The 112119-nt window shown below is 39.9% G+C and overlaps 1 protein-coding gene across 5 annotated transcripts; it reads right to left on the bottom strand.

Moving 5' to 3' along the window:
* Positions 1-25232: 25232 nt before the first annotated feature.
* Positions 25233-97611, bottom strand: Mindy3 (MINDY lysine 48 deubiquitinase 3). 5 transcript variants are annotated; one of them, XM_057787861.1, is made up of 15 exons: positions 97316-97611; positions 89557-89636; positions 86128-86188; positions 84262-84432; positions 81101-81152; positions 80114-80228; positions 77618-77691; positions 76145-76224; positions 65490-65560; positions 60872-60952; positions 44517-44589; positions 34177-34249; positions 32480-32567; positions 28785-28856; positions 25233-26164 (listed from the first exon to the last, which is right to left on the bottom strand). In XM_057787861.1, the coding sequence occupies exons 1-15, from the start codon at positions 97407-97409 to the stop codon at positions 26015-26017; spliced, it is 1335 nt and encodes a 444-aa protein (XP_057643844.1). In that variant the 5' UTR covers positions 97410-97611; the 3' UTR covers positions 25233-26014. The 5 variants fall into 5 exon arrangements, with proteins under 5 accessions (XP_057643844.1, XP_057643845.1, XP_057643847.1 ...); XM_057787862.1 differs by lacking the exon at positions 60872-60952; XM_057787864.1 differs by lacking the exon at positions 97316-97611 and having other exon boundaries at positions 84262-84430; positions 89557-89634.
* Positions 97612-112119: the final 14508 nt, after the last annotated feature.

The raw sequence follows: 112119 nt of genomic DNA, 5'->3' as shown, positions 1-112119 counted from the left end.
ACCTCATCGGGGCTACTAAGAAATCTTCATAGGGAAGTTTAGCTTCCAAATAATGTGATAGTGCTCTGCCTTACAGAGGGACAGCTTATATGTAATGACCCAAACTTGAAATGAGGCAGCAGTTGTGACAGAGAGTGCAGAAGACATTGAAAGACAGTGGCCATGTATTCTCCAAAGGGTCAAACATAGTACATACTATGTACACAGTATGTACATGTAACAAGCCCATGTATTATGTCTATATGAAGGCACTGCCCCACTGACTACTGGGTCCCTCCAAAACATTAAATGTGTTACAAAGAAACTGTTAATGGACTTGCATCTGCCATAACATTCATTATGCTGCCAAGTAATGACCGTGTCTATGGAATGTTTAGCTGATTTAGTTAGAGGAATTTGGAACATTGGAACCCACTGTCTTAATGAGATTAACACTCTACATCAAGAATTTTAGAATGAAATTTCTCCCACTTACGGGAAAATGTCATAGAAGTGTTGGAGAATGGCCCACCTACCATATATTCTTCTACCCAAGCTTCTAGGGAACGTATTTGCATAAGTGGAGTACGTGGACTCATCATGAAGGACATTAGATATCCTCTTCACCCTGACTTGCTTGCTGGTAAGATGGCATCCCTCCCTAGCCGTATCTTTCTGGGAAAATGATGAAGAGAGCACATCTCTTTATCTATACGTCCCTTGCAGTGGTCCCACTTCTCAAAGGGCTGTGTTTTTTTATCCACTGTCCCTTCTCACTGCTGTCAAAATAGAGCCACGTCCCCATTGGTTCATCCTGTAATGAGAAAAAGTGGGCATGTTCTATTTACTAAATCCCATGAGAAGAGCAGTGAACAGCCCTACTATCAATGCAGTCCTTTTAAGTTGCTAAGTTAAATGCCAGTGCTCCACAACTAACAGTGGGGTTTGGTCCAATACACCTAATTAAGGTGACAATATTGCAAGTTAAAAGTGCATTTAATATGCCTAACCTTGTAGTGGGGAGCTGCGGGCTCTGTTCCTGCCGCCCCAGCTCTCGGTCGCCTGGCTAGCTCATGCCCCAATATAACAACACACAAACTGTATTCTTTTAAACACTGTTTGGCCCATTAGCTCTAGCCCTTACAGGCTAATTCTCATATCCCGATCAATCCATCTCTAATAATCTGTGTAGCATCAGTCTTACCGGGAAAGATTCAGCATGTCTGACCTGGCGGCTTGCTTCATTCCATCTGCCTCTGAGAGGAGCTGCCCTGCATCTGAGCTCACTTCCTCTTCCTCCCAGCATTCTGTTCTGTTTACTCCACCCACCTATGTTCTAACCCATGAGGCCAAGCAGTTTTTTTTTATTAATTAACCAATGACCTTCATCCATCATAACCTACTGAAATCATTGTTTACCTCAACTTGCCTTAAATGTGCATAAAACATTTATATTAGTGTACAATTGGGCAAGACTGTCTAACACAAAGATGGTTCTAATTGAAGTAATGACTATCTCATATACATACATAGGGTTTTGACAGACATGATGGGACATAAAACAGGAATCAATATCCAAAACCTGCTGGCATTACAGTCCACTGAGAGCATGGGCGATACACTCTAATGACTGTGGGACCAAGTGTTGTAATAAGAGCGGCGGGGCTGCTTCCCACCGCCACCCGGCTAGCTTTACCCGAAATAATTACACGGAAACTGTATTCTTTTAAATCACTGCCTGGCCCATTAGTTCCAGCCTCTTATTGGCTAGCTCTTACATATTGATCTAACCCATTTCTAATATTCTGTGTAGCACCACGAGCTGGCTTACCAGGACAGATCTTAACCTGCGTCTGTCTGGAGTGGGAGAATCATGGCGACTCCTTACTCGGCTTCTTTCTCCCAGCATTCTGTCTGTTTACTCCACCCACCTAAGGGCTGGCCTATAAATGGGCCTAGGCAGTTTCTTTATTATTTAACCAATGACCTTCCTCCATCATTTCCCCTTTTTCTGTTTAAACAAAAAAGGCTTTCACTTTAACATAGTAAAATTACATATAACAAAACAGTTATAAAGCAAGAATTACAGTTACAATACTTATATCTATTTTATCTTTTATCATAACAATGGAAAACTGTAACTATAACTAACCATTCTTCAACTCCATCAAAGACTCCAGAAGGATATAATATTACCTAAGTAAACAAGAAATTAGAAAACTCTAGAAATGACAGAGACATCTTGCTGCCTGGACAGTCACCCAAAGTTCTTTTGTACCGTTGGGGCATCCATCTTCGGCCTACAGGCCCATAGTATCCAGCAGACACATTTTCATGAAGCAGGAAATTCCAAAGACAGTTCAGTCACTTTTTGCTGTGTCCTGCAGAATGTCTCGCAGACTCTTTTAGGAGTCAGGAACCCCGAAAAGCCATCTCACCTTTAGGCAAGTTCAGCAGTTCTCTTTCTGCGGGTTCTCTGTGTCCAGTTTATGTAACAGTCCAGGCAAGAGCAGTTTCTTGCCCAAATGGCTATCAAACTCCTTAAGGAGCCTCTTCGGTGCCCATCTTCCTCTTGAAGTAGATTGGTGCTGCCAGGAGCAGACGTATCTCATTATCATGAAAAGCCCTAAGTTATTAAAACATTAAATGCCATATTCTGCAGTCTTTGAAAGATATGAAGAATGCCTATCTAGCTGAAATATATCTATGCACATCTAGAAAATCTAAGTAACATGACTAAAAGCTTGACAATTATCGATGATTATCCATTAACAACCTATATACATTACATTTTTAAATGAACTATACAATCACAATACCTTAATCAAGATTAGAAATATGCATATACATATAACAAAATTGACCTTCAAATCCACACCAATGCAAATTATTTATATCTATATCAACCAAGTGGGAACTGTATCTCTCTGCCACTGCCCAGGACTACAAAGGAGAATGTATTCCAGGAAAAGATCAAAGTTAAGAATCTCCGAGTAGAGTCTGTACTCAAGAGGGATGCCAATTTCACATCATCATGAGATTAGAAGTTGTAAGACAAATCCTTATTTATTTATTTTTTTTCTGAGACAGGGTTTCGATGTGTAACAGCCATGGCTCTCCTGGAACTCACTTTGTAGACCAGGCTGACCTTGAACTCACAGAGGTCTGCCTGTCTTAGCCTCCCGCTTGCTGGGATTAAAGGTGTGAATTAGCCAAATCCTCATTAATGGGGTCTATTCTTGGGATAGGAGTTACATTACTGACTTTTCTCAACACCATGTCACAGTCCCTGAAAAAAAGCAACTTGGCTGAAAAAAAAAAAAGTGTATCTTGGCTCTTCTCAGGTGGTGGTGAAGTCAGGACAGAGAAATCTGGCAGACACAGTGGGAGGTGAGGCAGCTGCTTGCTCACAGGGTAGCAAACAGCACAGAGACCCAAACCAGATGGAAGCATCACCTCCAAAAGCCTGATCTTAATAACTTGCCTTACCAGTCAAGACCCATTCGTAAGGCCTCCCAGCCTTCAGAAGAGCATTCCTAATCATCAAAATATAGGCTTGTAGGGAACATTTCAGATTAGATCCAGATTATGAGTGTCTCTGGTTACTCTGTGTTGTGAGGAAGACCGCTTGTTGGTTCCCAGCTGCTCAGCCTCGAAATAATCACACAGAAACAATATTATTTAAATCACTGCTTGGCCCTTTAGCTCTAACTTCTTATTGGATAACTCTTATATCTTAATTTTACCCATTTCCATTAATCTGTGCATCACCATGAGGTTGCCTACCAGCAAAGTTTAAACACATCTTTCTCTAGTGGCAGCTCCATGGCTTCTCCTCACTCTGCCTCCTTTCTCCCAGCATTCAGTTTAGTTTTCCCCGCCTACCTCTATTCTCCATGCAGGCCCAAGTCAGTTTCTTTATTAACCAATGGTATTCACAGCATACAGAGGGGAATCCCACATCAAATCTGACCACAGCCAGGTTATCACTGATTGATTATATGCTTTGTTTTATTTATTAATACTATTGTATGCATATTCATGATGCATGGGATTATGTTGGTGTGCACATGGCAAGCCTTGCTTGTGGAGGATAGAGGACAACTTTCAGGATCTGAAGATTGAATTCACATAGTCATGCTTGCATGGCAAGTGCCTTTACCTACTGAATCATCTAGTTTAGAATATCAATATGTAACCTTAAAACTTTCAACATTTCACTTTAACTATGAATTCTTGTCGAAAAGAGATAGTCAAATCTTTGGAAAATATTTGGTCACAGGCTAAATTTGCCATTCTTCCCCTTTTACCTATTTATTTCACATGTGTATGTGTGTGGAGTGGTAGGTGTGTACCATATGTGTGTAGGTATAGATGTGAGTGTGTGGATGGATTGTACACTCATTTATAAGCATTCAGAGGCCACAGCAGGATATCTGATGTCTTCTGTGGCTCTTTGCTTTGTTGCTTTGAGACAGGGTCTCTCACTGAATGAGAAGCTTGGTGTTTAGGCTAAGCTGGCTTCTCTGTACAGTCCTAGAATACAACTGTTTCCACCCTCCAGTACTAGGGCTATAGGCATGCACAGATATGCCTGGATTTTCACATGGGTGTTGGAAATTCAAACTCAGGTCCTTGTGTTTGCAGAACAAGTGTCTTTAACCACATGCTATCTTCTCAGCCCTCCCTTGTACACCCTAAGGTACAGCACCTCAAACATAGTTTGAGGCCTTTGCTTATTTGCACCTTGGGGAAGGCACATTCATTTTCACCATTCCCTGTGTCAGTAACTGCCTCCCTGTCTATCAAAAAGGCCTCCTGCTTCCACCAATATCCTAAAAATTAAGCACACCCCACCTCCAGATAGATGCCTCGGCTCTAGAATATCCTTATTAATTGTCCAACTCTTCTATTCTGGAACTATGTTGTATTAAAATTCAACCTTCATTTGGCATCTCAATTTTGGTAAAAACAGTACTAAAGCAGAGATTCATATCTTTGGCTATGCTTCTGAATCACTTTTCAGCATTTTAAAAATGTTTTTGAAGCAGCATTCCACCCATGAGTATTCTAGCTCGGGAGATCCAGGAGGCAGCAGGGGTCTGTAGTTCTGACTCCACAGATGACTACTGTCAGAGTAAATAGGCTGCTCTTGACCTTCCAAGTCTGTGTCCATATGTTCTTTGCCTGCTGAATACAGACTATTAGCCATGTGGGTCGCGTCCATTCATGCTCAGATGATAACTCCGGAGTGACACCTCTTTCTCAAAAACAGGGCAAATGCTCCATGTATTCGACAGAATTCAGTTGTGGTGACTCATCGTCATTTCCTGGCCAGAACACTCCCTTTGGTATTAATCAGTGTTCTATTTCTACTGGTTCCCTGCCACCCCTGGCACCACTGTTACCATAACAGCTGGCGGGGATTAAGGAAGTTGTCACCATATACATATAAGGAGTTTAGTGACTAGTGCTGGGCCCTAGTAGGGTAAGGACATGGTCTGGGAAGGGCTGCAATTGTATGTCTGGGCTTGCCTCCAGATACAATGTGCTGTTTACTTATGCCAGCTGCCAAAAGGCTACAACTTCAGACTTTGCAGGGGTACACAGGATGCTACCTTTCAAGTCTTCACAGCCCAAGATCTTCCTAATGCTCCTACTGAGAATCCAACACTCCTCCTCCACCTTCTCTGCCCCTGCGTATGGTTTGGAAAAGGTTCTAAGAACCCCATGGCATCCACATTAGCCACTAGGAAGTATGTGGGTTAGAAAATGCTCTAAGAAATATTAGGATCTGGCCTGAATAGGCCGAGGAACTGCCAGCCCGCCATGCCTGATGGAAAACGGTCTGACCTGGTAGTTGGCAGTGTCTGAGTCCAGGGAGCCCTTTTCATAACTCACCCAATTCAAGTCAAGAGTAAAATTCTTTCTGGTAGAAGCTGCTCTAATTACTTTGACTGGGGGAATGTCCCAGGGTTCTGTGTTGTGTGATGTTTTACTCTTTTGTCTTTTTTTTTGGGGGGGGGGGTTGGTCCACCACCCAGCTCCCAAATAAGTCACACAGAGTCTTATTATTGCTTTTGAATGCCTGACCTTAGCTTGGCTTGTTTCTTGCCAGCTTTTCTTAAATTATCCTGACTGCCTTTTGCCTCTGGGCTTTTTATCTTTCTCTATTTCTGTATACCTTTCTTTAATTCTTTATCCATGACTTGCTGTGTAGCTGGGTGACTGGCCCCTGATGTCCTCCTCTCTTCTCTTGTTACTCCTCCCCTCAGATTTCTCCTTCTATTTATACTCTCTGCCTGCTGATCCCACCTATTCTTGCTCCTGCCCTGCTATTGGCCATTCAGCTCTTTATTAGAACTATCAGGCGTTTGGACAGTAACACAGCTTCACAGAGTTAAACAAATGCAGCGTAAATGAAAGTCACACACCTGAAAATAATATTCTCCAACACTTGCGCCTGCCCCCTGTTAAGCCTTTCATTCATTCAGGTTCCTTGTTTTTGACGGGTGACCTTTTTTCAAAATCTCTGTCTTCTGTCTGTTTCTTTTTTTCCTTCTCTCCAGTCCTAGTCATAAGTACTGAATGGATCCTGACTGGCCATTCTAGAGGAATCTGATTTGAATTTCTCCTGGAGATGACTGTGGCTCTCTAGCAATGCTGTAATGTCCCCCAACATCTTCCCCACTTCATTATAGAGCACCATAATTCAGGCCCAACACCCGTCTCCCCATCAGTCATGCAGGCGAAAGGGTTGGGTCCCAAATAGTCTGCAAAATAGCTTCTCCTCCTCTTCTTCTTCCTCCTCTTCCTCCTCTTCTTCTTCTTCTTCTCCTGCTCCTTCCTTCTCCTCTTCCTCCTCCTCCTTCTTCTTCTGCATATATGAAAAACACTACAGAAGAATATTTATTGTCACTGGAATTTCTCCTTTGGGCTCCTCCAAGCTACTGGTACTTGCTCTGAGCTATTTCTTAATTGCCTTATCATTAATTTTTTGGCACTTTTACTTTACTGGATTGTGAGCTCTTGGAGGTTAATATTGTGGTATATATACTTTGCTTTCTTGGAACATCTGATATGGTATTTTATTTGAGATAAGGAAAGAAATAAGCATCAAATGTATACACAGAAAGAAATATTAAACTATGCATTTTTAGTGCTTTCTCTGTGCACAAAGATGTGCATAGAGATGATGGGCTCGTAGATATCACAGTTATTTCCATGGTTTTCAATGAGATATACTGCTTGAGTACTTGTAGGTCTCTAGAGCTCAGTGACAGGAAGGGTCTTCCAGCTGTCATTATGACGTAACACAGGATTGATTAAGAGTGACTGTACTCCCACTCTGAAGTATGTTTACTATAAAACTTTCTGGATTTCTCCATCAGAGCTGTTCAGAGCCACAATAGGTTGTGACAGTCATCTTTGGTACTACGATAGAGTTTGTGAGATTTGCAGAGTAAACAGTGGGTTGGGATAGCAATCTTCAGTTTCCCTCATCCACGAACTCTGATATTTTTAGCCAGAGTGGACCAGACACTTGTCTTGAATCTGCTTTTTCCAGGCCCTGGGCTTTGTTCTGCTGTAGATGTGCCAGAACATCCCTTTGAATGGCTTTTCCTCCTTTAAAGTCAGACTACCTCTGAAATCTACCATAGTCTTTGCTTATGTAATTGTCCCCAGCCCGTTCTTTTAGAGATGACTATCAGGAGAGTTCTAGGAAAGATTCTTTCGCTCAATATGTTTTGCACAATGCAGTAAGCTACTGTAAACCAGTGTTCATCTCAACCATGTTTCAGTGTTCTTCATAGGTTTTGCTTCCTGTGGGCAGGGAGGATATTGGAAGGCAGCTGGCTAATTCTGAGCAGTCATTTGTTTGTTTGTTTAAAAAAACAGTTTTGGTGAAAGCAATCACTTCCTGCTTGTAGTCTGAGTTGAAAGTGGCTCTCCTCTTGAGCAGTCATGCCCCTCCATGTGGCAGAGAATGAAAACAGGTATTCACCCACTTCGAGGTGAGTGGCAGACCTGAGGGAGGCATGGCTAGCTGGGAGGGGGGAGCAGGAGGAGGATGACCCTGCTCTGTAGCTGGAAATGAAGGCTCTTGGATGCTGGAAGAAGGATGCAAAGTACAGATCCTTGTTATGGGGGCTGAGGATGCAGCTCAGTTGGCAGAGCACCTGCCTAGCATGCATGAAGCCTGGGGTCCATCCCCAGCCCTGTATCAAAGTGTGCAGAGGTGTGTGCAAGCCTGTGATCCCCTCACTAGAGAGGCAGGAGGATTAGAAATTCAAGGCTATTCTCAGTTATATAGTATTTTTCAAACTACCTTAGGATGTATGAAACCCTGTCTCCACTAAACAAAAATACAAGATTTGATGAAAACAATAAATACATTTGACTTTCAAACCAGTCGTGGCTTTTGACGGCCAGGTGTGGGATGTGAATGACTGTGATGACATTAGAGTAAGGTGACATAGGAGGTGGTAGAGGAAGGAAGGTATGGAAGAGCTCATGACTGGAGGCAGTTAGGTCTGATATGGCAGAATGTCAAACCTGAGCTTGCAGAGTGGACTGGAAGGAAGGAGAGAAGATAGAGGAGGGAAAACCCCAAAGAATACTGGTGCCACCTTCGACACTCAGGGAGATCTAAGCATCCAGAAGCTGACTCCAAATTAATGACTTGTATTGGTAATAGTCTTTTTAGCAGCAGGGGGACTGCCCACATTCATTGGCCCATGAGTGACCTGGTCTTGGGTTTCTAAGGTAGCGTAACCCCCGCACTTCGCTGTGGTGCAGGAAGGACAGATTCACTCGTTCCCCAAGTCTGGTGATTTTCTTTCAGACTGCCCCCACCCACCACTAGCCACTTCCACCACTTGGTAGAACTCTACTTCCCCTCTGAGGAGCTTCAAGGATGAGCATCAGTTCTTCCAGGCGCGATACTGATGCTACGATATTGCATCTTCTGTACGGTGACACTCCATAAACTCATCAGGCTTCTAGTCGATGGAAAGCAAGCTTAACTGGATTCTTTAAAACATGGACCGACCTGTGGCATTCTCTTTCAGCACACAGCTGTGGGGGAGGGGACACTGAATAAGGGAGTGAGGAGGGAAGGCAACCTGAGAGAAGCACTGGTGGAAAAGGGAGACTGCTCCCTGGAGTGCTGCTGGCCTTTGTTTTGTTTTTGAAAACAGCTGAGCCCAAAGCTCAATTTGCTTTTGATTAGCTGCAATTGCTGAAGAGACCCTTTGTCTCCTGCAAAGGCAGGGAGGGGTTTATATAGGAGTAAAGCAATCCCTGGTGTGTGATTGGGGTTCTCTAATGAAACTCTAACAGTGATACTCTAGGGCTGATAGCAGGCAATTCTCTAGGGCTGGTGTGATAATGTGTAAAGGACAGAACAGGACCCTCCATTCAGATGCCTTGGAATCTGTGGCCTCATGGTTGTTTGTTCTTCCAATTTAGGTGAGCTCTTTAAGTCAGAAGGTCTGGATTTCTGGGTAGCACTGACCATCTTAGTTCTCATGAGGTCCTGGCCAGCTGTTCTGGTACGTCTGTGTGTGTGTGTGTGTGTGTGTGTGTGTGTGTGTATGTGTGTGTGTGTGAGAGAGAGAGAGGGCGGGGGTTGGAATCTAAGAAGCAGTATTTGAGACATTGTCATAGTCTTTTGGTATTTATTTGAAAGAAAGTCCGTTTTTCTCTGTTCAACTCAGTCTCATATGGAAGCATTCAAACACACAATAACTGGAAAGACCTTAGTGAATCCAGTGACGCCTTGCCAACAGAGAATACTGAGGCAGGAGGATCCAGCTGGTGCTGATGGACCTTTGTGTGGATGGACACGGAAAAGCTTTTCCTAGTCACAAGGCGAGGCTGCCTGCAGCCATTTGTCCTCTTCCGTCACATCTGTGATCCATGCAGCTGGCAACCCTCATGAGACTTGGGTATTGAAAGAACCATAAAATAATTCATTTTGTTCTCACCAAAGTTTTCAGATACACACACGCACACCCACCCCCACCCCACACACTTCTGCATACATGTTTAAATTAGGACTACTTTAAATGTTAAGTAAGTTAAAATTAAAATTTGGTGGAGAGTGAACATGACCAAAATTCATTATATATAAGTATGAAACTGTCAAAACATCGAAACTTAAATTCATTAGAAAAACACATGATCTGTGAATGATTGAATAGATGTTAAGGAAATTGAATGTTTTCATAACAAATATAAAAGGAAAGTTCACTTTAATAAGCTCACAAGAGTTAACATTTTGTTGCCAACTTCAGCACCCAGTCTTGACATCAACGGACAAGGTCTGAAAGCCTAACTCGCAGCTTTATGCCATGACATTGTTGTGGTGATATTTTGTTTGTGCTCTAGCAAATAAGGCTCCCCTGAAGACCAGAGGGTTGAGCTAGCCACTATTGTTAACCATAGAGGCCAGGCAGTGGTAGTAAATACCTTTGATCCCAACACTTGGAATCTCATGCCTTTGACCCCAGTATTTGGGAGGCACACGCCTTTAATCCCAGCCCTAGAGAGGTGGAGACAGGAAGTGATATGACTGGGCAGAGAGAGAAATTGGGGTTCAACTTGAGAAGCCACTGGTCAGCTACTAGCTCTTACCTCGGCATCAGTCTGAAATGGCCGTCATGCCTCCAGGAATCGCAGAATGAGACTGTGTTTGAGAGCTGTCTCCTCCTGTTTTACAATCTTCTCTTCTCTAGGGCTGGGATTAAAGACGTGCACCACTGTGACTGAAAGCATATGTCCCCCAGTTTCTATGGCAACTAGTGTGGCTACTGGGATTAAAGGTGTGTATTACCACTGCCTGATCTGTAAGGCTCTCCAGTGGGACCCTTTTACTCTTAGATCTTCAGGCGGGCTTTATTTATTAAAATACAACTGAAATGTCTCTACAAGAGGAATATAAGGAGGGAGGAGACAGGAGCTCAGCTTTTCAGTCTGAGGAGTTTGGAAACTTAAGAACTTTAGTGGCTGGCTATTTTACTTCTCTTTTCAGCTTTCATCCTTCGTATCTGTCTCCAGGTTTTTATTGTTAAAACTAATTAGATTCACGGCACACACTGTGAATGTGTTTATTAAGTGAACCAGATACACAGAGGGACTTCAGGTTTTCTTGAAAGCACTAACAAATTTGCATGTCAATATAATTATATGATGTACCTTTTATTAACCCACTTGCGCTTCTCAGACTAATTATCAAATCATAGAGAATAGGCCCAGGCAGCATTTTTTAAAAATTTGGCAACTTCTACCACCATGTCACATATATTATATGAATTTCTAATATTTGACTCAGTCTATATTTTGGAAAATCTTACACATAGAATAATATACCAGGCCATTATGCATTTAAGAAATTCAAAGTGGAATAAATAAATGTGTTCTCATAAAAGAAACACATCTATTGATGGAACACTTAGAATATACAACTAAGGATAAAGAAAGACAATAAGGGTAATCGAGAACCTTCTTTACCAGAATGCATTACTGGTAAGGAGTTTACACTCAATCATTAAGTCTGGTACTATAGATGCATGCATATTAAACTGACCAAATGTCCCAGTTTGCTCAGGTCAGGGCATTTCCTGGCATATTGAGCTTTAGTTCCACACTGGAGCGTCCTGAGCAAACTAAGAGTTGGCTTGCACCAATGTCCTCATGGATATTTGCATATTCGATCATTTCTTAACCCCTTATCTATGTTTTTGTATGTGTGGCTTACATGTGTGTGGCCCATACATACGTGCATGCCCATACATGCACACAAGAAGTCTAGAGCAAGACAGCTGCCTTTCTCTCTCACTCTGCACCTCATTGCCTTGAGATAGGGTCTCTTAGTGAACCTGACAACCTCAGCCTTTTGGCTGGCCTGATTGGTTGGTCAGCAAGTTCTTAGGATCTGCTTGTCTGTCAGTGCTGTAGTTACAGGCTCACACAGTACCGGGGTGAGGACCAGCACTCAGGTCTTCATGCTTAGAGAGCAAGCTTCCTTATCCACTGAGTCATCTCTTCCCTAGCCCTGGTCAGTACCAAGGGCTTCATGAAGGGCTCACACCTCTTCACATGCACCTCCATTGGAGTGGGTCTTTCAATAATACTGCACATTGTGTGTAAGTCCATTTTCTTGCCTGAGTAGTGATATGAAAACTTTGTTAGCCACTGTTACATATTTTTTCCTAGTTTGTCATTTCCTTTTAAATGTTTATGATTTTCTCTACATAGCAATTATGAAAGATTTCATATAACAGTCCCATCATTTCCTTGATTATGCAATGCTTAGAAATTCATTTTTCCCTCCTAAAGCCATATACAAAGTAACTTAGAACTTTTAGCAGTACCCTTATGGTGCCTGGTTCATTTGGCAGGGTGTTAGGTGGGAATCTAGTGGTATATTTTTCTTCTGTGGATATAATGGAAAAGCAAATCATCTTTCCATCTTTGACATGAAATTCATGTGAATGAAACACAGCTGGATACCCATTTCTAGAACCCATTCTGCCCTATTGGTCTCTCTGCTTCTGGGACTGTACCATCCTACACTATTGTTGAGCTTCAGGATCTGGACAGAATGAGCAGGCAGAGTGCTAATTAGTTTTAGTATTGATTAGGTAATAGGAGAGCAAAGATGGTCCTGTGCATGCCATTGTAGACAGGATGACTTCCTCCACATGGCTGGCTTGCTCCAGTGTAGATGGGGAGATGTCTGTGTTAGTGTTTTCTGGTTCCCATAGAAACAAGCGGTGAAGCTATAAGGAGATTCAACCTTGTGAAGTTTTTAATAGCTGTGGCAGACACTACTACTGCACTAAGACACTGAAGACAGAGCTTCAACCTCTGTCTGTTCTATACAGCACAACACAGAAGCCAAACTTTCATTGTTCTTTTAGGTTGAAGGTTCTGAGTGCTTTTTTTAGGGTGGTGGGAGTGGGAGAAGAAGTTCTTTGTGTTGTCTGGATAAACACTGGAGTTTGAAGAAATACTGTAACAGCAATAATGAAATTTCAGAAAAGGATGGCTATATGTAATCAGAGACTGTTCTTTTGTCTCCTGGCCACCCAGACCCAAATAATCACACAGAAGCTATATTCATTAAACACTGTTTGGTCAATAGCTTAGGCATATTCCTAACTAGCTCTTTCATCATAAATTAACCCATTTCTATTAATCTGTGTATTGTCACAAGGCTGTGGCCTACTGGTAAGGTTCCAGCATCCTTCTCCTTCAGCAGCTACCTACATGGCGTCTCTTTGGCTCTGCCTGCTCTCACTATATGTCTTTGTTTGGTTTTCCCACCTAGCTCTATTCTGCCCTGCCATAGGCCAAAGTAGCTTCTTTATTAACCAATGGTAATAAAACATAGTCACAGCACACAGAAGGGAATCCCACATCAGCTGCCCTTTAAGATATATCCTAAAACCTGGAATTCTGCTGACACTACCTAGTGAAATAGTCCATGATATTTTGAAAATATGTCTAGTGGCTAAAGTTAAGAATGAAAAGGTGTCAGAGATGTTTTACCACAACAGTACATGTTTTTTGTCCTTGTTTAGAGATACTGCAAAAGCTTTTAGGTGGTTAATTTGTTTGCTCAGTGAATAGAGCCTAAGTGATTCCATATTTTTCCTAAAGCACTGAGAAAAAAGACAACTGGGCTTTAATTTTGCCGCTGTTGTCTTAGTGGTAGCAAATTGGTGTTTTACTAAAAGCATGCTTGTCCTGTTTGCAATTTGCTTTGGCTGTAAACTGGTGATAGTAGTTTGAAGAGTTTATTGAGCTTTGATAGATACAGCTATTGTTTTGCCATCAAGTCCTTGAGCTCACAGAGTTTGCGTTTCTTCTTTCAGATGCTGTGTCTTAGTGAACAAGCGAAGGCACCCGAAATAGCCCACAGAAAGGCAAGCACTTGTGTGTGATTCAGGCTTTGCTGGGCTCTGTAATCAGCTCCACGCATGCTAACAACTTAATTTGATTCATAAAGATTGCATTAAGCAAGTGAGCTTTAAAAGTCAAATAAAAATCAAAGATACAGAGCACACATCAAGTTGGTCACGCAGCGCACAGTAATCAGAAGAGGCAGGGACTTCCGCAATCAGTAAAATGGTGGGAATGTGCCATTCATTCTCAAGGTTCGTGGCACAAATGGACTAGGAAAAATGCCAGCAGCCTCCATGTCTCGCTCTCCAGTTTCTTTTGCAAGCTCACCTTCACAAGTTTGGAAATTTCTGCCGTGAGGACATTTTGTAATTTGTTGGCTAAACGTCAAATGTCTTAACTATGGGAGATAACAGGTACTCAGGGCTTCAGTGAGTAACATACCCTTCCTCGTGAGGTTTACCCTTCTAGAGCTTTGAGATGGTCAATAAAGCAATAAGTCAGCATGGGCACCAAACAGAAAACCTTATAAAGTGCTATGGAGAAAATGGCATATGGCGAAGGAGCGCAAATGCTGGCCTGACAGGTGGTGGTAAGGGTTCTTTTTCTTTACTTTTTATGTTAGTCAAGCTTTGGTCGATATGACAAACTCCTGAGAAATGCAGAGTCAGAGGGGAGAGGTTTCATTCTGACTCAAGTTGCAGAAATTTCAGGCCCTGTCTGGCGGGGCCTATTGTCACTTTGTCGTGAGACAAGGTGTCATGGCAGCAGGAATGTGGGGTCGAGGCTGCTCACTTCGGTAGCCAGGAAGCCAAGAGTGTGCTGATCTTTGTTCTGTCTCCATAGTTTTGTCTTCTCAAGAATATCTTGTAGTTGGGATTACAGAGTCTGGCTTCTTTCTCTTGTTGATATTCACTAAAGTTCCAGAAGGAAAGTCCGGGGTGGTAGAGGAGGCAGATGCTGGAACAGGAAGCCTAGAGATCACATTCAATCACACACAGGACAAGGGGAGAGTGAACAGGAAGTGGGGCTGGATAGTAACTCTCAAAACATTCCCCAGTGATGTTTTTCCTCCATCAAGTCCAGACCAGTTTTACAAACAGGGCCACCAGTTGGGGATGGAGTACTCAAATACTTGGACCTTTAGAGGACATTTCTCATTTAAACTAACCAATGCAATCCCATCTTAACCTTCCTGGCTGTAGATTTCTGGGTGTTTAAGGAACACTCCCATCTTGACAAGCTAGCTGTTGTTTCTTGGAGTTTGTCAGATTCTTGCTGTATGTCTCCTCCCTCGGTGTCTCTTAACTTTCTCTCTGGAATTGCCAGGTTCCAGTGCTCATGGGTATGATCTTCCTCACGTCACTCCTTAAATCTATTCAATGGTGCCGTGATCTCTTTCACTGAAGTATGCTCATGAAATGGACAGTTCTCAATGTCACTGCTTCTGGTGTCCAATCCACAGCCACATCTCCTTGCCTGAACTCCCAAGAGAACTCCCTGATTTTCTCTCACTACCAATCTGCCCTTTCATGGTGTAGATCGCATGGAGAAGTTACTGTGGTTTTATCATCAGACTCTAACATATTCTTGTTCAACATTCCCAATGGTATGTTATCACAGTAAGAAAGAAGCATAAACCATGGCTTAAAGCACCTGCAATATTCTGATCTCGCTACAATTCTCAAATGAGCCCCAGCTCCCAAGCATACTAAACTGATTCATACTAAACTTGTTTTTGACACCTGCTTTGTCTTCTCTTAAAACACCATTTAACTAGCTCATTCTTTAGTAATTTTCTTTGTAAATTTTCATGCATTTATTTCTACACGTTTTCACATGTGTTGGGGCATGTACATGCCACAGGGAGTGTGTGGAGGTTTTAGGACAACTCATGGGAGTCAGTTCTGTCTACCTTGTGGGATCTGGGGCTTGAACTTGGGTATTCATGCTTGGAAGTAAGAGCCCTTACTCACTGAGTTATCCCGGCAGCCCTAAGCTACTTCATTCTTATTGTTCAGGTCTTGGGGGCTTCTCAGATACCCACCCAGCAAGGTAATGTGTTGATCAGCCTCCCTGTGGGTTCTGGTCATTCCGTATCCAATGTCTCATTGTTCTCCTCATTCTTGTTTCCCGTGTTGTAGTTTTCACTTCTGAACAGAGTAGAACACCCTAGAGGTCTTGCTCGTATCTGGCTCCTTGAGCTCAGTACAGTTGCCTACCACATAGGAAGAGCTTGAGTTCTCCCACTGAATCAATATTTTTTTTTTTTCGAGACAGGGTTTCTCTGTGGTTTTGGAGCCTGTCCTGGAACTAGCTCTTGTAGACCAGGCTGGTCTCGAACTCACAGAGATCCTGAATCAATATTTTGAAACTTAGCATGTTCTTTCAACAACTCATCCTTTCCATTTCGTTCTAGATGGTTTTCTCAGCACTCTGATGTAAAGCTTTGCAATCATTTTATCTTCTGTTGTGTATATCCAACACTGCCCTCAGCCAAGTCCTGATAACCGTTCCTTCCTCTGCGTTAGCCGTTCTCTTCCCCTTCCCTAGTTGTGGCCTCCTCACTAAGTTTTCATCTTTCTTAATATTATGGCAAGGTATGAGGCATTGGTTTGCATTTTTCCCTCTTAGGGTATACTCCTTCTAAGAATTAGAGACACGCAAAGAAGTATCACTCTCTCTAGCTTATTCCAGGAGGCATCGGGAGGGGCTTGTGATTAGTTATTTGGGTAATGAACATGTATTATGTAAATATTTTACTGCTAACACTGATATCCTTGAATTTCTTCCAGAAACCACAAATTTAAACTAGTGGAAAATCTGTCCTTGGTAACTTGGTGGTATTTAATTCTGAAAGAATAATTGCATAGGCCTTTGTGAAGCACCTCCCCCACCCCAGGGGGTGGCTTTGAACTCTCAGCAGTCTACCTGGTCTCCTCAGCAGACTGATGCAGTGTAGAGAGGCAAGCTTGCTGTATTATAATGCCTGTAAAGCCACCAAGGTCCCATAAGCACTACCTTAAATTCTTCCAAGAGTGACAGACCGAAAATGTCATCACCATCTAGTAGGTTGTGCATTTCAGGGTCCTTTCCATCCTCCATTCACCATGCTTAGAAACAAGGTTTCAACACACAAACCCTTAGAGGAGAAGCCACATCCAAACCACAGCAGAAAGTGAGACAGGATATCTGGTAAAGTATAAAGGCCCTGGGGTTCAAAAACCCGTGGTGACTGGAAGAACTGCAAGGAGGCTAGCCCCAACCAGAAATGATGCGTGCTTTGGGGTTTGTTACCAATCATCCGGTCAGAGAGATGTGGGTGGATACTAGTGGGTGGATTCCAGGGTCTCGTGCTTGGCAGACAAGAGCATCACATCTTAGCTATACCCAGGGTGTGCCCTTCTCATTTTCTTATAAAAATAGGAGAGGCAGGAAGTGGTGGCACGAGAGGCTGTGAATCACAACTGGAATATTTGGAGACAGGTAACAGAGGCCTGAATGCTGGGGAGGGAGAGACCTTCCTGTTCTGCCCCTGAATATCATGGACTCTGTTGGTCTGGCCAAGGAACAAGGAGAAGTAGATCTAACAGGTTTGAATCAGAGTCCCTGCACCTTGGGCCTTAGCATCAGGTGCTACTCCTACATATGGCAAAGGCTGCCCTAGGTGCAGGTGCCTTCCTGGGTGGTCCCTCCTGCTCATGGAAGGCTTCCATCTTATTGTTTCTCTTTGAGGATGTCTAGTTTTGCAACCCCATCAACACTGCTCTTATGTCTTGATTTTGACACCTTTCTGCTAACAATATCCAGAGACTATTTACACTTGCCCTCTCTCCTCCCTGCCAGTATTCACCCGCTTTCTATAGTTTCCTGGAGGCAGGCAGGCCCTAGACAAGCTTGTGCTATTCAAGTTCCTCATTGCTATTGTCCACCCTCCTGCACCAGGCATGCTGCTGCGGTAGAAAACTCCAGCCCATCACTAAAGCTGCGGTCCCTCAAAGTCGAAATTGGTGTTCAGACCAAGGCAGTAGCCCTGAACTCAGAGCCTTCTTTCCCATTGGTTGCCAGGACTTTTCCTTAATCTTGCAACCAGCCTTGCCTCAGATCTCACCAATGTTTCTCTGCCTCATTCAATAACGTCATTCGGGGGACCCTGAGATGTTAATCAGCTTAGTCTCATTATGGTACCTCCTTCCACATTTAGCTCTTGTCCTGGGGTTACACTAGATACTACATTCCTTAAGGACATCGGAGAAAAACTCTTAGAATCCCAGAATTTAAAGGAAAGAAAAATCAATGTATATACTTTGCCTTGCTCAGAGGGTGAAGACTGTAATGACTGACAAATGTGTTGTATGTTAAATAACAGTTCAACATAAAACATATCACTGGTGAGACCCCATTTTGTCCCATAAACTGTTACCAGAACTATAGATGCAAGCCAGATATGACTTCTGCTTCTGATAAACTCTTAAGAGTTTATCACTTCTAGAGATGAGCTGGGGGCTTTACTATTTTAAATGCTATGTTTTTGTCACTGTACAATAATATGCATGTGATCTCCTTTATAGGGAGATCCCCCCTCCACTCCCACCAGTTTCCATGAGAATTATTGTTCAATTGGCTAGAATACTGTTACTGGTTTCCATAAAAGGTGATACTTTAACTTAATATTTACTTTGAGCCAGAATAACTCATTTCGCGGGGGGGTCAACAGGACAGAAAACACATATACAGTATAGGGGTATACACAGCTGAGGAACGTGGTCCCTGGAGGGTCCTACCCACGAAGAGCTCCTCCAGCCTGACTCCCAGCTGTGGTTGCATAAGAAATGCTGGGCAGTGGTGAGGATCTGGGGACTCAGCTATGTGGGAAGATACAGTGTGGGCAGTGAATGAGACCGTATACCAAGTGGAATGAGTACATTGTTTTCTTTCCCCAGAGCACAGTGGTTTTGACACAGTGTATTTCCGTCATTAAAATTGTATGTGCACTTAGAGACAAAATGCTTTAATTTCATGAGGCAGCTGGAAATTGCTCACATTTGCTTTACCACTCAGAGTATGTTTAGAATTAGTCAATGGTTGTACTTTGTAACATCGGTTTAGCGCAAACAAGACATGAAGGGCATCGGCAGGGAAGAACATACTACTACATAATGTAAAAACTACATTGACAGAGCGAGTATTCCTCAGTCAGGATTTTAAGTATCAGTTTTGATTTGGGCATAGTGAAATCATTTATTTAATGCTGAGATGAATTTCTGGTGGAAATTTTTTTTCCTGCTCAGATAATTACTGTAAGTTACATTCACTGGTAGGGTAAAGCATCACATTGCAATATGGGCCATATATGTAAATTCCTTCATTTATCTCCAATGTCCATTATATTTTATGTAGCTATAGGCCAGGGAATACCTAAGTGCCAGTAAATCACATTCAAATCAAACTACATTATGAACTTTGCTGTGGAAACAATAGTTAAGAAAAAAATAAGTAATTGAAGTCTTACTAGACTCCGAGTTGGTGTAACAGGTGTGTGGTTGGATACAGCGCACTGTCTTCCCTCCCACCCCCCATGAAGAGGGGACCAGCAGCTGGCACAGGCACCCTCAAATGAGGCTAGGATGCTTCTTTTGGCACTTACTTAGTATGTACAGCAAATTGTGATGTGAGACTTCCTTCTGTATGCTGTGAATGTGTTTTATTGCCATTGGTGAATAAAGAAACTGCTTGGGCCTATGGCAGGGCAGAATATAGTCAGGCTGGAAGAGATATAGTGAGACAGTAGGCAGAGTCAGAGAGAAGCCATGTAGCCGCTGCAGGAGATAGATGCTGAGTTCCAGATAGAAACTTACAGTAGGTCACAACCATGTGGCGATACACAGATTAATAGAAATGGGTTAATTTAAGATGTAAGAGCTAGCCAGGAATACGTTAGAGTCATTGGCCAAGCAGTGTTGTGATTAATATAGTTCAATGTGACTATTTTGGGTCTAGGCAGCCAGGAAACAAAGGAGCAGCCTCCAGCTATAAAGTTCCACCAATTCTTGGGACTATGTGGGATGTTATTTTCAACCACTTTACATATAAAGGAGACTTATATTAAGTGAATTATTTGTGTGCATACTGGGAGCAAGCAGTCAGTAGTGAGACAAGTCCTTGTATTTACAGAGCTAAATTGTGCAGTCCACATGTCTTAGACTGTGTCCTAGGGTTACTATTGCTGTGATAAAAAAGAAAAACAAAAAACAAAAAACAAAAAAAACCATGACCAGAAGCAACTTGAATAGGGAAGGGTTTATTTTCTTCACAGTACTACATAAAAGTCCATCATAAAAGCAGTGAGGGCAGGAACTCATGCAAGGCAGGAACCTGGAGGCAGGAGCTGTGTAGAGACCATAGAGGATGCTGCATACTGGCTTGCTCTCCATGGCTTCTTCAGCCTCCTTCCTTATAGAACCCAGGACTATTAGCCCAAGGGGCCCCATTCACAATGAACTTGGTCCTCCCTCATGACTTATTAAGAAAATGTCCTACAGGCTTGCCTACAACCTGATCTTATGGAGGCATTTTCTCAGCTGAGGTTCCCTCCTCTCTGAAGACAGTAGCTTGTGTCAAGTTGACATAAAACTTGCCAGTATAGACAGCATGATGTTAACTGTTCTCGATGCTGCCACTACCATGGTTCAAAGGAGTTCAGTTCAGGGTCGATTAAGGTCTCTGCACAATTTTAAATTTGGTTGCTCCTTTCTTTATGACTGACATGGGTTCTTTGTGTGTTCTGGACAAATTGCTTCTATACATATTATCTTAGTTAGGGTTTACTGCCTATTGCTGTGAAGAGATACCATGACCACAGCAACTCTTTTTTTTTTTTTTTTTTTTTTTTTTGTTTTTTGTTTTTTGTTTTTTCGAGACAAGGTTTCTCTGTAGCTTTGGTGCCTGTTCTGGAACTAACTCTTGTAGACCAGGCTGGCCTCGAGGAGATCCACCTGCCTCTGCCTCCCACATGCTGGGATTAAAGGCATGCATTGCCACTGCCTGGCTCATAGCAACTCTTATAAAGAAAACATTTAATTGAGGGTGGCTTGCTTACAAGTTCAAAGGTTCAGTCCATCATGACGGGAAGAATGGCAGCATGCAGGCTGATGTGGTGCAGAAGCTCAGAGTGCTACATCCTGCAGGCAACAGGAAGTCTACTGACTGTCATACTGAGGGAAACTTCAAAAAAGACAGATCTCAAAGCCCGCCCCCACAGTGACACATTTCCTCCAACAAGGCCACACCTCCTAATAACGCCACTCCCTTTGGGACATACACACACACACACATAAGTATATATTCACATGTGTATGTAGATGTATAGAAATATATGTGTAGCAGATATACCAAGCATTTTCATAAAGTCTGTTTATATATATGTATTTATACATCGCACACACAAATATACATATATGTAGGACATTTAACAAATGTTTGGATAAACTATATATGTATATATATCAAACATACATTGTATATTACATATGTGTGTACATATGTATGAATATGTACATACACACATACATAGGACATATAACAAGTTAAGTGTTTAGGAACATTTGCCAGTGATACCATCCAGGTTAGGTGTGTCCTTGTTGGGAATGTATTTGATTACTGACTAACCTTCTTTAGCCAACAGAGAATTTTTTTGTGTCAATTCTGTTATATTGCATTTTTCAACCAGGCATTTAATCTAAATTAAAATTGCCTTTACAGAAGATAACTTGCAATCTCCCTTTAATAATTTTAATATAAATAGTATTTATATACTTTTATTTTTTCCCATTTTAAAAAATCATTCTTAGCTTTTATAACTCTATTTTTTTTTTAAAGGGAACCATTGGATTTGCCCTCTTGCATCTCTATCTGATTTCATTGCCTTTTCCTTTTAGCCTCACAGTTCAATGGTTTTATGACTAACCACAATCTAATTTTAGGACATTTTATTACCCTCCAAATAAACCCTAAACCCAGTCAATCCCCAATTTGGCTACCCTGTTCATCCCCAAGCCAGCACCCAGTGCCTGCTAATCCCCTTTCTGTGTGTCGCTCACTTGTTCTAGACATTGCAAATAAATGGAGTTATAAATGTCCCTTCTGACGGCTTCACGCAGCACAATGTCTTCAAGATTCACCTATGCCTTAGCATGTACCACCATTCACTTACATTTACAAATAAAACTCCACTGTATGCGTATACATCTGCTTACCCCTCATCAGTTGGGCATTGAGGCCGACTCCTTTTGCTGTCATAGTTATGCTGGTATGTAGATTCTTTTTTTTTGGGTGGGGTTTTCAAGACAGGGTTTCTCTGTGGTTTTGGAGCCTGTCCTGGAACTAGCTCTTGTAGACCAGGCTGGTCTCGAACTCACAGAGATCCGCCTGCCTCTGCCTCCCGAGTGCTGGGATTAAAGGCGTGCACCACCACCGCCCGGCTGGTATGTAGATTCTTATAAAGCCTTTGTATGCACATTTCATCATTTTGTCTGGGAACATGCCTAGGATATTTATGGGTCACATGCTGTCTCTGTATTTGGAATTTTGAGGAAGGATAAAAGTTGTTCTCTAAGATAGCTTCATCATTTATATCCCCAGGAGACACATGAGGGTTCCTGCCTCTGTGATTTTGTCAAGTGTTGCTGTTATTTGGGTTTCCGATTTAGCTTGCTTAAAGTGTGGTGAGTGTATCTTGGTTTTGATATGCACTTCTCTAATACCTACCTGGGCTGAGAATCTTACATGTTTACTGGTCGTTTGAACATCAACTTTTGAAGGAATAGCTAGCTCTTCAATTCACTTGAAAACACCAGAGTTGTGAAGTCTTCATGCATGCTATGAAAATTTTCTTTTGACTTATGATTTACAAATACTCTCACTCATTCTATTGATCATTTTTCCACTACCTTGATGGTAGTGTCTGGACATGTTTTAAATTTTGATGAATATTACCTTTTCATTTTTTTGTCATATCCAAGGTCACTAAAACTTATCCCTATATTATTATTATTAATTATTATTATTATTTTCTTTTATAGCTTTAGCTTTGAGAAGTGGACATATTGCAAGGGAAAAGGGCAAGCCAAAGAAACCCACCCTGACCCTGAAACCAGAGCCAGTGAAAGAAGCACACTCTGAGTCTAAAACCAGAGTCAAAGAAACACACTTTGGCCCTGGAACCAGAACGGGGGGCACGGGGGACAGGGGGACTGGACGACGACCCCAACAACAACAATAACCACAACAAAAAATCCGGGCACTAAAACTAGAGCCAAAAGGTAACCAAGGCCCAGTGAAAGAGCACACCTTGGGCCTGAAACCCGAGCCAAAGAAACATACTCTGCCCCTGACCAACTGAGTACAAAACCAACCAATCCCTGTGCACAAAATCTAGCCAATCTGAATTTTCCCAAGCTGAGGAGATTGAAATCTAACCAATTCCCACACTGAAATTCTTCTCACTGGAAAACTCTGCCCCTAAGAAGCCAAGTGCCTATTCATTTGGCAGTTGCCATTTTTCACCCTGGCAGAGGCAACCACTCTCCTAGATTCTTCCCTCCCTATAAGTCCCTTGAAAGAGTTTTGGGTGAAGACCTTCTTTCGCTGGAGTAGAGCAGACTCTCTGCTGGGGAACTCCTTAGTGGGGAGGACTAGAGAAGCAATGTGCAACTACTTCTGCAGGGAACCTCTCTTAGGGGAGGGGGACAGAAGCAACAACTATTTATTCACTGGAGCTGAGCAGACTGCTACGTTTTTGTAAGGGTTTCCCCCTTTAGAGCAAAGCCCAGAGGTAACAATTTGGGCTGGAGGTGGGAAGAAACAAGACATCTCTGCTGGGAAACTCTTTGTAGAGTGGAGCAGAGCTGAGCTGTAAGGGCTCTCTTGGAGAGCAGCAGGATTGCCACATCCTGTGGAGACCATTCCCCACCAGAACAGTTTCGGGTTCAGCCTACTTCCCTTCACAGCTGTAGGTGTAGGCTGACTTCCTACAGTCAGGGCGTGGTTCCTTGCAGAGCTCTACCACTTGCAGGTATAGCCTGACTTCTGACAGTCAGGGAACCTTTCCCTCCAGAGCTGTTAATGCTTGCATATATGATCACATAAAGTTAATTTTCATATCAGGTATAAGGTAGAGTCCAAACTCAATCTTTTGCCTATTTTATCTTTTATCTCCTGATACTGCCTTTAGGTTTTTAATTACAAACTTTCTTCTCTTCTCTATTTATTAAAAACTGGTATTTCCTTCTAAGCATGACATTAGTTTATGAAGTGACTTTTGTTCTATCATACTTCTGGTATCATTTAGAAAATGCTATGCTATGATATTAATTGTAATTCTCTTTGGTTTTTGGATTACTTAAAACTATGTGGCTTAATTTCTACATATTTTGGGATTTTCTAGATTAGCTTTATCTCCCATCATACATTCATTTTGGTGACTTGCACATAGATACTACACAAAGACTTACTGCAGAAACTTTCAGCAGTGTGACTGAGCTAGATGGAGCAGCAGGCAAGCTATCACTGTATAGCGTTTCTTTCTAAAAACAGGGTTTTAGGTATCCCAGGGTACCCTCCATCTCACCATGAACTTTTGGTTTTTACTTCCAACTCTGAAAGTGAGATTACAGGTGTGTAACACCATGCCCAATTTTATACTGGAGATTGAACACAGGGCTTCATGCAAGACAGGTAACCTACCAACTAAGCTACATCCTGAACCCTCATTTAAAGTTTGAGTGACAATTTGCAAAATAAACACACAGTATTTCACACAGCAGCAGTAAGAAGACTGTTGGGGGAGGGGGGGCAGATAATTTCTGTGCTATCTCCTGAAATCCTAGTAGTATTTTATTCCTGGAACAGAATGCCACTAGTTATACATAAAATCTTGTGTCAAGTTTTTCCTATGCTAAGATCTACTTAGTTTATATATTGTAATTGTTTATATAGAAATCCAACTTGACCCAGATGCTCTCAAGAGAAATACAGTGTTGAAGGTAAAGTTCACATCTGAAATGCACTAGGACATAGTTATGGTCTCACTCAGAAGGGAAGGAAGTGGATAGCTCTAGAGAAGACACAATGAGGCTTCTGTAGTTTTGCTACTGGTCCAGACGGCTGCCATCCAGCTCTTGTGTTGTTGGCTGAGCTCACAGGGCTCTCAGGTAAGCCAACCTTGTGCTTATATTCACATTCCTTTCTGACTCCATGAGGAACATTTTGTTTGCAGGTTTTTAAGGCAGAAATGTTTAACAAGCACTTGTTGATCATAAGCCACTAATGTAAAAGTACAAGGATGTAGTTAAAGAAAAAGTCTTTATTTATAATATTAACTGAAACCATAATAAATAATGCCATATGCTAATGTAACAACAGATGTTCTCATGCATTCACCACGCTTGTAAATATATATAGGAAAGCTGGCTTGCAGGAACAAAGGTGAAGAAGTGTACTTAGCAATACAGTGAAGTGAAAGTTACAGTGTTAAGACCATCTAGCAAACAGAGTCTCCCCATCATTGTAAAAATCCATCCCTATGCACCTGTGATCAAATGGGAAGTCCCATATATTTTCCACTTTTTGTAAACATGCTAGAGTTAAATAAGTTACCAAAGGACCAGAGCTGATACTTTGTTATTTATTAGTATTTCTTATGGAAAACATATTTTCCATAAATGAATGACAATGAAAAACAAAAATTAACTTCTACATTTTTGGTATGGAGACAAAATGAATACAACAAAATGAACCTGAATGAAATGAGACACCAGGAGGTGTTTGTGACTGAGTCTCGTTATAAAGCTGCTGCAATATTGTGTTTATTATCTGGTAAGCGGAAGTGATAAAATTTAATTAAAGCCTAATTTTGCTAGTAAATCTCACAGAAAGGATTAAAATAGGATAACCTTTAACATAAAGCTTTAGAACAAATAATTTAAACATATCTTAAACACTGAAAATGTGTTTTTAATTGTTATTTACAGTTAATCAACAATACCAGTGTTTAGCTTAATGTAGCCAGTCAGAATCCCCCTTTCAACACCTGTTTTACAATCTTCCTTATAAATACTCAGACAACTCAGTTGAGTGAAGGAGAGCGTTCTGTGGTCCACAGTAACTCAATGCATGGCCATTTGGTTTGGAGACAGCGTTTAATAGGCGTGTCATCTGTCTGTAGCATGGGGTCTTCAAAGCCCATAACCACGGCGGTCCCTTCCACATACATTACCTGTTAAGAGGAAAAGCCAGCAAGGTCAGTTAACATTCATAGCAAATTCCCAAGTGGATACAGATAGCTTCACAGTCAAGTATGTTTCTGAGACCTCATTATGTGGAGATTTACATCTAACTGTTTTGATAGGAATTATACTCAACTATAACATCTGCAAAACAAATTTATAAATGAGATGGTGACATGAATTTTGATTATTAACTGGTAAAATTTAGAATTCAAGATCAAGATTAAAAAAAAAGATAGGCGAATCAATAGCCATATACTTTTAGATGAAGAAAAAAAATCGTTCTTCAAATGATGGACAACAGGGTGTGTTTCTTCCCCTAGTGTCCACACAGCATACTGTGCTTGCTCTGGCTTGGCTACTGAGGCAGTTCCCTACTTCTCAAGGGGAACACAGCTATGCACTCCGAGAGGACTTCACCTTCCACGTTCAGTGTAAGGATCTGAAGATGATCAGCACGTTTGTTAATGAAATCTGCTGGCTTTGGACTCAATGGTTTTGAAATGCAGCTCTTGAGCATATGTGAGGACAGACACAAAAGTCATGGGAGGATGATAGAGCAGAGACCTGGCAATGATCACATTAACTAATTTGGTGGGAAGACACTAGAAAACATTTATTCTGCTTTATTTTTTTTTAAAGAAAATACTTAAAGCTATTTGCCATACCAGGAGAACACTAACTCACTACCAATGTGTACACTAATCGCTGTGCTATTAAAAGGAGTGGCTATGGACTGCTCTCTTCCAGAGCATGCATAATTATTTTTACCAATTCAGTGGAGGCTACACATGATTGCAATTATGCTCTCATAACATAAAAGCATAACATACCAACCATAAAAAACATAACATAAGTATGTGACCAAGGAGCCAAAAGAAACAAGTTTATCAGCCTAAGAGTTCCCTTAAAAACACAACTGATGGAGGAATAGGATGTTCTACTACGAGGGCACATAATTTGGTTTATAAACTTTACTCTTTAGGAACATCCAAAGGCATTAAAGTGAAATACATTCTTAATATTAAAATTACAACTCATATTTTTCAACCTCAAAGCAGAAGTGCCACTTTCTAAAATGTTGTCTGAAAGGAATATATCTTGACGTGGGACCGGTTTCTCCAGCAGCATCGGAGCAACGCCGTCTCTTCTGTGGTCTCCACTAGTGTCTGATGCCTTTCCTGGTGGCTGCAGCCCAGACTAGTGTTCTTCTGTTTTCCCTGGTATCTGGAGTGGTACCTGAGTAGTCAGCCCTACTTCACACTTCTGTATGAACGATGTGCACGCGCTGCTCCACAACTGTTACACAGTACGTCATGTTAATGTCTTGATGTCTTGATTTCTCATCTTGTGTTAGTATGTCAGACGCTTGTCACAAGCATGATTTGTGAATTTACTATATACAGGTAGCGTGGCCAAGCAGACCAAGGACAGGATTGGGAATCAGGAACTCAGTTCCAATCCCTGCTCTGTCAATGACTTGCTGTGTGACTCTGGCTGAGTCACTTAATCTCCCTGTCTCAGAGGCCTCATCTGTAAAATATGGATAATATTTGACTACCTTACAGGGACTGTGGCTATAAATTAATATTTAGTGATGATGAAGCTAGGCAAAACTTCAACAACTAGATGAAGTACTCATTAGCACACAATATGAAATCATCCAGGGTTTCTTATCAATTGTACTCTGTTACAGATAGCAATAAATTGGTGAAAAGATTTTTGGACATATGAAAAATCTTAATTTATATTTTGTTATTAAAATAAATTTTAGCCTTTTAGTTTCATTTTTATAAGGTAACGTATCTAACTTATAATCTACTTCTATAGCCACCCTCCAATTAGATACTTACAAAGCAGCATGAGGTCAAACTGAAAAGGCATCATTCCTCCTAACATTGGCTAAACCTACTGTGGCTGTTCCTTGAGTAAGTACAAAGACTTGCGGCAAGAACACACAAAGGTGGCATTTCATTCAAAAAGGTGAAGCACTCAGACAAAGCTTTTGCCTTGGACGAGGCTAGTATACTCAGACACATGGCATCTGTGTACCCTGGTCAACAGCTTGGGAAGGAGAGGTGAAAGCACAGGCACTGGGCTGGGCTACACTCACAAGTCTCAATCCCAGCTCTGCCATTTCCTGGCTCTGGACAAGCTGCTTCCCTGTGCTTAGGCCCCTCTACAGAGCAGACATATACGGACTTCAGAGGGCCATACGAAACTAAAGACTAAATATACTAGGTAAATGTTCAACAAAGCCATTTTGGTAAATTGAAAAAATTCTCAATTAAAATCTCAGTGTTATCTACTTCTGCATTTAAATTGATGAGTAGGAGTCTTCTGAGAATTAGCCAGAACTGCTGATCTGGAAATACCTCCACAGTTTAGAGTGACACTGTGTATATAGTAGACATAGCTATTTTGTCACAGTGAAGTTATTGCCCCATAGTTCAATGTACAGCTTGAAAGCAGATTATGTGTTAGTCAAATTGAATACAGACAATTTTGACATGTGTGGCAGTAGAGAGACTTCTGGAACACCTTAAGTAGCAACTGCAGGAGACTCAGACACAACCCAGCTGAAGACAAATTATAAATGAATTCTCATACCTTTTCATTATAATTTGACTGCTTCAATCCATTGTAGTGGTAGACAGTAAAAGATTCTGGACCACTGGAGCCCTGTTATAAATAAAAGGACTATTAAAACTTTAAGTTATACCTTTTTATAAGCAATTTCTAATAAGCAATGAATGTAAAAATGCAAATCTCTTAAATCTTTATCGTTATTGGGGGATCACTTGGTAAAGACAACCTGTATGGTGTTAACTGCCAGGAAGGCTGAGAAAGGAAACAGCTGCTTCTGGAAGCAGGGAAGCCCTGACCGGAACAAGTTCTTCCATACCTGCTATGTCTCTAAGTGGATGTACGCGTTACACTAAAAAGGACAAGTTCCTAACAAATACCTCCTAATATACCTCACTACAAATACTTGCTTCTTGCTGTGGAACAAAGCAACACTGCCTCTACTAAACCACAAACACACATGCACCAACAGCTTCAGTTTGCCCCACAGAATTGAATCAGAAGTTTCAATTAAAAATATAATTTCACAGAAATCAAAACATATCATGCCTAATAAGACTTTATTACCACTCAAAGTGCCTGGGCTCCTAGCTGATTCTCAGCAGGCAATGTTCTATCCCTGCAGCTTGTCTTCCTGGCCAGATCCCTCCACAGGATCTTTTCTACTCGGTGGGAAGTGAACTGCTGGAAACTCCTGCTTCAGCTCCTGACAAGAGGTGGGCTGCGAGGATGCAGCTTTATTGAAAGGAAGAAAAGTGGGGGCACTCTGGGAAGGGTTCAGGGCTCTGCTCTAGGCTTGAGGCTCAGAGCAGCTTCCCTTCTCCAAGCTCACTTTTTTAGTTCCTATGAGCTTTGAGTGTTTCTTCACTTATGCCAAGAGCAAGCAAGGATCTCCAAAGCAGGAGAGGCCTTACTCTGCCCTTCAGTCTGATCCCTAAGTTCTGAGTTCTGCATCAGACACGTAAGACATTTCTTTCTAAAATGCCCCTTCCTCATTTTCTAAGACCTGACCCAAATCTTACTTTCCTGTAAACTTTCTTCTACTACTATGGAGCTTTAAGAAAAAGCTGTCTGGATTAATTTGAGAATAAACATCACATGACTTTATATCATTGGGCTGTTATTCTGGAAGACTACATTGTTTTACATTTGCTTTAGTATTTCCCAACTAAAATTTAAGCTCTCACAACCTGAATTTAGGTGACTATTTCCTGAATGGCACACATGAGTCACTCTGACTACTTAGGTGAGTAATTTGTTCTTGATTCACAATTTATTTTGACTTAACAATAGTCATTCTCCTCACTTGAATCCCGTTAGTATTCTCAAGGTAGAATAGCTAATTGGCACACAGAAATAGGTCAAAGGCAGGGCAAAGCAGGAAGTACTTTTGCCTATGGGGCTAGACGACAGACCTAGTTTAGCTTTGTAACAGCTGAATGGCACCAAGCACATTTTTTACATTTTCTAGGAATGGGGGGTAACTGCACTCAGTACAAGGCATACAGAATATGCCCACTGAAGACAGCTGCTCCTACTGGTCTCACTAACTTCTGCTCAGCGTCTGCATCCTAGCAATGCAGTGTCCTTCCACTGGGTCAGATAAGAAGGCAGAAGGAGCTCAGGAGAGTGAGTTCCCACATGGTGTGGATAGGCAGAGGTGGGAACAATGTCCTGTGAGGAAGCTGCTCTAAGTTAGACATCCATTAGTCACCCAGAGGTGCTGCAATGTTGCTGTGCTCTGTCCCCAGAGCTCCCGATTCACTAGACCCAGAGACTTGAGGGTTTGCATTTCTAACTACATCTTACACACTACATTTTGAGAACCTTCTGCTCCAGATGAAAATGACAGCAAGGTCACATATGCTAGGAAAGAAAAGAATATGAATTCCACAGAGGCAATGAGAAAAAACAGGCTTGAATGACGACCTTGCTCAGAGTCACAGGGAAGGAAGCAAACAGTAAGATGGACTCAAGAGCACCAATTAGAGAGAAAGGTCTGCTTCTTGTAGGATAGAAGGGAACTGGAACATTCTTCCTCCACAAAGACAGGAACTCACTGCAGTCAATGGGTTATTAAATAAAATAACACACCGAGGACACACAACTGGGTGATCTGGGAGGAGCTCAGGAGTGGAGCTAGGGTGAGTATGACCAAAACACATTGTATGAAACCCTCAGAGAATTAGAAATATGAAAACAATATTAATTCCTAGAGCTAACAAGTTATGTTAATATCAAGCCTCATCTTGTAATTAACACACATGCAGTCAAAAGAACTGAGAACTGTCTTCTACTGCTGGTTTTCAACCCCGCCCTCGCATGATATTCCACACTGAAAACTAACAAGCAGTGTTTTTAGTAATGTCCTGGCAGCACCTTCTTGAAATATAACGAGCCTCAAATACTGCTTCAAAACCTTAATGATGCTACAATTAACCATCCACCAACACACCTAAAGGCACTTTCAGAAAAGCCCAATGGTTGGCATAGTAACACACTGGACACTATAGTCCAATAGTGCCTGCCTTTCCAATGTCAGAAAGAGAAGTTTGAGAGTGTTTTCTTTTTGTTGTTTTTTTTTTTCATAAATTATTTGCCAAAGTTTAAAAAGTTCAATTTCCTATACTGTGATAGCATTGGCTGCTTCCTGAATTTTACCGCTCACCTTTGTTCGTAATAACCAAAAGGAACCTATGCTGTCTAAGCGTGCATTAACTACTAAGATTGAGCGTCAGTAATACCAGTTACTCTGTTCAAGTCAGACCTGTGCCCAAGATAGCAAATTAACAACATATCAAAATTAAACAACTACATTTTTCTACAATAGCTGAACAAAATTGGCATTTCTATTGGAACAATTTATACTGCTGCTATTTGATGACATGACCATGATTGTTAAGCTGAATAATTCAGTTCAGCGGATACACGCCTCACTTAGGACAAAGAAAAGGGCAGATGCAAGATATAGAAATGGCTTGCCACAACTGAGGCAAAGCCAATAGAAGACATGCACCATTCCACTGAGAACAAAGCTATCCTGTTCACCCTTTCTTCTGAAACTCAGGCTCGCTACTAGGAGCGCCTGCCCTTTCCTCTTGTGGCACCGTCCCAGGACACACACTAACCAACAGTTTCGCAAGAATGCACTCAGGGATGGGAGACAGAGAGTTGTCTCTCTTTATTTCATGTATTCTAATTTCATCCTTCTTTTTGTAACATTCCACCGTCCTCTGCCACCCATCAGAATTCAGAGTACTGCACAGTGTACTGGTCCTCTGGCACCCTGAGAGAACTGCATCACTGTACTAACAAAAAGATTCCAAATCAAGGATTGCATGGCTATGCCAACACACGTACCACACACATGTCAGTAAGACAGGCATACTCTGAGGACTACATTGCTGAACCAGGACACAGACCCATTGCACAGCAACACCTGCTGAGTGGGGTACATAGCTATATCAGCACACACACACACACACACACACACACACCCTCTGGGCACTGGATCACTGTACTGACACATGCATGTTTTCTAAGAACTACACTGCTGCATGGGCTCATACATGCCCTTCTGACCTTTGCATGGGAAGATTTTATGTAATGGTGTTTTCTCAGTCTCACATGTGCATTTTAGGAAAAGGGAAAAATAGTCCAGTTCACAGACAATCATCTCAACAGAGCAAATGAGTACAATAGATTCTCTTGGCTGTTACCTGATCAGGAAAAAATTCTTGAAGAAATGGACCCAACAAAATGATTCCTAATCCTTCTGGATCTAATTTGTTCTTTATGAGATTTATGCTATAGGGAGACAAAAAGAAAAACAGTGAATACCAAAGGAGACAAACCCACAAAACAGTCCATTCTCTCATGACTCAATTGCTGGTACTATAACACATTTGGAAGCCAAAATCCTAAGAGCTGTTCTTTTTAGAACTTTAGTGACAAATACACAGGAATGGCATCTAATTCGCCAAAACATGGCTATTTTTAAATCAGAGTAATCTGTTACTATTTAAAATTTAAATTATGATGATGACTTTAGAATATTGTTCCTTATTAGGTAAAGTAATTTAAAAACCAAGGTTTATAAAATCAGGCTGTAACCTCCCAAAGGCAGATTCTCTCTGCGTCCTAGGTATGCATGAATTCAACAAATGGAGCATTTACTTTTCAAAATCTATTTTCGGTTCTAGGAGTTAGAAAGAAACAAGTCAAGAGGCATTGGGACATCAGATAATAATAAAAAAAAATCTTCAAAATGTTACTTTTAAGAACTAAATAAGATAGATGCTTAACATTCTTGGACAATCTAACTTGAAGGCCACAGACATAAGAGCTTTAGTCCAGGGAATCGCAGCAAGTGGCAAGGCCCTTGCTGGTCTAGCAGCAATCGCGAGTAAACAAGTTCTGTACAGCTTTTGCCACTTAGGTGTAATAGAGGCTGGTGGAGAGTGATGTATGAAGCTCAAGAGGCAAAGAGAAGGGGAATGCAGTTTAAAGGGTTTCAAAACTGTCAGTTTTCTTCCCCCAATGCTATCTCAAATGGCAAGTTAAAGTTAGCCTACTAACTGCAAAGCAGCATGTTTGGGAATTACAGGGAATTTGGGCTGATCAGCTTCCCCAAGATGCTTCCCCAGGGCTCAAGGTGGGTGGAGTCACTGTGCTCAAGCTTTCTAGGGATGGACAGCTAGAGCAGGGTCCAGGCACAGGGCTACAAAGGACTCCCTTCCTGGGAAGGTCTCTGTCAGGACACCATTCAGAGTTTGGTGGACGTCTGTCTGTCTGTCTGTCTGTCTGTCTGTCTGTCTGTCTGCCTATCTGTCTGTCTCTTTCCTCTGCCTGTGTTTAGACTAGGTCAGTTCCAGAGTTTTTGTTTGTTGTGTTTTATTAGAAATGGAATCTGAGCCATGTGTTCAGGGGTAAAACAGTTTTGTTTTGTGTGTGTGTGAAGGTTCTAGGAAGGTTACATTTCTGTGACATCTCTAGCCAGGTTCAGTGATACATTCCTCAGCTCTAGAAGATGCTGGAGCCTGACTATCATAGCCTCTCCAGGCCTGGTTGTCATCTGAATGCTCTATGCAAAAGCTCTGAGTTTCAGTGGGTCTAGGGAAGGCCATTAGATTGTGATCTAAAACAAAGGCAATGTCATTATTGTCAATGAAATTACATATATAAGATCTCAAAAATGGAAGTCTTTGTAGAGAAAAAGTTTCAAATCAATAGTGAAAGACTGATTTTGAGAAGTGAGACAGTCAATGGAGAGTGAAGAAGCAACACGTGACAGACATGGTCATCTGTTCTCAGATCGGGCTAGGCTTTTCCCCTAAATTTTTATTGTCTTGTTATACGGGCTTAGCACCACCACCCCACCCCACCCCCGCCCGGGATCACTTCCAATCCCACTCACTACTCAGGGTCTGAAACAAGGTCCAAGGCTTTCATCACATCTTCCAGAAGGGAGTCGGCTATGAATCCATTATCTGGAAAAATATTAAAGAGAAGGTGGAACATGAACATTTCTGATCAGGTTATGGGGAAGGGAAGATCACATACAGGAGCCCAAGGGGTGGATAAACTATGTATGATTTTGCTATAGAGCTTACTACTACTAGGTACCTGCACAGATGAATTTTCTTAGGGACACAAAGATTTATATTCAAGGAAAATTTTTTAAAAATCTACTTAGGAACTACAGTTAGTGGGATGTTGAGATGGAGGGAGGACAGAGAGGGGAGCAGGGAAGAAGATATCTTAATCAAGAGAGCCAATTTGGGGTTGGCAAGAGGCCTGACTCTAGAGGGGTTCCCAGGTGTCTATGGGATGTCACCAACTAGGTCATTGGGCAGTGGAGGAGAGGGTGCCTGAAGTGGCCTTGTCCCTTAGTCAGACCGACGACTATCTTGAATATCACTATAGAACCTTCATCCAGTGACCAATGGAGATAGAGACAGAGACCCACATCAGAGCACTGAACTGAGCTCCCAAAGTCTAGTTGCAGAGCAAAAGGAGAGAGAATATGAGCAAGGAAGTTAGGACCGTGAAGGGTTGGTCCACCCACTGAGACAGTGTGTAATCTAATAGGAGCTCACCAAATGCTGCTGAACTGGGACTGAACAAGCATGTGATCAAACTGGACTCTGAATGTGGCTGACAATTGGGGCTGACTGAGAAGCCAAAAATAATGGCACTGGGATTTGTCTATACTGCATGTATTGGCTTTTTGGGATCCTAGTCTATTTGGATGCATACCTTCCTAAGCCTGGATGGAGTGGGGGAGGGCCTTGGATTTCCCACAGGGCAGGGTACCCTGCTGTCTCTTAGGACTAGAGGAGGAGGGTAGAACATGAGTGGAGGAGCAGGGCGGGAATTGGAGAGGGGGAGGAAGTAGAAATTTTGAATGGTATTATTTATAAAGCAATAAAAAATAAAAAATAACTACAGCTAAACCTTGAAGTTAAATTATTTTCTTTTTTAGCAGTTTCACAAACCTGCAAATGGATTAAAAACTCAACTTAAAATGACAACGTAACTATATCCAGCAAAACTTTCAATCACCACAGAAGGGCAAAACAAGATATTCCATGACAAAACCAGATTTAACCAATACCTAGCCACAAACCCAGGCCTATACAAAGTATTAGAAGGAAATATCCAACCCAAGGAAGTTGGCTACATCAACAAAAACAAAGACAATTGATGATCTCATAGTAGCAAATCCCAAAAAAGGGAAAAAGCACACATATTAAAATCTCCAACAACAAAAACTAAATTAACAGGAGATAGCAAATCACTGGTCATTAATATCCCTTAATATAAATGTACTCAACTCCCCTATAAAAAGACACAGGCTAACAGATTGAATATGAAAACAGAATCCATCCTTCTTCTGCATACAAGAAACACACCTCAACCTCAAAGACAGATATCGCCTCAGAGTAAAGGATTGGGGAAAAAATTTCCAATCAGATGAACCTAAGAAACAAGCTGGTGTAGCTATCCTAATATCTAACGAAATAGACTTCAAACAAAAATCAGTCAAAAGAGACAAAGAAGGACATTTCATAATAGTCACAGAAAAAATCCATCAAGAGGAAATCTCAATACTGAACATCTATGCTCCAAATAAAAGGACACCCTCATATGTAAAAGAAACACTTCTAAGGCTTAAATCATACATTAAACCACACAGTGGTAGACTTTAACACTCCACTCTCACCATTGGACAGATCAGTCAGGCAAAAAATTAGCAGAGAAATAAGAGAACTAACAGATGTTATGACTCAAATGGGCTTAACAGACATCTATAGATCTTCCATGCTCTTGGGCAGGTAGAATTAACATAGTAAAAATGGCAATCTATCTTACCAAAAGCATTCAATACAAGGCCCATCCAAATCCCAGCAAAATTCTTCACAGACCTCAAAAGAACAGTACTCAACTTCGTATGGAAAAGCAAAAACACAGGATAGCAAAAATAATCTTGTACAGCAAAAGAATTTCTAGAGGCATCACAATCCCTGATTTCAAACTCTACTATACAGAGCTACAGTACTAAAAACAACCAGGTATTGGCATAAAAACAGACAGGAGAACCAATGGAACTGAATAAAAAACCTGGATATTAATCCATACACTTTTGAGCACCTGATTTTTGACAAAGAAGCAAAGATTATAAATGGGAAACAGAAAGCATATTCAACAAATGGTGCTGGCAAAACTGGATATCAACGTGTAGAAGAATGAAAATAGATCCATATCTATCACCATGCACAAAAACAAAAGTCCAAATAGATCAAAGACCTCAATATAAAGTCAGCCACACTGACCTCATAGAAGAGAAAGTAGGAAGTACACTTGAATGCACTGGCACAGGAAACCACTTCCTAAATATGACCATAGTAGTAGCACAGACACTAAGAGAAATAATTAATAAATGGGACCTCCTGAAACTGAAAAGCTTCTGTAAAACAAAGGACACGGTCAACAAGACAAAACGACAGCCTACAGAACGGGAGAAGATCTTCACCAACCCTACATCAGACAGAGGGCTGATCTCCAAAATATACAAAGAACTCAAGAAATTGGTCATCAAAAAAACAAATAATCCAATAAGAAATGGAGTACAGACCTAAACAGAGACCTCTCAACAGAGGAATCTAAAATGGCTGAAAGATACATAAGGAAATGGTCAACATCCTTAGTCATTAGAGAAATGCAAATCAAAACAACTCTGAGATTCCATTTTACACCTGTAAGAATGGCCAAGATCAAAAACACTGATGACAACTTATGCTGGAGAGGTTGTGGGGAAAAGGGAACACTCCTGCATTGATGGTGGGAGTGCAAGCTGGTACAATCCCTTTGTATATCAGTGTGGCAATTTCTCAGAAAAATAGGAAACAACCTTCCTCAAGACCCAGCAATACCACTTTTGGGTATATATCCAAAGGATGCTCAATCGTGCCACAAGGGCATGTGCTCAACTATGTTCATGGCACCATTGTTTGTCATAGCCAGAACCTGGAAACAACCTAAATGCCCCTCGACTGAAGAATGGATAAGATAATGACATCTGACATCTTGAAATTTGCAGGCAAATGGATGGAGCTAGAAAACATCAGTTTCAGTGAGGTAACCCAGACCCAGAAAGACAATTATCACATATACTCACTCATAAGTGGTTTTTAAAACATAAAGCAAAGAAAACTAGCCTACAAATCACAATCTCAGAGAACTTAGACAACAATGAAGACTCTAAGAGAGACATACACGGATCTAATCCACATGAAAAGTAAAAAAAGACAAGATCTCCTGAGTAAATTGGGAGCATGGGGACCTTGCGAGAGGATTGAAGGGGATGGGAGAGGCAGGGAATGGGAGCAGAAAAAATATGTAGAGTTCAAAAAAAAACTCAGTATGTATATATAAAATCATCAGAAGGTAAAAAAAACAACGTAATTCAGCAATTGCATAAATCTTCAAATTATCATGAAGAAATGTAGTGTAAAGAATTCTTTACAACAAATTCTGCTTGTTCCAGTCTCATTTTATTAAAGTGTAGTGATTCGGTCCTATTTAGATAACTGATGGTGTAAAAGCAAGAAAAAAATCTTAAAACAAGTTTGACACTAACAAATAACTACAGAATTAAATACAAAAAAAATTCACACTAAACCCAACACAGCAACAAGGACATACCCACACAAAAGAGCTAAAGCTTGTATGCCCAGAAGAGCTAAGTGCTGACAATGACAATTTCACAAAAAACATTTTATGGTTTAGTTAAACAAACAGTATAGAAAACTTTTTGTCCTGCCAGGGTCCTCCACATCTTAGGGCAGGCTCTAGCAAGGTTAGTCTGCCTCAATCTCCCCAACCCACAGGTCTAGCCCAGAACCCAGTTTCAATGCCCAGGACTCAACTGAACACCACTGGATGTGCTGACCCCAAACTTGAGGCTCCATGTAGGAGCATTCCACCTGCCATCAGCTGCAGGCTCCTTGCAGCTCACATCTAACCTGTTCATCTTGAACCAGGGTCTAGCCAGGTGAGTGCACCTCGTGGTCTGCTTCGTGCACCTTGGTGCTTCATGCATCTCTCCTAACCCAAATCTGCCTCCCAACTCAAGACTTAGACCAGAACTCACATCCTGTGTGCCAGTCCAGTTCCCAGCACCTGACTTCATGAAGAAATGTAGTGTAAAGAATTCTTTACAACAAATTCTGCTTGTTCCAGTCTCATTTTATTAAAGACAAATCCAACCTTCAGGCCCAATCTGGCTCATACATCCTGTGTTATGTCCTAACATACTGTTTCCATATCGGACTCAAAACTAACAAAAGAAGTCCATATACGAAGATCTCATTGCAAAAATACAATTATGAAAGATGAAGACAGGACTTAGTTCCCCAAATCCCGCAGTCCTGTAGAGATGTTCTCCAATGAGAAATAACTACATGAACTTCAGAACATAGGATTTCAAAGAAGAATCATAAACTCCGTTAAAGATTCCAAGGAATTTTAACAAGATAAAAACAAAAACAAACATCCCCTCCCCATAAAACCAAAACAACAGCAACCAAAAAACAAACCCTGCTCAATGAACTTAAGAGATAACAAACTTAAAATAACAAACACCTGACTAATCCTCCCAACCCAAATATATAAGGTTGATGGAAATAATGGAGACAATATAGGATTTGAGAATTGAATTCAATAAAGAGATAAAAACATTAAAAAGAAAAGCGGAAGTGAGAATGGAATTGCAAAGCTCCATAACCTAACTAGAACTAGGGAGAGCCTTAGAAGTAGAACAAATCTAGAATACAGAATACCAAGACCCAAAGATAGAGAAACCAGACCAAAACAAGCAAAGATAATGAAATATTAAAGAACACACACATACCTAACATACAAAAAAATGTGGGATTCCACCAAAGGACTAAACCTTTAAATCAAAGGAATAGAACAGAGTGATAAATCCCAGGTCAATTGCATAGGCAGGATCTTCAAAAAGATTATAGAAGAAAATGTCTCCAAACTAAGGAAAGACAAACCCATACAGATACAAGAAGCACATAAAACACCAAATAGACAAGATGAGCATTAAAAGTCACTAGAGAAAAAATGCCAATCACATAAAAAGGAAAACCTATTAGAACAGTTGATTCCTCAGAAAAAACTTGGAAAGCCAGAGGAGCCTAGAGAAATGTAATCCAAGATCTAATGGACCAGAACTGCCAACCTAAACTACCATATTCAGCAAAGCTGTCTGTCAGAGTTGAAGGAGAAATAAAAATACAAAATACTTTATGATACCAAAGTCTAAAAATTTTATATCCATCAGACCAAGCCTAAGAAAAATACAAGAGGACGGGGTAAGGAAAAAAAAAAAAGAAAAAGAAAAATACAAGATATACATTGGACTGAAGAAAGGAATAAGCATAGACAAGATATTGTAAAAAGAAAACTAACTAATAATTACTAAAAAAAAAAAAACCAAGAGAACACAACCAACAACAAAAACACAAACCACAACAACACAATATCTGTCTTCCATACACACTTTTCATTAATAACCTTAAATATTAAGTCTCATTAATAATTTAAAATATTAACAGCCTCAAAGCTCCAATCAAAAGACACACTATGGGTAACTGGATCAAGAGACAAAAATCCATCTACCTGTTGTCTACAAGAAAACTTAATGTTAAGACAGGGACCATTTAGAATGACAGGATGGAAAAAAAGTACCTAATCAATGGGACTAGGCAAGAGACGTTGCTATTCTAATATTTGACAACAGGCTTCACACTAACACTAATCAGACAGACAGAACAAAAAAAAAGATACTTGATTATAACAAAGAGAACAATCAACCAATAGGACATCACAATTACTATCCTTAACATAAATGCACCAAACTCTGGGGCAGCCAATTTCATAAAGCACACCTCTAGAATTAAAGACAGAGGCTACCAGTAATCCACTAATAAATAGTATATGGTTTCAATACCCCACTTTCTCCAAGAGACAGGCTATCTGGACAAAAAAATAAACAGAGAAACATTAGAATTAAATGACATCATACATCAAATGGTCTTAACAGACACCTACAGATATCCACCAAACACCAAAGAATACACATTTCTTCTCAGCAGCTCAGACACTTCTCTAGAATGGACCTAAACCTGGGACACAAATCTTAACAAGAAATATTGAAATAATTGATGATAATTAAACAAAATTTAAAGAAATTAAATGTCAATAACTAAAACGGTAGTGTGTATATATACGAAAGAGTCTAGAAAGTGATGCAAACTCTAGCAATGCCAAAATTAACAATACAAACAAAATGCCTGTAGGACAGTTAATGTCTTTTTCACAATTAGACAATTTTCTAAGAAACCTGTCTAAAAGTCCTACTCTTGTAACAAACTACAGATAAAGTGAGCAGCTGCTCACTCTGGATACCTATTTTAATTGTCTAATAGGCAGGAAAGAGGCTATATAAAGACCTTTTACATTTGTAATCATCCTGAGCAATACTTCACCCTTTTCAAGACAGATTGCCCTGGACTAAAATGCTCCAGGTCACTTGTGATAACTGAAAATGCTTACATTTTAATGTGAAGGACTAGTGTAACTACAGCTTGTCCAGCTACAAATACTGTGAGATCTAAAGAATAAAGTAACTGGCAGGGCGGTGGTGGCGCACACCTTTAATTCCAGCACTCAGGAGGCAGAAGCAGGAGGATCTCTGTGAGTTTGAGGCCAGCCTGATCTACAGAGGAGTTCTAGGACAGCCAGGGCTGTTACACAGAGAAACCTGGTCTCAAAAAATCAGAAAAAAAAGACAAGTAACTGTTTGAGAACACCTTCAAAGATATTCAAGTTTATAAGCTTGTTTTTTTTTTTTTTTTTAAAAAAAGGATAGAGAAAAAAATTATTTTGTTTAGCCAAGCTCAGAATCTCTAATCATGAATCAGATTTTGGCCGCCAGCAAACAGGAAGAATAATCTGAAAAAGTCCCTGTGCTTATTGGCTATCACCAATGTCTACTTCACATTTTGCATCCCAGCAAGACTAACACAAAATTCCCTGCTGTCCCTGTTCGGACCCTTTCAGCAGTCTAGCTCCATTCTTTCAATTGTATTGCTATTGTAGAATCCCAGTATAGCATGTGCCTGAGAGCAAAGCCCAGATCCACAACATGATCAACAGATAAAACTAGACTTCCAGCTGGGCGGTGGTGGAGCCGCCTTTAATTCCAGCACTCAGGGAAGCAGAGGCAGGCAAATCTCTGTGAGTTCCAGGCCAGCCTGATCTACAGACTGAGTCCCAGGATAGCCAGAGATAAACAGAGAAACCCTATCTTGAAAAACCAAAAAAGTGGAAAAAAAAAAAAAACCAAAATACTATAGACTTCCTTAAAAGTTCATGCATATGGGTTTGCTGCTTGGTAAATCATTCTCATTATGTTCTGAGCAGTTTTTATTATTGTTATTTCTTAATTTGTGATTTAATCCTGAAACCCTATCAAGTAGTTAAAGTGGTATAATAAAGCATCACTAAGATTAAAATTTTGATAGCATTTCCAAATGAGAAACTAACAATTCAAAAATATACTTTTGATCCTATAAGTTTGCTTGACATCAAAATAAGTAGTAGGCTTCTATAATCCTGAAGAATCTGAAATGCAGATTGCTCTAATTGTTCAAGCAAAAGGAAAGTCAATACCAAATTATTAGCAGCAGTCTAATGTCAACCATTTTAGAATGGTGGGAGCATTTCTATGACTGTAGCTGTAAAAAAGACACTGGTAATGTACAGAGGGGTCTACATTAGGTGGTTTAGAACACCTAGAATCTACTCTTGGTTCTTAGACATACAAAATACATATGAAGCCTTGAAAGTGATGCATACAAAGTTTAGCAACTTGGCAAAAAATGTTAATAATCTATCTTCTAGATTCATAGCAAAGTTTTTGTGGGTGTTGGTGTGGGTATGTGCATGTATTCATGTGTGTGTAGGTCAGAGGTGGGTGGTGGGTATCTCCACTTTATTTTTTATTTTATTATTATTTTTTTAATTTATTTATTTTTAATTAAAATTGTCCACCTCCTCCCCTCTCCACCTTATTTTGAGGCAGGTTCTCTCACAGAATCCAGAGCTTGATGATTCGGCTTGTCTGGCTGGCCAGACTGTTAGGTTCCAGGATCTTCCTGTCTCTGCATCCCAAGCACACACACCATGGCTAGTTTTTTATGCGGGTGCTGGGGAGCTGAGTTCAGTTCCTTATGTTAGCATAGCAAATACTTCCCTGAGTCTTATCTTCAGTCACATGCATGGCGGCACAGTTTGTGTTAGCATATTTGTGGAGGTAAAACGTTTTCTAAGCTGTAATGTTACATGCAGCAGTCTTCGCTATATTTAGAAGATGGCTATGTAGTGGCTGGAGAGCAGCTGAGTAGTGAGAACACTTGCTCCTTTGCCAGGACTCCTATTGGGTGAATCACAAGTACTTGTCACTCCAGCTACAGAGCACCTGAAACCCGCTTTTGGCCTCAGAGAATACCTGAATGTATGTGGTATTCTCACATACACTTGGCATACACACAAACACATAAATACAAAATAAAAATAAATTTTTAAAGAAAGCAGGTGCAAGATATGGTCTCATAAGTGCTATCAGTGGTGGTCTGCCAGCACAAAGTTCATTCATTTACTTGAGTATAATTGTGAGGAATAAAATACAATCCATGTTAAGTAATATAATTCAAATTTCTACTAGAGACAGAACATTTTAAGTAAAAAGGTTTTCATCTTCAAATTTGTATGTGTGTTAGCTTGTTTGGCAGGGCTATATAAACTGAATAGGTTCTTCTTCCTCTACTAGGTAATGCTTTCCATACAAGATCCGTCGTGATGAAGATGAGTTTCCTTTTCTCACCACTGCTCTAGTAACCAAGCTTAAGGCTTAAGCACTGAAACGGATTGATGTGGGATTCCTCTCTGTATCCGTGAATATCACTGGGGAATTAAGAAACTGCCTTGGCCTGTTGACAGGGCAGAGTAGAGCTAGGCAAGGAAAACTAAATGCTGGGAGAAAGGAGGCGAAGTCAGGGAGAAGGCATGGAGTCACCACCAGAGACAAGCCATACTTTGCCAGTAAGCCATAGCCACGTGGCGATGCACAGATTAATGGAAATGGGTTCATTTAGGATATAGGAGCTAGCCAGAAATATGCTTAAGCTATTGGGCAAACATTATTGCAAATAATATAATTTCTGTGTGGTTATTTCAGTTCTGAGCAGCCAGGAACAAACAAGTGGACTCCAACAGGAACGGATTTTCGTTTTCAGTGTTTTCACTCACAAACCGACCTGCTCCTGATGAGGCAGTGCCAGCAGAGCCTGAGAGAGGAGCCTCGCTAAGAGGAAATGGGGCAGATTTGCAAGAACTAAGATCTTAAAGCGGAAGACAGAGAACATAACAACTGAAGCTCCTGAGAGCTCTGAAGGAATGCCCTGACTTAGGTTTTTATGTGGATTTACAACAGAACTGAAGGTGTTCACTTGAAGTTGTCTTTAAGGGAGGGAGATGCAGGGTTAAGGCACAATGTTTTCTTCAGCACAGAAACAAAAGGCCACTGAGACTCCTCAGGTAACAGTAACTGTAGACAGTTAAATGATACACGTGTGAAGTTTTCAGAACTCATTTTGGTAGAATAAACACATGGTCAGAAGGATGATATTCTTCCACATGAAGATTTTTTTCAATTACCTTTTACTGCAAGTGTGTGTGTGTGTGTGTGTGTGTGTGTATGCACGCACACGCGTGTGTAGGCCAGAAGTGTTAGATACTCCAGAGCTGGAGTGACAGGGGTATTGGGAACCACACCCACTTCTTCTGCAAGAGCAATCCGTGCTCTAACTGCTGAGTCATCTCTCTTGCACCTGATCTGCTTATTCAGTGTTCATTTGGATCAGATAAATGAGAAAAATATTACTTAGGTGACTCCCGTCTTTTGACATCCTGTATCAAAGAGAAAATCACCTTTAACTCAGGGTCCCAGGAAATGCAATTGTTCAGTGGCGGAATTTGACGGCAGCCCCAGTCCTGTGTTCTGTTTTCATTTTATCCCTTTCTCTAAGTTCTTTTTAAAGAACTGACACATTCATCTTCTATTCAGTAATCCAACTCATCTTTTGAATAAAATCTGAGAATCAATATAGGATGTTTTACCTTCTGGATCATAGGTTTGAAAAACTCTTCTGGCTTGTTCAGAAGGCGCCTCAGGGGCAACTAAAGCCATATCCTAAAAAATAAAATGAATATCGCCAGTCAGCTGCAACATCATCATATTAACATTAAACACTTGGGTGAGGTGGAGAAATGATGACATTTGGAGTCAGAGTCCAGAGAAACCAGCAGCTCTCTCTAGTGCTTACTTTTACTTCTGAAGGATGGAAATGGCACTTACACCACAGAAAACTGCGAGGATGTCATGCCAATATTATAAAAGCAATTAATATAAAATACAGTATGCAAAGAGCCCATAATTTCTGTTTTATATTACTGTATATGTAAAGAAATGCATAACTTCAAATATCTTCTAATTTTCAACAAATCGAAACTAAGAGAAAATATAACAGAATATACTCTAGTTTTCAAGGAATGGAAACTATGAGATTAGAACAGAGACTGGGCTAACCGCAAAGACTAATACGGACGATCACACGTTACACTGTAATGATAAGTGGGATGTGACACACGCAGAAGGTTCTGCATGTCTAATTTAGCTTCCAAGGAGACATCCTATGGCAGTGCTACTCCTTTCCCCTCATAAATCAAGTTTTTTCATCACAGTGGGAATCACTGCTCATCAGACTGCACCCAGAAGCCCAGTGTTTCCTCATACAGCTTCACTGCACAGATGAGTGAAATCCTAGTTCTGACGAACAAGAATGCAGAATTGAGGGCCCTGTAGTTGATGTCTAGTCATAGCTTCTCTCAAGCTTTTACCTATATTTGTGTTCTGTGAGTCACCTCATCAGAGAACAGGTATTCCTTCACACTATCTCAAATCCTCGGCCAGAACTACACAGCAAGACCATCTCAAACCAAATCAAACCAGACAACAAAAGACAACAGGTGTGAAGTAAAACAGTAAAATTTAAAATGTTTTATGGACAATTAATCTTAATGTCTGTCCTCACCCTTCCTTATCTCACTTATGGAAGAAGAACTAAAGGAAGCAGTAAGGGAATTCTCACCTGACCTGAGGTCTCCCTCAGGATCGAGTGGCATGTTCTGTTGTTATGAAAAATTAGGGATCAGAATCAAATCAAAGAAAGACAGGACCTTACCTATTTTTATGTATTCCAAAAAAAAGATGAATAAGAAAGAGGACTTGCTAATTTAAACGATTCAGTAACATAGATTATGTCTCCTGCTTTCCGTCCCAGACAGAGGCCTTTTCTGCATTTTCTGCTACTCTGACCATATGCACACACCAAGTAATGTCTTCTTTGGTTTAATTTTCAATGCTGTTCTGAATTCATGATTTAGTTCTTTACTTGCTGGATACACGGGCTGTGTTTAATTTTTTGCTATCAAAAAGAATGCATCAAGCAAACGTGAAGATATAATTTTATGTAGGCTTAATTATTTTTATGAGAGATCTACAGTGGGTTACTGGGTTACAGGAAGAATGCATGTATAATTTTGGAAGAAAGTAGAGACTTGTGAATTATGTTTGCTTACTTATTTCAAACAATGTTTTATTTTTGGACAGTCACAAACTCATTATGAAGCTGAGTTTGACCTTGAACTCTGGTCCTCTGGCACTCTCCTCCTGAGAGCTGGAATAACAGGTATGCACCTCTCTCCTAATTATAGCATGCTAGGGTTGAATCCAGAGCTCCCTGAATGCTAGCCAAGCATTCTAACTGAGCCACTACACCAGCCTCTTGAACAATATTTCTTAAGACTCTCATCACCAATATAGCCTTTCCTGTTGGCTAAAGCTAGAATTGTATCCCAGCTCTCAAGATTGAGGGAGCAACTCTTAAACTGGAGGCATTACTGCTTAGCTGCCTATATTACACATTTATTATAGTATAATTGTTAACGCCTTTCTTCCTTCTTTCTTCAGTTCTCTTCTGTAGATCTGTGTGAACCAGTGGGGGAACACAAGAGCCTTCCTGGCCAGGGGCAGAACAGCAGTGGAACCAACTGTGTGCTAATGGACACTCATTTTTCTATTCACCTGTTCCACTAAACCATTTGTAGTATCAGTTAGTGATGAGGAGATGAGTTTGATGTACTCCAAGATATTCCACAGAATTTAAGCATTACTTAAAACTATAATCTAAGTTGAGAGGAGGAAAAAATAATCAGGATTTTCTTATCTAAAAAATAAAACTCTTTAATTTTCCCAATTCATGGCTAAGGAGCGTCTTCTCATGTATTTGCTGCTTTAATTGCTGTCACTGATGTCTCACAGTTTTCAGTGTAGAGATCTTTCTACTCCTTGTTTTAATTATGCCTGGGCACTGTTGGTAGCTATTATAAATTGAGGCTGTTCCCTTGATTTCTCAGGCAGTTCCTTGTTGCTATATAGAAACACTTCTCTCTGAACTGCACTCTATTTGTTGGCTAGCTTCAACGTGCTTCTATAAAGTCTGTAGTGTTTCCTATGTAAGATCATATCATCAGCACAGTGACTTTACTTGCTCTACTCCTCTTTGGGTGCCCTTTCTCTTGCTTGGTTGTTCTGGCAAGGACACTCAACACTATGGGACCCAGAATGAGAGCAGACGTCTTTGTTCTCTCCCACAGCGCACAGGAAAAGTTTTCCGTATTCACTATTGAGAATCCATGGGCTCCTTGTGCATGGCCCTTACTGTGATGAGATCAGCTCCTTCTATAAAAATTTTGGTGAGAGTTTTCAATCATCTAAACATACTGAATTCTGTCAAATACTTTTGCCCCTCCTCCTACATCTAATGAGATAATCATATAGTTTGTATTCTTCATTCTTTTGATGTGATATGTCACATTTATTGATTAGTATATCTTGGAACACTCTTGTAACACAATGCACTTGGTCATAGTGGATGATCTGTTTTATGTGCTCACATTTGTTGAGGAATTCTGCATCTATGTTCACCAAGAACACTCACTGGCTTCCTGCCTTCCCTCCTTTCCTTCCATTTGTCTTCTTGGTCTGGAAACTAAGTTCCTCCCCCCCAGCCTCCCGTATACAACCTTGCCTGACTTTTCTTGTGCTGCTATTGTCTACTTTTGATGTCAGGGCGGTGCTTGTTTCACAGAGTTTGAAAGCATTCCCCACTCTGATTTTGGGGCTTTTATTTTTAATGAAACTAGATAGTTGTAATTATCAAGGAAATTAATTTTTCCTGGGTTACTTAATTTTTGGTATGTTATTATTCATTGTAATCCCTTATAGCCATAAAGCAGAATAATTAAGTGTTAAAATGTTCATCTGCCCAAGATGATTTGTAGATTCAATGTAATAGCTATTAGAACTCTACAATTATCTTTAATAGAAATAGAAATTTTTTTTAAAAAAAATTTCCACAAGCCGGGCGATGGTGGCATACGCCTTTAATCCCAGCACTTGGGAGGCAGAGGCAGGCGGATCTATGTGAGTTCGAGACCAGCCTGGTCTACAGAGCTAGTTCCAGGACAGGCTCCAAAGCCACAGAGAAACCCTGTCTCGAAAAAAAAAAAAAAAAAAAAACACATACACACACACACACACACACACAAAATTTCCACAAAAGAGCCAGAGAAGGTCCTAAATAGCCAAGCAATGAGGAACACAAAGAACAAATGTGGACGACAGTATAGGATTGTTAAAACAGTGTGTCATAAGACAGTTGTACAGGGGGGCTGGAGACATGGCTCAGAGGTTAAGAGCACTGCCTACTCTTCCAAAGGTCCTGAGTTCAATTCCCAGCAACCACATGGTGGCTCACAACCATCTGTAATGAGGCCCTCTTCTGGCCTGCAGGCATACAAGCAGACAGAATACTGTATACTTAATAAATAAATAAATAAATAAATAAATAAATATAAAAAAAGACAGTTGTACAGAACAGAGAGCCCAGAAAGTAATCTTAGAATGCCAACTGATTTTAAATAATACCATCAACATAGCTCAGCAAGTAAGGTGCTCGCCGCCAAGGCTGACAATCAATTCCATGAACCACGTGGTGGGAGGAGAAAACGGACTCTTGAAATTTTTTCTAAGTTCTGTGTATGTGTACATGTGCACACACACACACACACACAAAGTAATAATTTTTAAAAATCTATTCATAGGCCCAGAGAATGGTCTCTTTAACAGTGTAGAGAAGACTGGATTTTCACAAGTAAAAGAATGAAATTGGACCCTTAGCTCACATCACATAGGGACATACTTCAAGATGGATTAGGATTTAAATGTAACTATAAAACTGCTAGAAGAAAACAATAGGGGAAAATTAAATGACATTGGTCATGGCAGTGATTCTATCATCTCACTCAAACCCCCAGGAATCAAAACCAACAATAGTCAAAGGGGATCACATCCAATTTAAAACCCACTAATGAGGATATATTTGTAAGCCCTACAATCTCATAAAGGATCACTACTTTAAATATATAAGGTTCCCAAACTAAGTAGTACGAAAACAAAAACTCAATTTAAAAAGTAGGAAAGTAAACAAATAGACATTTCTCAAGACACACAGAAGGTCAAGGAATTCATGAGAAAAAGAAAAAAAAAGTTTATGTAACTCAGGGAAATGCAATATACGCTCAGAATGGGAAATCATCTTGCCACTGTCAGAAAAAGGCAAGTGCATGCAAGGAAGGAGAATGAGCTCCACCATGGTAGTAAGGAATTAATGCAAAACACTGCAGCCATTAAGGAAAACTGTGCAGAAGTTCTTTGAAAATCCAGCAATGCCACTCTGGTACAACCCTAGGACTCAAGGTCAAAGAGTTATCCATCCTGTCATGTGAACTGTCAAGTTATAGAAACAAGTCAAATGGCTCACAACAGATAATCAAATTTTAAAAATGTAGCACACAATGGAATACTACTCAGTCTTGCAAAGAGAAACATGGCCATTTCCATCACTACACACAGAACCGGAAACAATTACATTAAGTCAGGCATAGAAGGGCAACTCTTTCTTCTTGTCATTGATATGTAAACTCTACAAGTTACATAAACTCAGAAGCATGGAGCAGAAAGTTGATTACAGGACCTGGGGGTTAGAAGGACTGGGGAGACCTGGGATCCAAGGAGAAAAAAACAGAATGAGGGAAGGTGTCCTTTTTAGTTCTAGTCCATACTATGATGAGTATAGAGAGTAGACGACTCACACTGTAAAACTCTTAAGACGTAAATCTTAACTCTCCTCCCCAAATATGGTAAGAACTGGAGGTCATGGACACTAACTAACTTGATCTAAATTATTCCATAGGGAGTTGATAAACCATAACCTTACTTTGCATTCCACAAATTTATATACTTATAAACTAGCAAATTATAATAAAGAAGTAAAATAGTATTTAAGTAAAAGTACAAGCAGAATAATCCATTTAGGGGAATGAGCTGGTGGATAATATAAACAAAGCATTATGTTAATACTCATCAAGTGAAAATTGAGAAATGTATTATTATTGTTTGTAAAGTTGAGGGAACAAGAAGGGTTACATTAACTTCCCAGCATTAATGTAAAGAAGGAACGTAAAGAAAATTACCTGATGCCTTGTGTTTAAATTCCAAGCATGAAGAAATAAAAGCACATTCCATGCTAAACCAGCAAGATATTAGCTTGAACAAAAGAGCACACTGTGTTCTCTTGGTCCTGCTGGCAACCTTGTTGGGTAAAAAAAAAAAGTGCTGTGAAGAAGCACAGTTCCTAGCACCAAGACCCACAGCTGAGGGATCCACACAGAAAATTGGGCTGCAGGTTAATATTTAATGTATTTCTGCACCAAATTTGAACAGAAATACAGAATGTTACTTAATTTAGTGTGTTTTATAACCCTAAAAGAAAACACTTCAGTGAGGGTATAATTCTCAAGTTTCATATTTTACAACAAGGAACTAAACCAGAACTTCCCTGAATAATTTTATAAGTATGAAGAGGATTTTATCGCCCAGATCTACTTTTAATATTGTATTATGATAAGAGCTCTTGGCCTTCACATTCAGCATATTCCCAGTCTCTCAATCCACACACCCATAGTTTCTCTTTTTTCTTCTCTAGTCCCTCATTCTTACGTTGGCTCATCAGTTGGAAAGAAAGTTGTGCCAGGCGTTGGTGGCATAGGGGGGAAGGGGGCAGAGGCACGCAGATCTCTGTGAGTTTGAGGCCAGTCTGATTTATAAGAGCTAGTTTCAGGACAGGTTCCAAAGCTACTGAGAAAGCCTGTCTCGAAAAGCCAAAAACCAAAACCAAAACCAAAACCAAACCAAACCAAACCAAAACAAAAAACCCAAAACCAAAAACCAACTCCCTCCACCAAGAAAAAGAAAGAAAGACTTAGTGTAGGTCACAGTCTAATAGATGAAAGACTGCGGTGTTTCTCCTTTGCATTAAAGTAAATGTATTTTATGTATTTTCTGTTTAAATAGTAATATGTATTCATATGCTCTTCCCTGATAAGAAAAGTACTTTATTATAGGAAAAGTCAAAGATGAGACCGTGCGTGTGCGTATACACACACACGTGCCCGTGCGCACACACATACAGTGAGATTGATTTTTATAAGCCCAAACCAGAACAAAATTAAAACTATAAAAATCATCCCAATCTTGAAAGAAAATTTAAAATGACTTTAAAAAGAATTTAGTCCCTGTTTTTTTGAAGACAAAATTTCCTGAGTATATAGGATAGGTTCCTACCATTTCTTTTATATTGGATTAGCAATGGTTAGCCCATACTTAGGTAAAATGCACAGAAAGATCATCTAATAATACTTAAAAAGATATATGATAATATCTAAAGTATTAATTTAAAATCTATAGTTCTGTTACCAATGCATATTAACCTCATAGTTAGTTCTCAAAGAAGAAATTAAGAAAATGCTCCTTAAGCCCAATTATGAAAAAAAGACAAAGAATCACGAGTAAAAATGATAGTTAGAAAAGAGCAAGCTAGGCGGGCAAATGCCCGGCTGCTCAGCTTGGCTACCTACAGCCTTTTGGTAGGCAAGCACGTTTTATGAGAAGACTCGACTTGTGGGGCTAGAGAAATGCGCTAATTAAGGAAGCATGAATACTGAACATACATTACTATCCATATGCAGCCTTGTCTAATAAGAACTAGCTTTACTTTCTCATACTAAAGGGAACAATTCAAAAGACAAAGGGAGTTTAAGCATGGTTTCATGGGACTTTCTCTTGTGCAGTTAGGAAGTTGTCAACACAGGCACCAGAGAGAGGGCTGGAGACCCATGCCCACAGGGCATATTCCCTTCTGCAGATCTAAAGGTTTTGTTCTGCCAAAGCTCAGATGGCTAGCATGAAAACATTCTCCATTCAACTTAATAGGAGTTAAGTTTCCTTCTTGAAAGAGTCCATTTACTCACTGCGTCTTACCAACCTACATCCCCATTAGAAGGCCCTGTGGGAACTCTGCCGCCTGACTACTTGCAGTTCCCGTAGGCTCCTTCCTGCAGGGATTCTATGACATTCCCCTAAGACAAGAATCAATCTCCAGTCCACACAGGGAGGCTTTAGTGAGTTTCCCTAGCAGACTCTAAGATACTGTGTCAGTGAGAGCAGGATCACCTTTGCTTTCCACACAAGCTCATGTTTAGTTAGATCTTTAAGGGGACCACTAGTATATCAGAACAGATGAGTTATAAAACACAGCGGGAAGTTCAAATTCCATAGAATATGTAATAAATTTTCAATATGGTTATCTAATAAGTTCATAAAATGATTAAACTTATTTTATTATTGATTTTCAATAAAATCAACTTTAATAGAAATTTCTTACAATTATATAAAAAGTTTCTCTCTTGTGGGTCAGAAAGACACCAACAGCACTGAAATAAGTCTGAGGCCACTGAGCAACTCACATACGACAAGATGACTAGCGAGTTCAGAATCAGTCTCCACGGTGTTATTTGTTAAAAGTTTCAGTCGGTTCAGATCTTATCACAGGAAAACCCCAGACAGATGACAGGTCATCACTGGAGACAGAAGCTTCTCTATTGACCTTCAAACCACAACAGCAATCCTAACCCTGTTCCTTATCTTGATGCTGCTCATTTATGCCTACTCTTCAAAGTTGTTTTATTCAGTAATATTGGAATCTCAGCTGACTAAACTGTTACTTACAAGCATTAGAATTGGTATTTAAAAGACTCCACAACAAATTTAGGGAAATTATAACATTTAACAAACAGCACTTGCTTTAAAATGGCCCAAGGCTTCAAACTAGGTCACAAGCTGCCACAGTCTGCAGTTGAAGACAGTCTACACTTCCCATTTCTCCCGGGCTTCAAGTAAAATCTGACCTAAGTAAAAACAGTGTTGTAAGATGACCTTTTTTTTTTAAAAAAAGGATTTTTATTTATTTTAATTGTATGTATATTAGTGTCTGCATGTATGATGGTGCATCTCATGTATGCTTGGTGTTTGCTGAGGTCAGAAGAGGATGCTGATCTGTAGGACCTGGAGTTTGACAGTTGTGAGCTGCCATGTGGGTGCCGGGAATCAAACGGTCCTCTTCAAGATCAGCCAAGTGTTCGAAGCTGCTGAACCATCTTTCTGTTCTCTTAAAACTGCTAATAATTTATTAGATTCGATTATCGTATTCCCTTATCTCATTTACTTAAAATTTATAGTTTTCCACTATTTACAACAAAGTATTACATGAAGCCAAGAACAATACCAGTTCAAAGTAAGTGATAATTACCATTTGTTCAATAGGTTTTCTATAAATATAAAATACAATAAACTCAATTTAAAAAACCACAATCAGAGAACCAAAGTTCTAATTCAAAATAGATAAATAGATAGAAACTACAATGTAGAAAGCTTAACTAGATTCTTGTTTGGGATAAAAAGTTGCAAAACAAACAAACAAATAAAACAACCACTTCCTAGGGTAGCTCAGGCAGTTTATTACTATTTCCATGGTGAAATTAGGCTGAACTCTTCAGCTTGTACCACCACTCTCTGCACTGTACAATTTACCAGTATAAATAACACCTCTTTTGGAGTCAGAAAACAAAGACGTACTATTATAAAAACGAAATACTAAGCTATTAATTTCAAACTAAGCCCATTATTTTGATAACACATATAAAAAGGTGTCTAATTAGGTTAGAAATAAGGGTAGAAAACATAATGAAATGAATAAATACAAACTACAATTTGAAATAAAACTGAAGCCTCAATGTAAAGGAGGTTTTTTTTTTCCTAGAAAAGAAAGTGATGGCCGGGCGGTGGTGGCGCACGCCTTTAATCCCAGCACTCGGGAGGCAGAGGCAGGCGGATCTCTGTGAGTTAAGTCCAGCCTGGTCTACAAGAGCTAGTTCCAGGACAGGAACCAAAAGCTACGGAGAAACCCTGTCTCGAAAAATCCAAAAAAAAAAAAAAGAAAAGAAAGTGATGTAAAACTCATTAAGTCTATGACTCATTAAATCTATGGGTCAAGATCTTTGCTTATCTTTTTAAAAAAACATTGCTTATCTTATAGGTAAATATGCAAATTCTTATTTAAAATTATGTAAAAAAAATCAGCCAAAAGCATTAACAACTAGAGACTGGTATATTTTCAGAGTCATCCATGAAACTATGTATTGTGAAAAATATTGTGACTTTTTAAAATATACTACAAAGATTCACTATATACACATTGGAATATCATTGGTTTAAAATACATTAAATAGCAAAACACATAGAAACTACGTGTTACCACTGAATGAAACACCAGTTTGTCCTTTGCCTTCTTCATTTTCAGAGAAACACAACACAGCCGCCATTTCTATTTACAAAGAGCTCAATACATAAAGCTTACATTTTTGCAATAATTTAATGGCATATATACAGAACATATAAGACAATCTAGAAATTAGGATAAGCCTCTCATTAGATTTTAAACCAAGCTTTCAAACTACATCTGTAAGGGCAATTATTTTTAGTAAAGCAAAGTTTATTTCTACATCTTTCAATCTTCTTAATTTTTATAAAATTTCTTTGAGTCGCTTGTGTACTCAATGTTATTACTAATGCCTGTAAAATTATTAACTAGATTGATACATATCCTTTCACACCATAGACAAGGTTAAGTTATATAGGCTATTACTTGGTGTTCAGATAATTTATATAAACTTGACTATTCTGTTTACTCAGGCACACAAAATTAGAATTGAGCTTTCCTTCTTAAAAATCTTTCTTTTAGAATAAAAATGGGACTTGGACCAAATGTTCTGACAGTTATTTTGAACAATGTTTATAGCATGTATTATCTATAATAGGCTGTCTCCTATCAGTACCCTTGGAAGAAAATTCAATATGGAAGTGATAACTGAGTAGCTATGACCTAGTTCTCTACATATTTGTCTTCCATTGCCCCAATCTCAAAGCCACCTGACTTACAAATGTTAAGTAAACTCTTTGAATCATAAGTGAGCAAATTAAGAATAATAAAGTTATAACACCTATACAACTCATTGAACATGGAGATGTCAAGCTGGTGCCTATATAGAACCTCTGCCCCTATGTTCTAGCAGCTTTGGTAAAGGTACACTGCACACCACCAAAAGAGAAATGTAAACATCAGTTCAGTCACAAACCTTTTCATCTACAACAGAGTTTTGCTTGCGAGATGTGGTGGCGCAGCAGTGGCACAAAGCTTGTGTAAGTAGCCATCAATAACTGATCTGACTTAGGCCCACTCCATGAGACAGAACCCATACCCAGCTCTACTCTGGGTTGCCAAGAACCAGAGATTAGATAACCCAGGAACCTAGGGTAAAAACCAAATAATACTGGTCTAACAAAAGAAACAACAACAAAAACTACTAATGATAATGTTATACCCATAGTCCAGTGCCTTGTTCAGCCATTAGCAGAGAAGCTTTCTCTTGCAGAAGATGGGAACAAATACAGAGACTCACAGTCAGACATTATGCAGAGAGTGAAAGGCCTTGGGACACTCAGTCCTAAATGGGGTGTCTCCATCAAATCCTTCCCCTCAGAGCTCAGGGACCTTGAGAAAGAGGTAGAAAGAGTATAAAAGCCAGAGGAATTGGAGAATGCCAATGAAACATGGCCCTCTAAATCAATACAGAAAAGGTCATGTGAACTCAGAGAATGAAACAGCATGCACAGGGCCTGCAGGTCCTCTGTGCATACATTACGGCTTCCAGTTGAGTGTTTTTATGGGATTCGTGAGTATGCAAATGGGTGGGTCTCTCATTTTTATGCCTTCTGTTGGGCTCTTTTCCTTCTGTTCGTTTGTCCTGTCCAACTCCAAAGTGACAGTTTTTGTTTTGTTGTATTAAAAAAAAAAGAATGAATGAAAGACAATCTAGCCACTAGGGTAAAGTTCAACAACTAAATTGTCATTTATACCTACCTGTTGGGAGGTATTTCTAACAGAGTGACACTGGGTTTATCAACCACTCCAGGGCGGGCCTCATCTTTAAGGAGTGGTTGACCAACATAGAATGGACTCCATAGTTGGTGGTTTTTCTTTTTCTTTTTGGCATGTTTTTATTTGGTTAGAATTTGGTGTTTTGTTTTCTAGTTTTGGGGGTTTTGTTATATTGGGTTTTTGTTTTTTAAAAAAGAATTTAGAGTTAGGTGGGTGTATGGAGGGGTAAAGGATTGTGAATGACTTGGAGGAGGAGAAGAATATGACCAAAATATATTTAAATTTAAAAATTATAAACAATAAAAATATTAAAAAAATATAGTTGTCAAACATACAACTTTGCGTCTCTGAGGTCTAATCATTAGACATGCATATCTCATTAGACATTTCTATCTGTCTACCAAACCCAAAAGCATCACCAAGACCTGTCATTTTACCTCAGGAAGCAAATCTCTCATTCATGCACTCCACTGTATACTATTACCCTGAAACAAATCAGAAAGGGTCCACTTTGGGGAAGGGAAATATCAGGTTAAGGGTGGAAGAATAGGGAAAGACATATTTTAAAGGAGAGGTGTAGAAAACAGGGCAGTTGAAAGGGGAATGAGGGAGAAAAGAGTTTAAATAGGGAATGGGATGGAAAGGTAGGGCAGAAGAGGGCACAGGGAGGGGGGTAATTAGAAGTCATATGAAAACTTAAGTTTCCTAAACACACACACACACAAATAAGTTCATATATCATAGGGATTAAATTCACATTATACTGCACAATGGATAATGTTCCTAGCTCTAGGTTACCAAATAAAAAGCCTAATGCCAAATGAGGGGTGCTTCCCCTTAAGCTGTTGGTCATGGAGTTCCCAGGGACCAAATAAAAAGCCTAATGCCAAATGAGGGGTGTTTTCCTTCAAGTAGTTGGTCAGAGTTCTCAGGGACCCCCACCCCAAACAATATAATCTATTGGCAGTGCTCTAGATTGCTCACGTGATGGTGATAGCCCACTGTTGAATATACTACACACTTTGGTCACAGGGCATAGAGAAATCAAGCTGGTACTGAAAAAGAAGTTTCTTCCCTGAGGGATGGATAGCTTTCACAGTATTTATGGGAAGAATCTAAGTAGGCTTCTAGAGAGAAAAGTCACTAACAGCCTTATGCAGCTGTAGATACTGTGAGCTACAATGATAACTAGCTTGGAAAGATAAGTCCAGAAGTACAATTGTGGCAAAGATGTTATAGGGATAGCCAATTGCTCTCTGATTAGATTTAAGGTCTGCTCCGTGAGAGGAAATGGATGCATGATATTATAAATATCTGACCAAGAATCCATGGCTGGGAAGAGTAGAGGCCTGAGGTGTCCTGCAGCAATTTTCTGAAATTTACAAATGTCCATCTTAGAGGAAAGCTCCTTAAGATTCATGATATTCTAGAGGGAAAAATTTTAAGACTCCATAAATAAACAACATGGAAGCTTCAGAAAGTCCCTAAAATTGACTAAATGCAATGGCCCCTTACTCCCTCAGCTTATTATACAAGCACAAAGACTGCTAAAAGACCCCTAGACCAGCTGGCCTGCCTAAAAGGGACAGATGAGATAAGCTGCCTGGAAGTGGCAGAGACCAGTAAAGCTGCCCCAAAGTTGTGCAGTGAACTCTAGGTTTCCAGCTTTCATGAATTATCACTTAGGTTGGGGAGTCATCCATGTTGGGATAATATTTTGGGGGTCATTTTTGCTCCTTTCAGTAACAACTCACCCACTCTGACTCCAGTAAGTAACCCCAATAAAGCCTACTGGTTTACCAAGTTGGGCTTTGGTGGTGTTCTTACTGTGGTACCGTCTGTAGTGAATAGATATTTGTGCATGTCGTCCCACAATCAGGAGAACTTAATGCTATTATTTTGCTAAATGAACACAGTATCAAACTGCCCCCTAAATATGTATATAGATTTGGACAGTTCTGAGTTTCAACAAAGGAGCTTCCAGTAAGTGTCTATGAAGTACTTAGCCATAAAAGGGACGGTAAGAACCAGAGGGTGGCAAGGACCATACCAAATAGTTGTCTTCTGGACATGACAGGGTCAATGAACTCACAAACACATAGCAGTTGTGTTGTGAAACATTAGTTGAAGATGTGTTACATTTGCTTATGCTATGGAACTTTTGTTTAATGATGCAAAGATGTGCTACATTCTTTTATGTTGCATTTGTTTAACTCTGTGAAACCGTTCCTCTGCCTGTCTAAAACATCTGATTGGTCTAATAAAGAGCTGAATAGCCAATAGCAAGGCAGGAGAAAGGATAGGTGGAGCTGGCAGGCAAAGAGAATAAATAGGAGGAATCTGGGATGAAAAGATCAAGGAGTGAGAAAAGAAGGGGCCAGCCATCCAGCCACACAGTCAGACATGGAATAAGAATGAAAGAAGAGATATAAAGAATAAGGAAAAAGTAAAAGCCCAGAGGCAAAAGGTAGACAGGAAAATTTAAGTTAAGAAAAGATGGCTAGAAATAAGCCAAGCTAAGGCTGGGAATTCATAAGAACAAATTTCCATGTATATTTATTTGGGAGCTGACTGGCAGCCCCCCCAAAATTGCCAAAAGAGTAAAGAGTAGAATGCAACAGCTACGTAGCTGTGGTTACCTACATAAGACCTGCAGAGGATCAAGCCAGCAAGCCACACTCTAGCATGATAGCAAGAGGTGCTTATGCCCTCCCAGCCTCAGCAGAGAAGCTACCTAGAGTGCGGAGGGAAAGGCCAGTTCTCTTAGGGGCTGGTCCCTAGTAGACAGACTATGATACAGCGGATGCCCATAGCCTCTGACATACGAGCAGCACAAACTAGTCTCAGTGGATTATTTAAAAAAAAAAAAAAAAAAAAAAAAAGAGGGGGGGGAGGAAGGTGGAGTGGAAAGGAAGGGGATAGATTATTCACAAGAAGTTAGAGGAAGGAATGGGTATGTGCATGATGATAAAAATACATTGTATGAATGCATAAAATCTCAAAGAATAATAAAAACATTACTCTGGACAAAATTATTCCATTATATAACACTTATCGAAAATATGATAAAAATTTGTTTTACCAATCACCTGGGTTATTTTTCAATGTCTGTCTTCTACAACTACCCAGAGTGATCTGTTGAAAATGCAAATTTAAACTTGTTCTTTGTTTTACCATTCCTAAACTTGTACCAGCCAAATTTTCACCAAGTGTAGTGGTTATGAGTTCTCTTGGGCTAAGCAGCAATGCACTGCACTTGCTTTCCCGGCATTATCGCACGCCTGCCTCCCTGGCTGCGAGCACTCCAGCTCTTCTCTTCCAGCCTTTCCTTCTGCAGACATTTATTTGCCCCACCTTTTCTAAGTAGCAAAAGTTCTTGTTCCCTTCCCCAGTTTAATCTCACTGCTACCCCAGTGCTCACTTTACATATTAATTCTTCTAGGAAACAGCTCGGCTTTTCAAAACTCAGAAAAATTTCCAAGGTATTATGTACCTGACTCTTGAAAATTTCTGAATGTGGAGACTTAGCTAATAAGCTCTTTGGATGGAAATTTATGTTCTTATGTTTCCTTGTCATAGGATATATAAAGTGAATAAATTAAGCATAAAATAACAGACAAAAATTCAAAACAAAACAAAATAGCCAAAATATGGCCAAAAATGATAGTTCAAATACAGAAGTATTTTAAAAAGATCAAACCAAATAGTGAATGGCTTCTTTTTATAATTCCATGAGTAGCTAAACTTTCAGCATTTTTTATGTAGTGAAGAATATACAGATACTTTATATCTTAAAATATCCAAAACTGGACCCAATAAATGGTAACAGTTTCATTTACTATTTGTGCAGCTTTCCACTGAGGAAGCCTTGACCTACATAGCATCAGCCTTGGCTATGTGAGAGCCCAAGTCCCCCATGCCCACAAACCCACTTGTATAGTCAGTTTTCCTAAGGTTAGAGAATGGGGTTAGAGATAAAATAGTTTCAAAAACACACTTCATGTAAATTTTTTCCCTAGAAACACATACTGATGGAATATGTGTTCAGAATTACGAGTTTTCGGTTTCTGTGTTTGACTTGCTTCACTCACGGGCCTGTCTGTGTTCAAGTAACATGAACCTTAATCTACATCTACAAGCTCCTGAACTTTGGCCAGCACAACAAATGCAGGAAGAAAATAAATAAAAATTGAGATTATCAGTTCAGTGAAATTTATAAAATTTTTACAGAAACAACCTTACACTGGAAGAATCATGCTACCAAACTTTCCTGGAATAATCAGAAAAGTGCATTTGAGGAAGGGACCTTGAAAATATACACTTTTATATCCCCCCTTGTTACTCCAGCATCTGATTGTTGCTGAATGATGACCGTGCCTACAGCAGTAACAAGTACTGAGATTTATTGAACGCTTGCTCATCTTGTGCCAGACACTGTTCAGTACTTTAGAGTCAAGGCTGGCAGTTTTCTGAGAACTAGGTACTATTATGAAACCCTACTTTGAACACACAGGGGATGTTGAGGAGAAGCACAGCTAGGGATTAAATGAAGGAATCTGATGGCAAAGCTCCTGCCGCCCACCCCGCTGTGGAAACAGTACGTCTTCTTGACAAGTTAGATTTAGAAACAGTTCTGCATAAGAGTCTAAAAGTCAGAGTCGTTTCCTCCACATCTCAGTGATTTCTGAACAAACAAAACAAAACAAAAAAACAGAGCTCTGGAGTTAGGAGAGAGAAGGAAATGGCAACTGAGCCACGAAGGAGTTTATTGAGATTACTCCGAATTTAGCAAAGTAACAGAGTTTTCTGTAGTGCGAACTGATAAGATTTTTGGGAAACATTGCATTTATCACTGGCTGGACTGTCATCTGAACAAAGATCAAACTAAATATGGACATACAGTATTGCGTGTTGCCTAGTATCATTCTGAAGAAAACAAAGTCCCTACAAGCCTACCTTGGCAAAAAACACGGTGAGGTGAGTTTCGCTGCCAACAATCCAAATAGGGAATTTTGGAGATTTCAAGTAAGAACCAACCTAGAATAAATTCAGCAAAGTAAAACAAATAAATAAAAAATTTATGCTGCCCCTTAAATATTTGTTCAGAATTATGTGAAACATAACAAAGACTTCTAATTCACATTTCTTACCCACAGAGGCTAAATGCTGACTACCAAAGGGAACTATTCCTAAACTTAACATTGCGTCTTTAAGCCGGAACACAGCAATGCAGATCTTCGTGCACACACATGCATCACTTGCAGACTTTGCTACATTCTCCAGATAGAACCTCAGGAATTTCAACTTGGCACAAAGTTAGAGTCATAAATTTATAAATACTTTATAAGGTAGTAATTGTAAATCAATAACCAAGATAAGGGGAAAAGATAAGGGCATCCTTTTTCTTAAAGAGTTTAGGCTAATCCAATAACCTCCCCAAAGAAAAAGTTTACAGTATAAAACATTCAAGAACATAAAGGACTTCTACTACTCGACTTCATGGAAAGTTCAAGATTCTATAACATACACTGTATCTTTTTTTGTTGTTTTGTTTTGTTTTCTTGAGACAGGGTTTCTCTGTAGTTCCAGGAGCCTGTCCTGGAACTCACTGTGTAGATCAGGCTGGCCTTGAACTCACAGAGATCCACCTGTCTCTGCCTCCTGCCTGGGTCATACATATTATCTTTAAAATAAAAAGCCATACTTACAATTTGCCTCCAAGGGCATATACATACAAGACTGTGCTCCTCAAAAAGTTTTATATCTATATATAATACTGTGCCAAAAAGACTTGCATTTTATTTGTGACTGAGATAAAAAGTGCATTTTGAATAAATAAAACAGAGTCACACAATCCATCTTGTTCACACTAATCAATTCTACACTTCCATGAGGACACATCCTTAAAAACAACCAATTTTACCTATCTAGTTTGCTTTCCTTTTTCATGCAGACTGACTATAACTGGGAAACGGTAAGAAGCTACTTGGAGCACTCAGGCCAGTTATTCTTTCCTATTGGCCCCTTGCTTCAGCACCACCACAGCCTTGAACACAGGAACTCTTGTATTCATGGGCAGAAGACTCGGTTCCTTGGTCCTGTGAAAGCAGGGATGAGTTTGACAGGCTAACATGAAACAGAAAGCCGTCAAGTAGGAAGGATCATTTGAGGACAGCAGAGAAGGAAATGAGTGAAGGAAGGCATAGCCTCAGTTAGTGTCAAATGGGGCTGCAGAGAGGAGCAACAGGGATTTCACTCTAATGGGAGCAGAGAGGCGCAGAGTGGCAGGACCTGGCCTGAACTTAAGCACCAACCACTGCACTACATACAGATGTTCTGACTTCTAGACAAAGACTCTGTCACACAATGGACAGTTGAGATACTGCTTAGTTTCCCTTAGAAATAGCATGTGCATTTCACTTAAGGTTAAAAACATTACAGCAGGAACAAAGGATAAATGATTGCTGACCCAATGGCATATTTTATGATTAAAAACTCCATCACTAGAAAACATAATATTATCCTTATTTTGGAAATCAAACTGGTAGCCCTCCAATATTGAACAGAGAATTACAATGTGACCATGTAATTTCACTGAGTACACAGTAATGTAAAATCATATGCCTATAAAAACACGTGCAGACAAATGTTCACCATAGCTAAATTGGAAATTGTCACTCTAAAGAATTAAGTCTAAACCATTAAGAATAGAGAAGACTCCTATTATTCAGTTCTTCATGACAGAAGCTAAATTTAAAGTTTTACAATATTAACAGAGTCTTTAAGATGTAAAAATTTAAACATCCATCAGTTGATGGATGGAAACAGAATTGACACATTATAAAACAGAGTGATTTCAACATAAAAGAAAATAAGTGCTATTACGTGGGTGAAGGAACCCATGAGGTCAGAAAGCAGAGCTGTGGTGTCTAGAGCTAGGAAGAAGGAAGCAACTGCTAGGTCAGAGTATGTGTTGGTGGTGAGGGAAACCTTCCAGAATTAGAAAAGGATGATGGTTGCCCAGCCTTATGAGTACAGCAAAATAATAGAACTGTGTATATACATCAAATGGTAATATTTATGAAATGTGTTATTTTGTATTTATTGGGTTCTTCTGTTTTTGCATTTTTTTTTTCTGACAGGGTTTCTCTAAATAACAGCCCTAGCTGTCCTGGAACTCACTCTGTAGAACAAGCTGGCTCGAACTCACAGAGATCCGCCTGCCTCTGCTTCTCCAGTGAAGGGATTAAAGGCGTGCATCACCACCGCCTGGCTCTCATCTTTAAATACAGTTAAAAGCACAGTTCTTTCTGCGTGCATAGAAGGTTATAAATAGGTACCACTTCATTTATGTTTCTGTATTGCTCAAAATAAGTAAAATGGTAATTTCTTTATTAGGAAACAATGTTATACTCTCAAAGAATGGAGAAATGTTTAGATTTTTATAACATTTATACAAGCACAATTCATTTCCTTTATGCCATTTCTCTACCTGGTGACATGTATGTATATGCTGACTGAGAACTTACACACAGCATTTTAAAAACTGACAGTTCAGTTTGGATGCCCAGTCTGCTTTAGGGACAGCTCATTAAATTCGTTGTGCACCACAGTCTTTCTCTTCGTAGTCCTCACACGGTAGGTCAGCCTATTTGCCCATGTGTTAGGCGCCCAACAAATAGTCACAGCCTTACAGGACAAAGCCACTGGAATGACTCAAATCAGCATATCATAAAAGCCTATGGAACCCAGCTAACTCCATCCCATTTGCCATGGATAATCTGTACTCACAGCACCAGCCTGCTGATACCCTGTCCCCAGGATGGAAGCCATTGGTGGCTGAGTTGTCAGCACAGATCTCTTCCCCTCTCACTTATAAACAACAGTGCATTGGGGCAATAGAAGAATCCTGTAAGAGTCTAATACCATTGGTGAAGAGAAGAGAAAAAAAATTCAAGATTTTAAGAAAAAAAAAAAGTAGAAAGTCACCAGAGAAGCCAGTCATTCCTAGCAAATAATGTGGAAGAGTAACCGAGGGCGGGCTAGACAGATGGCTCTGCCGTTAAAGGGCCACTGAGGGAATGTCTGGGAATACATATGATTTAAAAGAACTTTTAAGTTCTGATATTTAAAGTCACTTATTTAAAGAGCTGGCACACTCGACATGAAAATAGTGAGTACTAGGATCTATCAGGCAGAAAAGGGCTGAATGTCTCTAGTAAATGACAGGCCACCAGTGTGGTTGGGAGACAGCAGTAGAGGGATCAGCACTGACATAATGACAGGATCCAGATGAAGACTTTATAGGCTACATGGATATGGGTTAACTGAGAAATGCCCCCCCTTAAGTACAAGTATTTCAACATTTTGCTCCCAATTGGTGCTGCTATTTGGAGTTTATCAAACTTTTAGCAGGTGGAACCTTGCTGAAGGATGTATATCACTGGAAACAGTTTTAAAGTTTATAGCTTTGGCCCACTTTCTGTTCTCGTTCGCTCTGCTTCCTGTGGGTAATGGTCTGTCTGCTTCCAGCTCTCCCACCATGGCATTGTCTCCCTAAAATGATGGACTCTCCCTCTGGAACTGTAAGTCAAAATAAATCCTTTCTTCCTTAATGCCTTTGGTCAGGCTATTTTATCACAGCAAAAATTAAACAAAAACATTTAAATATTTCACAATACAAAATCACCATAATTGGTCACATGTAAAATAAGTGTGTGTGTCGGGTGATCACCGCTGTACACTTTCTTCCAGGATAAATGAGTATGCGAATCTCTGATTGCCAGTCTGTCTTAGAACAGTGCTAATCTGTGTAACTAAAACCACTGAAATTGAAGGCGTCACTACTGTTTACAGGTACAGCTTAGAAGGAAGGTCAGAATAGATCCTGCACAGTTCTTACATCCACACCATCTCTGTTTACATTTTGTCATAAAGGAGGAATGATACCTTGACAAAGAGTAACAGAAATAGTTAAGTAGCGTGCATGCGCGCGCGCGCACACACACACAGAGAGAGAGAGAGAGAGAGAGAGAGAGAGAGAGAGAGAGAGAGAGAAAAGGACGGAGGATAAGATACTTGTTAATGTTACTAAAAATCATGACCATCATAACCATTGTATGAAATAAATATTTAAAATCAAAAAACACAAAATCTACATCATTCTTTGTCTAAGAATATGACGTCTTTTAAGAAAGAAAACTGATCTAAGCTTCATCTAAAATCACTGTAATATTTAATGGCTATTGAGAACCACAGAGGAAGGTGCCTCAAATCAAAGATGAAGGTTCAAGGTAGTTCCCTAACCCCAGCACACACGTTAAAACGGCTTAAAAGTGTATTATAGTCAACCATATATATTTTCATTTTTATGTTATTTTGTTCTGTGCTCTGTCACTGTTTTCCTTCGAAGGAAAATTAAAATGATCGGTAGCTTAATTTCGCTTCCTCAGTTTCAGTTGGGAGTTCTGCAGGGAAGACGGTGATGAATGGTGACAGAAGTTGAAGTTAGTTACCATAAGAATGAAAATGCTTTCCACAGGGCAAACATACCCAAATCCTTCAAGACATTTACCTTACAATATCGTAAAGCTTCCATTAATGTTAAGAATCCTACAGCTGCTTGTTCATGGATACCGAGAAGTTCTGCAAAAAATAAAGAAAACCAAATTTAATACTGCATTAGTCTATGTAAGTCTGAGTAGTATATGTGCATAAATTTATATTCAAATCATGCCATAATATTTTCTTTCACCTGAAACTCTTCAAACCTCTGCACATATTTATTAATATATCACATCAATCTGGGCGTGGTTGCTCACGCCTTTCATCCCAGCACTCAGGAAGCAGATCTCTAAATTCAAGGTCAGCCTGGGCTACACAGTGAGTTTCAGGACAGCCAGGGCTCTCCCTGTCTTAAAACAAACAAACAAACAAACAAACAAAAAAGTAAGGTCAAATAAACATGTTATCACTATTTTTAATAAAATGATACTAAGTAGCTTTGCATTGGCTGAAAGTAATGGCTCAAATGTTGATTAAAAGTATTCATAAAACTATGCTTAATATTAACTCTTTAGTCAAAGGAAAATCACTCTGTAATCCAAAAAAAATTATTGGCATGTATGTGTGTGTGCGCATACACACATGCATGGCTACATTAATCCATGAAAGCAGCTCACTTGAATTGATCTTAATTTTGAGAAAAAAATAAGTATGTTAAAGCATAACTATTAATATTTATTATAGGATAATGGTAACCGTGCCTACACAGCACTTAAAACACAGACCTTCTTTTTGGTGGCAGGGGTGGTGGGGGTGGGGTAGGGCAGGTTTCAAGACAAGGTTTCTCTGTGTAGTCCTGGCCATCCTGGAACTTTCTGTGTAGACCTGGATGGCTTTGAACTCAGAGAATTTAAGAGAAAAGGATCATCTGCCTCTGCCTCCTGAGTGCTGGGATTAAAGGTATGTAGGAGTGTATGTGTGCTCCCTACATATGTATATACATACAGACACAAACAGAATGAAGTGTGGCAAAACCTGTATCGAAGTAGGGGAGTCTGAGAAGAAATTTTCTAGGCCAGAAAAGATATTAAGAAAATTTAAAACTAAGAAATATGAAGGAAGAATGAAGATCAGTGTACTGAGGTAAGAAGCAAAAAGTTGGCAGAGCTTCATGCAGTTTCAACACAGTGTCTTACAATGTCACACAGGATGGTCCCAAACCCTGGGCTTCAAGGGTCCTCTACCTTAGCCTCCTCTGTTCTTAGGGACAGCTGTGTGACATCATGCCCAGTTCCTTAAACACAGAAAACATGGCAAACCTGATAAACAGTTATTAATTGAAAGAAGGAATTCAGGAAACATGTTCTGGGTTTGTGGGAAGACTGAGCACGACTTTGCTTTTATACACGTGGGGACTGAAGTACTTTGGGAACTTCCAACTGGAGACAAGCAACTGTCAGTAGAGCTCAGAAGCACAGACTAGACAAGCCAGGCAGAACACCAATGGGTCACCAGCATAAACTCACAGATGTCAAGTCAAGGAAGTGGTACCCCGCAACAGCCAAGTCCCAGAGGATGCTAGTATAAGACCTACTCGCATATAGATGGACCTGAAGTGGTAGCAAAGGCTTTTCATAGCTAATGTACACTAGGTAGAACTAATACATTAGGACCATAAACAGAGATTTAAAAAAACCTTTTTCTTAGGTACAGTTTTTAACATGAAAAACATCACTGTCTACAAGTAAAATCTCTATGGAATCTTAAATAAATTTCAGGAATATTACGAGTATAAAATAAAAATATTTTAGTCTGGGTCGCAGCAACTCTGGGGGTAGGAACAGAGCAAATGCAGAGCTGGGTAGAAACCATACTCTATGGTTAGCAAACATCCTATCTCTTTTTCTCTGAACGGTAGGCAGAAACAAATCCTCCTATTCAAAGACAAACACGTGTTAAGAAGCAGGGGCTACAGAGAAACCCTGTCTCAAAAAAAAAAAAAAAAAGAAGAAGAAGAAGCAGGGGCTACAATTTGATTTCTAAACTCAGTTACCGCCACCTAGTGTCACAACTAGATACTACATCATCTGTTGCCTTGGATTTAGCCAAATGTCTACAATGGTACATTTAAAATACCGTGCTACTGAGTTTAAGTTTCATTACCTATATAATCATTGATATTGCCAATTACCATTCTGAATTTCATATAAGTTAGACATTGCTTAATCCCTTTTTAAATGCATTTACATAAACATGAGCACTCAAATTGCTGGATTTTTTAAACTATAGCCGACAATTTTTTTCATCTGTTACATTCAAGTTAGCTTCTTTAGCCCAGATATCATAACAGTAGAGGAAGAAAGGGACCATATTCCAGGGAAACCTCTGAGGCTAAGTCAAAGCACAGAACTGTAGACGCACAGGCTTGCAAACCAACATTAGTCGTGAAATCCCTAACAAGTCACTGGATTCTCTCTGTCAGCGCGCGTGTCATGTAAAGAATAGATTTACATGAAGAAGTGCCCACATGTTGGCAGGGGCTGGCTGGCTTTGGCCTGCCAGATACTGCTAGATTGTAATATTTAAGGTCGAATTTCGACCTGTGGTACACAGCTGTGCTGTGGCTCAGTCAGCAACCTCAGAACTCTGAAAAAAAAGAAAAAAAAAGAAAAAAAAATGCACCTGTTTCACTGTGAATAGTGAATATAAAGGAAAGAAAGGAAAAACCAAAAGCTTGTTCCATCCCAGGTATGAGCTGCTATGATACATGAAGAACATTCCATGAAGTATGTTTTAAAACCTTGTTATATCTGAGCGGCTTTAAAAGCCAATTTCACTGTTTCAGGGCAACCGCAGTACAGACGTGGTCTCTGTGAGACTTCCATCTGACCCAAGTTTTAAGTGGTACGAATGTTGTGCATTTAACGTTAAGGACAGTCTGCAATAATAAAGTAAGTAGCCAACGTGGGTGCCCAGCAGTGCTGAGACCTGGCTGCTCTATTGTAAGCTTTGGAAACACAATTTATGCAACAGATGTTCAGATATAATTCTATTTATGGAAAAAGTTTATATGTTTTACAAATGGTTTTACCATCTTATATTAAATGACCTTTTGACAGGTGTGCACTGTTTTGTCTCCAGTGAGCACATACCATGCGGATTTTATATGTACATCAGTAGTGTGAATCCACTGGCACAGTGTGTGTAAATGCCAGATGTGGTGAGATTTTATCTTGAATATGTGATCTGATAAAATAACTTCTGACAGAAACTGTAAGGAAACCAGCTGAATGTCTGACCTGATGACTGATGCTGTGTGGTTTATGTTAACTGTATATTCTTTTAATCAATGAATAAAGCATTAAAAAGTGAAAAAAATAAAATATCGTGCTACTAAATACAGGAAACTGAGCCATCATTAATCTTGGTAATGAAGTAGTCAAATCTGGTCAAGAATCACATGACCAGGCATCTCATCTGGTTTAAACGATTCTCCTCCTCCTCCTCCTTCTCCTCCTCCTCCTCCTCCTACTCCTCCTCCTCCACCTCCTCCTCTTCCTCCTCCTCCTCCTCTTTATCTTCTTCTTCTTTTTAGAAAGGATCTCACATACCCAAACTGCCACAATGTACTTTGTAGCTGAGGACAGCCTTGAACTCCTGATCGTTCTGCCTCTACTTTCCAAGTTCTGGGATATAGGAGTACACTACCATGACTAACACTGGACGATAATATTTCAAAATGTATTATTCTCACTTTCCCAAACAGGATATACTTAATATTACCTTCTTAGATCAAGTATATCTATCAAAATATACCTAATTTAATCTTATACGAAGCAGTAAGACAGTGAGGATATATTTTCATATCATTTATATAATTTATATGCATTAGATTTTATTTAAAAGTCTCAAAGTCTTTACCCTTTGCTTGCAAGAAATTGGCAGTTTTATGACTATTTTCTTTGCCAAAAATAGTTCATCTAAATTGCTAACTGAATTTTCAAAACTGCTATTTAGTTTGATGGCAAAGAGATAAAACTATTCTTTAGCAAAAGGCAACATTAAATTTTATCTATAATTCGCAAATAAAAGTTGTATATGCTATACAACATGTTCTGAAATATGTATTCATGTAGCTTAGCTAAAACAAGCTAATTAATGCCTACATGACTGTCTCAAAAAAAAAATCAGAAGAAAAAAATCATGTACACCAGACACTTGAGCATGTGATTCTTTTTTTTTTTTAACGTCTTTACATATTTATTACAACCCTATTCGGCCAAGTTACAAAATCAGCCTGAGTATCCATCAATAGGTAAATGGATGAAGAAAATGTTACCTATCCACACAATGGAATTTTGTTCATGCACAAAGAAAAACAAAATTTACGTTGTTTGCAAGAAAATGTTTGGAATGGAAAATCATGGTGTTAACTGAAACGAGACAAACTCAAACAAAAAACACCATGTTTTCTTTTCCTGTGTGGAATTTAGGGTGTTAAGGGCATGAAAGCGGAAGAGGATTATTAGGGTTGTGTAAGGAAGGGGTGTGGGAGGCAAAAGAAGAGGGGATGACTACAGTCCAACCCATCATAGATGTGATTCTTGACCAGATCTGAATACTTCATCACTAGGAACATATGAAGGCCTACTTTTCTGTGTTCAGTAGCATGATATTTTAAATATACCATTGTAGATATCTGAAAACTGATATATACATACATACATATACACAAACATACATACAAACATATATATGTGCCTCACATATGTATTTGAGGGATAACAATAAAGTCTACTCTTGGCAATTTTCAAGCAGAGAACACATTACCTAGAGTCAGGACGTTTTACAATAGATTTCTTAAACTTACTCCTTTTAACAGAAATTTTATATTCTCTCACATTCTGCCCAGCCCCTCCCTTCTCCCCCATCATTATTTTACGCTCTACTTCTTTAAGCTGACCTTTTGGGGATTACTGACTGGTCTTCTAATACTTAGGTTGTTATTTTCTGCACTACCAACTGTCATCTCTTATAACTGTTGGGGAATTTATAGGAGTCCTGTTAGATTTTTCAAATTTGATGCGATTTTGGAAGCCAGATAATCACCCTGCATGTAGCAAACATACCCTGAGTATCAAGCACTGTAAAAAGCATGCACAGGTGAAGATGACCGATCACCTTAAGAGCAGTTTAGTCAGGGTTGCAAAGGATAAGTAGAAAGTGGAAAGCACCAGGAAAGTAACTGCTCAGAGCTAAGGTCAGTCACTTTCAGCAGTGAGAACCGAAGGTCTCCTTGGACAGGTGACACATGAAGTGAGCACAGAAGAACTAGTTAGAGAGAGGGAGGAAAGACAGAGTTCCTCAGATAGAGGAACAAAGACACAGAGAGCTGTAGTATTTTGTTCACGCACAGAAAATATCAAATGACTCTAAACTATAGAAGTGAAAATCTTGAGAACAAAAGACATCACTAAGAAAAATTTACATAAGAAAAGATCAGAAGTTGCTCGCATTATAAAGAACTAAAAAAGAACTTATAGAGCAGCCCCATAAATTGGATAAAGCAACCCACCCTTCCCTGTAAAATGGCAGATAACGAGAAGAAACCAAGGCCAGCTGGCCTGGGTCTGAAAAAGCATGGGATAAAACCAGACTTGCTGAACATAATAGACAATGAGGACTACTGAGAACTCAAGAACAATGGCAATGGGTTTTTGATCCTACTGCACGTACTGGCTTTGTGGGAGCCTAGGCAGTTTGGATGCTCACCTTACTAGACCGGGATGGAGCTGGGTGGTCCTTGGACTTCCCACAGGGCAGGGAACCCTGATTGCTCTTAGGGATGATGAGGGAGGGGGATTTGATGGGGGAGGGGGAGGGAAATGGGAGGTGGTGGTGGGGAGAAGGCAGAAATCTTTAATAAATAAATAAATAAATAATAAAAAAAAACAATTACTAGAAGGCAAACTAGTTAAAAGCTTACATAGGAATAAACAACCTAGCTCAGGTCAGTAGGAAGTAGACCAAATGTCAATGAAAATATATAATCACTTGTCAAAAAATGACCAAATATTAAAGATAGAGAATGTTCAGTTATCAGCCAGGATAAAAGAGAACTCTACAGTCAGAAAGATATGCTGATACTTTATTAGTTTTAAGGCATATTTTAGAGACAAAGCTGCTATTAATTAATTAACAGCTTAACAGATATTCCTCAAGAGAGTACATCTTGTTAATGTATTATCTAGGATTTCAATTTCTAGATACATAACAAAGAAAGATAAAAATACATTCTCTCACAAGAACTTGCACACAAATGTCCCTAACAGCATTATTCATAACAGACAGGTGGCCATTCCAAATGTCCAGCAATTGATGATGGATAAAGATGCATGGCTCATCAACATACTGCAATATGGCTTCTCACTTAAAGAGTAAAGCACCGGTACAGGGACGCACTGGTCAAAGTAAAAGAAACGTGTCACAAACAGCGGACATCATATAATTCTGTCTATGTTAAATGCCCAGGACATGAGCATTCACAGAAACAGCAAACAGACTAGCAGCTGTCAACATGGAGGGAATGGAAGTATGGGGAGCTGCTGCTGCTGCTGCTGGAGCCAGGATTTCCTTACAAAGCAAGACAGGTATATTTTACATTTCGGTGAGGTGGCATGCATAGTACACAGATTAGATTTAAATAATTATTACTAAGAAAAAGTCAACAGTTAACTAAATCTTTACCACACATGAAATTTAAGAAGTCAGTTCTGCAGGAACATTGAATAGGACTGACTCACACACAGTGCTTCTTACAGATCTGTTTTGTAGTAACCAAATTGTAAACCATTTACATGTTCACCCAAGGTAAACTGCTCAAGGCAAAAGATACACATGATAATTCAAACACTAATAACCTTAATAAATAAAGGTGAAAAATGCTCTGTTCATCCTACAGTGAACATTCCCAGGTCACACCTAATATTCACTTTCTCTTCTACTACCAGGAGTGATTATCTCTAGGTAAACAAACAAAACCAAACCACAACACCCAAAAACCTAACAGCCTTATCGGTGAGATCTACTCTCAGTCACTCCCACTTCCCTTCTTCTAAACTCCTAACAGCTCTTTACTCCAAGAAGCTAATTCATAATTCACACCCATTTTCTTTATTTTTGAACATTTTCCTATGTTCACTTACAGTAAACTTCCGTATTTTGAATTTCCTCAGTTGAACAAAACCTGTTTCTTTCTCTCCATTGCATGGCATTTCTTTAAAAGAACGTGCATCTCCCAAGACTACTTCCCACTCATATACCTGCTTTCTGCTGCTCTTATTAAAGCTGGTTCTTTCCATTTGTCCATATCAGAGGCAACTTCTAATAATTAAAGTAAAAATCATGTAGCCAAAGGCCTCACTTCTACCAGCTCATCAGCAAAATCCTTGCCCACACTGATAAAGAACAGCTCTCTTAGCATGTGGTTTGTGCCTCAATTTACGTCACTAAAGAATTTACTCTTCGCCCCCTTCTCCAGAATGAGATAAGCTGCGCAGCTTATTATCCAGCTCTATGCTGTGGACAAGGCCCTTTGGATTAACATCTCTCTATGTGGACAAACACCTATCTTTTAGGCTAGCTAGCACTGAAATGTTATTATGAAAAGATATTAAGGCAGTATAGAAAAGAAGTAAGCATATTATCAAAATACACAGACCTTCAAGGGCTTTCCTGTGATTTATGTGTTATTAACATAGTGTGTTTGATTTAAAATTTTGATAATTACCTGTACTTCACCCTCACCTCTAATATGAGGAGTTCTACCTCCTGGAGGACTCTACCACAGAGGTGGACTGACTTATCATTTCAAGTTTTAGAATAAGTGCTGCCGAAACAAGCACAAGACGGGCTGATTTAGAAAGATGGGGTTCTAGAGAGAACAAGCATAGGCCTTGGCATGGTTAGAAGTCCTTCTGGTTTAGTATCTGCTGTCTCACTTTGGGCAAACTAATAATCACCCAGGCCTCAGTTTTATTAGCCACACTAAGGTTAAAAAGACAAACCCGAAAGATACTGCTTGCAGTAAGGAAATACCTTGTTCTCTTCCTTCCTGCGCCATTGTCTAATCCATCTTACACCTTTCCCACTGTCAGAGCTGTGTGCCACAGCTTTCAATTTGTGATTCTACTCCAACAATTCTACAAACTGACAGCACCTTTTTCTTCTAGATTTATGGTGTTACTTCTCTGCTCAATGTTTACAATGATTCCTTTTCTAATACCAACTGGGAGTAAATACAGCATTCAGTAGCCTCTGTGTTCTCACTCAGGCCTATGCTGACACAGTCTTTCCTTTCACCAGTGTTCATCACGAACCTACCATTTCTCAAGCCAGGCTGCACAGCAGAATCACCCAGGAGGAGTCTTACACTCTATGTCCATCCATGTCCCAACACTTAAGAGTTCTACCCTTAACTGTTTTCAGCTGTGGTCGGAATCTTCATTGTTTTAAAGTCTCCAAATGGTGCACCCTGCTCTACTCTGTCTGTGCATCTCCCTATCTGGACATACAATGTGGATTTCCCCAAAGACCCTCTTGCTCATGCTCTCTGTCCCCATTAAAATTCCGGTGTCTATTCACGGCAACACAAACGTAGTGAGAAAAGCGTTCTCCTTGCTCAGCATGTTTCTATTTCAACACGTCTCATCACGCATCAAATCATCCACGTATATGTTCTCATTCACCTAAACTATGTGGATAAGCATTTGACAGAGAATTGAGTATTTCCTGAGCCCGTGAAGATATTACAAACTCTTAGTATTTACAATAGCCATTTGAAGAATGTATTACTTCCACACAAAAGGAAATTAAATAAGGGGAAAAGCTTATCTGAGTGTTTGAAAACTACTACATAAACTTTTTATTTATGTTCTATACTTCCCATTATGTTATATCCAAAGCAAAAGCTGAATAAATGTATGGATTTTTATTTTGTGTTTAAACATCTGAGAACAGAACTGAGTTCAAGTCAACATTCCTAATGACTGAAGGAAAAATTCAAGTACACTTGGGCAATTCTCTTTCTGCAGGATAACCCCATCTTCTAATCACAGCTTAGTTTTGACCCTTAAACTGTACTTTAAACTATCCATAGTAAACAACAGTCTGGAAGGGCTTTAAGAATCACAAAAGAATGAATTTGCAAAATAGACCAGGAACCAAGGCTTATATATTTGATGAACAAATTCTGTAACTGAGGTAAGACTAAAAATGGCAAGAGCCTATGTACCTAGGCTAGGCAGGAGGGTAGGAGATTTGAGAGACAGAGAGAGCGCAGAATGTATAGGAAATTGGATGAGGATAACTTAGTAATGAACAAGACTAACAGTTATGGTCAGTCACAGCAAGCAGAAGGAAGTAGCAGCGAGAGACCAGGTGGGAAAAGACACTTAAGCCACAGTTCCTTCTCTGTCTGAAAGGATAGCAGATACCTCAGAAACCTTTGGGAGGAGGGAGAAATCAACGAAACTGAACATTACACAGGAGAGATGACACTTTAGTTAGCAGGACCACATGCTTTTATATCTAAATCAGAATGGTGAGTTCTTAGGATATGCTTAAACAGAGAGCAAACACGACAGAGCATGTGTGGGCTGTATATCCATGCAGTTAGCAGGGCTGGACTCTTATTCTAACTCCCCCACTCAGTGATTTACACTGTACACATCACCTGGTGTAGGAAGCCAGGCTCTTCATTTTCAAACAGCACAGTGGAAGGTTGTATTGTGTTCTGTAAATTCCAGAGTTCCGTAACTTTTACTCAGATTTTTCTTAACATTGTGTTTTTTTCTATTAATTTGCTATACAAATTTCTAAAATTTGGAAAAAATTCAAATTACAAGTTAAGAATCATTCATATAAATGAAAAGTAGTAACGTTTCTTCGAATGGACTATATTCTCTGTTGTTCGGTAACCATTCTGTCAAACACCGAACATAAATCTGCCTATGAACAGGAACTATGAAGCTTCATGTCCTACGACGGCTTATTGCAGTTATTCTATAAAAGTTAAATAACTACAGAAATGAATTCAGACTGCCCAGTAAAAAACTGAGAGGGATTTAATTTGTAATTGTGCACCAACTTTGCTTAAGTGGACAGACTGGCTATTGTGCTTCATTTGATGTTCATGACAGTATAAGAAGCTACTTAACCAGAAATGGAAATGCTGTTGTAAGGTAAGTAAATGTAAAGCCTTAGAAAATGAGATCAGCCCAGCACACTAATGTGTATACTAAAAGTTATACAGAAAACCAGCCCAGCGCACTAATGTGTGTACTAAAAGTTATATAGAAAACCAGGATACTATCAACACAAGTAATTCAATCACTTTATAAGTCCCCATAATTTCCAGCATGGACTACAGTACTGTCCCTGGATAAATACTTACATGTACACCTACTAAGAGGTAGACTGCCATTTCTAAAGTTAGCGCCACAGTCCCAATAACAACCAAGAGAAAACCAAAGCCTTGAACAGTCATATTTAGTACCCAAGATTGTCTGCTCCCAAAAATCAACACTTTAATGCTATGGTGTCTTAGAAACCATAAAGAGTTCTTCTAACAGAAAGCACTTACCTTAACATCCACATAATATAGAGCCATTAAATAGATGAGTATCAATTTCCCATATTTGAGACCACAGCAGAGAGCATACTTACGCATTCCTGAGCACTCTCTATCACCATCCCACACATTAGAAACTGCGTGTCCCGTCAGAAGGAGGTTAATTAAGCTTTGGCTATCAATAAAAATTAAATATCAGTTAAAATAGGCATAAAACTAGTTCTGAAAATCAAGTAATTCCTACAATAAAGGTTTTTCTTTTTAATGATTTTTTACATTCAATATGTTAAAACACAAAGTGAGAGGAAACCTTAACTTCCCCTTTCTACGTCTGACCTTGGTGAGGGCCTGAGCGCTGCACTACAAGGGCATCCACTACCATAATCACATATGCCTAGCAACTTTAAGATGGCATATTTAAATAGATAAAAATTAGTCTGTTTACTTAGTATTTACATTTACTTTTACATATAATAATTTTTGGAATATATGATTTCCCCTTTTCTTTCCTTCCGTTAGCCTCTCCCATGTATCCCTTTGCTCTCAAATTAATTCCCTCTTTTCTTTGAATTATTGTTACATATATTTACAATAAACACCCACGCACACACTCCTACATAAATACAAGCTACTCGGTCTATATAATGTTCCTTGCGTGTGGATGTTTTAGGGCTGACTACTTGGTACTTGGTACAGAACCAATTGGGACTGGAAACCTTATGACTTGACTAGTGAAGTCATCAGTCTTGGAGAAGAACCTACCAAAATGCACTTTGTTAAACCAGCATAACTCTTAACTACATTTAAAATATTTATCCTATTTATCCTTATACATACAATTCTCACTCCCCCAACCAAAGAAACTTCACCTTATAATAGATGGAGAATATTCCAAATTATTTAACATGCAGTCCTTGATAGAACTTAGGTGAATGCTAACAACTAAAGCAGATATATCTAAAAAGAAGGACTTACGTGGGAATAGATTAGTTGTCACTGTTCTATTGATTTTGGTAAAGTAAGCTAAAAATAACTAGAAAAGAGTTGTTTTATCTCTAAAATAAACTAGCACAGATAGGTAAGAAAATATTTCTAAGTTAATGTGAGTAAATTTAACCTTTTTATAAATATATAAATAGATAAGAGGAGGCTTTGTTAAAGTATCTTTTATTTTTAAATATTTATTTATTTATTATGTATACAATATTCTGTCTGTGTGTATGCCTGAAGGCCAGAAGAGGGCGCCAGACCTCTTTACAGATGGTTGTGAGCTACCATGTGGTTGCTGGGAATTGAACTCAGGACCTTTGGAAGAGCAGGCAATGCTCTTAAGCACTGAGCCATCTCTCCAGCCCCTGTTAAAGTGTCTTGACACAATACTTGACATGTGTAAACAACTTGACATCGGATGTCAACACTGGCCGCACAGAGCAAACCCTGGCTACAGCACTGCAATGTGTGCAGCTCAGGGCTAGCTGAGCCCAGATTTCTGTTCCAGTACGCTATCAGAAATTCTCCCACTCCTAAAGCCTGAAGTTCAGTAAGAGACAGCAGACTGCAGCCTTTACCTGCCATGCCCGTACACAGGGTCTATCAAAGGCTCATTTGCATCTTCAATTGAATTCTTTATGTTTTCAATGCCCTAAAGAAACCAAGATTTCATTAACTTCAATTTAAAACTAAAGCACAAAGTATGATCAGTTTGGACTATATGTTAATAGAATACCATTCAAATTACTTAGACTCGAAGTGGGGGTATATTTGATATGGTTACTATAGCTCCCCCAAAATTCTATTTCTTTCAAGGGCTCTATAAAGGACACTAAGGGACTCATAGGTAGTAAGTCTAATGTTGATTAAAGAGACAGAGAAAACAATTTTCAAGAGAGAAGAGGAAACTATTTAATATAAAAGTTAATATTTATTTAACTTCAGGCTAAACTACATTAAAACCTAATATACCTACTTAGAAAACTAATTTTACTTTAGGTCATTTAGAAAACTTAGTAAAGTCATAGACTTTTGAATTTAGATAGAGATAAAGAGTTAAACACACAAAAGATATAATAGGTAAAGAAGAAAATGGAAAGTTTTCATATGATCACACTTTCTCCCCAAAACTGGTAATTCAAATATACAGTAAAAAAATAAAATATCAGTTATGAGAAGAGAAGTTTCTCACTTCTTAAAAACAATGTCTTGACACTTTTTCAGTCTTACAAACAGTGGCTGGAGAGCCACAGAAGAATGAGGGACTGAACCTCATCAACTCCAAAACAGCACGAAGTGGCATCCACAGCACTGTAAACCCAACAGTGCCAGTAACTGCTATACTAGAGGCCACATCTACGGATGCAATGACAACCAACAGCCAGATACCACAGGGGAAAACAAGGAGTTATGTGACCTCAAAGCAGGCTACAACAAAGTCTCAAAACGCACAGTGGGAAGCAGGGGAATTACTTCAGAGAGGAACAGTTCAAGGGTGTTCAAAGGGAACAACTAGCAGAATGGCTCAAACAGCCAAGGATACAGAAATTATCAGAATTTGAGGCAAAAACACTGGCTGAGAGTGAACAGTTAAGAAAAGTCCAAGAAGGTGCGACACCTTAGCCACCACCACTACCGCTACCCCAGTCTCCTGACCTCCGAGCACTTTTGGCACCTCACTTTCCTTAATGCAGTAACATGTTTAACATTTGGTCAACTTCTCTTATTCTTTATTCTAACTCTCTGTCCCCTCTCTCTCCCACTCTATGATCACCATCCTGCTTTAGGTCTACTACAATACTATCCTCCCAGTTTCCCTGACTCTAGTATTCCATTTTCACACGTTCTCAGTCCAATTTCTGCATCTTTTATTCTCTCCTCTCTCTCTCTCTCTCTCTCTCTCTCTCTCTCTCTCTCTCTCTCTCTCTCTCTCACACACACACACACACACAATCCTGTCATTTTCATATTTAAAAACTGTTCTGTGTTCCAATTCTGATATAAAACCTACAGTATCTTTCTGTAGTTCTACAAAGGCGTAGGTATCACCTTTCATTGTCCTCAGGTAGATCACACTGCAGTAGGACTGAAATGCTCGTGATCCCCAAGCTGTGATATACTCCAATATCCCTTGCCTCTTTAGACTTATTGCTCCTGTTTGGTAAATTTTAATACAACTTTTCCACATGTAAAACTCCTCGCATCCATACATCCACCAAATGGTCCTTACTATGTAGCCTGTCCTTGAGTCCTTTCAAACTTAAGTCATATCTTCTATTTTCCCAAAACACCTCCTGCATGGAATAAATAAATAAAAACTAACACCCCAAACATAACCATAATAGAATTATTGTCATTTTTATAATAAAAAACAAAAAACCTTAAAAAAGGGATGTCACATACCTATCATAGAGTTAAAGATAAAAAATTGGTAAAATGAAAAGAAGAAAAAAGAAAAACAAATAAACTGTATTCAGAAAAGGTATAATCAGGAGATATTCCAAGTGAGACTGAAAGGCTACAGGTCATTTGAGATTGGCATTTGCAAAAAGAAGACAGGACTAGAAGTGTGCAGGCTGGAGTAGCTGCAGGGCGGTGGGCGAAGAGAGGTAACTACACAGGACCAGGAAATGACTCCCGTGGAATTCTAAAATTCAGAAGGGGAGAAAAGAGGGAAAGAACACAGAAAGAAGGAAATGAAGCTATTAAAGAAAATGTCTTTTTCAAAAATATGAGACATTAGCTGGAAAAAAAAAACCTAGCACAAGCATTAACAACTAAATCCAGAAAAGAGACGTCAGAGAGACTTTCTAAAGGGCTAACGGTCAAGTGCTAGATATTGCTAATATCAAAGAAAAGCAAACTAAGACGAACTCATGACATTTCATAATCAGAGCAGCAACAATCACCTTCACAGTCCAGAAGGGCAGGGGGAGGAAAGCAGGAGCGGGGTTAAAGAATGAATAGAGGCAGGAGCAAACTCCTCAACCATGAAAGTACAAACAGTGGCCACGCAGCATCTAACAGTAGGGAAAACAGCACTACGCTAAGACAGAAAATCATCTTAAACAAACCTTTGTCAATAATACAGAATAGAGAAAAAGCAAGACTCCAAATCTGTTTCCCCACATTGAATACTGGTCCAAGACAGCATCTTTTAATTCTGATACAGTTCTGAATGATCTTTTTCTGGGGGAAGAAGAATTAAATATTAGTATCCTGATTACCCCATTCATAAATGGAAAAATTTTTAATTCTTATTTATTACAACATACAGACAGAAGATATTTATGAAGTATCTTCAAGTTCTAAAAACAAATTTAGCTAAAGAAAGCAAAACATACTGCTGACCATTTATAACCCAGTCCACAAGGCAGTCTGAGTCTTGGAAGGGAGCCTCTGCCTCTCTCAGGTGCCGTATCTGGCACCAGTTCCTAAGTCTATGCAATTATGCAGACAACAGACTGGCCCTTTTTAAAGAGGTATTCGATAACAAGAAAACTAGTATTTAAAGCATGAAAGCTCTTCAAACATCTGAGGGCTAAAACTACAAAATACATTTGCGGCTTCTTTTAAAATAAATTAATGTTAAATTTCAAAATGTCACCTATGATTTTGTCAACAGAGCAGTCTTCCTTGGATTTTATGATAAAGTCTTTAAGTGTTCTGATGAAATATTGGCACTTGAAATGAAAATTACAGAAACATATTTTGGCAGATAAATAATCCTAGTATCTGTCTCACTAAAATGGCTTTTACATTCATTCGGAACAGAAAAACAATTTAAAATGTTTTTTTTCACTGATAATGATGAAGAGGCATTTAATTTCGTGTTTTTAAAAGTATACTTGAATAGTTAGTTACTTTAGGACTTAGAATTACATACATGTATAAATTATTTTTAAATTTGAAAGCAAATTAATGCTCAAACAAGGTATTTTAAGCTCATGTTTAGGCAGAGAAGTGCTATGTAAGTCCAAGGACCTTTCCACAGCATGAACAGAGTTAGAATGGCAATGTGTCAACAAGGGAAGTATTTTAAATGTTTCAATGTTACTTACTGAATTAATGCATGAAATCGCTCAAAGCCAAGCTCTTCGACAGCCAAGGCAGCTATACATAAAAGACACTTTTCAGCACTACACACGGCAAATACATGACACAAGATACACACAGCAGGCTGTGAATACTTCAAGCAATCAAAACATTTCCTACAATTCTCAGTTGACTCTGAACTTTATAGTAACATGAATTTATAGTTCAGCATCTTAGTTACTATGGTTATAACTAAACTAGATATGTACTGAGAATGTAGAAGGGTTACTAAGTAACGAACTTCTCTGTACAATTCAGTCACAGCTAATAGAACATGCAAAACAGGAACTACTGTCTGTCTGCCACACACTGTCCTGCGTCCTGAACTCTAAAACAATCCCGCAGTTCACAACAGAAGTAACCATCTGCGCTGACCTTTTACACTGTAAAATTCTTCAGCTTACTGTTCACTTATTAAACAAATGTGTATAAAAGGCATAGCACTGAAACTGCAGGTTCAAGAACAGATTTAAGTTTGTTTCCTCATTTATCCATGCAATCATTTACAAGTTTTCAATAACTGTTAAGATTATATTAATAAAATACAAATTTTAAATTTCTAAAAAAATAATGAAAGAAACTCTTTGAACCAAAGATGACTTTACTAAGGCTTCACTAGTGCTGGACACTCTTGTGAGCACAGGCCTGACTTCACGGCTTCGTCATCTCTGGCTGGAAAGGAGGGAGCTGAGGTCCACACAGGAACCCTAAGAGCACCAAGCTCTAACCAGCTCTGGAAAGTAGACTCAGTCTTGGCTTCCAGAAGATAAAGTCTTTAAAGCCAATCAAAACGCCTACTTTCTTGCAATGAGCAATTTTATGAAGCAAATAGTATATGACTCACACATAAATTTTTACTACTGCTTAAGGAAAATGATTATGAAATCAGAATTAAAATTTTTATTTACAATTTAAAATTGCACATTTACTAGCCTTATATAGCCTAATTTTAAGTTTTCAATGTTTCAAATGACTTTCTAAAATCTTTAGAAGTCCAAATGGATTAATTTATCTTTTGGTTTATGTGGGAAACAAACTGAAATTGAACCTAAAAATATACTACTATAAACAAGTGTGCATTACTAAAAAGCAAAAAATATACACACCACAAAAGCCAATGGAATTAATGCTTATACACAATGAAAGGGGGAAAACCTTACTTTTAAATTATGAGGATGAAATAATTATATTTAACCTCTTCCAAATTATACTGTTTTATAATGCCTGCTTATGCCACCCTGGAAAGTTGACATAAAGAGAATACTTTAAAGAGGCAAGCAAAAAAATAAATAAATAATAATAAAGCTTTGCAGGCAGAAATGATGAAACTGAGACATAGGAGGAGGCACATGGCTGGGAATAAAGAAAACCAGGTAAACAGATTGCTATATGGAACAAATATTTCAACGTAAGTTCAGTTCAACTGTCAGTATCTAAGATAAATTCTCAAATTTTCAGCTAATAAAATGTATTAAATCTATATGAAATTAAAAGTACACTTTAAATATAGCTTATTGTTGTGTTTATTTTTAAAATGAAACATTAAGTAAACTAGAAAGTTCTACAGCATGTTTTTGGAGGGGTCAATATAACATACCCACTAAAGTAGTTGCTTAGGTAACTGCAATGAGGCCCTTCACTCTAGAGCTTCCCAACCCATTAGTATGGAAATGCACCACTTCCTTCATAGTAAGCACATGGTATGCACTAAAATCCAAGTGAAGATGCTATAAATGAGCTTAAAATCTTTGAATAGTTTAATCTCTCTCAAAATTTAGTATCCCAAATGGAATTAACATGCTCAATTGCCATACAGAAAAATTTACAAAAATTTAAAAATTAGTTGTAAATGATGTTAGTGTGATCCCTTTGAGTAGTTTCCATTTGTCTTTAAATGTTACAATGAACTCCAAAATAAATTTTTGAATGGCAATGTTTTAAAGGCCTGAAAAGAAACATTACACGACTGTTTACATTTTTTAAAATGAGTCTTTGCAGACGTGCTGTTAAAATTTACCAGCCACAGCTGCTCTAATTGCAGAGGCGTGGGGCGACAGTGAAAATGCTAGGGCGTTTCAGCTCGGGAGGCGGGGACACGGCCCCAGACACTCCTATACGGAAGGTGGTGCGCATCACACACGACCAGTCCTTCCTAACATCGGGAAAGTGCTGAGTGCACAGCAGTGTAGGTGCAGTACATCACGTATTCAGTCCACATATTTGGGACTACCAGTTATCAAAAGCTACCTACTAGAAAGATTCTTCCTCCAAAGCAAATTAGAAAAAAACAATTTGTATCTATTTTTCCTACCACCAGAAGACTTTAATTTACTAGCTCATTTTGGTACTATTTAAGACACTTTAAGAATGTTCAAGTGTCTAATTTTCTTTTTATTGTCGTTATGTTTTTCCAAGACAGGGTTTCTTGGTGTAGCCCTAGCTGTCCTGGAACTCTCTCTGTAAACCAGGCTGGCCTCAAACTCACAGAGATTTGCCTGCCTTCTGCCTCCCAAGTGCTGGGACTAAAAGTATGCACCATAATTTTTATGAAGAAGATTATTTATTATTATTTAGATTATTTAAAGGAAAGAAAAATACAGTCAAGATATATAAAGCTTAAGACATAAATAAAACAAAACTAAAATTACCTTGGTCCAGATATATAACAATGTTCAAAAAGTTCAGGAGCAAAGTAACAGCATAACAAAGTAACAAGAAAATGTCCACATCTTTGTTCTAGGAAACTAGGGATATCTAAGCATTTAATGGCATAAAAAGTCCTTCTCATCTAAATATGATGCACACCTGAATCTATGGCATACAGATGTATATTCTTTAGATTTTTAAAATCAAAGTTCTAATGTTCAAAAGAGATTTCATCAAGTAGAAGTTAACTAGAATTATCTTTAAAATGATTAAAAGATAAATGTAATTTTTTTTTGCAAAAATGCATTGTCTTATAGTAATTAAAATAATGGAAAAGGAAACAGAAAATATTAAAGATTACTAGTTAAACTAAGGATAGATAAAGAGTTATAAAAACAATATTTTCTCTTAAAAATTTTCAACAGTTTTATTAAAAATAAAAGGACAAGAAATAACTTCATGAAATAAAAATGTATCTTACAAGAATGTTCCACTTGGCAACTAGACTGTGCAGGACTCCCAGCAACACTAGCCGCTTCCTCAGTTGTCCTTCCTCTTAACCATGAAACCAAGCAGTATGATCCAGAGCTGTCACAAGCACTTTCTAAAATATCACACAAGGTATGACAAAGGAGCTCCTTCTGCTCTTCCTCTAAAAATAACCAAAGTATATGTTATAATGGTTTGTCTGAAAAAGAAAATCCAGTCATGAAAAATAGTAAGAATGCCTTGGCTTAATAATAAAAGTCAAGTGTTTTATAAGAATGAGGAAAATCCATATATAACCCAAAGACTGTAAATTAGAAAACAACATGCCTAAAGATTAAAATATTATCACTTTGAATACTGGTGTCAGTTAGAAGAATGCAGAAGAATGCAGAATATAACATTATGAGAAACAGTATGCTAACCCCCTCTGTCTTGAGCACCTGAGTGTCAGGTGCCCTTAACTGTAGAATCAAGCATAATGAAGAAGAGAGCTCCTGGAGACCTTTTTTTTCTCCTCATCTTCTGAATTCTAATGTCTGATCAATTTACAGGAATAAGAGCTAGCTGAGAAGACACCATCAGCACACAAAACCCACAATCCATTATGATAGCAGAAGCAACCAATGTTATGCTGAATAAACCAGAAGCCACTACACAATTCCACAGTAAGCTCAGCACTGGTGTTTTGTGGGTCACAAGCAAGGCCATTTCTTCCAGAACCTGGGCAGCCCCTCCCTCTCTCTAGTGGTGCCCCTTTTTAGATCCACTATCATTTCAAACTTCAAAAAGAAGGCTGTATAACAAATCCTGTATCACATTTGACGATAAAAGAGGCTTCTGTCTTTTCTAATGGAAAGATCTTTACAGTCAGTAATGGTTCCATGCACTTTGGATCACATGGAAATGCTTTCCAAATTTGTCAACGTGACTGTATTTTTAAGGAAAAAATATTTCCTGCAATTAAAAGTCATACTGATAACTGACTCAGATCGTATACATTTCATATTAACACTAAATATACACAACCAGGACATCTTTAAATCTCAGTTCAAAATCATGAGAAGGCTCTATGGTCATGGGTTAGACTGGAAGCTATTATGCTCTTATATACAATATTGGCACTGTAATAGCCTGCCTCCTAGAAGTGATTATGAGGCTCACAAGAAATAATCCTGTAACTGAGGAAAGAAAGATCTTTGTAAATTGCTAAGTGGAATGAAACCATTTGTTATCAGGTAGCGTCCTGTATCTGTCTAACTCAAGCTGCAGACACTCTGACAGCTTCATTGCAATATAATTACTTCCAGTGTTCCTATTATAATAAAAGACATAGGAGTTAAAAGAGCATGCTGAACTCCCCATCAGAGCTCAATAAGTCAAAAAAAGAAAACAGGAGAGACAGGGAGGGAGACCAATAACAACAAACAGGCATGGAGCAAGAATGCAATCCTAGCAATAAGTAGTTAAAGTAGAAGACGCTTGAGTCTGAAGACAGCTGACCTACACAGCATGTTCCTCCAGGTAGCCTTGTTAAATAGCAAGATCCCATTAAACAAACACCAGAGCATATGGGTATTCTTTATGGGTATATTATCTTCTAAAAGTTAAGAGAAACACCCATTTTGCAAGAGGTTTTCCTTACTTATAATATCCTGTCTTCCTTTATTAAAAATCTGAAAATGCATACTTTAAAACAAAGTCACTGTTTATGAAACTTCCTGAAACATTCAAGAAATACCATCCCACCAATTGTTTCCTACTGAAAACAGACTTTTTTTAATTGAATTACTAACAATAAATATTGCACAGATCAGGTTTAAAAGAGAAGATGGACAAGCTTGAAAGGCAGCTATCATACCTGAGCAATCCCGCCAGGACGACTTCTCAGAGGAAAACAGAAGCTTCTTCAAAATAAATGCCTTTACACAATTAAAGCAATGGTTACAATTGCATTTAGTCACATCTCATGCAGCTCTTTTACTTTTAGAAATGGAAAAAATAGCACCTTTCTGTTCGGTTTTATTAAAACTTTACATAGTCTTCCCCCAATTCAAAAGTCAGAGTATATAGTAATTTACTTTGAATATTCTAACATATACTTTATCCCAGAGTCACAGATTATCCCCCTCAGAAACATATTCTCTAGTAAGTAGAGAATTAATTTACATAATAAGTAGGTAACTAGAAATTACAGCATGTTAGTGTTCTGTACAAATAGAGGAGGTTTACAGGAATATGTCTACATTTCTCTTGGATTTCTGGGGTAGGAGACATTTAAATACAACAGAGATTCTTTCCTGTCAGCTCTGATCAGTTATACAAAGAATACTACTACTGGCCATCTTGGGAAATTAGCAAGACCCTGTCTCAAGCTAAAACACAAAAGCACTGTAGATGAGCTTCGGTAGTATAGCACTTGCGTACCATGGTGAGATTATGGCTTAGATGCCCAGGACTATGGAACAAAAGAAAGAGTGGGGAGAGAAGGGATAATCCAACTATTAGAGTAATCACTTCTCACAAGAACTCAGCTTCATGATTTGAGCCATCAAGTTATATGATTTGATAGAAAAACAAATCGATCCCTAATGTTTTATTGGCTATGTCATAGAAAGCTATGGGACACAGGACAGTGCTTCCTTAAGGTATAGTGCAGTTGACTTGTTTAAATGCAGGTTCTTGGGCTCCATCTGTTGAATATGAATCTGTATAGAGCAAGTCTAAGAAACAAGGGTATTATATGACTCTTCATATGCTATGAAAAAGCAGGATGAAGACCGCTTTTAATAAGAAGGACCTATGCTTAAAGTCTTGATTAACTACCCTATTCATCAAAAGTGCTAGGACAAACTTGGAAAGATTTCAGTAAGGATAATATGAGAAAATGTATGCAGTGCATAGCATACTACCTGGCACTTGACAAGTCATCAATTCAAAGAATTTTACCACCCCCACAGTAAAGTTCTACTATGCCTACATTGAAATAAAGTAAATCATCATCATACACTATCATCAAGTATATACTATCATCAAAAGCAACAGAAATTAACTACCTTGTGTAATTATCTACAGTACAAACTTTGAAGGTAAAACAAAGACATTTATCGCACTACTAATACTATTGTGCTGGAATATAATATTTCCTTCATTCTTTCCTCATAACTGGTTTTGTAAGAAGGAATTATAATGCTTATATTAAGATGTGCAATTTCTGTGCTTCACAGAAAGTAATACCCATAATCAGTACTTCTATAAAGTTCCCAATATTTACCTGTTATTTCCTCATTTAAATTTTATGAAGAAAAATTTTTCCTTATGAAGGGTTATTTTTAAAGACTCTACATTATCATGTCTCTAGCTGCAGTCTAAACACCCTCACAGAATCTTAGTTAAACCTGTACTAGACAGCAATATTTGAGAGTGCCAATACAACCCACCCACATATGGCTTGACAGTTTTATATCTGAAGATTTAAAAAAAAATAAAAAGAATTAGAATCAGGCTCTAGTTTTATTTTAACTGGCCCACCCTCAGCAACCGTCTTTATTCTTTCACTATCTGGCATCACTCTACCTGTTACCAACCACTCCAGGTGCCAGGTTACCAATTGTACTAATTCCCCATGTAAGACAGACAACATCCTTGCTAATAATGTTTACTGAAATTATTTTTTTCTGAGTTTAAAATAATTCTTTTTCTTAGAGTATTAGTACATTAATATTTTGGTTTCTTATGGTTCAAGGATATATTTGGCATATGGTAAGAGACGATCTATTAGTTCCTCAAATTGTCATATTGGTGGTATTTATGGAATTTTATCTTATTTCATCACCTATTATTACATTCTTTACTAAGAGATAACATTTTAGTAAATTCTTATTTAATAAATTATCTGTTTAATACTATTTCTATGTGTATTTTCTAGAAGTATCATGTTATAAATATTCAAGAAGGTTATTGTTAATATTTTGACTTACTCAGTTCTCTCATTACTCTTAATGACTTAATTTTGATGTTTAAGCTGGAACACTTAACTGTAAGTATTGGCATGTTTCTCAAACTAACCCATTGCCTGAAAGGTCTGGAACAAGGCAGTCAAGATTTTCATGTTAAAGCTAACCCTTTTTTATTCTTATACACACTGCATTTTAAATGCTTATAATCTTCTGCTTAACTACATCCACAGACCTTCAATCTTATAGCACTATTACTGACTACAGAGACTATTTCCAAATATAACACACATGACGGGCATAAGATCTTCAAATTCAGACATGATTCCTACTGTTACCTGAAATTTGCCTCAACTACTCAGAAAATGGACATAATAATAGCTAGTAGCAGTATATTATATGTTATTATACAAATAATATATGCAATCACACAGGATATATAAATGTCATTGTTATACTTAAATTTCAACTCTATATACTTAATTCCGAAGCAAGATTCAGACACTCAAATTTTTCTTAATAATTTTACAAACGTAAAAAAAGCGTTATTCTTTAAAGAAATAAAAACAAGATGGTCTATTAAAATGTATGTCGGAATAATTCAGAAGAGACTACTTTTCATCTTAAAATTTTGATAGCTGTGTATGAAAGTTTCGCCTGCAGTTTTGCATGCATGCGTACCATGCGTGGGCCTGGGTCGTTGAGAAAAGCGACCACTGTTGTAAACCGTTGAGCCATCTCTACATTCCTGAGATGGCTTTTCTTTTAGAGAAACATTTTTAATTGTGTGATGTTAGCATAAGGAGGATAAAGTTGGAGACGAATGTATTATGTAACCAAGAGTTTAGAAAAGTGTCCTTCATGTCCAGTGGGCAATTTGTGTCTTTTCTCATTAAACAAACATTTTAATTTTAAAGTATGAATAGAGCGATACAAACAGCTCTGAAGTTACACTGATAGTCATACGCGTAACAATAAACCAGAGCTGCTGATTCCAGCAATTCAACAGTTTATAGCACTAATCAGTTCTAAAATTCAAAAACATTAAGATTTAATATTATTACAAAATGGGCCTCCAAGTGTAATTCCTAATCTTTTGAAAGTTAGGGTATACCTCTTATTTTTCCTTAAAACAGTCAAAATGCTACCGCTGTAAAGACTCATTCATGCTCTGAATTCACTTTTATCTTATATAGTTAAAACTCCATGTGTAAAACTTGTTAGACGGCCATATCTGGCTGTTCTACGGAGCGCAGACATCAGAAAACAAACGCAAGTGCTAAACTTTTGAACATGTCCCTTATCTAAGGAGTTGGTAAAATAGTCTATGTTACCTGAACAGGTGCAATAACAGCACAGGGGCCACCTTCAAACTGTTCTAATGCAGATCCCTCTGATTCACTAAACACAAACCCTAAAAATGAAAGCAAGTAGCAAGGATTAAAAATAATTCCAACAGCATCTATTAAAGAATTTTTCACGTACTGTGCTTTGAGATCATGTTTTTATAACAGCAAAATATCTACAGTTATTGGAGAGAATGACTCTTCTTTTAAGAGACCAAGAGGACTCTTTGGAAAATGGTATGCAACTACTACCTCTCCTCCAAAATATTTATAAAATCTTCATCTCCCCTTCCCTATCTTCTCTCTCTCTCTCTCTCTCTCTCTCTCTCTCTCTCTCTCTCTCTCTCACACACACACACACACACACACACACACACACAAGGACCACTCTACAAAGGCAAAGTGGACTTGAACGGAAGGGCATTAAATTTACTTCAATTTATTTCTTGGTCCGATGATTGAAATTAACTCATATGTGCCAAACACATACTCAGCACTAAGTTACACCTCCAACCCTTAAATCTTACTTTTAGATAATTTATTTTGCTTGAAGGAAGACTAGAAATCCAAACATTCTTTTCCAGATAGTATTTTTGTTGTTATCTTTTTTTCACTAAAAATAACTGCACGAGAACTCTGTAAGGGAGCAGTGGGCTACTTTGTTTCCATCTTTGGGTCACATTCTGTAATTCAAAATGTAAATGGCATGATAGATACTAAGTGTTCACACACAGGCTCTATCTTATTTTAAATATTCCTAATCAGCTCTGACTATTAGCAACTAAAGTTATGCAGAGGGCCCTGGGGCAGAAGTCAGGAAAATCCACTAGAAACTCTGGAAAAATAAAAAAAAACAAAACCATTTCTTGAGCCTCGGTGGTCTTATTTTAAAATGTTCACTTTCAACTTCAGTGTGTTAGGGATCTAGTGAATTTGACTAATGCCTAAATTCAGTAACACAGCAAACACACTGGGTTTGTTTAGATCTCATAAACACCAGATCTTGCAATTCAGATTATATGCAAGACTGTTACAATCGCTCGCCTAAAGGGGCTGATAATCTAGTTAAAGAGGCATGCAAATAGGCAGAAAAAAAAAAGGACTATGTTAATGTAACAGAGGAATGAAGGACACTGCGGGTGTCCTGGGTGCAGAAGAGAAAGTCTTTCTCTGCCTGAGTCAAATCTTAACAGATGAACTGGAGGCCAATCGTGGCAGGGGTTTGCCTTGGAGCAAGGATAAGCAAATGATATTCAGGCAAAGCAAATATCACTATTAAATGGAAAAGGGCTGTAAGGGCAGAAAAGGTTGATAGATCAAAGGGGAATTTAATGCAGCTGAGGGGCAGGTTAGGGACAGAAGAAGTGGCAAACAGGCAGAAGGGGAGAGACGAGGGGCACTACAGAGACCTGCACAAGCCTGAGGAAGCTCTGGCCCTTGCAGGACTAGACAGCTTTCCTCATTTTTAAAGGATGGAAACAGAAAACTTCTTTCAAGAAGCCCAGTAGAAGTCAGGCGGTGGTGGCGCACGCTTTTAATCCCAGCACTCGGGAGGCAGAGGCAGGCGGATCTCTGTGAGTTCGAGGCCAGCCTGGTCTACAAGAGCTAGTTCCAGGACAGGAACCAAAAAGCTACGGAGAAACCCTGTCTCGAAAATCCAAAAAAACAAAACAAAAAAAACCAAACAATAACAACAACAAAAAGAAGCCCAGTAGAGATGGAACTGACTCAATAAAAGCTACTTTTTTACGGAGAGAGTTATTTTTAGGTAGCATCTCAAATGAAATTGAAGTTTGATTACTATATGTAAATGGCGCATGCTTGATACAGAGAATGGATATGGTTACAGAGAAATGAGAGTTGCCTCTGAAGTTTCTACAGAAAAAGAAGAAAAAAAGCTGAGGATCAGGAGCTTCCTCACCAACCTCTCCTTTGGCCTCTCGTCCAAACAGCATTTCACGTGTATTTCACATAGTTTTAAAAAAATAAATAAAGCGGTTCCACCAAGAAATCCACTGGATCTCGTTCTTGCCCTCTGAGCCCCAGCCCAGCCAGCCATAAGCAGCAGCCTGCCTTTCTCGGCTCAGTCTCCTCAGCCACTCTCTGCGCACTCTCAGCCACGTTCACTGGTGACCCCTCCAGGATACTCTTAAAGACTCATCTAACTTTCTGTCAGATAAGCATAAACTCTGAAGAAGCTTGGGCTCTCGCATTTTGGTCCCTCTTGTTGCACATTTTAAACTGTTTATTCTCAGTTACCACAGCACCTCTTAAATGCTCATGATCCCCAAGGATTGGGACTATGCAGTTTCCTTTCTATATGGTCTCTCTGGTAATATGCAGAATTTTATCTACCCCAACAATTTCATCTACTCTTTCAATTTCCATTACTGATTATAGCCACGTAGCCCCACATATAAACCAGACATATAAAATCTAAAGTCCTTATGTGGTCCTGCACAGTGAACTCCAGCCTCACTGTGGAGATTCCTCCATGTCTTCAAACATTCCTGCCTCTACCAAACCACACGCCTTTGTACAGAATGCTTGTTCTGTCTAAAACACAGCCCTTTCTGAAGTAACTGACTTATTTTTTAGGCTTCTTCCTTTTAGCTCAAGGCTCCAAAACCTATCTTGGATGTGTCCATTTCTGTCCCATATCTAGTCTGCCTCAGTTCAAACTGCTATCCCCCTCACCCAGCATACTGATGAAAGTTTCCAAACACACCTTCCAGCTCTTCATCCACTGAACCCCTCCTATTCATCGGGATTGCCTGGAGATTATGTCAGAAATGGAAACAAGGTTTGGACACAGTCTGCTTAAACGTCTTTCTATGGCCTCTCACTGCAAGTAGAATAAAACCTTAACTCCCTTTTCTGGTCTAAAGATATGGGAGGATTGCCCAATTCAATGGACCTCCGTTTTACTTTGCTTTAGCTACGAAGTCCTTATTATAACTGCTTGCTCTTTTCTCCAGATGAAATACTTCCTTCTATTCTGCTCTTCATAGTTTCCAGGATTCAATTTAGATGTTAACTCCTTACAGACTTCCTGGCAAATATGTCTAAGTATTCCCATCCCTGAGCAGAACCAGCATTTATCATAATCTACATTTATGTTCATTTGTTATACAGGTATCATATCTTTAATCGATGGCTGTTTCTCACCATGTGTTATATAGTCACTGCTTATTAATGCTTGTTGAATTTCTGAGAGGGAAGACAATTAAGGGGTGTTTGTAAAGATGTAAAACAATTTAGTTTCAAATATGTAAAGCAGTCATTACTACCATCTAGAAGTGGGAGATACTGGACCTCAGAGCAAGATTTGGGACTATAGATAGCAAGTGCAGTCATCTGAAACAGGTCAGTTACAGCAAAGGCCAACATGCACTACACAGATAACACAGCTGAGAACAGTAGAAAAACGGGGAGAGACTGTGTCAGCAACGCAGGATAACAGCTTAGAAAAACAGGCCAGACAGAAATATAGTAGCTGAGGTTCTAGAAAAGAACAATTAGATGCAAGAGTAGTCAGCCGTGACAGACGCTATATCAAGCATGCCACTGGAGCGCTACACAAGAAAACTCAGAGTTAGCAAGAGCACAGGACTTTAATGACAGGAGAAACAGCAAAAGCAAACTGTTTGTTGCGCAAGTTTCACAGAAAGTAAAATGGCAGTAGCATGAAGAATTATTTTGATTGACACTTGATATTAGCCAGAAGAATGAAGGGCATGAACTAAAAAATGGCATATGGTTTTAATCCCAGCACTTGGGAGGCAGAGGCAGGTGAACTCTTGAGTTTGAGCTCAGAGTCTGCTTAGTGAGTTCCAGACAGCCAGGGCTACATAGTGAGACCCTGTGTCAAAACAAACCAACAAAAATGGGGGTCGATTCAATGACTGATATGGAAAAGAGAAATTCAATACTTATTGGTCTTAGAAAAGAGTTGAGAAAGTGTATCACAGCAACAGTGACTACCAACCAGACAGAGCTTCTCAAATGTGCATCCCGCCCCACAGACTATTTTTTATAGTACTAGAGACCGGTGCAAGGAACCCACCTAAAGTTAAAATAGTTTTTGCAATCTGCCAAGACATAACCTGCCACAGTTCTGTTAATGTCATATGCTTTCATGTTGAGTTTCTTAATTTAAGAGTATAACAGGATCCTGGGCTCAGAAAACATGAAAGCTGCCGACCTAAGAGGTAGAAAGCTTAGAATATTTAAAAAAAAAAAAAAAAAGTGGAGGGAGTAGCCACTGACTGGAGTCAAGGGAATGAGAAAAGGTGAGAACTGTGGAACTCTCTGGATCAATACTGCAGAGCACAAGGTTAGCAGACAAGGATAAAGAGCAGAGGCAGTAAGGACTCACTTAAGATATAATGACTATCTGTGCTGATGCCAGGTTTATCCAGCACACACAACACACTGGAGATCCCGATAACAATAAATAAAGGTCTGGAAGTAGTTAAGATGGACGGGAAAACTTAATAAGGGAAGTGGCAACTAAGAATGCTGGTTATCACAGTAAGGCCAAATTTGAGGTTCAAATAAGCCAAGAGTCTGGGCCAAGAGCTGGTGGCCATCCCATCCGGACCCACCAGTTACCATACCTTCTCTTCTACTAAGCTGCTATAGATCGTCATGTATTTTTCAAACACATCTTCAGGTGGAACAATAACGCAAAGTGAAGTTTGGAGAAAGGGACAGACAGAGAAGTTCCTAAGCTCCTGAGATCTAAACTGAGGTCAGGAAAAATACAGCCCCAAGTGCTTCATAAGCGATGTTCTGGAAAGCTGTGCCTACATTACCCATGAGGAACACTGAGAACCAGAAAGGGAGTCTGCCAAATACTGTGTTACAAAATCAACACTGAAAATTGAACTCCTAGTTCGTCAAATGTTTCCATGATCAATACTACTTCTGTCAGACAGAGAGGATGCCAATCTGGGTTCTGCTGGGACACGGTCGATCTACTGTCTCCAGCGTTACTATCCTGATCCGCACCTCCTCTCCTCTCGGACTACAGGGACCACCTGATCTTAATCACTGTCTCACCACTGTCTGCCCTCAACCACAGCAGTCAAATCAACCTAAAAACAACCTGTCTCCTTGCTCCAAAACTTCCAGGGACTCCTCTGTTTCGTTCAGAATGAGGGCCAATGTCCTTATAATGACTAGAAAGCCTTATACGATTATATTACTTTTAGAGCATTTATTCCTCTCCCCTTCGCACTGTCCCCACCAGCCACACTAATCTCCTTCCTGTTTCCCAATGAACAGTCTGAGAACATGTGGCACCGAGACTTTAACAGGGGTGGTGCCCTCTGTCTGGAATGCTTTCTTCAGACGCCTGCACAACTGGCTCCTGAAGTCTCCAAGTGCTTCCAGGACTCTGTCCCTTCACCTAATACCACTGCAGGCACTTGATCCTTGCTCTACTGGCCCAGGCTTCAGCAGCAAGGCTAGGGACACCAGTGTGGTTTAGAGGAAGAAAAACAAGTAAGAGATGATAATGAACAAAGAAGGTGAAAAAGCGTTTTTAAAAGGTAGGCAAATGAACAGGAGAAGGCCGAAACAAAACAAAATTTCAAACTAAAACCAGTCAGTTAGGACCAGGAAGATAAGGCAAGTCTTTTATTCCAGCACCCAGGAGATTAAGGCAGGTGGATCTCAGTGTTCTGTTCAAGGCCAGACAAAGCTACCTGGTGAGACCTTATTTCAAAAACAAAGACTAAATTCAAACCTTTTAGTAAACAAATTTGGAGAGAATGGAACAGTGTCTAAAAGCACCGAGTGCTTGTGAAGAGACCTGGGTTCAATTCCCAGCATCCATATGCGGGTTCACACCATCTCTAACTTCAATTTCAGGGAATCCAATGCCCTCTTCTGGCCTCTGTGGGCACAAGGCATGCATGTGGTGCACGTGCATACTTGGAAGCAAAACATCCACACACATACATTTTTAAATAAAAAATAAAATCAAAGCCAGGCAGTGGTGGTGCATTCCTTTAACTCTAGGGAGTTCAGGCCAGGATGGCCTTCAAGAACTAGTTAGGGCAGGTAGGGCTGTTACACAAAGAAACCCTATCTCAAAAAAACCAAAAAATAAAATAAAATAAAATAAAATAAATCTGTCTATCTATCTATCTATCTATCTATCTATCTATCTATCTATCTATCTATCTATCTGTATGTATGTATGTATTGCTCAAAAATAACCCAAGACGTATACTTCTTTAAGTAAAAGAGGTTTCCAAAAGAATAAATAAACCTGTCAAAATAACGAAAATGAAGAGCTATGTGCTACTCTATTGGCTTATTTTAACAAGCAACACAAAATAACATGACTAAGGTAACTTCCTAAATGGAATACCTCTAGATGTAACTTTGTTTTACATTATTTACTCCTGCATCTTATTTTGAGAAGACTGAGGTTGCAGCTGTCAATTCGATGCAGTTATCGACCACAAAAATGAAGCCGCCTTACTAATGCAGCAAGTCAGTGCCCTGTGCCTCCTCCAATAATTCCAAATGACCATCACAGCAACATCTGGCAATGGCCTCTGTGAGTAGGTAATTCAGAGTGAGCACCATTAGACTGGCAGAGGAAGTGCTGTGATCCACAACCCTTTTAAATTGCAACAAACAATACCAAACGTTGTCTCAAAACCGGGGATACTTGAGGCCACGGAAACAATTTGTAGCGAGCAATAATGTGTTTCCATCCCAGCGCCACACGTAACCACACAATTACAACATAAAAATGCTTTCTGGCATCAGTCACTTAGATCATTACCTCACCTCACCCCACTCCACCACCACCACCCCCCAAAAAATCCAAACACTGATAACATAAAACTCATTTGGAGAGTGGAGATATAAAGATACTGACAGGTGGTACTTTTTAGGCAACTCACATTGCAGCCCACCGGGCCCCCACTCTGCCCCTGCAGCAAGTCAGCCCAGATTAGGAGAGGCTCTTGGGCTCTTTGGTAAACACTCTCCCATCCAAGTTCTCCCCATTAAAATCCACTTGGAGCAGCGGTTTTAAACCTGTGGGTCTCCGCCCCCCGGGGGGCTGCACATCAGATACCCTAACAGTAACAAGATTGCACTTATGAAACAGCAACGAAATAATTTTATGGTTAGGGATTAGCACATCATGAAGTATACTAAAGGGTCGCGCGTGTTAGGAAGATTGAGAACCACCGATTGGAGCATGGGTACTAGTACAGAACTCGGGGTATCCGACAGACAGGAGCTGAGGCAAGTGAGCCTAACGCGGGGTACCTGAGGTGCAAGAGCGGGGTTAACTGTAACCAAGTCCAGGTACTAGAACTGAGTACGAAGTCCCAATGCGGGCAGAGCAGGGGTACAGGGATCAAACTCTGACACAGGGAAAGAGTGCGGGAAGCCGAGGGGCCGAGGCTGTGCTACTGGGGCCAGGGACCGGCACAGGGAAGGGTGCAGACACTAGAGAAACAGAAACTGGGGTGCCAAGCCCGAGTTCAGGGAAAGAGTGAGGTTAGCAGAAGGGCTGGGAGCGAAGGTACTGAGACCAAGCGGGGCTACTGGGACAGAACGCGGGTGTCCAAAAGCGGGGGGACCGGGACAAAGTCCGGGACTGGTAGAGTAGGGCACTGGAGCCAAGCGCCAGGTACCCGAGATGGGGGAACGGGGATACTGGAAGCGGGGCGTCCCGGCGGAGCGGCTGGAACGGCGAGCTCGGTCCCGGTACCTTGCGTCCAGCGGCAGAAGATGGTGTCCGACAGCCCGGGGCTGTTCTTGGTGCCCCACACCAGCTCCAGTAGCTCTTTGGTCACTTCGGACATGATGAGGACTGGGCAAGAGGATCTTTGCTTCCCGGACTCCGAACCCGGAACATAGGGAAGGGGAGACTCGAGAAAGGGACGGCGGAAGAGCAGCGGCCGGGCGCGACCGGGAGGCCGGGCGAGGTGAGGGCAACACGCCGCCCGCAGAGACCGCGCCTGTCAAGCCGGCCGAAGCCGCAGCCTGGAGTTTTCCGGGCCGGAAGTGGTCGGACTTCCGACTTCCTTTAGCCCCGCCCCCCGCGGAGCACCGGGGAATGTCGTCCCCGAAAGCAGAAGTGGGGAGAGCCTCTGAAGAACTGGGAGTCTCTGGCCACCTTTGGGAACTGTAGGATTGGCGGTGGTTGGGTTCTCCGTGCCAGGGGGCAGAGAGAGCCCCTCCTCTCCTGGGCTCTGCCCTACTTTTTGTAGTAGGCTTTGGGACTTTTGCTCTACCCCCCTGTCCTTAAAATCTAGAATAATACCTGAAACTAGAATTATGATAGCTATGCCCTTGAGTTGGGAGGGGAGCTGCCTTTCACTGTCCCTTGATAAACCATGTAAAATTCAATCAGCTCATTACGTGGTTATACTTGTAAATGCACTTGTGCATTAAAAATAACTACAGGTGTAGCTCACATTACAGAGCTAGCAGGAGCTAAGCTGACCTAAAGCAACCAGTTTGTACAAGGCACAGATTTCTGTTATGTGAAGATCGCGGGGGTCCCCCCAAAACCAACAAGGAGACCAAGTCCCGTACGTAAAAGCAAAGTGCCTTTATTCTTATTCAAGTTCGAATTCGGACTCTCCGTGTGTCCAACACACACTTCGAGTTTAGTTTGGGCAGGGTTTTTATAAGAGCAGAGGTTGGGCTGAGGAATTTCTAAGGTTCAGAACCCCTAATTGGCTTGTATTTGTCTAGCAGTGTCCTGGGTGTAAAGAGTTTTCGGCCCTCTCCGCGGACGCAATAATCCAAATCAGACTAAATCAAACCGAATTAGAAAAAGCCCAGGTTTAATGGAAGCCAGAGCTCCCGGATATCCCACCTGGACAACAGAGAGGGGAAAAGAGAACCAGGAAGATCATGGAGAGGGAAAAGGAAGACAAGAAGACCAAGTGTGTCTTTTTTTTTTTTTTTTTTTTTTTTTTTTTTTTTTTTTTTGATTTTTCGAGACAGGGTTTCTCCGTAGCTTTTGGGGCCTGTCCTGGAAGTAGCTCTTGTAGACCAGGCTGGCCTCGAACTCACAGAGATCCTTAAATAGCCTCTGGGAGTGGTCTTGACCCTCACTGGAGAGGGGTCATCATTTGGCGGGCTTTCTCGAATGGAGTCTGGACTGAGGTAACTCCCAGGGGAGGAGCCTCGAAATGGAACTTTCCACCCAGACATCCCAAAATGGGGTGATACCCCACCCAAACACTGGGTAAAAGGGGATGGGTGTGTGCTGGGCTTTGGAGTGTTAGGTATTTTCCCTTCGGACGGTTGGTTCCTGGGTAGTGCCTGGGTTGTCCTTGGAACCAGGTATTGCCTTAGGGTAAACTTAAACTCGGGCCTCTATCGAGCTCAGCACGGCTGGGCCCTATAATTCCATCTCCCAAGTTTTGAGACACCTATGTTGGCAGCCCTTGAGATTAAAGACCAGAGTTTTATTAAAGAATTAGAATGTCATTAAATTTAGTATGAGTTTTTTGTGACATTTAAAAAAGAATTTTCATTGGTTGACTTTGACGTTTAAATGGAAAAGGTGAATTGTGAATTTTATGTTTGTGGTGGTTCGGGTCTTTTCTGTTTATTTGTTTCAGTGATGAAGTATTTCATAGTTATTTGGAGGTTGGATTCTGAGTCATGAAAATGCCAGACTCTTCTGTGATGATTATCAAGTTAGCTTCACCCCACTTTGGCTTATTGGTCCTTAAACTAGGAATTATTATACAGTTCACATACTGTCAGGTATAAAAGAAAAATGTGCGCAAAGGATTCAGATACTTCCTGACATGGAATGTGCCAGAAAACAAGGAATATTTTATGAAGACATTTTGTGGGAATTTGATGCAACACTAATGCTTTTATAGTTTTTCCACTCAAATTTTAGGCAGTTTTGCTCTTTAATGAAAAACTCAAGATGCATAGCTCACTGATTAGTTTTTTTTAGAGCATTGTTGTTGTATTAGCTAGTTAAGATAAACAAACTTATTTAAAATCACCAAGTTTAAAAACAAGGTTTTTCTATTTTATACCTTTCCCCATACTTCAGCATTCTTTCCTGTAGTACCAGGAGATTGCTAAAAACACCTGCTGGGACATTTGAAATTACCTGGCACAGATGACAGAGCTCACACATGCATGCAAGGGCTCACGTTGCTGCGTCATATCATACATAGGTGATGCAACCATGCTGCATGTGGGTCATAAAGGGCCTTTTAAGGTTCCTGGGTGGGTGGGTGGGGGACTAGGTGGCTGAGGGCTTGTCCACACAAGCATGGCCCTGGAACCTGGAAGTGCCAGCCATGCTGGTTTGGATAAAATCATAACATTCCACCCTTTTGTTTATTATAAAAAATTGGGGAGCTTGGGATCTTTAAGGGGTGGGAATGGGGTGTCGTAAGGTCTCTCATGACTGCTTCCTGCTGATTTTGTGTGCTTTGGATAGTTAAGGTGTTTGACTACGTCCTGGGGTAGCTGATTACTTTCGTGTTTTTTCGGGCTCAGTGAAACTGGCTGGCTGGCAGCTTGAACCTTGCAAGATGCTGGAAAGGCAGAAAATTATGTATGGAAAAATTTTAGATCCTGTGATTGAGGGAGGAGAGTCCCAAGATAGAAGATGGAGGGATTTTTTTTGGGAGGAGGAGGGAATTTCCCAGAGGTTCCCGAGACCAGGAATGATAATGGAAGGATTAAATGAAACATTCTGGGTGAGTCTGGTCCATTTAGATAGGTCCAATTGACTCCCTGGAGTTTATGAAAAAATGTTCAAAAAGAAATAAAGTTTAAGCCGGGCGGTGGTGGCGCATGCCTCTAATCCCAGCACTCAGGAGGCAGAGACAGGCGGATCTTTGTGAGTTCAAGGCCAGCCTGGTCTACAAAAGCTAGTTCCAGGACAGACTCCATAGCTACAAAGAAACTCTATCTCAAAAAACCAAAAAAAAAAAAAAAAAAAAAAAAAAAAGAAAAGAAAAAAAGAAAAGAAAAGAAATAAAGTTTAGACATATTAAAAGCTTTGGAATAGAAGACAGTGGGGAGGAAGGAAGAAAAGAGGGGGAATTATTAGAAAGCGGAATTATTAGACCCCTCAATGTTTTGCCTGAAGCAAATCTTAAGGCACTTGTTCTCTTTAGCATCATGGTATTATCTTAACATCCAGGAGACACTGTGGCAGTCAGTGATAAACTTCTTATATTAAAGTCTGTTTTGTGAGTTTTTGGAGTCTGGGGCTGTGAATGTCCCCAAACTTGTTATTGTTTCTTACCACCTGGGCTTTTGACTGTCCTTGTACCTCTGGCTCTATGTTTAATGATGGTCCCTGTAATGACAGCTGAGTGGTTAACTGGAAATTTAAGTATGACATTGGAGATATAGAGAAATTGGTAAAGCAGATAGGAGAAAGAGGAAGAGGGAGAGTATATGGAATTTTTGGCACAGAAGAATTGATTATGGTGATGAGACTTTTATTCTTCTGGAACTGGAGAAAAAGTTTGAGTTACCTTATAGAAGGGGTTATCTTGAGCTGGAAGAGTAAAAGGTTTGAGATGGTACAGGGGGATTTGGTGAGGGAGTCCCTCGAGCTTGGCAGCAGTGGGAGTTACAAGAATTACTCTAAAGGGGCCCTGCCATTTAGGGGAAAGAGGTGAGAGGTTGGCCTGGGGGAGAGAATAGCACCTGATCTTCTATTTTAATCAGCAGTGGGCATTGATTGGCACATGGTTGAAGTAATGAGTAGTCCCATAATAGGGAGTGAAGATGGAATAAAGGCGGAGTAAGCAGGTGATCAGGAAGGGGAGTGGTTTTAGGTGAGAGGCCATGGGTTAAAACCAGCCACCTATACATGAGTTCAAAGGGCAAGATGGTAAAGGGGCTTTTGGGGAGAGCCCTAAGGCTAAGAAAGGCCAGAGGCAAAAGTTTTACCAAGTCAAGGTGAAGCTCTTGTGACATCTTAACAAGAACATTTTTTTTTTAAAAAAGGAATGGTTAGTTTGTTCTACCTTCCCTGAAGACTAAGGGTGGTATGGGATATGAAAATGCCAGAGAATGCATTAGATAAAGTTTGAGAAATCTGGGAGGTAAACGCTGGACCATTATCCGACTGAAGAGAGGTTGGGATTCCAAACTGGGGGATAATTTCTGGAAGAAGAACCTTAGAAACTGTCTGGGCCCTCTTGTTAGTGGTGGGGAACGCTTCAGTCCACCTAGACAAAGGATCGCGGGCAGCCTTATTTGTCCATGGCCAGACCTAGAAGGTCAACTTGGGAATTTTCTGGGTTTGATGTCTCCATGCTACTATGTGCATGAGGACAATCGACTTCCCAATCTTAGACAAGCTCTCATGGGACCAAGATGAGGATTAGGGCATGCTCAGGTCTAGTGACCAGTTCTACCACATTTGAAACACAGGCCTGGCGGTTCTCAAGCCCTGGGGGGCAAGGGAGCAGCACGGACAGCACGGATCAGGCTGTCTGTTGCCTCAGAAGGTGGGGGGGCATGGCTAACATGTGACAGTGATGATTACGGACGTTGTCATTCCTTGCATGGTACACCTTAAAAACCAACTTTAAGACTTCTACCTGTGGGGTCAAGGGCCTTTCTCCAAATGTCTAAGTTTATCTAAGTTTAGCCTAATTAATGTCAGGGTAGCACTGAGAAAAAAGTCATGACTAACTGTCTACCTTTTGTAGTTTCTGGATCTAAGTTAGTATATTGTAACAGAGCTTTAGTGAGGCATTCCAAAAATGCAGAAGGATTTTTCTTTGTATCCTGAATAACCTATGAGAGCTTAGTATAGTTTACTGGCTTGAGGGCAGCCTTACAGAGACCTGCCAGAAGGCAAGTCAAAACCGGTTTCCAGCTAAAATTTCACCTGGGGTGTTACAACCCCAGTGTGGTTCCTGTCCGGACAGCCTCTGCCCCCCGGGGGGTGTGTTGCAGGAGTTTGGTGAACTTCATCTGCACGTAGCCTGGCCTGCTCGCAAACTCTCCTGCACTCTTCAGAAAATAGATTATTAGATATGATCATATAAATATGAAAGGCGAGATTATAGGACTGGGTCATGTGTCGGAATTGCTTTATGAAAGAGGTAGAATTAGACATATAGGACCCCAGTTTTTGTTCGATATGGAAGAGTCCTGAGAGGGAGAAGGGGATGTGTACCCTAACCAATCAATCTATCCTGGCCACTTCTCTCAACGGGAGAACTGCAGCTGGCTTGGCTTGGTCAGGGTTGGGTTCCATAGCAGCACATGAGTGCGTGAGAGGAGGGGTAAAGGTGGGTGCTAGAGCCGGGCAGCTACTGTGGCCAGGCACCAGAGAGAAGGAATGACCCAGTGGGGCTGATGGAGTAGTTAATGGGGAGGGGAGCCAAAGAGGGCAGCACAAAGATGGACAAGTGTGGGGATCTATAAGTAGGGCATTAAGGCCTGGGGTTTTAGGGCCTCCAAAAGGCATCCCGGGGGGAGGTTGGATTGATGGTCTTGGAGGGCTTGTTTCCCAAAACCCATGATAATGGTGACACTGCAAGGCTTATAGAAGGATATTTCTTCTTTATAGGTGGGGTGTGAAATGGCGGCAAAACTGCAAAGCCTATAGGAAGACATCTTTTCTCTATAGCAAGGGTGTTGAAGCCTGACTGACTCCTGTCCAGGCAACTTGGAAGCCAGAGAGGCTAGAGGCTGCTCTGAGGAGTCTCTCACATCAGGGACCACTGACGGGAGTAGTCCAAAAAGAAAAAGAAAGGAAATGAAAAAGAAAAAAGAAAAATCTGAGGAACCCTCAGCCCCAAGGCAAACACACTGCTCAGTGTGTGCAGTGCTAGGCTGGTGAACTGCCCTGCGTTGTCCAATCACAAATTTAGCTATGGGATGCAAGCAGAGATGAATGTCAGCAAAGGGCTCAACTGTAGCCATGAAGGCCGTGGTTTGGGGCTCCCCCCTTTTGGGAACACCAGAAGATTGTCGGGAGCCAATAGTCAATTCTGGGTTTGGAGAAACGGTTAAACTGACCAGAATGGGAAAATTCACCAATTGAAGCCGGTGGTGTGCATAGAGGTCGTGCTCAGGCGGATGGAACACGTGGTTGTTGTGGAAAAAAATACCCAGTTCCAGATCCCAATCCCGGGAGAGAGCCAGGAGAGCCTATGGAGTCTCACAGGACCGATGAAATTACTTGGTGTGAGTGAGAAGGAAACATGGAACACACAACAGACCCACTTAGGAGTTTATTGGGTGGGAGATATACAGGCCTGGTGAGGTCGGTGTGCAGAGAGAGCTGAAGATGGTGCATCCAGCTTTTAAAGGCTGCCTAGAGCATGCATACAGGGGGATGACATGGCTGTGTCATACACAGATGACGGAGCTCATGCATGCACACCAGGGCTCACATAGCTGTGTCATATGTAGGTGATGCAACCATGCTGCACATGGGTCACGAGGGCCTTTTAAGGTCCCCAGGGCAGCTGGGTGCCTGAGGGCTTGTCTGCACATGCATGGCCCTGGAACCCGGAAGTGCCAGCCATGCTGGTTTGGCTAAAATCATAACAGCATGTCCTTCTTCATGACTTTAAAAATAGTCTTTCTGTTATACCCAGATCATGGTGTCTCTCAAAAACTACCATGGAATCTGCACTCATATGTAAAAGCAAAGAGCCTTTATTCAAGTTAAGGCACGGACTCAGTCTGTCTCTCACAGAAGTTGAGAGCAGAGAGTGCCCAGACCAGTTGAGGTAGGGCTTTTATCATAATAGAGATTGGGGTGAGGGGAATTCCAGGGTTCAGGACCCCGATTGGCTGACATTTGTCTAGGGGTCTTGACAAAGTGGTAATAGGTGAGTCCTGGACTCGGGATATCTCATGGTCTTATCTAATCTTATGTAAGGGTTAGAATCAGGTACTTCCCTTTAGATGCTGGCTCTCCCTGGGTGGTGGCAGCTTATGGCTTTTCCTGGAACCTGGTGCCACCTGCCAACAAACCAAGAAAATCTGGTCTACATTTTAGCTGGTCTCTATCAAGCTTGTCATGGCTGTGCAGCCTGGCCACACATGTGGGCCCCATATGACCTGGGCCCCCTATGTATGGCCAGGCTGTCCTGGACCCCACATTTCACATTCTGCTTTTTACTACACCAATCATCTTCACGGTGTACAGAATGATTATTCCACAACACTTATGTTAGAATTAACTACTTGGGATTGCATAGCTTGTCCCTGAAGAAAACTGATTCTTCCTCTCTCAAGAGTCATTTGATTTGCCTATAGCTCTTCAGGTAGGAGTGGGAACATGACATTTTCCTGGTCATCATGCAGATCTTTTTGTGGGCAACGATATTGCTATGATGTCACAGAGCTTCCCTACTGTGTCTATAAAAGCCCATCTAGCATCAGGAAGCCTGATCTTCTGTCTTTTATAATCTTTCTATCCTGCCTCCTGTGATTTTTTTCCCTGTGTGTGAAGAATACAGGTCTGGTTGCAGATGTATCTATTGTGTTCCGTCATTCTATGGTCACTTATTCTCTGTAGGTTGACCAGCTGTGGTTCTGTGTAATAATTTCCCTCCTATTGAGGGGCCTTAAATCTAATTCTTCAACTCTTGTTTATTTACCCTCAAAATCCAAGTGCCCTGCCACTATTGCACCATTAGGGATAGCTTGTCAAGGCTCGTCATTGTTATGATTTGTGGGCTTTGCAAGACTGATTATCAGGCTACGCATTGCTTTCCTGCCTTGGAAACCTGCATAGCACCTTGTGATACTCTGAGAGCTCGTCTCCAGGGAGGAGCTCTCCAGGTCAGCTCCAGTTCAGTTCTTCTCAGTCCAGCATCTGAAGTATGTGGTGCTTTCAGCAGTACGGTCTTACTTTCGGGAGGTAAACCCAGGTCAATGACAATAGCCAGTATTGTTTGGGGAGTCTCTTAGATGCCTGTGACCAACAAAGGAAGGTTTCCCGTGCCTGGCATTTGCTAGGTAGGCTATGGTTATGAGGAGCATTATCACCCTGTGTGACTTTAGCTTCTTTTAGCACACACACACATGCAGACACCCCTATATTTTCTGAAGTACTGCCTATTTTCTCTAGCACATTTAGTGTAAAAAGTGTGTTTTGAGAACAGGATAATATCTTGAACTGTGATTTTTCTGAATTTTCATTTATACTGAAGGAGGCAGGTTTCAAGCAGACGCTGATTAATGTCCTTTTCACTTCTTTTATACTGTACCTATTATTGTTGGTGTTTTACATTTTTAAATTAGCAGTGCATATTTTAGCAAGTATTGTTTAATTAATGTTAAATTATTTATTGGCTTATTCTTTCACTACAACATTTAAATTGTGTGTTCCTTTTTACAATAGAAATACAAATTTTTATTTATTCAAAATTTTCTTCCCAGATGGTGGTGGCGTATGCCTTTAATCCCAGCATTCAGGAGGCAAAGGCAGGTGGATCTCTGTGAGTTTGAGGCTAGCCTGGTCTACAGAGTGGGTTCCAGGAAAGAGCTATTTCTTCATTTCAGTTAGAGGAAACCAGAAGAACTCAAAACTGGAGAGAATTTTGACTAAAGAGTGGGAAAGGGCTGTGCCAAGATGGCTCAGCAGTAACCTGCAACCATGAGAGCACTGGGTCTCGTGTAAAGGAGAGAACTGCTTCCACATGTATGATGTAGCATGCACACCTCGACACATAACATGTATGCACACAATAATATTTTAAAGGAAAAGTTTTATATACTTGTATATGCATATATGTGCATATGTACCTATAATGAGATAGTGTAGGTGCCTTTTAGCTATGAAATATGATTGTGGAAAAATTCTGATTTTTCTGTAACTAGAAAGATACAACTCAGGAGGTGAACTGTCTCTCTCTGAATTCTATGTGTTTAAAGCGTAAATACGAAGGCCTGTTGAAGTTCTTCGATGACTTCTCTTACGAGGATGTTCTTTAGTTCTTTAAGGTTCAGGTATACACAAGTATACTAATTATTTTATAAATGATATTTTAAAATGTATTTACTGGTTAGTTTTTCAGTTCCTCATATTTCCAATAAACAAATAAATGCTTCTGAATATATGATCTGCAGAACTTTAATGTTCAATCCAATTTTATTATATGTTGTATTTTTTTAAATCAATGTTGATACTGAGGAGATAAATTAACCAGTAAAATATTTGCCACAAAACTATGAGAACCTGAGTGAGATCCCCAGAACCAACCTGCCTGTAACCCCAGAACAGTGTATGGGAGGAGGAGACAGATGCCTGTAACCCCAGCACAGTGCGTGGGGGGAGGAGACAGATGTCTGTAACCCCAGAACAGTGTATGGGAAGAGGAGACAGATGCCTGTAACCCCAGAACAGTGTATGGGAGGAGGAGACAGATGCCTGTAACCCCAGCACAGTGCGTGGGGGGAGGAGACAGATGCCTGTAACCCCAGCACAGTGCATAGGGGGAGGAGACAGATGCCTGTAACCCCAGCACAGTGCATGGTGTGGGGAGGAGACAGATGCCTGTAACCCCAGCACAGTGCATAGGGGGAGGAGACAGATGCCTGTAACCCCAGCACAGTGCATAGGGGGAGGAGACAGATGCCTGTAACCCCAGCACAGTGCATGGTGTGGGGAGGGGCAGACAGATACCTGTAACCCCAGCACAGTGCATAGGGGGAGGAGACAGGGAGGCCAGAGCTTGCTGGACTTAGCCTCAAAAGATAAGGTGGAGAGTGATAGAAGATGACTCCTGATATTGTCCCCTGACCTAGTCTACATGCGTGTTCATGTGCGCACGTGCGAGCACACACACGCACAAACACAGACACACACATACACACATACAAGCACAAATCAATGTCACCAATAATTTTCTTCAATGACTTACATTTAACAGCATGCATGAGGGGTGACTAATCTTAGTTATCTATTTTCTTATGCTCATATGATGATGGGTGCTCTAGGCTTCCTGTGCAGTTCTCCAGAAGGCCAGGGTCAGAGTGGCATCTGAATAAATCGACCATCATGTAACTGCCTTGTTATGTCATCTGCCCAGCTGTCAAAGACCTGTGCTCTGTCGCTAGACTTTTAATTTCAGTAGCATGTGATCTTGTCGTTTAGGTCAATTCTGCCATCCCAACAACAGGTGGTGCCATTGGATTATAATCTGAATTTTGTGACCGGGAAAATGGAGCAATTGGCTCTATACGCACTTCATCTTTTAAAGAGGATTCAGTTACTGCCTTTGTTGGGTAACAAGATTTGATTTTAGAACTTGGAAAATGTTATGTGGTTAAATTATATTGTGAAATAATTATATTCTTCCAATACATAATTCTAGAAACTGTAGGGCATATAAATGTTATTTTGTCTAAATAAAAATTAATTGTCCCCAAAATGGATTTTAGTAGGCTGCTATTTATTTATTTTAATATTTTGGGTCATTACAATTCTCATATCTTTCTTCTTGTAATTTTTAAAATATTGCTATATGTTAGGAAAAAACTTCTGTTTTTTTTTTCCATTCTGAGGAAACTAGGGTCTATTCAATGCATATTTATATTTCTTCTTTTACAGATGTTATTAAGTATAATATTGATGTTAGCTCTGCCTGATGATTCTTTGTAGTCACATGTTTCCAGAATAACATTGCAGAAATGGCTGTCATGTTGCTTCAAGTCACACAGGGACAGCTTGAACTGTTGACCTCACCAACCTTGCCATAAAGAGAACACAGAGAAGAGTCCGCCAGCTCTATCCTGCTCAGAGCTCTGTGCTCCATCCCTGTATACACTGGAGATGATGTTTGTTCAAGGATGGTTTTCAAAGCCACAGTGTGATCACAGGAGGTGGTAAGGAGTTGGCACAAGTCACCAATAGGGAGATTATCTTGAGGTTTCTTTTGATTATTGTTCTTGAGAATTCCAGAAACCACTAGCTCTTCTAAACTAATTAGTACTGTGTTTTTGATTTGGATGATCTGAAAAAAAACAGTAATTGAAAACAATACAGTGCTTTAGCAAGCACAGAACTGTTAACAGTGCAAATACCAAGACATGAACCCAAATGACTTTAGAAGCATTTCGATCAATTAGATGAACAAGTCAGTATATGAAAAATTCAGTCCCCAAACAGATGAGCAAATATATTTAGGATCATAAACCTCAGTTATGGGTCATATATTTAATTATGAATTTATCAACACACTGGACACATTTTACTAATAAAATGTGTGATAGTCTTAAAATCATTGTCTTCAACCTTGCTATGTTAGGATTTATTTTCAAATTTTCTTAGTATTGAACTCTTTGAAAATTCTCATTTCACAATTGGGTTTTTAGAAGTTACACTCAAAGGAAACATTAAGCACCTGCTAAAGGTCTTTCCAAGTTGTTTACCCTTCTTGTTACACAATGTGTGAGGGCAGATTAAATTTTAACTGTGACTCACCATGCTTCCTGACATAGTGAGGGAGGGGAAAGAATTTAGAAAAAAAGACAACAGATGTTCAAAAGTCATTTTATTTTTCTTTCTTTGTTTTGTTTTGTTTTTTGAGATCCCTTTCTCTGTGTAACAGCCCTGGCTGTCCTGGAACTTTCTTTGTAAACCAGACTGGCCTCTAACTCACAGAGATCTGCTTGCCTCTGCCTCGCAAGTGCTGGGATTAAAGGTGTGCACCACCATGCCTGCCTGGCTCTAATGTCATTTTGATTATGACAATGACAACAGAGTTTATGGTTTGCTTTCTATGAACCATGCCACAGTACTGCTCTGTCCTCACTGGAAGGAAATCCAGGAACAGAATCTCTTCAGCTTTCAAGCAATGAATAAAACAGTGTTAGATGAGCAGACAAAGAATAAAGAATGGAAAGAAAGGCAATTGACTAGGGTAAGCTTTCTAAAGAGAAAAAGAAGATGTGGAGTTTGATAAGTGGGGAGGTGTGGAGGATCTTGGGAGGAAATTGGGTAGGGGAAACCCATGATCAGAATATATGCATATGTATATATATAATATATATTATATATATATGAAAAATAATTTTCAATGAGATTTTTAAAAAGGTCTAGAAAGGTACAAAATGATTTCTTGTTGGCTCATTACAGACAGTATAGTCATAATAAGTATTCATCATTATATATTATTGAAAAATTTATTTAATAATTGATCGTATTGAAGATTTTGTCTACAAATAAAAGGAAAACATCAATGTGAAGTAACTTAAAATATTAAGAATGTGGTTTGTTTGTAAATCAAGAAGTCCAAAAATAATTGATTGGATCAGAAGAATTAATCCAGTATTCAAAATGTAATAAAAATTAAATGTCCCTTTTCCTTTTGGGGGGGAAGCAGTATGTTTTAAAATCATTTTTTTGTGTTTGGTTTTTTGTATGAATGTTCATCTGAATGTATTTATCTATACCAAGTGGGAGTCTCTTGCCTTTAGAGGCCAAGAGAGGTCATTAGATCCCCTTAGAACTGAAGTTATCAATGATTATGAGATACATTGTTGGTGTTGGTAACCAAATTTGGATCGTGCACAAAAGTAGAAAGTGTTCGTAACCCCTGGGCCATTCCTCCAGCCCCAGTGGTAAGGGTTTGAAGACAGGGTTTCACACTGAATCTGAGAACGGCTTGGAACTCACAATGTAGCCAATCCTTTTTCTCCAGGCCTCCTGAGCGCGAAGATTATAGACGCGAGCTGCCTTGCTTTGAGCTCTCTTCTACCCCACCGTGATCTGCTACCATAGCATATGCTTCAGTAGCTGCTTCTTGGCATGGAACGATGGACACTTCCTCCTTCATATCTCATGCAGTGAGGAGAACACCATCCCATCAGCTTGTGAACAAATATTCTTCCTTTAAATTTGGGTAATTTAGTCTAGATACACAACCTTAACTTTGGCCAGAGATTCTCTGTGCTGTGATTGGCTTAGGCCTGAGGCTAAGAACCGGTAGGTAAGAAGAGATTTGTGACTGTGACAGTTGAGGTGTATAGATGAGAAACTAACTGGAGTTCGGACCAATTGACTAAAGCGTGGCGCTGCTGCAGAATAGCAGCACAGTGGGTTTTGAGGAGACATCCACTGTCCCAACACCGCTCATGAAGTGCAGCTTGGAGACAACCAATCCTGCAAGGACATGATTTTTTCTTTGTTTGGTTTTTTGAGACAAGGGTTTCTCAGTAGCTATGGAGCCTGTCCTGGACCTAGCTCTAGTAGACCAGGCTGGCCTCAAACTCACAGAGATCCGCCTATGAGCACTCTGCCTCCCGAGTGCTGGGATTAAAGATATGCACCACCTGGAAAGGACATGATATTTTTGAATGTTAGCCTATGTTTATAGTAGTCTTATGTTGAGGCGTATTCCTTTTCTTGTTTTTATTTTTCAGAGCTTCTATAATGAGGGGGGTTTAACTTTACAAGGACATGATCTTAGATATTCGTCTGAAGAAAGATTTGTACATACACAAGAGAAACGTGGTACCAATTATCCAGTTTAACCTCCATAGCTGCCTGTCTGCTTGTCTGTGAGACTGTATGGTACACCCCAGCTTCAATTTTACATTAGCAAATTGATTACTTATTTCCATGTGCATACGTGTGTACCTGCATGAGTTTATGTGTACTATATGCTTTATGGAGTTAGATGTGTTTCTGAGCCTCAGTGTGGACATATCATCTCAGTTTACCATTAGTGAAATTTCTTGGATCATCTGTGTTCTTGTCACTAGTGCGGAGGTCCTCGATGCTGGCCAATGGCAAGTGCCAGCTCCTCAATCCCTTACCCGCTTCTTTCAGAGCAGTTCTGATAACATCGCTGTTTTGAGATGTTTTCTTGGAAGCAGCCTTTGATATTGAGTTTAGAATTTAGGCTTTTATAAATAAAGGACATTGAGCCTATAATATGAGATCCTAGAGAAGCTAAATAAGAAGGTGAACCCAAAGAAAAACATATAGTTATCCTCCTGATATTGGAAGGAGACAAGATTGCCGGGCAAAAATTGGGAACGTGGGGGTAAGGGGAAATGGGGGAAAAAGTGAGATGGGGAGGATGGGGAGAGCTTGGGGGAATGGGACGGTTGGGATGAAGGAAGGGTGGATATGGGAGTAGGGAAGTATATATTTTAATTAAGTGAGCCATTTTAGGGTCAACGAGAGATTTGACTCTAGAGGTGTTCCCAGGTTCCCATGGAGATGTCCCCAGCTAGATCCTTGGGCAGCTGAGGAGAGGGAGCCTGAAATAGCCCTATCCTATAGCCATACTGATGAATATCTTGCATATCACCATAGAAACTTCATCTGGCGATGGATGAAGCTAGAGACAGAGACCCACATTGGAACACTGGACTGAGCTCCTAAGGTCCAAATGAGGAGCACAAGGAGGGAGAACATGAGCAAGGAAGTTAGGACCGCGAGGGGTGCGCCCACCCACTGAGACAGTGGGGCTGATCTAATGGGAGCTCACCAAGGCCAGCTGGATGATGGAGCATGCGATCAAACCAGACTCCCTGAATGTGGCTGACAAGGAGGGCTGACTGAGAAGCCAAAGA

This window comes from Chionomys nivalis, chromosome 13 (genome assembly GCF_950005125.1).
Source record: "Chionomys nivalis chromosome 13, mChiNiv1.1, whole genome shotgun sequence".
Classification (NCBI taxonomy): Eukaryota; Metazoa; Chordata; class Mammalia; order Rodentia; family Cricetidae; genus Chionomys; species Chionomys nivalis.
This window is presented reverse-complemented; position numbering and strand designations above follow the sequence as displayed.

Coding starts and splice junctions, on each gene's coding strand:
- Mindy3 (XM_057787861.1), bottom strand. CDS start 97,409: ATGTCCGAAGTGACCAAAGAGCTACTGGAGCTGGTGTGGGGCACCAAG. Junction 86,189..89,556: donor CTGTTATTGCACCTGTTCAG/GTAACATAGACT, acceptor AATTGTGTAAAG/GCATTTATTTTGAAGAAGCT. Junction 81,153..84,261: donor TTGCCAAGTGGAACATTCTT/GTAAGATACATT, acceptor TTTTATGTATAG/CTGCCTTGGCTGTCGAAGAG.